At 37.7% G+C, this 144,179-nt stretch overlaps 1 protein-coding gene across 3 annotated transcripts; it reads left to right on the plus strand.

Annotated features, from left to right (window-relative positions):
* Positions 1-8,439: 8,439 nt before the first annotated feature.
* Positions 8,440-120,553, plus strand: Met (MET proto-oncogene, receptor tyrosine kinase). Of its 3 annotated transcripts, XM_048340107.1 has the most exons (22): positions 8,440-8,731; positions 17,061-17,146; positions 39,157-40,373; positions 66,487-66,678; positions 78,013-78,147; positions 79,052-79,225; positions 84,266-84,426; positions 86,062-86,164; positions 86,272-86,408; positions 87,176-87,337; positions 88,341-88,440; positions 91,921-92,139; positions 98,107-98,253; positions 99,959-100,115; positions 100,306-100,446; positions 104,061-104,291; positions 106,303-106,383; positions 110,042-110,223; positions 113,396-113,505; positions 114,677-114,842; positions 118,934-119,070; positions 119,180-120,553. In XM_048340107.1, the coding sequence occupies exons 2-22, from the start codon at positions 17,125-17,127 to the stop codon at positions 119,388-119,390; spliced, it is 4,185 nt and encodes a 1,394-aa protein (XP_048196064.1). In that variant the 5' UTR covers positions 8,440-8,731; positions 17,061-17,124; the 3' UTR covers positions 119,391-120,553. The 3 variants fall into 3 exon arrangements, with proteins under 3 accessions (XP_048196064.1, XP_048196065.1, XP_048196066.1); XM_048340108.1 differs by lacking the exon at positions 17,061-17,146; XM_048340109.1 differs by lacking the exon at positions 17,061-17,146 and having other exon boundaries at positions 8,440-8,611.
* The last annotated feature ends 23,626 nt before the right edge of the window (positions 120,554-144,179 follow it).

Below are 144,179 nucleotides of genomic sequence, written 5' to 3' on the forward strand. Positions count from 1 at the left end.
TTCACTACCCACAAACTACCCTCAAACACACTGTGTCCCAACTGAATATACCTGCCTGAGTGAACCTTCTCTGGAATTTCCTCACCTCCTCTGACCTCCTATAAACACAGTTGCCTGGCCAATACTTAATATCTCTACAAGATGTGGCTCACATGTCACCTTTGGTGCAATGTCTCCCTCCTTATCCCTGATGTTAGTAAATCAGTGTACAAAATTCTCTCTCTCCATATAGATAGATAGATCAATAGGTTGATCAATAGATAGACAGACATCTTTCTCTTTACTGGGATCTGAACTCAGGACATTACATAGGCTGGGCAAAATAGTTCTTGAGCCATACCCTCACCCCTTTTGGCTTTAAGTATATTTTTTAGAAAGGGTTTCCCACTTGTGACCAAGAATGATATCAGAATATCCTCCTACCTCTTACCTCTACTGCCTGAATACCTGGAATTACAAGTGACAAACAATGCCATGCTTGTTCTTTAGCATAGGATCTTGCTCATTTTCTGCCTGTACTGGCTTCTAACTCCAGTTCTTCTATTGCCACTACCTAAGTAGTTGAGTATAGGCATGTGTCACTGAACTCAGCCCTTAAGGGTGGCTAATTCTGTCCATGTTGCACCAGGTATTCTGACTCACATGTGAGTCTTCTGTGCTACTCTGTGAGGCTCTGGAGGTTATGGACCAGTACCATAGCTTCGTCACCTCTATAATCCTGGTATTGACCATAGTCCTGGCACATGTGAGGGCTCAAAATTTAATTGATGGATTTTAAGCTCTGGTATGTTTAAATATTTTACATTTATAATGGTTTCTACACAAATTATGATTCATAAAAATGTATGGTCTGGGAATGTGGCTTAGTGGTAGAGTGCTTGCTTGCAGGCATGAAGCCCTGGGTTTGATTCTTCAGTAACACATAAAAAGAAAAAGAGCTGGAAGTGGTGCTGTGGCTCAAGCACTAGAGCACTAGCCTAGAACACAAAGAAGTTCACAGAGTCTAGGCCCTGAGTTCAAGCCCCATGACTGGCCAAAACAAACAAACAAAACACAGAAAGTAAATATTTATGTAACAAAAAAATTCTGATCAATTTGAAGCAATCTGATAAGTATAGATGCCTGAAAACTTGAAATGTCTAGATGTCCAGATGTATAAAAACTAGATGTCTAAAAACTTGAAATGGACCTGAATCATATGAAGTCATTGATCATAACAATAAAATTTATCCTTTTTGGTTTTTTATCAGAGCTCAAGACTAAAAGTCAATATCTGATGCTGTAGCTCATTGGCACACTTTACCACCTGAGCCACACTGTTAACCCACTGGTTATTTCTTTTCCTATTTCTTTGTTCGAATTATTTCTAAATTTCAGTTTTACTAGGGATATTTAAACACACTGTCATGAAACTTTGAAAGAACAAAGGAACGTTTCTTTTTTTAAACTTTGGGGTAACAAATCCATTTGTTAACAGTAGCAATGAACGAGCTAACAATCTTTGATAACAGCTCAAGCGTGGGGAGATCAGACCACAACAGATGGACCAGACACTTCACGGAAAGCTTTAAAAAGATGTCTTTTCTAATTCAGGTTATACACACTCCTTGGAAGTTCCTTCAACATAAGCGTGAAAGTTTGCAGATGATTTTATTGGCTCTGACAGTTCTGTCTAGAGTTTAGTCTGAAATTGCCTCTCAAGGGTAGTTTGGTTTGAGTTTGCTGGATTTTGTAAGTATAAGCAGGAATGTATCCAACAGGCCAATGAACAGGAAGTCCAAAGCAGTTTGTATTACCACCAAATTCCTGGTCCTGACACTTACCTGAACAGTTTGTTATTTTTTTAATTCATCATTGGTGAGGCAATGATGGAACTAATCCACAGTTATGGTCATTTCTCCTATTTATTAGAACATACATTACTAGCAAGTGTATTTAGACTATATAGCTGTTAAAGAAAAGACCAAACTCTGGCCAATGCAAAAGTGTTGGAAAGCATTTTGAATAACTATCTTTCTTGTATTTCAAAATACATCACATACCTTACAGTTACAGTGATCCTAATAAAATCCTTCAAATAGTCCACCATTTTCAGTGATACTGAGGCCTATATATTTTCCCTTAAATGATTGCATGTTGTAGCTACTTCTAATTTGCCCAGTTGACTGTTGGACATATCAAACATACTAGCTCTATGTTGATGATTAAATTATTCTTATTTAATAGAGAAATTTTATCATATTTGGATGAGTCAGTAGTTAATAAGAACCACACACTGAAATACTTCTTTCTAATATAGTATCCCCTTACATATGAGAGAATAGTAAATTGTTCGGTGTATATGTCCAAATGGACTGATTTCTAATTTTTTGGTTGGTAGTTAATTCTTTAGGATCTTTGTCACCAGATATCAGAACTCTTTTTACAGATGAAGAAAATGATCCTCAAGGACGAAGTACCAAAGAACTCATCAAGGGAGCAGTAAAACCTTGTATTGTAGTAATTACACAATCTCACACACTGACAGGCATGAAACTAAGACTATCTGTACAGAAATGATGAATAAGGGAGGAAACAAATTTGCTTCTTTGGGGTACATTATTTCTCAAGATCAGTGTAAGTGCCAAATGATAGAAAGATAAGCTAATTGGAAGATCTCACCTCTCTCAAATTTACCACCAGGTAAAAGTCAGAGAAAGAAAAAAAATGAATAAATATGGCTTTAAGGAGGGAGATATTGATAAGAGAGGGAATTATGGGAGCAAGCTTCCCCAGCATTTTCTAGCCTTGGCCTTCATTATGCATCACTCCCTAAAGACTCTCTTTGGACTCTGCCACCTGGTGATCTCTTTTCTCTCCCATAGCCTCTATGTTCCTACTGTGGTTTGGGTTTGATTTGTTCTCCAACTATCCCATTGCTGGAAACTAGGCCTTCAGTACCCAGTGCACAGTAATGAGGTCACAAAGGGGTTTGACTCTCAGAATCCATTACTGCTGGTTTCATAGAGTGAGTTAATGCTTATGAGAGTGGGTTGTTACAAATTAGGGATGCACTGTGCACTTAGTCCCTTCTGTACAAATGCTATTTTATGTCATGTAGTGATATCCTAAGGGGCCCTTGCCAGAGGCCAAACAGATGGAGCTATCCAATCTTGGCCTTTTAGCCTCCACAATTATAAGCTAATTAAAGGGGTGACATTGACCAAGAAGCATTATACTTATTACCTGATTTATGGAATTGTAATCCAATGTACAACTACTTAATAATTATGATAAAACTTAGAAATGGGGAATAGTAAACAAAAGGTAAGAGATTCTTTTGACTCAATAACTGAAAGAGAAAAGCAAGCCTCTTTTTAGAAAGTAATGAGTCCCCGGCATTTTAATACAGCAACAGGAAAAGGACTAATCCAGTCCTCAAAAGATAACTCAGAGTTTGTAGAAAGCAAAGCAAGGGAGAAAGGGTGTCTGCATTTGCTTTCATACTCAAGACATCTCCATCTTTTAAACCTACGATATCACTGATTCTTTTCTGACTGCCCAGAACCTTTGCTCCAACCTGTGCAATATTTGCAGGTGGGCAGCACAGAGGTGTAGTTCCATTATTTTTCACTTCAACCTCAGGCCTGCAGGATTAGATTATTCAAGGAGGGAGCTGCCTTGCCTTAAGTTGTGGCTGACTTGGTGAACAGAGAAAAAGAAAAAAGAACAGGTAACCTTAAGTTTTGCCAGTTCAAGTTAAATGACTAACTAGATAGTGTCAAATACAGTTGACAATCTCTTCAATGGAGAAGGTGATTGTTCATGGAAGGAGACAGCCTTAGGCCACTTATTTTACCTTAAATAAGTTACATGATCTCTCTCTGAAGGTCAGGTCCCTCCATGTAGGTCCCTCCATGCAAGAAGGATGATTCCTAGTACTGAGTTTTGTTATGGGGAGGTACCAACTACAAACACATGACAGATATATTGCTGTCATTTGCTACAGGAAAGGTAAATGCATTATTACTTTGCCTAATTTTATGACACAGTCAAGAAGCCATATGTGAAAATGAATAAGCCAATCCTGAACCAAATGGTAACATTTGGGGACAGTAATATATTTTTTATTAACTTTTCTACCTATAGTTTGCTATGTCGTCTGACTAAAATTTTGATCCTTGGAGCTTGCCGCCAAAGCAAACTTATCTAATCTTCATATTTTTAGATAACATAGCATATTTATTTTTAGAGAACCTATACAACCCAACATAAATCTGTGTAAAGACATTTCATATCAAAAGTACACAATTCTAACCCTGTAAGAAATGGCTGCCATTGTCATCTTTTAAAATGAGGCTTTCCAAAATGTGTTATGTATAAAATTAATTTTTCAGAAAATTAGCACTGAAGGTGTTAAGTAAGGAGGAAGTTTGGAAGATGGTAGTGTAAGGGAAGTTAAGAAGGTTTTTGAGCCAGGCATAGTAGGAAAACCATGCTATCCCAGCACTCAAGCAGTTAAGGCAGGAAGAACACTAATTCCAGGTCAACTTGGACTGCATAGAGAGACCTTGTGTCAAAAATCCAGAGGAATAAAAATTTAAGATTTTTGTCTCAAAAAATCCAAATCTAAAGAATTGGTTTTTGGTTTTGTTCTGTCTTGACTTGGTATGTGTGTCATAAAAGGCATGGGAGTCCTACATTTACCATTTATTTACTTAGAGAAATAACATGAGGAGTTATCCTCTGTACCTTTTCTTGTTGTTGTTGTTTTTTGATGAACACATTTTCCTAGACACAATAACACAGGAGACAGGGCTGATGACATGGGGAGCAGAGAAAGGAATGGAATCCAAGAAGAGATGCACTAAGTCAGGGCACACCAACAGAGGCAATGACACCAAGAGCAGGTAGCTCGATGCAACAGAGAACTCAGTAAGGCCAATGGGAAGCTGCAGAACACATGTGTTTGGCCTTTCATGATACAAACTAAAACACTCTGAGCCTAGGAGGGTCTTCAGACCTTATTCACCACAAAGTGTGTCCATTCTAAGGAGATTATTTTTGTTTTTATTTCAAAAGGAGTGCCACATACATGAATTTTAAAATGACTTCAAAGATATTAATTCATGAAGGGAGAACGGAAAATAAGCAGTATGTTCAGAACAGAAGGTGGCTGTTCATGTCTCTTTTGAGCAGCATTACTAATAGGCCCATCTCAAGGTTAACAGCTGAATTTTTAATTTAGTGCTGTCTGTTATCCACAAGAATGGGGATAAGGACAGATCAAACTTTCAACCACTTGCATTTTACCGAACACCATTCCACGTGCCCTATACATAGCTTCTTAGTTCAGTCTCATAACAACTGTATTATTTTCCCCATTTTGCAGATGAGTCACAGAGAATTTAATATGTTCCCCCCCCCCCCCCGTTAAGCTAGTGAGAGACAGAAAGACTGAATTCTAGGTTGTCTTGTTCTAAAACCCAAATTCCTAACAACTATACAAACTCAGTCTCTGAGATATCCAGTTCCCATTTGAGGTATATATCCATTTTGACTGATTTTGGGTGCAAGTGAAAAGAGCACTGGCTCACAATATCTGGAACAAGTATTTTCCCACAAAATAAGAAATCTTGAAGTATCTCCTGGCACTTATGCAGTAGCTCAGCAATAGCAATATCAGGGCCAACTTCTCCCTTCATGATGACAAAATGACTCTGTTGGACATAGTAGATATAATGGAGGAAAGGGTGGCATTAGTTTCTAAGGTCCCTTTAGTCTGGAAACTAAACTGTCCAAAGGGTTCTTTCTACCTCATTTCCATAACAATATCACATGGCCATGCCTGGCTGCAAAGGAGTCTGGGAAAAGGGATTTTTCCCCCCAGACCTAAGAGGGAAGTGGCAAACTGTTTGGAAACAGGTGCTAACGTAGGCAGCCAAGAGTATCAGCCACAAGCGGTTGGATGGGTCAGGAAAATACCAACGGAACTTCATCATACAATGTGTCACCTATGCCGGGAATCCTAGGAGAGTTAAACAGCAACAGTTAGAGGTTACCACAAAGCCAGAAATGAATTGAAGACTTACATGCACTTTTGTAAGTGTCTGCTTACCTTCATCATCTCAATGCTTTTCTTGATCAAATTTATCTAGGTATTTCATAAAAATTAATAATTTCACATACTTTCACACACTCATGTTCTTTTATCTACATTATTCTTATTTGCTTTGGTAAACTGATATCTCCTTACTTAGTAAATCACAATTTGTAAATCACCATTTGTAAAGCTGAATTGCAGTTTGTCAGTAATTAAAAATGAAGAACTTATACACATACACATATATGTACATATAATGGATTGTTCACATTTATAATCTATGTTATTTTCCAGTTTGCACTAGCTTCTCTAAGTCTTTCTACAACTTTAATTGTAATTTTTAAATGTATTTTTATCATGGCACTCAAACTCAGAAAACCTGTTAAGGCAACTACATAATGCAATGTAAAAATCCAGTTAACATATTGCTATGGAAACCAGGAAATAGAAACAGCACTCTAATCATTCACTTAGACAACTATAGCTCTATGTGTGTGTGTGTGTGTGTGTGTGTGTGTGTGTGTGTGTGTGTGTGTGTGTGTGTGTAGGTCCTCACCACATGAGTGTATACACACAAATTATTCACCTTTTGTTGAAAGCTGTTACTGAACAACTGTTACTTATCCACAGGTAAATTCAGTAGCCTATAAACAGTAATGTAATCTTTTAGCATGGACTGCTTTCAATTACTTATGCCAGTCAATATCAAGGCACATTCACTGGACACTGTTGCTCTTTTAGGCATCCTCTAGGTATAGCATGGTATGAGGAGACTTGGTTGGGATTTGAGAGCAGGGTTCTAACATGGCCTCTCTATCCTCCTAGAAACTCTGCAAGACTGTTTCTTCATCTGAGAAATGATTGGATGCAGGACTCTGGTCATGTATTTTAAGGATTGAAATCCTTTTCTATGGTCTTTGGTACTACGTTGGGTACATTAGTTAGTTCTTACTGAACCTTCCTAGTCTTCATATAGTAGTAAGTAGTAATGAACCTGCACAGCAAGTAACAGTAACAAATTCTCTTCTCAGAGGTTGATGTTATTGAACACAACCTGGTAAGAACTGGGAAAACTCTCAAGTTCGAATAGGCAATTCTGTATTTTAGTAATTTCTTTTTTTGTTTTGTTTTGTCTTTTCTTTTTTGGCACTGGGGATCAAACCCAGGACATTGCACTTGCTAGGCAAGTGATTTGCCACTGAGCTACATCCCAGCCCCCTCTGTATTTTAGATCTTGTTACTTTTGAATATTTACTTTTGTAAGTCAATGTCAATTTTTGTATATGAAATATAAAATAAAATTATCCTAGAAAATGAATCCTAATTCAACAAGGCCCTAAACTTTAAACACACACACACACACACACACACACACACACACACACGCTGTTCAAGAATTAAACTTTTGTTCAGGCTTGCTTATTTGCCCAGTTATTTCATCAGTCTGTTGCTGCCTATGAAAAAAAAAAGAAAAGTTAAACTGAAGCCTCCATGGGGTTCACCTCCTCTGTGTGCTTCCTTCCAGAAATCCGAGTTATTATAGTAAGGGATACTGGTTGCATAATGAAATCGTTGGGACAATTCGTCGCTCCACTCCTACCACGTCTCTGACAATGAGCTCCTTGTTTTCCCCCATGCCCACATCCCTCACCACCCGGGTGAGTGCCCCGAGGCTACCAGGAGGCATGGGAGAGGCTGCAGGCTGCGGGCAGCGCCTGGGGTGAGCCGAGGGTGCACTACGGGTGCCCTAGGGGTGCTCGGAGTGGGGTGGGGTGCGCGTCCAGCACTCCACGCGCCCCGCTGGGTGACACTCGCCGCTTGAGCGCCAGGAGGGGGAGACTCGATCCCGTTTATCTCCGGGCTGTGCTAACTTCAGCGTTCCCCGAAACTGGGGGAGGAGAAAGCGCGCAGCCAGGGGGAGAAAACTTGTGCACTTTAGAAAGTTTCACCTTGTCGTGGGCGGGGCAGGGGAGGAAACGCGACCCCCACGGGGGTCAGGCGGTGGCGCCCCGGAGGCAGGAAGGGCGCGGGGGAGGGGGGGCGGGGGGAAGGCGGTTTCTCCCTCTAGGTGGTGCCAGTCTCCCATCTCAGCAGTCCTCCGACGTGGCGGATGGACAGTGAGAGAGACAGACAGACGGACAGACACGTGTCGGGAAAGACCGGCGCTTGGGTCCACGGGCCTTGATAGCACTGCCTACCGGCTGGACGCGCCCGGGGCGGTGCGCACCGGTGCCCGGCTGAGTCACCCGGGGCGGAGAAAGCGTGGAGGGAGGGCAGGCGGTGGGGGGGGGAGAGGGAGGGACAGACGGACGGACGGACAGAGGGAGGGGCCTGGGCTCGGCCCGGCCGCAGGTGACCCGGGCTGTCCGCAGCGTCCCGCGCGCTTTGTGAGCAGATGCGGAGCAGGCTGAAGCGCGCGAGCCAGATGCGGGGCGGCAGCTGAGCGGCCGCGCGGAGGCGGGGAGGCGCGCGGCGCGCGGGGTCCCTGCCGCGCTCACTTGGCCGCCGCGGGGTCCTGGGCACCGCAAGGTAGAAACTCCAGCCGCGCTCACGTCTCGCACCCCACCCTCTCCCCAGCGCCCAGCGCTTCTGCTTTCTTTGTTCCCCTAAGAGAACCTGGCTGCTGTTCCCGAGGACCAGACCGCCGAGGTGGGTGAGACTTCATGGGCTTGGGTAACTGACGGATGGGGTCCGGGGAGGTGGAAAGGAGCAGGGGCTGGTCGCCTTAGGGCGTTGATTCTGAGGGCCACCTGTGTGACTCGGGAAAGAGGGGGCCCTGTGAGGCTGTTAGGGCCAGGCAAGTTTCAAGGCTGCGATCTGACTCAGCCCTCACAGAAAGGGATCGGTCCCCCAGTCCAGGGTGATGTCGCCGGCAGAATTGGGGCCAGCTAGCCATTTCCTTGTCCCCAGCCCTGCTTTATTCGTGTTATGTGGAGGTCTTCCCCAGAGGGCAGGTGTTTCTGGGGCCGGTCTGAATTCTTCCTTTCTGCCAAACTCCGGGAGATTGTGATCCATCATTTTCAATGGCACTTTATCTCTTGGCTGGGGTTCGATGGAGGTGAAATAGATTATAACCAGAGGTCAACCGTCTGGCTAGTTTGTGTGCTGACCCCCTAATTAAAACACCGATGTAAGTACATTGCAGAATTTACTCTGAAGTGTGGTTTCCCATTTCCTACCTTTTATGTTTTTCAAAGAGCACTTTGCTAATTTGGCCGTTGGCGAGGGTTCCAGAGACACTAGCTAGATGCCCAGTAGATTTTCCTTATCACGGGCTTATGTTCAAAGGAGCCCTTGGGCAGGATGAAATATCGTCGACTGTCTCCGGAAAAATAATCAGGATACTCTAATTGCCAGTAGCCGGTGAATATGAGAAGATTGTAAGAAGGGACACTGGAGAGACTATAGACTGAATTTTAAGAAGATTGCTCACATTTTGTACCGTTGGGTGGAGGTTTATTCTGTCACTTCTGTCAGCCAGACACATGCACATTGCCATGCAAATGGATTCAGAAAAAAATTATTTCCTTTACAGCTAAAGTATTATAGCTGACTAATGAATTTTTTCTGCATGAAGACGATCTGAAAATGATGTACATGGTGTTTCTCTTTGCGACTGGGCCATAAATTGCGAGATTGTGTGAAGAGTGCAAGTGGTGTTTGGATTATTTACAGGTATATAGCTTTCCTTTCCAGCTGGAAGCTTATTTGGGCTTTGTTCTGAATAAGTGAACTTCCATATTGAAACCCAAGTGAAGGGCTTTAGTCTCGGTCATTACAAACCTAAGGTGTGTGCATTTAGTGTTTTATTGTTTGGGAACTGCTTAATAACAAGCAGAATTTACATCATCAGAAATTTTTTGTAGTATCAAAAATTTGTCTGATTGCATATAGAAGGTATGGGTGTTTTTGAATTAGTGTTCAATTTTCAAACTGAACAATGCATTAGCCAATAGTTATTAACCTACACATATTTTGCTATTAACAAGATTGATGACGTCTATGACATGACCTAGCAACTACTGCCTTTTTCAAGATTGCTTTGTTTTTTGATAATTTGCAATAGAAGTCTCCATTAGATATTTACTAAACACTTTCAGAATTAGAGAATGAGGTTTATCTCCATGTGATACGAATGTACCAGATTAACCTAAGCTAGTAAATATGAAAGATTCCAATGTTTTCACTATTTTTAAACCTCTTCTAAGCAGAAGAAACACCCACAATTTATGCTTTCCTTTTAAGGCCACCTAAGCAAATGCCCACATTATTCTCAATTTCTTAAAATTGTTTAATGAGGGCTAGACTAAGAAGCACATTTCAAAAGTCACTTTCCAAAGCTGTTGTTATTAACAAGTACTTCAAAGAGGACTAGTCTATTTCTTTTTCTTTTACATGTCTATTAAATTGCCACAAATAAATGTTGCCTCAAATGTGATCATCTCAAGCAAAGTGAGTAAATCAGCCTTCCAGCTGACATGCTCTCAGATACATACAAAGTGTCACTATACTGTGACGTGCCCAGGCCTAGGCACAGTGCACCCATTCTGGTTACTTCCCAACTCTGCCTCCTTCCTTATCTCTTTCTTTTGTTTTGGTCACAGTTGCTTCGGACCTCTTTACTCCCTAAATAGGCCACTATTCTGTTTTTTTCAAGGTCGAAGTTCAGTAGTTTCTGCAGAGCCATCTTCATCTCTTTGCCCTATCCCTACTATTTTGATTAGTCTACTATGTTTACTCATGGAGTGCCTAATTTCCTTCTTGTTTTCGCCTAGAGGAGGAAACATGCAGAAACACACCTGATGGGGAATTGGTTTTCTTGTCTTGGCTGGTGGATGTTGAAACTTGTGTCTTTTGTTACTAAACCCTCGGGGCAGAGTTTTGTTCTTGGACTTTCTCAGTCCAAACTAGTTACCTCTCAGTAATAAGGGATAGGTGCAGTTACTAACTCAGAATTGCTTCAACTCTGTGTTCTTAACGGACATCGTGCTGCTACCAGGCACATATTTGCCTTACCGACAATAGCAAAGAATTGTACTTTGAGCATCATATGTGCTGGGTTCTAGGAGAATATTGTTTTCAAATGAAGAAATGTAAATTTCTGCCCTGGGAGAGTTTATGATCCACTTGTGCAGACAGGTATCACTTGTGTAAGGTCAAACTCAAATTCATAATTATTTAGTTATAGATATTATTAAAAATTATATAGAAGTTATTCATTTACCACTAAACAATAGAATTTTCTAAAGACTGAAAGATGGAAATCTAAAGAAATATCTTGGACTTTTAAGATTGCTTGTGCCTATTTCATCTTTGTGGGACAAGACATTGGATGTACCTAATATTAATGTCGTATGTTAATGTTTCCTAAGTTACAGACAAGGAAACAGCTTGAGCCTGGCTCATGCCATTCACAACTCTCCCCAGCCATCAGCTAAGGTTGAGTCTTGGAAGAATCTTTCAGTGAAGCAAAGGACAGAGTAAATAAAGAATGTAACATTTTACATGTTACATTCAACTCTCTTTTTTTTCTCTTTCTCTCTTATCTCTTCCTCTTCTAACTCCCTCCATTTGTCCTTTCTCACTTTTTATTGAGACATATACCAAAAAAAAATAAAAATAAAAAGGGTTTCATTCATATGTGTGGGGTGTTCAACTCCTGTTATCAGATTGAGAGCTGTGAGTAATTTTGTAATCTGCCCTTCCATCAGAAAGCCTGTTCTCAGATATCTCTTCAGCTGTGTTAAAACAGTTTAATATAGCCCCTTTGGGTTTTGTTTCAATAAAGACATCCAGTAAAACCTGACTACTTTGCTTTTCAAGGGAGAAAATGAAGAAAGTGTTTTTATAAGCTGTAAAACATAATTGAGAGAAAAATCACACGTGTGGATTTGTAGCAGGAGGTGTGAGTCCTGTGTAATGAAGAACAATTAACTTTGTGATCACACAACTAGGTACATGTATTTCCTTCTAGGGTAGCATAAATGTAGGTTTCTGTAGATTGCTTTTGCTGACTTTAATTTCTGTAATAAATTAGGTAGGTAGAGGGCCATATGACTTACCTACTGGGTGATGTACTTCTCCTAATATAAAAAGGGATAGATAATGGGTACAAATGGGGCTGGAGAGCCACAGGTTCTGAGAAAAAGCCAGCTTCCTGCACTGGACAATGCAGTCATTCACTCCGAATAATTTATTGAGTGCCTACTAAGCATAGTTTTAGACTCTGGTGTTTCAGTGGGAAGCTATTGAGGAAGGGCAACAATAAAGAAATGCAGAAATAAAATGAGTACTAGGCAGCAAGAAGAGCTACAGCAAGGCTTAAAGCATTGAAGGGGAATAGAGACTATAAAAGATAAGATGGTGGTGACTGGAAAGTCAGAAGTCAGTAGTGAGTGAGAGTATAGAGGCCTCACACTAAATTGTGGCCTTTAAGCTAGAGTTTGAAGGACATGAGGAGATCAGTTATGATGCAGCTCTTGGGAGCACTTCTCAAGAGAGCTCATCTCCTCTTGTGTTTTGTTGGTTGGTTAATTGGCTTTTGTTTTTGTTTTGTAAAATTGTGCAGTGAGTAGCATGTGCAGCCAGATACCAAGTTCTTGTTTGGGAGTGGGAGTTCTGAAAAATGCCTGCTAGAATCCCATAGATGAAGATAGAGGGGTAGCCCACACACCTTGGCTTATGGGGTATGGAAGAAGATTCTGTATTTTTCTGAATTCGGCTAATTCATCCCAGATCAGAGATCATTCATACAAGTTTCCTTGTTTCTCAAACTGAGCCTGACCCAGTGGGCTTTGCTGAGAGTTATATTCAAGGCCTTTTTGCTGATTCCTTTCCAAAGTGTGAAACTAGAGATTGCAAAGGAGCGATTAAAGTACCTCTTTCTTTGCTTTTCCAGTGTTAAGACACTGTGTTAGATTTTCCTACTTTTCTTCCTTTCTCTATCATGACTTACCTATGTCCCATGTGATTATTTGTGAATAGGTAACTTAAAAGAGTGAAACTAACCCATTCACTGACACACTGTTAGGAAAAGCTCTACCAAACCAGGGAATAGAAATCCCTTAGCAACATCCCAGAAGCCCAGAGGCCCAGTGCACTGTGTGACCCCATGTGATAGCATCTTTTAAATGTTCAAGAGAAGCCAAGCATCTCCCAATTTAGAAATATTGACTCAATGTCTTTAAAATACTGCACATTCTAGAGACAGAGAGTCTACAGACTGATTAGAACCCTGGAGACTCAGTCATACTCTTAAGCCTTGACCATATCTACTCTGGGATTGCTGCACATTTTCAAGTATTCTAGAATTCAGTTGCATGTACAAAACTGTTTATCTTCTAGATTTCTCCAAATCCACCCCACTGGAAATTAACCAGTGCATATGAAAAGGATATTTTATAATGCATTACCCATTGGCACATACTTATTTTTATGGAGAGGGTTGAACCCAGGACCTTGCATATACTACGAAAATGCTCTAGCACTTTAGCCATTCACTAGTCCTTCTGTTTTTATATTGTTTTGGAGAAGGGATCTTAATAAATTTGCTAATATTGGCCTTGAATTCAAGATATTCCTTATTTTTGCCTCCCAAGTAGCCGAGATTACAGACTTGATATACCATGCTTGGCACCAATGTTTTTCCCCAAATTCATCAGCTCACATGCTTTGCATCATACTATATGTTTCTAAACTAAAGGATCATCTGGTTATTTCATCCATACACTGAACCAATCATTCTCTGAAACCTGAATCCATTCTAACTTTATATGTGAAGTTTACTTCTATGTTCTCTTATTCAGAATAAACTCTTCCTATGGAATATTGGCTTTTCTATTTTTTTTCTCTTTCTTAAAATTTGAATCTGACTGAATGTCACTTGTTATTCTCCTACAACTGAAATTCAAAATGTGCTAGTTTTGAGTGCCCTTTAAAAGCAAGCAGCTTAGTTTTGGGACCTATTTTCCAAAATAAATAAAAGCTCACAGGTTATGTGCTAACTTGTTTCCTTTAATTCTAATAACTCAATGAAGTGCCCAGGCTAGTGGCTTTCCACCAGAAAACCACTGTACTAAAAATGTAGATCGTGCACTGTATTTCTTCCTAGTACTTTTTTGCCAAATATAGTAATTTTTTCAAATATAGTAATATATCATGAAATGACAAAATTCAGAGCAGTGTCTGTTTCCCATTTTGAAATGATTTGTATTCCCCAAGTGAAAACTTGGAGATTTTCACCTAAAAATCTCAGATCCAGATTTAAAGTTGTATATTAAGACAGTAAACAGAGAAGGAATGACTTTTCCATTCAAAAAGTAATCTAGCTGTTGGGTAAGACCATAGATGGTTTCTAACTTATAATATGAAATAAAAAATATCAAAAAGTGGATTCAAGAGTGGAGATCTTTGCAATAAATTGTTCTCTGCAAGTCTGAGCATTTGAGTAAAATTGTCTATCAGATATACACCTCCTTTGGTGCTGACTCAATATAAAAAAAAAAAAGTCCAGTCAAATTTGGACTACACAAGACAACTCAAACTAGTTCTGAAAATAAGGTTTGGCCTTTCATGGGACCAAAGAGCAATCTCCCTCTTTAATTTTAAACCTAGGGTTTTTTTTTAAGGGAAATTTAATCCATGTGTTTTTGATTCAGTAAGTCTTAAACCATTACCCAGAAACCGTATGTCCTTCTAAGCCCTTTGATGTTGAGAAAAAAATCTTTGAAACCATGTCAGGCCTTCTTTCATTCCAAAAAAATAGGAAGTTACTCTTTGTTAAGAGTCAGTAAATAGCATATTCAGAAATCCAAGTTAGGTATAAAATCTTGAAATCATCAGAATTGGATAATGCAATACAAAAATAAAGGTATCTTTAAAGACCTGCTTACCATGGCACTTAGTTGACATCTTTACTTCAAGAAAATGATTTTGCCCTGCTTCCTTCTTTTATTGCGATAAAAATATAAAGCTCAAATATTTATCATCTTTTGCTTGGCACATAGTAGGCACTCAGTAAATATTTTCTTGAGTGCTCAACAACTGACATTTTCTTCCTCTTAAAAACCCTCCAGTTAATGTCAGTCTTTTTATTCAGTATCAATATCCATCTGTTATATCTTTGATTGAGATCTATTCTGAGCTAGTGACCTGTTTCAACAAATTTTCAAAATAAGCCATCTAACTAAATATATGACATTTATTGAAATTCATTTTGCACCAAGAAGCAACTGCCTTGCAAAGAATTCTGAAAATAGGAAGGAATTTCTGGACTAATTTGATTAAATATTCAGTTGTTACCATATGCTTTCTGAACATTTATTTTCCCCCCTTTTTACTATTCCTCCCACCTTGACATGCTTGCTAACTGCAAGCTCTGGACAGAAAAGAGGGCAAAGGACAAAGGGTGAATCAATGCAACAGTGATACCCATAAGACACTATGTTGGAAATGAACTTTACAACTTAGGGAGGAGGGAAAGTGGGAGAAGACAAGGGTGGGGTAACAATGTTGGACAAGAAATGTACTCCTTACTTTATTTATGTAACTGTAATACCTCTGGCATCACTCTTATAATAAAATTAAATTCAACTAAAAATATGAGACAAGCTGAGCAAACAGGATTCATCCCAGGGATGTAAGGCTAGTTGAATATATGGAAATTAGTAATTGCCACACATCAACCAAAGTAAAGACAAGACACAGATGATCATTTTGGTAGATGCAGGAAAGTTCTTTCACAAGATCCAGAAAGAAAGAGGAAAACAAGAGAGAGAGAGAGAGAGAGAGAGAGAGAGAGAGAGAGGGCCACTTGTAACTACAAGCAAGAACAGCAAATTCCAACAGGCTTAGAAAACATAATGCTATAATCCTAAATTGCCATACTATTGGAAAGGGGAGAAAGAAGTGCTCAACAAGGACACAGGTGCTGAGTTCTGCATCATATTACATCGATGATACATATTTGAATTCCATTGTGGGGAGTAAAACACCTTTCTGCTTAGTTGGATTTCCTGTGTGTGGGGGGTGTGTGTGGGGTGTGTGTGTGTGTGTGTGTGTGTGTGTGTGTGTGTGTGTGTGTTGTTTCACACGAAGCTGCTTTACAGACAGGGAGAAGGTATAGTGCTGAAACTTAGGTGTTCATGTCTTTCTTGATACTATGTTGTGGATTTCTCTTAACCTCTTATTACATATTATCCTCAGAAAACTTCCAGATCAAAACTTTTCCTTGACACCTCTCCTCTTTCTTGATTAAAAGTGTGTTCTTTTAGTGCAACATATGAATTTGGTAGTCTTCTATATGTTACTAAGTTTGAGGACAATGGGAAAATTTACATTATTATTAAAAAGAGATTTTCTTAGTTGACCCTAAAGCTTCACTGAGTATATACATCATCATTAAGCTTGTTTTGACATTTCACTTCAGACACCATTATATAAAGAGTAACTTATTTATAGAACTTAAACATGCCAAACTTGTGTACCTATGGTTTGCCACACAATCAGTAACAAGCACATATATCTATGTGCTTGTACACCTTCATGTTTAGATGATTTTTACTCTAAAAAGGTTTCAGGCATTGATAAGTGAACAAATACCTCCTTATTTGTACATTTGAGAAACTATAGTTCATTGTAGTGAAATGTTCTTGATAACTCTCATTGCCACAGGTATAGGAGACAGATACACATGACAGGCCATGGAAGTTTGGATGAGATGCTTGGATAGGTGAGGTGAAGGGTGAATGGATGTGTGAAAGGTTAAGGGCATATAGATCATAAGTGAGAATGAGGTCAAAGTGGAAAATAAAGGCAATATCTCCCCAAAAGTTTACAAATAGGGAACTTGGTTCTAGTATAGTGGTACAGAGACATAGTGTGCCCTACTAGGAAGGTTATAGGTCATTGGAGTCACCCTTTATAAAGTATTGTAGGATGCCAGGATCTCTCTCTCTCTCTCTCTGGTTCCTGGCTGGAGATATGAACACCTGCTCTTCCAGTTGTCATCTGTCATTCACCAACACTGATCCAATGTTGGCACCATGCCTGTGAGTCTCCAAAATTGTAAGTGAACCTTTCCTCATTAATGTTAACTACCTCTGGCTTTTTCTGGTAGCAATGCAAAGCAGATTAATACAGTCTATATTGATCTGTTACTGCAGCCTAACCTTAGCTATCAGTAAGTATAGCAAAAATATGAAGCAGAAACAGAAAGCACTTTTAAGTGTTGGAGCATGTCCTAAGCACTTTTGTTGTCTGCCCTTTGCTCTATTTTTTGTTTTGGGTTTTGTTTTGGCAGTGCTGGAGATTGAACTTGGGGCCTTGGGTTTCTAGGTATTATCTCCAGTCTTTATTATCTCCCTCTTACTCACTGTATATAAAACTTTAACTTTTCAGAGGAGTTGAAATTTCTAAAAGAAAAAAAATAGACACAATTTATAAATGTTTTGCAGCATTTTCATGAGTAAAATTATAATGTATGCATTACTGTTGAGACCCAGAGTTAAAGCCTAAATACTAAATTCATAATGATTGTTCTTTGAGACATCATGTATTTGTTGCACTGAATTAAGACTTCTTGGAGGATACCATCTTGAGGGTCTTTCTTTGCACTTGTCTGCACAGAGATCATGCATTAGTGTATAGGATTGGCATCTTCACATTTAAACACAAGCTCAGACGATGATCTAGGGATCTGAGGATAGCTCATATCACTTCTTGCCTTTTTGCTCTTCTAAAGGTCGGAATTGTCACCTAACAGTGGCCTAGTATTTAGGCATGAGCCTCTCTTACTCCCCCTGGAAGCCATAATCTCTAAAGGGAGCCTGTGGTCAGACATCTATCTACCTTATTCAAAGACAGCAAACAAGTAAAATCATGTAGGTCCTGAGTGTATTTTGGGGTTCAGAACAGTACCTTAGCTATTGCTCTGGCGGATGTCAGGTAGAGTAATAAATTCTTAAATTCTATTGAAATGTATAAAGAAATACTCAAAGCTGATTGATGACAGCAAGGAGTTTCCTTTAAACAAATGAATATGCATTTAGGACTTTAAAAAGGGTTTCTCTCTTGTTAAAACAAAGAGAATTCTAAATTTTATGTCAGTCTAATTGTCACATAGTTGGATTGTCCCTGAAAATACATCAAGACCCAGTGATTTTGAACATTCTCCTGGTCTTCGCAGTGCTTACAAATTATTCTTTAAATCACCAGAAAAGTGCAGATAAAACCCCAGACACTTTCATTAATGACAATGAAACGTGGCAGCTCTTGAAGCTATGTCCTATATTGATTAATTGCTTTTTAAATGTTAGTAAAGATTCTAAATGAATAACCACACTGGTATTCAGGATCAAGGCATTCTCACGATTCCTAAATGGGTTTTAATTTTCAGTTAAGTGATCATTATATATGATTTATTTCTTTAACGTCTTTAGACCGTTGGTTTCCTTGAAAAAAGAGAGTATCTATTTCAATATGTTTTTTTTCTTCTGAAGTTATTCCTTATAGATTTTAATAAGACTGAGTTTGAAATAAAAATAATCAAATGTTGGCATTTCCTCTTATTAAAGTCCTGTAGACCTGATGAATTGTATAAACATTACAAGGAATTTTCTAGAAATATCATGTAACTATTTAATTTCCAAGTCTGCCTGCTGACTACATAGCCAGTGCATGGGAACTTCATATTAAGATGAATGTTAGCTTAAGAAAACTTTTGTTCTTGTTGGGGTCATTTCCAATTTTGTCCAATTCAGAAAAATCTGTTTGCTATGGTTCCATTATCCCTATGCCCATTGCAGTGTTTGCCAACTCTAACCATTTCCCCAAACATTTGGATCTCTTCCCTATCATTCCTTTATACGGTATATGAATAGAGTAGCAAAAGCCTAACTGGTTTCCATGCCACCCATTTTGACCTCTGTGCTTCTGTCTGAAAGAATGAAATGGTCCATCCAACCTATAGTCTCCATCTATCCTGCCCTCCATTCCTTCCAATTCCATCTTCAAAGTTACCTTCACCATTTTTCATTCTGCCCTTACTCAATTTTCTGCTACTTCAAAGAAGAGACAAAACACAGATGTAGGACATGATGATAGAACACTGAAAACCCAATTACCTATGCAAGTCTCTCCCATTTCTCTTGGTTTTAAATGAAGAATTTTTAAAAATAAAATTTCTAAGCAAATTTCCTAATTTTCATTTCTCTTGTCCACTTCTTGATCATTCAGTTCAAGTCTCTTTCCGTTCACTCAAGAAGTTCTCTTCATTCTAATCATATCCTCCTCATTGACACAGCTAATAGATATTTATTTTATGGCACTGGGTCCCTTGATAGAATACACTATGTTCTACATTATATATCTTATTCTTCCCTTCTTGAAAATCCTCTTTACATTAAAAAAACAAACATTCAAACATTTCCTCTCACTTTTTCATGTTTTCTTTGCTCCCAGTATTTCAATTAACCATTTAGAATACAGGTTGCATATACCTTATATGAAGTATTTATTGCATATTTCAGAAATTTTCAGACTTTGGAATGATTGCAAGGACTTTCCTGATTGAGCATCGCTAATCCAAAAATCTGAAATCTGAAATTCTCATATTTTGAAATTTTTTGAGTTTGTTGGTCCTGAAAAGGTTCCAGAGTTTGGACCATTTTTGAATTTTGGGTTTTCAAATTGGGAAAGTTTAACCTGCATAAAATTTAGATTCTGGCCTTTTTATTTTATTTGTATTGTTACTAATTCTGTTGATGTTTAAAAATTTTCATAGACCCTAGCCTTAGAGTTCTACCTGAACTATTCCATTGTATTGATTGAATACACCCATGGTTAATCCCACCTTTATGACTTCAAACACACCAATGGATAGGAGGATCAGAAATTGCTACCTTTGACTTCCTCTCATCTTTAGATAGCATCTTCCAGTTGTTAGTTATTTTGTAGACATTACTTCTTGAATGACCAACAGAGAGAGTGGGATAATTAAACTATTTCTGTCCTTAATCTCTCCTCTTCTCACTTTTCTTACCTTGGTTTGTGACACTGGAGGCATTAGGCATTAGCCACTCTTGACTTCTCAGACTCTCCTGTGATCAAAATTAATATTGAATCATTATCACAAAGTTTTTTCTATTTGACATCTGCCTAATCTAGTCATTTCTTTCTATCTATATGGCCAAAGTCTTCATCAAGATCTTTTTTAATGTATTCATTTTGATCCCTATTCACTTAACAAATGCTTTTCAAGTACCATGTAATGGCAGCAATCTAGATGCTAAAACTGGAGCTCAGTCCAGAGAGAGATACAGATAATACAGCATGATGAAGGCTAAATAAGAAGATCCAGTTTGATGGCTAAGCACCTGGAAGAGTTTCTGTTCCCCTCCCAAAAGTTAAGAATCATCAGAGAAGCCTTCGCAGCAGGGTTACCTAAGGTGAAATGAAAGAAGAGAGATACTAGGTGAGTTGAGGGCTAGAATGTTCCAGGAATTGATTCATATGTACTAATGCCCAGAGCGGGAAGGCACACAGTTCGTTGTTCCAGGAGCTCAAAGAGGGTAGGGTTGTTAGTGAGATAACAGTAAGTCTGTTAATTTACACAGAAGCCAAATTATGCAGAACCTTTAAGCTTTGCTAAACAGGTGACATTTTGTTCAGCAGAGAAATGGCATGCCAGGTTTTTAGTTTAGAAAAAATTATCTTTGGTACATTGTAGAACAGATTATCAAAGCAAGAAGAGAAATAGAAGAACAGCTAGGGGACAGTGTAATAATCCAAACAAGGGCCCTGAACAATGAGAATGGAAGCAGATGAACAGTACACATACTCAGATGCTTTTAGGTGTTTCTAGGAGGATATCCAGGAAAGGTAAGAGACTGATAATGGGGGAGCAGGTTTCATGAGAGTAGATGAAGGTGTCAGAGAAATATCCAATTGCTCTTTCTTTGCCTGATGCCATTCATCCACTTCTCCCAACTAACAAACTGGGAGAATTTTGGTGGCCCCAGTACTCAGTTCTCCTCTCCTTATTATCTGTACTCTTCCTCAGCAGTCTCAGCTAGTCTCATGTCTTTTCACACCATATTAATATGCCTGATACCTTCTTAAGTCTCTCCCAAACCTCCCCCCTTTGCTCCAGGGCTCAAACATCCCACTAGATAACCTCCATCTCCACCTGGATGCTTATGCAATATCTCATCTCCCAAACAGAACCAAACCAGCCTCACATCCCCACAAAAGTCTGGGTCTTCTAAATCCCATTGATGGTTCTTCCATCAATTTCTCTTTACAGTCTTTGGCAGAACCATACTCCCCAATTTAAAAAAAATCCCAAATTCTTGAACTATGTTTTCTTACTCCTTTACTTCTCACAGACCTCTTATCCAATACTTATTAGGCTCTGTCTTCAAACTATAACCAGAATTCAACCACTCCCATCACTCACCTCAGGCCACTGTTACCTGTTATTGGAGCATGGATTGCTACAATAGCCTGCAAGCTGGTCTCACACATCCACATCTGCACGTACTAACTCAATGCCACCAACACGTCTCTTACACACTCAAGGTGAGTCCTTCAAGCATATCCCTTCAAGCGATATCACTCCACTCAACACCCTGCATTAACTCCCACCCATTTCACACGGACAACAGGCAGAATCTCATGGTAGCCCACAAGGTCCTATAAGCTCTGGTTCTTTGCCTTCTCTGTGCTCTGCTGTCAGTTACCAGGGTACAGGCTGACTCGCTACTTTGTTGTGCTTCAAACTCTCCAGGCATGCCTCAAGTGTTGTTGTTCTCACTCAGCTCTAGAAATCTCTTTTTCTATCTCAGATGACTGAGTGATTCCTTCCCTTAACACTTGCCTCCAAAGCTACCTGCCCAGTTTTTCAAAACTGTAGACCTTTCCCTCCAGACAGTGCTGATTTCCCAACCTTGATTTTCCCCCCAATAAAACACTTGCCAACTTTTATATACTACATAATTAACCTACTTCTGTTCATTGTCAGCTATGTGCCCATGCTATTAAGTATGTTCCACAAGAGCAAGAATATTGCTCTTGTTTAGTGATATATCCCAAGCAGATGCCATAGAGTAGGGCCTTAAACTTTTATTGAATTTAATCCTGTGATTCATGGGTTGACAAAATTGATATTGGAAAGGTAGATTTCTAGGCACTTTGAGGATAAAGCTAGGAAGATATCCACCTAGGAGTCTTCATTTAATCCTCTCCCTCTTTCATGGACAGATGCAGGTGACTCTCTGTCTATAACATCTTCTGGCCTCTAACTCCCCACTCAAATCTGCTCACCACATGATTGATGTTGACTCACTCTCATGCTTAAAACTTCCTGTGCAGAAATCAAATCCAGACTCCTCCACAGGACCTTTAAGATTTTCTGTGATACAGTGATGTGGGCCCCAGCCCAACCCGTATCTTTATCTGTACCAGCCCAGCTCACACATAATTAGTACTGCTTGGTGGACATCTTGCACATTGTCCTTCAGTGCTGGGGTGTGAGTGCTCCCTACCCAAAGTGCCTGAGACTTAGCTGTGCCTGAGGAACTCCAGTGAGACTCAGCTCCAGCTGGGTTTCCTCTCTGAAATGTCCCCCTGGGCCCTCTCTGTCTGCTCCACTAGCTGTTGCAACCTCCCAGCTCCTCATGTCCTCACAGCCACTAGAAGGTGAAGGAAGGTAGAGATCTCAGGTCAAAGGGCAATGCCTTCTGTCTTTGCTTCTCCTGTTCCACTCACTTTCTCCCTCCAATACATATACCCCGCATGTGTGTGCGCATGTGCATGCGTGCAGATGGGCACATGTGTAGGCGCATGCGCACTCGCGCGCACACACATACACACAGTGCCTTGAGTTATTTTTTCTTGAATTGATCAGTTATATAAATGCAATGCTGAGCACAGTGGTTTTAAGTTGTCCTAACCTTTTGGTTTATTGATTTCTTTTTCAAGGTCTCAGAATGTTTACTGAGTTTGAGAAATTGGATCCTGTACTTATTTTTCTGTACTGCCCTATTTTCATGAGGGTTAGGTTGCTTGGCATTCTCTGTGCATTCAAAAGTATTTAAATTTTTTGTAGAAAGTTTCTTTTTGTTCATTTTTCTGATGATATATTGATCTCAACATCATTGCTGTTTATGTACTTTTAATTTTCTTTCAACATAATGGTATTGTGTTTTATCCAAGGAATTCTCTTCTATAGAGAATAAAGCCAGGCTTGGCAGTTCCTTTCATTCACAGTACTCTCATGATTTCTTTGTTTGCTTATGTTTTTTTGTTTTGTTTTGTTTTCCTCAAGGAAGGGACTCCTAATAATAGCCCAGACTGGTCTTAAACTCTCCATCGTCCTAACTCAGCCTTGGAATGCTGGAATTACAGATGTATGTCACCGTGCCCAGTTATTCTTATGACTGCTATCGATTCTCCTTTACTTTACCTAAACAAAAACATGTTGTACACTGACAGAATTCACTTTCAAAAGGTGACCAACTTTGCCAGGTACCACTGGCACATGCCTATAATTCTAGCTACTCGTGAATGTGATATAGGGAGGATGGCAATTCAAGGCCCACACAGGCAAAAAAGTCTGCAAGTTACTGTCTCCAACGTAACTAGCAAAAAGCCAGGCTGGAGCATTCTGGTGCAAGCTTAAGGCCCTGAGTTCCAACTTCAGTACTGGCACCAAAAAACAGAGAGTGAAAAAGACAGACTAAGTTAATTTCAGTAGCAAAGAATAGGTGTGAGCAAAATAACTTTCCAAACTGTGACGATTGTATTACAAGGAAAGCCCCACCTCATTCAACCATCTAGGTTTCAGAGGAAAAGCAGGGATTCTCAAGACACTCCCCTGAGTCTCTCTTTCCCTGGATGTCTGTTTCTCTTATTTATGTGATAGCCACCATGACAAGAATAGGATTCACTCACTGCTCACATTCCTTCACAGACATTGATTCCTGTGTTAGGTAAAACAGGAGAACAGATCAGTCTATATCCTGGTGTGAGAAACATCCGTAATCCCATACTCAAAAGACAGAGGCAGGAGGATCTTCAGATTAGCCTGAACTCCTGTCTCAAATCAACAGAAAAGAAGGCAAAGACAAGGAGTTGCCCAGTCCTGAACACAGTCTACCATTTGGAAATACAGCATGCCTTAAGCCAAGGGTATTTTTGATCCCTGAGGAGGGAATGTCTGATTCATTAGTGAGTAATGTGTCAGCTTCCTCTCCAACTTGTCTCCTTCAGTGCTTCGTATTTTTACTGTTCAGTCAATTTTATCCTACCCGAACCCTATGTTGGAATGCAACAGGAAAAGATAGCAAGGCTTATTTGATTTTAACTTACATACATGGAAATATGGTTTTCAAATGTGATTTGGAGGTTATGGTATTCCGCGTCTCTGGCTTAATTGAACAGAATCTGGTAGCAGCACTTCTACACACTCTCATAAACTTACATCTATCCATTAAGCTTGAAAAACTGCCTTAGATTTCAAGCATTTTAGCACTTTCTTAACAGTGGCAAGTTCGACCTTCACATTTTCAAGGGTAACGAAACATTCTTGTCTGACATGCAATTTATTAATGGAGCAAAAATGCCTGTCCATCCATCAGGACACTGACAGTTCAATGATTTCTCTGAATGATATTTTTTTTACAATATGCACAATAGGCAAACAAATGTCCATTTATCCTTCTGTACCGGAAGTTGAGTACTTTCACCATTCTTAAAAGGGCAAGATGTTTGCTAACACATCATGTATTTGGGAAACATAATCATGAGAATATGAAGGCATTGTATTCTTATTTTTACTTATTGTATCAGGGTTGGACAATGATCTTAATCATATATTACAGCTGGAAATGCACAATTGGCTTTTTCTTATCCTAACTTTCAGTCATTTTCAAATTTTAAAATGATTAAAAAAAGGCTACATTACTGGATATGAATTTGAATAGAAGCATTATCTCAAAACTAGGAATGGTGGTGCACTTTTGTAATTCTGGCTATTTGAGAAGCAGGAGCAGAGGATAATTGTTGGAGATGGCTCAAGCAAAGTTGACTCTAAATCCCATCTGAAAAACAAATTAAAAGTAAAAGGCCTGGGGATGTGACTCTGCTTGCTTAGCAAGTACAAGACCTCGAGTTCAATCTTTAACATGGATAAACAAGGCAAAACATTAACTCTCTTTCAAAGAAACATTTCAAGAAGCAGTATTTGAAGTAGCTCCAGCAGCATTAATTATAACACATGCAAATTATTCTTGTACCAAATTTAACTTATTTTCTCTTATAGCAACCTGTATCTGAATTTAATGAAGAAAATAAATATGCAAATCCAGAAAAATTTGTGCTTACAAATAAAATTTGCAAATCTTCAGAATGCTTTTTCTGTTTTATAAAGTCCTTGGCATGTACAGGCTGCTACCTAAAGTACAGGAATCAGTTTAAAAGATAAAATACAAGAATCTTGAGCCTGTTCTGGTGGTAAAATTCTCTTACTCAAGAGGCTGAGGCAAGAGGGCCATGAGTTGGAGGCAAGCCCAGGCTACATAGTGAGACACTGTCTCAAAAAAATAACAAAATAAAAAATAAAAAGGATAAATAAGATAGAGCTAGAGAGAATAAATGATTTTTACTCCATTTCACATAGTTTTACCTCCATATGAGATTTAGAATCACCTGTAAGGAAGAACCAGTAAGCCTATGATCACTTTTAAAACAGCATGTTTTAGATACACAGTAGCAAAGCCAAAAGATATTTTTAATTAAATGCAGTTTGAAATAGGTACATGATACAGATACCTTAAGAAATCCATTCTTATGAGGGACAAGGTAACAAACTGTACAAGAAATGTATCCAGTGCCTAACGTATGAAACTGTAACCTTTCTGTACATCAGTTTGATAATAAAAATTTGAAAAAAAAAAAAAGAAATCCATTCTGTACCAAATATAAATAGGTTCCAACAAATTTTTTCATTCTGAGTTTTGGTTAAAGAAAAGAGAAGAAGGAAGGAAGGAGAGAAGGAAGGAAGGAAGGAAGGAAGGAAGGAAGGAAGGAAGGAAGGAGAGAGAAAAGGAAATGTGATTGACTATATGCTAATTATTCTCTACTTACTTTGAACTAGAATTCTTATTTAAATACACTTAGGAGACATATTCAACCTAAAAAAAATTAGTGTTTGAAATTTAAATTTAGTTAGGTCTCCTCTCTCATCTTTTCCTAAATCTTAGAGGTGGGGGGTACAAGGTTACTCATTGTTTAAAGAGGTAAACTAACAGTTCCTGTGTGTTCCTCTTGCTTAATATGGGAGGCCTTTAATTTGACCTCCGTTTTGGAGGAAAAGTCATGAGGAACTTTAAGAATGTGATCAAGGATTAGAGGAAAACCCTAGATCTCCAAAGGGTAGAAGAGTAACATATAGCACTATTTACACTGTAGATAAGAGGAGGGAGTGAGAAAACTGCTAGCAGGCATTTGGAGTGGTCTCACCCCCGGGCACTGACCAACTTACTCATTTTACTTGAGAGAAGACAAAAACTGGCTATTGGATGCTAGAAGGTGCTGCATAATTGAATGTCAGTAACCCATAATTTAGCTCTTAAATATCATGGCCAACCCAAAAGGTGTGAATGAACAAGTTACTCTCAGACCCTGAAGGTATAGAACTGGTAAAAATCAAGTTCAGGTCACATTTAAGTTTGTCTAACACTAAAGTCCACACATGGCCCACCATACCTCACCTCTTTTCTAGAAGGTTCTATGAGCTCTTGTAAAGAATGTTATACAATGTGTGGTAAAGGAAGCTAATATGTGAATGTTAAAAATGAAATAACTGGGCTGGAGTTGTGACTCAAGTGGCAAAGTGCCTGTGTAACAAGTATAAAGCCCTGAGTTCACACAGCATTACCACCAAAGAAAGGAAGGCAGGAAGGCAGGAAGGGAAGGAGAGAAGGAGGGAGGGCGGGTGGGGAGGGCGGGAGGGAGGGAGGGAGGGAGGGGAGAAAGAAAAAGAAAGAAAGAAAAAGAGAGAAAGGAGGAAGAGAGGGAGGGAGGGAGGGGAGAAAGAAAGAAAGAAAGAGAGAGAAAGGAGGAAGGGAGGGAGGGAGGAAAGAAGGAAATGAAAAGAATAAAAGAAAAGCTCATATAGGGCGGGGGGGGGGGGCGGCTTGAGTCATTTCAATGTGGTGATACAAAAGAGCAGCTGGGGCTGGGAATATGGCCTAGTGGCAAGAGTGCTTGCCTCGTATACATGAAGCCCTGGGTTCAATTCCTTAGCACCACATATATAGAGAAAAGGCCAGAAGTGATGCTGTGGCTCAAGTTGGCAGAGTGCTAGCCTTGAGCAAAAAGAACCCAGGGACAGTGCTCAGACCCTGAGTTCAAGCCCCAGGACAGGCAAAAAAAAAAAAAAAGAGCAGCTGGACTGGCCAAAAAGGACTAATAATTATTTGTCTCTTTCACACACTGTTAAGAGATCATTGTTTTAAAAGTCTCTTAAATAAAAAAAATTATTGGTAGATCACTGATCTAGCATATGGGAAGTTCTGACTTTGATCCCTAGCATAGCAAAGAAAGAAAGAAAACAACAGGAATGGTTAAATTGCAAAATATTCTTGTCAGAGTATATTCTATATTGTTTTATCTTTCCAAAATCAACTTAAGAATCTTTTGTTTTGTTTTGTTTTGTTTTTTTTGGCCAGTCCTGGGCCTTGGACTCAGGGCCTGAGCACCGTCCCTGGCTTCTTCCCGCTCAAGGCTAGCACTCTGCCACTTGAGCCACAGCGCCGCTTCTGGCCGTTTTCTGTATATGTGGTGCTGGGGAATCGAACCTAGGGCCTCGTGTATCCGAGGCAGGCACTCTTGCCACTAGGCTATATCCCCAGCCAAGAATCTTTTTATATCATAATAGTGTCAGATCTTTAAGCATAAGAACCATTCAGCAAAATATGATTTCAATTTTTTTTTCTCAACAGTCCTGTGGATCCATTCACTTTTCAATTTCAACTACAGATCTGTAGAGTTTATCCTGCTGTCTTCAATTCAACAGACTGGACACACTAGTGGCTGAAATTCTCCATATTTAGACAGATGCTCTACATGTAATTGATGGTCACAAGTATCTGATCAATATTTTAATATAATGTGACTTCAAAATTTGTGTTTATAAATACAGTATTTTATGTTATTTGGATTCTCTTATTGGACTCTTCTACTGCTTTTGTTTTTATGGTCCCACTTAAAGCTAATGGAAATAATATAAATGAGGGGGGGCTAAGAATTTTCCTTTAGATTTCACTGTAACAAGTCTTCTTGTAAATTCAGATGTGACTCGTTATGCTTTGATTTCCTTAATATGGAGCCCTGGCAATTTTCCATTATCATAAATCCCTTTTATACACTTCAATGTAGTATTGAAATATTTTCCAGTTTTTATATCTTGACTCTTCATTTAGATACATTATTATCATCTTGAGATTATATTATATAAATATTTTAAAGCTTTTAGAATTATAAAGTAGGAAGACCTAGTATACTACCTCAGAAACCTTAACTAATAAATGTTTCCAAGTCCCAGTGAAATATTTAACTATTAAAGTAAATAAAGAAACTACCTTTACTTCAGTTGCTTGAATTTTCTTCTTCCTGTTCTGGGGCTTGACCTCTGGGCCTGGGTGCTGTCCCTGGGATCCTCTTGTTCAAGGCTAGCACTCTACCGCTTGAGCCACAGCACTACTTGCAGTCTTTTGGTGGTTAATTGGAGATAAGAGTCTCATGAAATTTGCTGCCAGGGCTGGCTTTGAACCTCGATCCTAAGACCTGAGCCTCCTGAGTAACTAAGATTACTGTCATGAGCCACCAGAGCCCACCAATTGCTTGAAATTTTATGTAAAGATTGTTTTTTTTTATGCACTTGACTTTATGTTTGAACTCACACATTTATAGTATTTTCTCCTGTACAATGCTCAGAAATTTTTGAGGAACAAGGAATAGAAGAAGTTTTATGAAACTTTTGGTTTAAAAACAAAAAGGAAAGAAGAAAAAAATTCCTGTGTTCCATTAGCTTATTACCCTCTAAGATACACCTTCTCAGACAGCATCACCCAGAACCTCTCTAGTCCCATGCTAGTATCCTCCTGTTCCTGGCAGGCTTTCCCTACATACTAACAAAGGACATTCCCACACACTCTTTACTGCCTATAATCTTTGAGGGAGACAGATCCTCTCCCAACATTCATACTACATCTCCAAAAGGTTGGTTGGCCTTGCTTTGTATCAGTCTCCCTTGACCAAGGGCTGGCTAAAGAGACTGGAAAAAAACTCACTGAAAGACAAGCCTGGTGAGCATGCTCCCCTGAGGTAAGAGGTGGGTCATGTGACCGATTGCTAGATGCCAGTAGAAGAGCCCGTGCTGAATAGGTAAAAATAGGTGTTTACTAAGATCCTGAATCTTTTTAATTAAAAAAAAAAACTGTTTCCAGGAAATACAAATAATTTGAAACAGTTTAAGTACACATGATACATTTAAAGAAAATTAGAAATATCAAGAAGATTTAAATTCCATGTTTAGTACACATTAGCTACTATTTGAACTTGAGTTTTGTGGTCTGAGAAAAAATGAAAATAAAGCTTACTCTATAATTGTGTTTAGAAGACATGATATGACTCACTCTTTTAAAAAACGTTTTCTACAGAGTTATATTATTATGATTTCTAAGAAAATTCCTAAGGAAAGCAGCTATTTGTGTCAAGTTTTAAAAAGTCTCTGAAATTTTTTATTCTGCTACACCTGCTGTTTTTCCCCAAGAAAAAAAATACTTGAATACATCATTTATATGCTTGGCACATGTACTTATGATGACAGTGATAAGGGAGATGAAAGTGTTGCTAGCACAAATAGTTACTTAACAAACTTTTAGGGCAATTAAACTTATTGATATATTTCTAGGGAATGAAAAGACCAGTAAAAGCTAGTTTGATGAGAAAATAAGTAGATAGATGGCTAACAGGAGTTGAGTGGCTGGTGTAAAAATTAGTCTGATCCAAAATTCACAGCTAGCAGGGCAATCTTCTTTTTTTTTTTTTTAAAGAAATATACTTAAGTGCCAAAAGTTTAATGGCAAGAGTGCTTTTAGATAATCACTCCCAGGAAATGTTTGTTCAGTGAGATTATCTTTACTATCAACTCAAAAGAAATAAAGAAATATTTTATGGGTGATTCAGTTTCACCTGATGTGTGCACATTTTCAGAGAACAAATTAGTCAATCTGTTTGAATCATCTTTGCATGTTCCATTTAGTTAAGAAATTGAAGTTAGTAAATGGCTAGCAGTATTTCAGAGAGCTTAAAAAAAAAAGCAGAAGCAATAAAGAGACATTCTGTGTTGAAAGCCTGATTTAGGCACATCCCAGGAATAAATGTATCCAGACAAAAATATATAAAAAATGAAAATATTTCTAGAGACACTACAAATATAAATGCTGAAATTGTTAACACAGCCAAATCTGGAAAATATCTAGGAAAATGATACAAATACATGCCAAGTGGATGGCATTAGAGTAACATGTTTTTGTAGGAAAACAATCTTAGAGATGAAAATTATTAGAGTTGGAGTTGGAAAACACTTGGTAGTTCACTACTTCAACCCCAAAATGCTAGTACATATTTCAAAAATTATCCCTCCCAGGGTGGAGAAAATCACCAACTAATAGTGTTTACCAGTTTCTATGGTGTAAATATTCCCACCATGGCTGATTTCAAGAAACCAAGATAAAGTCATTGATATGCAAGTTGAGAAAGTATGCACAAAACAGATTGGCATCAGCTAATACCAGAGTATAAGTGATTGGTCCAACACTCAGGTTACAAAGTAGAAAGCAGTTAAGGCCAAAGGAATGGGATGGCTTGCTTTAAGTCATGCACCTAATTAGCTTCACTGCCACAACTAAAGCTAGGCTTCCTCTGAAGACTGAGAATGCACTATGAGGAAATCACTGTGATGGTTTGATTGATTAGTAAACCAGCTTAACACCCCAGCCTGGTTAAGATTCCCTTCAAATGTCTTCCCATATTGAGTTTAAATGTGACTCCTTGCGTGCCCAGCACTGTTTAGTAGCTTGCATGCATTGAATCATAGAGCAACCATCCAAAACAAGGGAGTAATACTATAATCACTTTATATTTCAGATGAAAATATAAAACTCAGGCTGGGAATGTGCCTTAGCAGTACAGTGCTTGCCTAGCATACATGAAGCCCTGGGTTCAATTCCTCAACACCACATTAAACAGAAATAGCTGGAAGAGGCACTGTGGCTCAAGAGGTAGAGTGATGGCCTTGAGCAAGAAGCCAGGGACAGTGCTCAGGCCCTGAGCCCCCTCAGGACTGGCAAAAAAAAAAAAAGACTCAGTGCCATACAATGAATGGATGAATTCAAACTCAGCACCCTGTCTCCAGAATCTATGCATGCGTGCATTGCCAGAGTCATTGGAATACTGAGTTCAGCAACAAATTCTTGCAAAAGGTCTCCTTCTGTTCCTTAGAAAGGACACAAACATTTTCTTAAGAAGACCTGATTTAATCAACACACACCTTTGTAAATGAAGAAGGGCATTAATTAACCAGAATGGTGCAATAAAATGAAATATTTTAGGTGATGACATTTTTTTAGTATCTGAAATTTAAACAGAAACCCATGTTTTAAATTTAAATCCTAATCTTTCTTAGTCCCAATTTTTCTTGAATAAAAATAAATACACAGCTTTTCTTGGATTTCTCAATCCAAAGAAATGGCATCATTGTTGGCTATCAAAATAAAAGGAAGGTGTAGAAAACAAGGGAAGGGTACAAATTCCGATGTCTGTTTAGAAAGGTTTCCCTTCAAATAGGAAAAATGTCCTACTCTATTGTTTTTCTTTTTCTATTATTTGTGTTTTTCTTCTTCCCTATGTGCTAGAACTCAGGTCCAGGGTGCCCACCCTTAGCTTTTTTGTCCAAAGCTGGTGTTCAACAACTTAAAACGCACCCCACTTCTGGCTTTCTGCTGGTTAAATTGGAGATAAGAAATTCACTGACTTTTCTGCCTGGGCTGCTACTGAATCTTAATCCCCAGATCTCAGCCTTCTGAGCAGGTAAGATTACAGGTGTGAGTCACTGGCACCCAGCTCCTTACTGGTTTTCATATGATTTACTCTCACATCAACTGTGATAACAAAAGAACCATTTAACTGTACATTTCCTGAATTCTGGCTAATTGAGATTTAGTGCAGAGTGTGACTTATTTATCAGTCTTAAGACATAATTTAATGTAATAGCACATTGAAAAAGGAAATCATTTTGAACACTCCATCAAAATCCTAGAAGAGAAAAATAAAAGTCATTCACAGTCAGAACTGTATTAATGGGTATCAACTAAGATGCAAATTGGTTGTCATGTTGTTTTAACTTCCTTTTGGCAATAATGGCTCATTTACTTCCTTTTTATTATATTTTCTAGGAAAAAACATGGTAATAAATTATTAATCAGACTAATGTTCCTTATTTTTGAAGATACACTGATCTATACCTTATTGACAAGAACATTTAGTATTTCACATAACAATGTCAACTAATAAGATAATTTATCCTTAATTCTTTTTTGTTTTATTCTATTTTCTTTGTTGGCACTAAAAATTCTGTAGTACTTTTAAAAGAAAATGAAAATTATGTATAAAAATAGCAAAACAACTCCCTGAATTTATATCCAATCTGAAACTGTTAAAATGCTTTCAGAGTTGAAATTTCGTTTTCATACAATCATGTGAGAATATTGGACCCTGGGACTGTGACCTGAAGTCACATAGCTAGAGAAGGAAGAGTGAGTGTCAGAGGTCTGATTGTCTAACTTCTGCTCCAGTTGTATTCTGCCTGTGTTCAGAAAGCTAGTCCCACATTAGTGAAGCATTTGGGAGCATAAATGAATTCCTATCTGTCAGACAAAAATTGAGTTCTGGATCTAACTCTGACTTCTGACAAGCTTGCTCATCCAGAAGAGGAAGATAATAACCCTTTTTCACAGGATATTTTTGAAGACAAATCAGAGGGTTTAGTGGAATGCCTAGCATGTGGTAAGCACTCAATGCAGTCTATTGTCATTTTTATTATTATATGGTTTATACCTCTTCTGGTGATTGTCCTTAATGAAACTTTGTTTTGCCCTCTGGTCCATCTTCAGTTTGCTAGCTTTGCTTATACACCACTTCAGAGCCTCTATACTTAATAAGATACTGTTACATACTTTAATAAAAGGCCTAGGCATGCCTTTTATACCCTGGTAATCATTTTGTCCTTGGCTGTCTGTCCTAGGTTAGTTCTATCTTTCATGAATGTGAAGATGAAGTCACAATACATTTTTTATCTTAAAGGAGCCTCAGAGCTTAAAGTAGCCCATGGAGTTGTCCTTTCACTTTTTGCTGACCTCAGTTTGCATGCCCTACTTTAGTTTTCCTAAACTTCTCCCTCCATCTGAAGTCACTCCTTTGTATCCATTCCTTACAACTGATAATCGTGTGAGCTAACTTATGCTTAGAACACTGAGATCATGTCCCGGTGTCCCTGTACAGTCTCTGTATTTTTATTCAACTTATCCCTTACTGTTATTTTTCAGGCATCTTACAATACTTGAGAAATTTATTTATTTCCTTCTCCTTTGGAATAGTGTTCCAACAATTTTATCTCTCATCTGCATTTGTTTTCCTTGGTTTTCTAGGCTCAACTGTTCACTATTCTCCTGCTCATGCCATGTATTCTCTATTGCCTCTGTGTCTTTGCACTGACAGCTTTGCCTGCTAGGAATTTCTATCTTTACCTTTCTTTCTTTCTTTTTTTTTTTTTTTTTTTTTTTTGGCCAGTCCTGGGCCTTGGACTCAGGGCCTGAGCACTGTCCCTGGCTTCTTCCCGCTCAAGGCTAGCACTCTGCCACCTGAGCCACAGCGCCCCTGCTGGCCGTTTTCCATATATGTGGTGCTGGGGAGTCGAACCGAGAGCTTCATGTGTAGGAGGCAAGCACACTAGGCCATATTCCCAGTCCCCCATCTTTACCTTTCTTGAAAACTCAGCTGTAGTATCATCTCCAATCTGATTGGTCTCTCTCTCTCTCTCTCTCTCTCTCTTTTTTTTTTTTTTTTTTTTGGCCAGTCCTGGGACTTGGACTCAGGGCCTGAGCACTGTCCCTGGCTTCTTTTTGCTCAAGCCTAGCACTCTGCCACTTGAGCCACAGCGCCACTTCTGGCCGTTTTCTGTATATGTGGTGCTGGGGAATTGAACCCAGGGCCTCATGTATAGGAGGCAAGCACTCTTGCCACTAGGCCATATCCCCAGCCCCTGATTGGTCTCTCTTCATCTGCATTCCCATCACTGTCTGTTCACCCATTGCCTCTGTTAAGTGACTGAGTTTTCCCAAGGAAATGTACCCCTTCTCTTTGTCTTCATTTGTCTACCCCTTTCCTCTTGACCCCACTGCACTCTTTTCAAGTGCCTACTTTCCGATGTTTGATTTTTCTGAACTCTGTTTTTTGCCTTTCCATGGAATTGCACTATTGAGGTCTCCCTTGAATCTATTGTATTTCAGTTAATATATCTGTATATCCTTGCATACTACCCAATGTATTTACTTATGAGTTTGTAAGCTAATTCTAGCTTCCATATATAAGGGAAAACATGGATCCTTTGCCTCTCTGAGTCTGACATTTCACTTAACATAATCATTTCCATTTCTTTATAAATATTATAATATTCTTTCTAATGGATGTGTAAAATTCTAATTTTATATATAAATGTGAGATATATACATATATATCTCACATTTTCTTAATTCATTAGTCCATTGAGGGGCTGATTCCAACCTTGACTATACTGAATGATACAGCAATAAATATGGATGTGCTGGCGGCTTTACTGTATCCTGGTTTGTAGTCTTTGGGGTAAAGGCCCAGGAGTAGAATTGCTGGATCTGAGAATAGTTTAGTTTTTAATTTTTTGAGGAATTGCCACACTGATTTCCACAGTGATTGAACAAGTTTACATTCTCACCAACATTATATTAGAGTTCCCTTTGGCCACATCCTCACCAGCATCTGTTATTGTTTGCTTTCTTGATAATGACCATTCTAACTGGGGAAGTGGAATATTAATATTGTTTTGATTTGCATTTCCTTTATGACCAGAGACATTGATCATTGCTTCATGTGTCTATTGGCCATGTTTACTTCTGAAAACTCTTTAGCTCATTAGTCCACTTGCTAATTGGGTTGTTGATGTTTTGAGGGTTTAATTTTTTTAACTTCTCTGTTCATTCTAGATATTAGGCCATTGTCTGATGTATAGCTGGCAAAAATAGTCTTCTATTTTGTAGGCTGTCCATTTAGCTTGTTGTTTATATTCCTTGCTATGAAGACGTTTTTTAGTTTGATACAGTCCCATTTATCCTGTCTTTCTTTGATTTGCTGTGCTTCTGGATCTTTATTCGAAAGATTTCTACCTGTGCCCAGGAACCCTAGTGTTTCCCCTAGTCTTACCCATCAAAACCCCAACATCACTCTTCAGTGATACAGGGAAAGAAATCCAAATGTTTATATGGAACAACAAAAGACCCCAAATAGTAAAAGCAATCCTTAGCAGGCACAATAGTGCTGCAGGAATAGCAATATCAACTTCAAACTCTCTTACATAGGTATGGTAATGAAAACAGCTTGGTACTGGCACAAAAACAGGCCTGAAAACCAATGGAACAGAATAGAAAACCCAGAAATAAACTCGCAGACTTATCGCCATTTAATGTTTGATAAGGGAGCCAATAAATATATACTGGATGAAACACTGCCTCTTCAGCAAATGGTGCTGGCCAAACCGGATATCCACATGCAATAAACTGAAACGAGATATTTATATATCACCTTGCACCAGCATAGATTCAAAATGGATCAAAGGTTACTTGTACTCCAACTAGATTCCAAATTCCTTCACCAAGATGGAGTTCTGAATTCTAATTGCCACTATGTTGCCCAGAACAGATGTTCTCTTGTCCAGGATCAACTGTGTTACTTTCCCAGTAAGCAAAGGTTCTCAGAATCCTTTTCATTATTCCTTGGGACAATACTATGTCTACTCACAATTTTCTTTATTTATTCCATGCACCTGCTTCCTGGCAAATAATGTGAAATTTACTAGCCATTCCTGTAGTAAAACATTCACTCATTTCCTGTCAGCCTACTAAATTCAACATGTTTAAAATTTGTAACTTTAGCCTAACCGCCTTATCTCCAGATGATTGTCTTTTCTGTTATAGCAACCCCTTATATAACAAGTCTTACTTAGTTAGATATTTCTCTTATTCATCAGTTTCTTCTTGTTCTAAGGGACTAACATCTTCGTTCTGCCCATTGTCACTTCATTATTAGCTATAATAAGAGCTGGGCAGGTGGTGTTTCCATTGTCTGATTCTTGTGCCAAGCCATTTTGTTTTCATATCAATCTTCTCAAAGTAAAACTTTAGAGATCTGACTCTCCAGCTTAGGCCCCTTCATTGACTTTCCATGACCTCTTTTTTTTTTCTTCTTCTTTTTTTTTTTTCTTCTTTTTTTTTTTTTTTTGCCAGTCCTGGGCCGTGAACTCAGGGCCTGAGCACTGTCCCTGGCTTCTTTTTTGCTCAAGGCTAGCACTCTGCCACTTGAGCCACAGCACCACTTCTGGCCATTTTCTGTATATGTGGTGCTGAGGAATCGAACCCAGGGCCTCATGTATACGAGGCAAGCACTCTTGCCACTAGGCCATATTCCCAGCCCCATGACCTCTTAATTAAAGTGTTCAATTCTTAAGGCACTTTAGTTTAGTTTGCTTGCTCAGCAGGTACTCTGCCTCTTGAGCCATGCCTCTAGCCTTGCTTTTTGTTAGTTGGTGTCTCCAGGATTTTTCTATCCAGGCTATCTTTGAACCTTAATCCTTGAGATCTCAGCTCCCTGAATAGCTCGGATTACAGAGTAAACCAGTATCCTCCAAATACCTACTATGATTTTAGAGGATCACTTTGTCCTGTCAGAATGATTTTTTTAAAAATAGAAGGAAAAATATGGAACCAACCCAGATGCCCCTCAGTAGACAAATGGATCAGAAAAATGTGGTACATATACACAATGGAATTTTATGCCTCTATCAGAAAGAATGACATTGCCCCATTTGTAAGGAAATGGAAGGATTTGGAAAAAATTATGCTAAATGAAGTGAGCCAGACCCAAAGAGACATGGGCTCTGGTTTCCCTCATAGGGAATAATTAGTACAGGCTTAGGCTAGTCACAGCAGAGGATCACAAGAGCCCTATAGCTATGCCCTTGTGAACACATAAGATGATGCTAAGTGAAATGAATTATGGAAATGAGTGTTATATCACTGTTGTAATTACTTTCAACATGCCATGTGAAACCGTAGCTTTTTTTTTGTTGATGATCCTCTTTTTTTTTTTTTGCCAGTCCTGGGGCTTGGACTCGGCCTGAGCACTGTCCCTGGCTTCTTTTTGCTCAAGGCTAGCACTCTGCCACTTGAGCCACAGCGCCACTTCTGGCAGCTTTCTGTATATGTGGTGCTGGGGAATTGAACCCAGGGCCTCATGTATATGAGCACTCTTGCCACTAGGCCATATCCCCAGCCCATGTTGATGATCCTCTTGTATCCCTTCCTGCTGTTGTCCCCATGCTATCACTGTATCTCATCTGAGTACCCTGGATACTGTATATATTGGTATTAGAACCAAGGAAGGGAAAAGGAATATCAAAATCGAGAGACAAAGGATAAAAAGACAAATCCAAAAGCAATACTTACAAAAATCATTTGGTGTAAACCAACTGAACAACTCATGGGGGGAGAGGGAAACAGGAAGGGGAGAGGGGAGGAATGAGGGAGGAGGTAACAAATTGTACAAGAAATGTACCCACTGCCTTACATATGAAACTGTAATCCCTCTGTACATCACATTGACAATAAATAAGTAATTATTCAGAAAAAATAGAAAGAAATAAGAGCTATTTTCCTTCATTTTCAGACCTCGCTTTTTCAGCATACTACCTTGTGTGCAACTACTTAGAAGAATTCAGTTGTTTAGAACTTGGTATGCTTGAAATTTTAAAAAGAATAACAAATCCAGTCATGTTTCCTGGTAGAAATATTGTCCATGTTCATACAATGGAATTTTGTACTAATGTCCTTTTTACTAATAGCTTTTTGACTTGGTAATGAACAATATGTTGTTTTTTTACTGAGAAGTATGTCTAAGACTTTAGTTCTGAAGATAATATTTTCTTTTGTATCTTTTTAAGCCTACTGTTTGAAGCCCCAGTAATCTTTCATTAAGCATTTGTCCATCTGAAACAATAGGTTAGCTATGACCAAATCATAACCATACCTTTCCTCTGCATACAAAATCCTATAAACAGCATGTGATTATATTGCTTCTAGAATTTATGATTGTTTTCTTCCACAAGCAAGCTAAATTTAGCCTGGTAATTCTACATGCTCCCAAGGAAACAATGCCTGCTGTGATTTCTAGAATAAATGAATCTGAACCACAGTTCCTTTACTTGACTAACCTAGAAACTTTAAAATCAACCTAGTCATTAGCCACAGATATGAATCCACATTAAACAATCAGCAAGGGGTTAAGAATTTCTTTCTATGCTGTTTCTTATTTCTATTGTTTCCTGCTATGCTTCTTATTTCACTGCTGAATGAGTCTCACTTAGTTGTTTCATGGACCTTAATACAGAACATTGTTTGCATCTCATAATGGTTCTCTAAAATTACTCGTTCATGGCTTGACTTCTAAAATTAAACTATGTAGAGTCATGCCCAGCCACACAATGCATCTTTATGTGAAGCTAGCTAGAGGCTGTTGTTTGCATTCTGTGTAAAACTTCCAGTTAGGAAGTGTTACTTCTGAGAGTTTCACTGGGGTAGTTCTTTCCATGTTCTCTTGTTTCTAATGATAACTAACTAAACTGCTCCCACCTGTGCATGTTTTGGCAGATCAACTTGTCACAATGAAGGCCCATGCTGTGCTTGTGTCTGGCATCCTTGCGCTGCTAGTTACCTTGGTGCAGAGGAGCACTGGGGAGTGTAAAGAGGCCCTAGTCAAGTCTGAGATGAATGTGAACATGAAGTACCAGCTTCCCAACTTCACAACAGAAACACCCATCCAGAATGTTGTTCTGCACGGGCATCATATTTACCTCGGGGCCACGAACTACATTTATGTTTTGAATGACAAAGACCTTCAGAAAGTGGCTGAATACAAGACAGGGCCTGTGTTGGAACACCCAAATTGTCTTCCATGTCAAGATTGCAGCATCAAAGCCAATTTATCAGGGGGCATTTGGAAAGATAACACCAACATGGCTTTGCTTGTGGACACATACTATGATGACCAGCTCATTATCTGTGGTAGCGTCCACAGAGGGACCTGCCAGCGACATGTCCTTCCACCCAAGAATACTGCTGACATACAATCAGAGGTTCATTGCATGTTCTCCCCACAAGTGGATGAAGAGTCCAGCCAGTGTCCAGACTGTGTGGTGAGCCCTTTGGGAGCCAAAGTCCTCCTGTCTGTAAAGGACAGGTTCATCAACTTCTTTGTGGGCAATACTTTAAATTCTTCTTACCTTCCCGACCATTCCTTGCATTCTATATCAGTTAGAAGACTAAAGGAAACTCAAGATGGTTTTAAGTTTTTGACAGACCAATCCTATATTGATGTTTTGCCTGAGTTTCGAGATTCTTATCCCATTAAGTATATACATGCCTTTGAAAGTAACCATTTTATTTACTTTCTGACGGTTCAGAAGGAAACCCTGGATGCTCAGACTTTTCACACAAGAATAATCCGGTTCTGTTCTGTAGACTCTGGATTGCACTCCTACATGGAAATGCCTCTGGAGTGCATTCTCACAGAAAAGAGAAGAAAGAGATCCACAAGGGAGGAAGTGTTTAATATCCTTCAAGCTGCGTATATCAGTAAGCCTGGAGCCAATCTTGCAAAGCAAATAGGAGCCAGCCCAAACGATGACATTCTGTATGGGGTATTTGCACAAAGCAAGCCAGATTCTGCCGAACCAATGAATCGATCTGCCGTCTGTGCATTCCCTATCAAATATGTCAATGAATTTTTCAACAAGATTGTCAACAAAAACAATGTTAGATGTCTCCAGCATTTTTATGGACCCAACCATGAGCACTGCTTTAATAGGGTAAGTCACACTGGTTCTCCAGTTACAAATTTTGAAGTACAAAGAGATCAAGGGTAAGAAAATTAAGCAATTGAATTTACATTCACATCTAAAATGATATTCTAAAAGGTTAATGTGGTAACTAAAACAAAAAAAATATTTTCACAATTTGCATCTGCATGTCTGCAGTTTACATTTTTGCCTTTTAGGACTGATGACTGTACTTATGTGAAATGTTATTTTCACAGGAAGTGTTAGAGAAACTCTTGGTACTTTGATTTAAATACAGGAAAATCTAACAGCTATAAGCAGAGGATTTTTTTTCCTGGTGTAAGAGGAAAAGCAGCAACCTCATAGTCCTTTGTGGCCTTGAGTATTGTTATCTTGAACCCAGATTAGCACATTTGGCCCTACTGTGCTTCCTAATGTAAAGACCATTAGTGATCACAACTTAAGAAATACCATCACTTTTATAAAGATGATTTGACTTTGGAAATGTGTCTTACCCTAGCATTTGTTAATCTAACAAATAAAGGTTAATGTTGCAAGCAGGAAAAAGTATGCTATTTTTAAGTTGAGCCCGGGGCTTTGCACAGCCTCGTTGCACCACTAACTTTGTTTTTGTTTTTGAGATTGAGCCTTGTTAATTTTGTTCATGCTGGCCTCAATTTCATTATTCTCTTGCCTCCCCTTCCCAAGTAGCTGACATTACTAAATCCAGCTTTAAATATTTCCTCCATAAGATAAAGTGTGTAGTTTTTCTGAGAAATCTGAAGGGCATATAAGTTCCAAAAATGTGGTTGATTTTTGGTGAAATGTTTGAGATATTTCCCCAAAAGGAAATGTCAATTAATGTTTTTGTGAAGCTAAGAAAGTACTTCTGAAAATCAGTTTCTTTTTTGATGAACTAAACACAAAACTTTCCAATTCCCTTACAAAGTCTATGGATATGCATAACATCCATTCACATATATCCCAACTAAGACCTTTTCCCTGCTTATGTTTATTTAATATGCTACAAACAAGAAGCAGTGGAGTTCTTCATAAAGCTGTTCCCTCTTTCACTTGATGATAGAAAACAGTGAAAAGAAACAAAACGACCTTCAGAAATCTGGGATTAGGAAACAAAAGCAGTTTAGAGAAAACACTTTTTCTGCATCCAGTAAGCTAACTTTAGCAACACTGGTTTCAAACAAGCCCCTGAGAATTCCCTCCACAGCTTCTAGAATAAATGGCATTGCCTTTAAATCTTAGGAAAAATATCAGAAAAAGATTTGGCTTTACAAAGGCTTGTTGATGCCTTAACTGATGGCTTTGTTTTATACACTTCAGCCCACAGATGTAGAAGTTCTTGTGGATTCTAGAAATTCTCAAAACCTGTCTGAACTTTATCTTACCCCCTTTGACTTTCTTAGTGTTCCAAAAGGAACAAAGAGGCAAGATTATTCAATAAATTGCAGACAAGTTATATATACCAGGAGAGGGGGGAAAATGCCCAAAATGCCACACCTGAAACCATTATCACTCAAATCACAAAAATTCTTTTGGGAGACAAGATGAAACTTGCCAATCCAGTATGCTTACAAGGGAAGCCAAATTGTGCACTGGCCGAATTCCATAAAGACAAATACCTCCAAACGTCCATTCTTTCTTTGCCTGTTTGTCTTCTCTAGTTACTAAAGATCAAAATTCTTCTGGGAAAGAGACAATGCCTAGCCTCTTTTTTCCTATAACTGGTCCACAGAAAGACCTAGGAGTGTTTCGATAATCAGTACATGACCTCTCTCACTTTGTCTTAAAATGAAAGCAACAAGAACATTCATCACACAAAAACAAAATGATTTACAAGACTGAACCTGTTACAGGGTCTCTAGGCAGTTAGAATGACTCCATTTTGTCTTGGCAGATTACCTTGGCTTCCTATCAGATGGCCTTTCTAACAATAACTTGGAACTGAATTTTTATTTTGGGGTAAAGTTGGAAGCCTAGACACTTCCAGTGCAGTTTTGTTATTAACTTCTCTAACACATGCATAGAGGGACTTGTGTTCTTTGGATAAACTTAAGAGAAGTTTAGCAATACGTTTATTTATCTTAGGCTCCTACCTTAGCTCAATGTGTGAGTACAACCCCCCAAGAAGGGCTTTCTGACCACTTTCAAGCTCCTCATCCTATGCAAAGAGGGTTTCTTTCTAGGATCAAACATAGAGTGCCAGGAGAGGGTACTTTACATTGTAGTGGTCCAACAGCTACATCAGGTCTGTCTTACTTAGGTATGATTGTTTTTGCTGCTTTTTCCACCCTCAACACTTCATGAATGTATGCAAACCCTATCCACATCAACTTATATTAATGACAACACATAGGTCTCTCTCTTGAATCATATGATGATTTCCAGAGAGCATGATCCTCACTGTATGTTATAGGTGCTTTTTCTAGAAACTTAAGCTATGTGTGCCATTCATGTAATACACAGGTTCACCGAATCAGTCCTTCTGTAAAAATATACTTTTGATTGTTGCAATGCAGGTATTTTCCATGTTGCTTCAACTCTTAAAAGAATAACTTCTAAGTATTGTGAAGTCATACACTGACAATAACTGTTACATTTGTCTTTAGTGTCTTCCCTGCTTTTTTACCCATTGATGGTGCACTTCTATAGACATCCTAGCTTAGTGTTGATTGGAGTTGTTTTGAGGACAATGCATATTACCTATCCAGCACATTGTCACCCTAAAAAAATAGTTGAGAAAATACCCATATGATACAGAAATTTTGTTTTGCTTTTTATTTTGGGTTTGTTGTTTTGTTTTTGTTTTTTGTTTTTTGTTTTTTTTTGGTTTTGGTTTTTTGGAATTTTTTTTTGCCAGTCCTGAGGCTTGAACTCAGGGCCTGAGCACTGTCTTCGGCTTCTTTTTGCTCAAGGCTAGCACTCTATCACTTGATCCACAGCGCCCCTTCTGGCTTTTTTCTATATATGTGGTACGGAGGAAGAGAACCCATGGCTTCATGTACATGAGGCAAGCATTCTACCACTGGCCATATTCTCAGCCTAATACAGAAATTTTGTAAAGACCCAAATTTGGAGAAACAGAGGGGAAATCAATTAAGGAATATACTCCTTTTATTCATGGACAGATGTTAACTATTCAATTAATTTTCTTAAGATTGACTGCAATTTCCAAACCAGATGTGAGTCCAAAGGAAAAAAAATAGAATAACACATTGATTCAGCCTCATACAAATAAGAATCAATATTTATCCAGTATGTTATATGGGAATTTTTAAACCCCAAATTGCCCAAGAGATTGTTCCCTAAGTTATAAAATATTTACTATAAGAAGCAGAACAGTAAATTTTAGAAATATTTTTCATCACACCAGTAAGTGTATAGATGAAAGTACATTATAAGGAGTGACATTGATCAAGATGCCTATAACTCATGAATTGATGTGTTGAATTGAAAGCCCTTTGTACAACTACTTAATGGTAATTTTAAAAGTGTTATATACATATATTAAAGTATCAGCATGCAATGCTTTTGTACAATTAATGTACACTAATTAAAATGATTGTCCTTAAAAAGACAAGAAATAAAGACTAAGTTTATGATAAATCAAAAAGAGAAATATTTTTCATCAAACTTGAAATGAAAAGAGGTTTTTGAAGTAAAATATAGTTAACATATAATGTTGTTTTCTTGCAGTCATGCTATCAAAAGTTTTCTCTACTATGTAGCTATTTGAAAGAAAAACAAACTTGTGGCACATATTTTTAGATATTTGTCATCTTAGTGTCCAGTGATGGATCAACTGCGATGGGGAAGCATAGCATTCGGTGCCAGACACTCAACATAGAAGTCTAGGCTGCTGTATACCAATTATGTGACTTTTGCCATACTATTCCAACTTTTGGACACTTTTTCATTCTTGATGTGCAGAAAATTGTCTACAAGGTTAGCAAAAATGGGAGATAATAACGATGAAGTACCTGGAAGAATATGGTAACTATACATTTAGCTTCTTGGGAATCCACATGTCCTAATAAATTGAAACATAGTCAAGATTTGGGTTCCATTGTACACCTGGATGGCCATGAGATGGATGAACCATTCTTTCTTCATTTTTCTATGGATAAGTACAATAATGTCCATAAAAATCCCTAACTTTAGTCCCTGGTACCTAATAAATAGCAGTTATTATTTTAAGGAATGCTTGTGTTTAAAAAAAAAAAGCAATTCAGATTGTTTCCTGCAAGGGGCATATTTCTGGTTCTATTGGTCATGAGAGTCATTCACCTCCCTTTCTACCTGTTGGGAATGTCCCATCTCCACAAAGATTAACTTGTTAATGCCTCTTGAGATATGTATTTCCAAAAAGAAAAATGGGGTCATTTAAAGGGGCATGGGCTGGGGAAGAAGACAATCAAATAACAATTGTATTATATAGTCAAGAAGAAAGGTATTCTACTTCATCCCCTGCTTTAAAAGTTGAACTACCTGTAGCACTGTGAGGTGGTGGGGTTATATACTTTAAATGTAAACTTTATATTAAGAATTTGCAGGCAGTACAGCTTTAGAAGAAATTAACCTAAGTTGTTTGTATCAAGCTTCCTTGTTTTTAAATATCATTTAATCTCAAATGCAAAGAGTAGCCAACTGATACTCAAAGTAAAAGAAACTAAAGGTAGTAATTTTCCATCTCAATATCAGAGCGCCAAGGCTAAAGAGTCATCTCCTAGAGCCATAAAGGGAAGAAAGCAGAGTGATTAAAGCAATTTTCCAATAAGAGTAAAATTCCAAACAAGATGCAAACAAGGAATAATAGTAATAGGCAGAAAAATAAACGTAGAGTGATGTGCCTTTATTACTACTATAAAGATTATAGATGAGTAAAAGTGAGTTACATTTAAGTTGTAATGGAAGAAAATAATTGCAGCCCTCCATCAGGAAACCACAAGGGCCATTATTGATCTGTCATCTTCAGGGCATGCCTTGTAATATTTAACAGAATGAACAAAGATTTATAACTTTTTATAGGCCATATAGCTATAATCTCCCACATGCTTTAAGCTGCAAATGTGAAGCCTGTGTTACAAATAAATCCTTTAACATTAGAGTCATTTTGTATGTCTTATTTAAATAATCTAGCACTCTCTAGAGATTATATTTTGTATTAGGGATGAAAAATGTGAAGTCAAATTACAAGATATTTCTTGTTCCTGTGCTCAGAAATTTTTTTAAATGTTGTTTTATATGAAGAGTGAGGTTCTTAATACTAGACTATCCTCTAAACCTAAACACTAAATATCTTGGCCTCAATGACAAATATAACTGTTACAAAAACCAATGTCTCATGAAAGAGTAAATGATGGGGTTCACCCAAAGAAAAATCTACATCGAAATCTACCTAGAAATTTATTAATTTTCACTTGATTGTTTTTCCCTGTATGGACTTTATTTTCTCCTATGGTCAGAGAATGGCAGAAACATTTGAATTTTCCATGCTATCTATCCCTTAATAAGTGACCTGTTGCATGGACTATATTAAGAGAAATTTAAAATCCATTTCTTTCCACAGTTTTTTTGTTTGTTTGTTTGTTTGTTTGTTTGTTTGTTTGCCAGTCCTGGGGCTTGAACTCAGGGCCTGAGCACCGTCCCTGGCTTCTTCTTTTTGCTCAAGGCTAGCACTCTGCCACTTCAGCCACACCGCTACTTCTGGCTGTTTTCTATATATGTGGTGCTGAGGAATCCAACCCAGGGCTTCATGTATACAAGGCAAGCACTCTTGCCACTAGGCCATATTCCTAGCCCTCTTTCCACAGTTGTGTAATACTCTTTGAGATCACTAGACTCACGCTGGGGTTGGTAGAAAACATACTACACAATGAGAATGCCTGAGTGCCACTTGCCTTCATATAACCTTCCTCCTGCTAACCCCTGAAAGCCCTTACATGGCTCATTCTTAGATCCATCCCAAGAAAGATGAGAGCAAAGGGATATCGGATATTTCTATAAGCTAAAGGCAAGAGAGTGTAGTCAAAGACAAAACTCACCAAAAATGTAGGCAGGCTTTACCTGTGGGTTCTGTTAACTCGATGTGCAATTGACAATATCTCCCATTGTATGAATAATCAAAAGTTAACCATGCCACATTTTAGAGAATCCTTCATTCTTCTAAGCATCTTTTATTCCTTTGGGTTTTTTTTTGTTTTTTTTTTTTTTTTGGCCAGTCCTGGGCCTTGGACTCAGGGCCTGAGCACTGTCCCTGGCTTCTTCCCGCTCAAGGCTAGCACTCTGCCACTTGAGCCACAGCGCCACTTCTGGCCATTTTTTCTGTATATGTGGTGCTGGGGAATCGAACCTAGGGCCTCGTGTATCCGAGGCAGGCACTCTTGCCACTAGGCTATATCCCCAGCCCTGGGTTTTTTTTTAACTGTATATTTTTTGTCATCATTTTTACTACTGGGGAATCAAACCCAGGATGTTGCACTTGCTAGGCAAGCGCTTTACCACTGAGCTACATCCCAGCCCTATTAGTGTCTTTTAAAGTGGGCCATTTCCTTACGAATGGGGCAATTTCATTCTTTCTGGTAGAGGCATAGAATTCCATTGAAGGGGAGTTCACTGAGAGTCTTTCATCCTTTTTTATTCTATGTCCTGGTAAGTGAAAATCAGAATGATTAGAAAAAATTATAGTAAGTGAAGTGAGCCAGACCCAAAGAAACATGGAATCTATGGTCTCCCTCATAGGGAATAATTAGTACATGTTTAGGCTAGTCATAGCAGAAGATCACAATAGCCCAATAGCTATGCCCTTTTGAACACATAAGATGATACTAAGTGAAATGAACCCCATGTTATGGAAACAAGTATTATATTATTATTGTAATTATTTTCAACATGCCATGTGAAATCGTACCTTTTTTTTCTCTCTTATTCCCTTCCTGTGGTTTTACCCCCGCTATCACTGTACCTCATCTGAATACCCTGGATACTGTATATATGTGTATTAGAACTAGGGAAGGGAAAGGGAATACCAAAATTGAGAGACAAAGAATAAAAAGGCAAACCATTCCAAAAGCAGTACTTACAAAAACCATTTGGTGTAAACCAATTATACAACTCATGGGGGTAGAGAGAAAGGGGAGAGGGGAGGCGGAGGAAAAATGAGGGAGGAGGTAACAAGTTGACCAAGAAATGTACTCACTCTCTTACATATGAAACTGTAACCCCTTGGTACTTCACTTTGACAAAAGGGGGGAAAAAAGAAGAAAATTAAATAAAGTGGGCCATATGACCTATGTTTTATTTAACTTACTGATTTCTACATGGAGATTCACTGGTAAAACTGATGCAAACAGGAAGGAGTTTATACAAAAGCATACACATTTTGGTTAACTTTTGGAAAGCCCACGTGCTAATAAAACTTTAATCATGGATACATATTTTCATTGATGTACTCCATGATTAGAGATTTGTCGGATCCTACATTTTGATAATAATGTAGTAATGTATTTTTTGCACAAAGTAATATATCAGATTTGGGGCGTTAACATCTTTCCTCCAGACTTAAGTCTTATCAGTGGCCTCTGTTCTAATCTCCTCACTGAAGCAAGAAAAATGAGAATGTGTCAAAATAAGGATAGGCAACCCACAAGGAATTTCTGCAGTTTCTTATTCATGCAATGGCACAGATAATGACTCATTGGGCACATGGAGTCCCAAATGACTAAGTGCCCAGATACGTGCCATAAGTCACTTCTCCACTATCCAATACAGGCTGTGAAGTTTTCATTTATCAAGGAAATGAATGAAACCCAAGGCTTAACTACTCTTGTCATTTAAACTCCGTTGAATTTTTTGTTGGGGGGGGGGGGGCGTGTTGTTAAGTGATTCTAAAATCCTGGATTCATTCCAATCTGCTAATTATATATTTTTCCTATCTAAAATGTTCCAGGCAGGCACATTTGCATATCAATTACTCGCTGAGCAATGTTGACTTCTTATTCTAAAAGCCAAGGTATGCCTTAAAGAAGCATTTTATTGCACCTCACTCCAAAACTAGGCTCATGACAAAGTGGATAGTGTATCTATCCAAAGAGAGTTTATTAATGGTCCCCAGTCCTTTTTTTAAGAAGAAACTGTCTAAAAATACATAATAGTATAAGATAAGGTTTGTTTTAACCATTCCTCATGCTTACACCTAGGGAGGATGGTTTAGGAACAGTATAACACAGAAAGATACATTGTGAATTTAGTCTAATATCTGATTTCAATTTTCTTGTTTTGCATAAATCAGCAAAACACTCATCAGTCCAAAGACATTGAAATGGTAGATGTTTCTTCAAGTTGTACCCTAGATAAATGAATGAATTAAGGTCAGTTTGATTTAAAAAAAAATGGTGAGGAGAATGAAGTCAAAATTCAATGTATACCTTACAAAACAGAAAAATGAAAGGGGAGGGGATTGGGAGGGATGAGTGAAAATGTTGAAAAGGCTGCCATCAATCAAGGTGCATGGTACTCATAAATTGATTTGTGGAAGGGCAATTCCTATGTACAACTACTTAAAGATAAAATAATTTTTAAAAGCATTCTTTTTGAAGGACTGATATTTAAGAAAATTAAGTTTTCTCTGTTGTCATCTCAAAATACAGATTTTTTTTACAGTTACCTAGAATTTATGCCTGAGTGCCAGAAAAGTGTAAATCTATATATTTAATTTTCTTGTTATTTTTTTAAATTTAAAATATCTGATTAACACTTGGTATCTTGGAATCCACCTGCTAATAAAACTATAGGTGACATGTGGTAGTCAGGAAAGGGGAAAATGTAAATTAAATTGTTCTGGTAGCTCTGAGTGAATCAATAGTATTTAGTGCTAATGCACTAAACAGATTACAAACACTAATGCAATGGCAGTCAATAGCAAGAATGACTAGCTCTAAAAATTATCTTAACAATAAAATGTGCAATATTTTCCATTTATTTTTAACTAATTACATTACAGATTTGTTCTTTCATCTTATTAGTTTAAGCTAAGTGCTAGAAGCCTAGCCATTTTATTTAGTGCATAAAATGACCAACTACCTTGTAATCATTGTTTTCAGCAAGAGACAGATGAAAGGATTAATTCATGCAAGCAAGATCCAACAAGAAACTCAACAGCTATTTATTGAGTATTTAACCCTACTCATATGACAATGGCAAACCAACAAAGCATGGATGTTACTTATCTTTATGAAGCAGATGGAATATTGAAAATGACAGGAGCCCCATGGATAAACAAATAGCATCACGATAATTTACATACTGTTAGGGAAAGAAAGATTGTGAATACAAATGAGAAGCAATACCTAAATTTGGTAGCTTAATCATAAAACATTGCCTTGAGTAGGTGTGAGTTAACTTATATATAAAGCTTAATATTTTAGAAGTGTTTAGTACATGGGAAAATATTTAAAAAGTATTGGATACACTTTAGCAATCATTATCCATTTCATAAACTTTACCCTTTAAGTACAAGCTGCTATATTAACTTTTGCTTTCTAAAACAGGTTATGGTCATTAAAACTTACTGTTTTACACTTAGAAAAAAACTCACAAGAAGTAGTATTATGTGGGAGAATTTAATAATTTTAACATTTTAAACATGATAAAAATAGTTCTCAGTGTGTTTAAACTTTGCTTGTCTGATTACTAAATGAACTAATTTACTTCCATTAAGTGATTGTTAGTATAAAGAAAGTAATAGGTAGGTTGGTAGAAGCTAGGACATCATTTCCTACCATCACTGCCTCTTGTAGACCATCAAGTTAATGGCTTTTTTGGAAATAGGTATGTCTTCTACTAGGCCATGTTTTTTTCTTCCTTGTCTCCTCCTTTCCTCTGTGTCAACATCATCAACCTCTTTGTCAGAATGTTTCTCTTGGGAGTAGAGGGATTGTCCTGTTACCTGTAAATCCTACAAGAAAGGATAATACAAATCTCAGAATACACAAAATAAGCCCTTTTAAAACCATAACTATCATAAGATATCAAGGGAATGTAATGCTGGAGGTGGCCCCAAACCACATTATCTTTCTGTATCTGCACAGTGTACTCTCCACAATTGGATCCATTTATAGTCCATTTCCTTCTCATGATAATCATGTGGCTCAGAGGCCAAATGGGAGACAAAGTGTTCTGAGGGCTCACAAGGACCTCGTGAACACTAACTGAATATACAAGTATGTGCTCTGTATCTTGTTGCAAGTTCTTCATCTCTAGCTGCACACACATTGGTCTTTCTGTTTCACATTAATCATATTCATTTACATTTATTTCATTATGCAAATATCTAAATGATTTTAAACTGTCAAAGGGTAGGCCTTCTGCCATGCTTTTTTTTATACCTAAGCATATGCTTTATAGATCATAGACAATAAATAGTGCTGATTTTATTTCATTATTTAAAAAAAAAATCTCCAGGAAAAATTTATGTACTTACACAGGAAGCATCTGAATCACGGAAGTGTTTGGCTAGAAATTCCTGGTAAAGTTTTTCAAATCTACTTCTATGAATGGGTCATAAACAATATTGTTTTTGTCCTCTCCACAAATTATAAAGATTTGAAATGCAGGTGTAGAAATATGTCAGTGGTGCAGAAAGAAATGTTCACCCTTTTTGTGTGTATTCACTGTGTTTACTTTTGTTTTGCCAAGAAAGAAGTGGTGTTTGCCAAGGGAATAGGAGGCATTTAATCTTCAGAGCTTGTTCTGTGCCTACAGGTGAGAGGTCACTGCTTGCCTCTTCCTGAAGACTATAATTATAGGTAGACGACTTTATTTTCCAGTAAAGCAACCAGAATCGTGACTACAACCAATTGTTTATAAAAGTGTAGTGTATATAAAAGATACACAAAATCTCAAGGGAAAAAAAAAGAAGAAAAGACTACTTTTCTTCATATTTTCATTAGTGACAGAGGATTCAAGACTCTGGGAATGTTCTGAAGTACAATCATAGAGGTGAACATGAGGTCAAATTAGATGATCCTGGGCTTAAGGAACTGAATTAAGTGAAGAGGAATTTTTAATAGGATATAATGTCTGATGATGGACTAAATATAAACTTGTTTGTGTTTCCAGCATCATGGTAAACAAGGAGCAGTAACTGTATTAGTAAGGGCAAATTGAAAAATATTTCTAGCTTGGGAAACACCATTTATACTGAGTTTATCTAGAACAAATGCCAAAACTATATAAGCAATGTTTTTTACTCTCAACTAAACTCACTCTGATTTTCTGATTAGTTATAAACTATTGGTTCAAGTCATATTGGATATATAATATGCAAGGTCAACTCTGCTACTGGCTTAATATTGAGGAGTCAGTAGTCATAAAATACTAAGCAATGTGCAAGTGTAAGTGTAACTATAGTACTTTTTAAATACAATTAAAATTAATAGGTCAAGGTATATGTTTTGGTATATAAAAAGAGGATTAAAATATATGCTTACTTTAAAAATTGGTTTCACATTATGATAGTTTGTACTAGTTCGAACGTTTTCTGTTTTAGAATCAAATGTTTTTAAAAATGTGAACAATTGCATGTTTTCAGGTGGGGCATGTAACATTTTTGTTTTGTTTTTGTTGCCAGTCCTGGGGCGTGGATTTAGGGCCTGAGCACTGTCCCTGGCTTCTTTTTGCTCAAGGCTAGCACTCTACCTCTTGAGCCACAGCGCCACTTCTGGCTTTTTTCTACATATGTGGTGCTGAGGAATCAAACCCAGGGCCTCATGTATAGGAGGCGAGCACTTTACCACTAGGCCATATTCCCATCCTGCATGTAACATTTTAATAGTGGACCCCATGCCTTCCTTCCTAATGTACTTCTAGTACATTCTGTTCCAGAAGACATGTTCATCTTAGCATTGAAGGTTTAGAGTTCAATATTTCATGCACAATTATAGATTATAGGATGAAAATAGTGTACCAGGATTTCATCATACCTCACAAAAAGTTCTTTAATAAGACAAACAAACAAACAATCAAAAAACCCTCCAGATTATCATGATGTCTGTGGGGACCATGGTTTAAACTGCTCGCAATTGGATACCTTATGACTCTCGTAATAATCCAGTTGAATGAAGATCAACTCAGCAAAGGATTATGAACTCCTTGGAAATAACATACTTAATATAATTTCATAAATATTGACTAATAGGCTTTCCCTGTGTTCTCTTGGTCCTTAGAACCAGCTATTGGAACTCACAGAGCCTTATTTAACTGCTTTGTGTATTGAAGGTTCACAAACTAGTTAAGAAACAAATCTGTTAATATATAATAAAAGCTCTGTTCCAGTGAATGGATAGCTTCATTTTACCTTTCTTGCATTTAGCCAGGCTTTCATCTTATACGCTAAACTACAGGCATATTGCAAATTAAAGTGAACAATTGTTTGCTTAATGCTCTGTTTCCTTCTTGCCTTATTTTGTGTGCCAATCCCAACCCAGTTCCCCAGTGGCTCAGGAAGCCCTCAACTGGGATTAAGTAATAGTTTACACAACCTCTCTCATTCATTAACCCATATTGACATTCTCATTCCATGCTCTAGTCTTACTTAAGACTTTCTTAAGCACCTTATCCAGCTGCTGTTATGGATGAGAACACCATCTATTTAATCAAGAAACTTAATAGTCCCAAGAAATCATTCAGCCTGTCTCAGCCTTCTTCATTAGCACAATCTTCTTCTATACCCCTTTCAAAATGAAACCTGTTTCCCCCTGATAAATACACAGTTTTAAAAAATCTTTATTTCTTCTCTTCTTGTACAATACACACACATAAAGCAGAAACAGAAAATGTTATTATTACAGTCAGAGGGTTTCTTTTTATAGTGTATTAAAGAAATAATGTCAATAAGAGCCAAATTACCCTGGCTCTGTCCTCATCCATCTATATTTCTCCAGAATGTTGCTGGATTAATTTTTCTCAAAGACAAACCTATTTGTGTGACAGTATCCCTGAAAATACTTCAATGTCTCATCAATAGTTTCGAAGTAAAATCCTTCCTTGCTACTATGATTATTCAATGTGTTTCTTGCTGTGGTCCTGATGAATTCCTGTTCTCCCTCACCTAAAGTGGTAAGATAGTAAACGTTAAACTCTAGATGGATTCTGCCATCCTCTCTCTGAATTCATCCTCTCTCTGTTTGCCAATTTCTGTCATATAAATGACCTCCACCAAGATAATGTCAGGTTGTCACCAAAACAGGTTTTGCCATTGAACAACTACAGAGAGGTATACACAAGTGGCTCTGAGCATGTATATGAGGTGGCTGGGGCACATTAAACCAGATGCTTGACCCCCCTCTTCCAACCCAGGACTTGTGGTTCCCAGAGTCCAGGAATCTTCCTCACACAGCCTTACCTTCCCACACCCATTCCATGGTTGGCCTCAGATTCTTTCAGCACTCTTTTCATCCAGTTTATACTTTATTCTTTAAAATTTGTCTGAAACCTTTCTCTCCTCTAGGAGATATTCTCTAGGTCTCCTCCCTCCCCCATTTTAGATTTTGCTAAGTATGTCACATGCATTCTTTGGTCATTTCTACACATCTGTTACTTCTTTCAATAGTAATACATTCACCACTTCCATTACCAGCCTTGTAAAAGATTTGGACTACAAATTTTATTTCCATATCTCATTATCTAACACCATAGCTTGAACAATATATATATATATATATATAATATGAATAATTACAAGTTGATGTTTCAAACAATGTAATAGAAAGAAAAATATAGTAATAAGTGAATGTATAAAAATAAACCCATATTTTAACTAGTGTAGTTAAAATGTCAATTAGTAAAAATTATACTTTAGATTAGACAGTATTCCATTCTCTCAGATCTCTAAAAACTAATTTACAGATTTGGGGGAATTCCAAGATTTAAATTAACTCTGAGGAAAGACTGGAAAGTTCCATTCCCAATTGCCTCTTGCTCCCCCTCCCCACCTCAAACACCTCCATTTATCAGTTTGGAATGAAAACTAATTATAGAACCAATTAGAAGAAAAAGTAAAGAGAAGAAAATATAGGAGCAGAGAGGGTGGATTGACCAGGAGTATAGAGCTTTATGTTTTTCTGAAAATAGAAGAACAGAATTAAAGCCATTAAAAGGCTTTAGATAGAATACTTCTTTGTTCCTCAAAGCTTTCTCAAGCATCTCCATAGAGCTCAGATTAAGTGAGGGATATTTCCTCCAAGAAGGCCTTGAGACAACATAGTCTGTATTTACTACATCAAGCATTGATAGCAAGGGAAGGGACCTCCTTGAAAATCTGCATTTTAAATCCACAGATTTTTCCCTATAGACCACCAATCTATGTCTTCAAATTAAAAATGAGGTTTGAGGTAGGGGGGGAAGCACACTTACCATTGCCACTTTTTCTGTGGCCACAGGATTATCTTTCACAGCTGTGCCATTTCACAGACAACAAATATATCCCTGAAATAGAGAATCCTCCCTAAACTAGACCTCAGTGCAGTGTGATAGGAAGAGAATTAAGACCTCAGGGATCTTGACTTCCTTGCCCACAGATGGAAGGTTCTGCCTATTCTAAGCAATTCTGCTCCGAAACAGAGAGAGAACAGTTCCAAAAGTGGTAAAATGGAAAGGAGGAATAAAGGCTGATAGTTGGATTAATGATGCTCTAGAATATAGTTATGGGTCCTCAACAGTATACTAGGATAAACGTAAAGGACTCTCGTTTCATCCATCTTGTAGCTCTCCTTGGGTTTTCACTGCTTGGACATTTATCAGCTGTTCCTTCTGAGCCTGACACTCATAGTCTCATAAACCAGCCATGATTCTTACCACCTTCAGGAAACATTGTGGGGTGGGGACAGTTAGTGCATAATGACCTATGTTGTGTCTTCAGAATATCTATTTTTTTATGAGTAAGGAGATTAAAATTTGCTTTCTGTTAACTAAATAAAGAAAAGCAGAAAAATCTCTTTGCAGTCAGCATTAAAATTTGCCTCAGTTGGAACCATTTTCTTTATGAATCACTGTCACTCTGGCTGTGATTGAAGTGCAATATGAAGGCTGCTAACTGAAACCACATGGGCTCAGCCTGCTTTACATCTGATTCACCTTAGGAAATGATGATAAGGAAGCAAATGTTTTAACACTTGGAAGTCCAAAGTTGATGTCAGTGTAGAATTCTAAGTCTTTGGAATCCTAGTGATTCCTGAGAAGAAGGTTATTATATATTCACTTATGTCTGTGTGCACTTGTGTATATAAATATATGCCCAAAATTATATTCTATTCCAAGTATGTTCTCTTCATTAATACAGCTTCTGTCAAGAGCTGGCAAAACTTTTCACCTCTGCCCTGAGCCTATCCCAACTGTGTCAGTATCACTATCTTATGCTTTTTCTCAACTTGTCCCATTTTCTATCTGAGCAATTTCTTCAGAACTTACCTATCATCTGGGTGCTTCATACTTTGCTTTGTGAGGAATTTTGTGTGTTGATCTCTCATCTCCCCATGAGCACAGTGCCTTCAGGATGGTGTACAGGCAGAAGCATGTTTGACAGTTGGGAAACTATGGTCTGTTTCTGCAAGTAGGAATGATATGTATATTTTTAAAGCGTTAAGTAGCCACAGAAAAAAACAAAACATGCCACAAGCACCATGTGGCCCACAAACACTATACTAATTTTTATCTTTTAAAAAAGTATGCTAGCCAAGTTCCCATGATTTATACCTATAATTCTACCTACTCATGCTGTAGAGATAGGGAGAATCATGTTTCATTGCCAACACACACAAACCAGTCACAAGACTCCATCTTAACCAATAGCTGGGCAAGGTTCTCATGTCTATCATGTTCAAAGTAGGCTGAGATTAGGGGATCAAAGTTATAAGCTAATCAAAGGGGGAAAATGTTCATAAGACTCCATCTCAACCACTGAAAATCTGAACATACTAGTGTGCCCTTGTCATCTCATTTATAACAATAAAAAGGAGTGTAGTTCAAGCCAGCCTGGAGGCAAAAATGCGCTATCTCAAAAGTAATGAGAACAAAAAGGGATGGAGTTATGACTGAAATGATACAGTACCTACCTAGTCTTCCTTCCCTCTCTTAGCTCTGGTGTTCCAGGAGTTCCTTATACAGTGTCAGCTTCACACTATGCTTCTATCTTCTGGCCATCTTCTGTATGCATCACCATGTGTCCTGTCAAGGAGAATAGTTACTGGTCTTAGGATCCAACACTAAACCTGGGATAATTTCATTGTATATAATTAGTTAAGGATCTCCCCAGGATAGATCCTAGATAGATAATCCTAATTACACATCAATGAGCCTTTTTTTTTCCTAGTAAGATCACATTCTAATGTTCCAGATAGACATAAATACTAGGGAAGCACTATTTAACTTACTAGGGGGTCTCCATAAGTATATCACTTAATATGTTTTTGGCATTGGAGCCACTCAATTTGAGCATTAAAGAATTCTGTAATATAGACGCATGTTTTCCACTTTACAAATGAATTACTGAGTCTTGGGGATCTATGTGTCCTAAGTCTACTGAGCTAGAAAGGCAGGGTCACTCCTGAGCCTTGCTGGTCTCCATTAGATGGGTGATTTCCATGACGGAAGGTATTTGAAGTACATTGCAGTGAAAGTTAGGAAAGTGAGCCTGAGGAAGAAAATTCTAGAATCAGGAAAATTAGATTATAGGAGGCAAAAGAATAGATTTCCTTTTCATTCAATAGAAATATATACATATATGTATCAATGAATGAATATGAATGACAAAGGAAAAGGAACATAATAATGGCTGAGAGTCAAGCTTATAAGTGGCTGGAGCACCATAGTGAAAGAGAATATCAGAAGAGTAAATTAACTTGGAAAAGAAAACAATGTGTTAGAATGTCAGCAATGGCCTATTAAGGCATAGCCTGTTGTAGATCTGGCCTGGTCCTCGGGAGGACAATTTTCAACGTCTGTATAAATCTAGGTAATCACCATGAGGCTGCGAGGGAAGTAGTTGTCACATCCATCACTTTGTGTATCACCAGTGCTGAGCCAGAGGCCTGGTTATGCAGTGTTCATGGATCTATAGGCTGAGTGCGCAGCCCTTTCTTCCTACCTCTTCCTTCTTTCAGCTTCACTCCATAGCTAATTCTCATCCTTCAGATGAGGTCTCAAGTGGGCTTGAAGCAGGGTTGCTGGGTTACTGCATGGCAGGTACCATGGCAGGGTTACTGCATCAAGGGTTACTTAACCAATGGGAGTCAGTGGAGAACTATTGAGAATGCCTCTTCCTGAGCACATCAGACTGATTTCTCTTCGAAGTACAAAACAACGAGGTCAGATTGTTAAGGCTGGACTGTACCACCCTTTCAAAGGCATTAAAGACCCTGAAGAGAAGAGCCCATTCTACCTCCAAACTGCCTTCTGCACTGTACAGAGAATCCAGGCTTTAGTGTCAACAGTTTAGACCTTGGAGTGACTGAGGAATTTTAATTATGTTTGTAAGAAACATAACCAGACACTGAAGTCCAGAGCCCTGTGCCTCTGCTTACAGCCAGATCCATCCCACCCCACTCCCAGTCCTACTGAGAAAAGAGAAGAGACTTGGGAATGAATGTATGGAAGAAAACTAAATGAAATTCCTGACATTATTGAAGTCGTTTTTAACCAACTCTACGAAAAGTTCTACGAAAAGAAGGACTTCTAATTTTGAAGTGTACATTCCCCAGAAAATCATTACTAGATTTGGTACGAAGTATAGTTATCTAAATTCTTCTGTCAATTTTAGTCACGGTCAGAAAGATACAGTGATCAGTCTGGCAATGTTATTTCAAAATAGTACACTTGAAAATTTTTCTGCAAGCTAGGCTCGATGGTACATACTAGAATCCTAGCACTTAAAGAGATAGAAGCAACAGGATCTTGAGTATGAGTCCAACCTCGGCTACATAATTTCAGGCCAGCCTACTTTATACAGTGCTTACTCTATCTCAAAAACATAAGAAAAATTTAATCTGCAAAGCTACACATGATGATGATATGTCCCTGTAATCCTAGCTCTGAAAAGGTTGAGTTTGAGAATCTAGAGTTTGAAGCCAAGTGAATTTCAGGCCTGTCTCAACTACTTTGTACTTGCCTATCTTAAAAATGAAACAAAACAACAACAAAAAAAGAAGTTTATCTGCAAGACTGATTCAAACTATCTATAGATGAGCTAAATCTATCCTATAGATTAAAAGAACTACTATTTTAAATATATCACACCCATAATTACACTAAATTAAATATAATTGCATATTCGCTGCATACATCATAGTGTTAATTAGAAGAAGCACTTTAAGTCAAATATATTAAGGTATATAGTACTTCTATTTACTTTTTATGAAAAAAAGAGTATGTCTGAGTCAGGTAAAAATATTTGGCAAGTACTCATGAAAAGGTATAAAAAAAGATGATGAAATTAATTAAAGTATTGCATGGAGGCTCATAAATTATGCAGTGTTTCCTATTACTAACTCTGACAGCATGTAAGACTTTGGGTTAAGGAAGTATGTTTACCAACAAATACTTTTAAAAAATAAAGCAGGTTATTTGTCATTGGTTCTCAGAATTATATAATTATTTTGAGAGAGACTAGAACCTAAAAAGCCTGATTTTTTTTACATTTCATATAGAATTTAGAGTCTGCTCAGATTTTGAAGGTACCTATGGCTGTTGAAGGTCAGTAACTGTTGAGTTATTTGGTAGCCTGAACAGTCCAGGCAGTGATTTCATTTGACAGCAGTTTGATGATTGCAAAGGACAAGGTTGGAAAGGCTCCATGTAGAGCTGGAAGAAAACAGAAATCCGTTTTACCCATGTTCAGATAAAGAACCTAGTTTGGCGGAAGTCTATCCCTGCTACCCTAGATTTGATCCTGTCCCTGGGATTAAACACCATGACAACTTAGTGCCTGATGTCCTCCTAGGCTTGTTGTCATGTGATTAGATGAATTAATATTTTTAAAGTGCTTCAAATAGTGTCTAACATAGTGTAAATGCTGGCAACAATGATTGTTAAATCATTGAAATAAAACTAAGTCTCAGAGAAATTAAGTGCCTTGCCTAACGTCAAGTAGATCACCAAAGCCTCATGAGGGTAGATCAAATCCTGTCCCGTCTGTGTTACGGTTCTACTCCATCAGGCACCTAGGGCACCCCTAGATCGTGAGTTTGCCACAGAGAAACTGAAGAAATCCAGGGATTAGAAGTGGGATGCAGGGGCTGGGGATATGGCCTAGTGGCAAGAGTGCTTGCCTCTTATACATGAGGCCCTGGGTTCAATTTCCCAGCACCACATACACAGAAAATGGCCAGAAGTGGCGCTGTGGCTCAAGTGGCAGAGTGCTAGCCTTGAGCAAAAAGAAGCCAGGGACAGTGCTCAGGCCCTGAGTCCAAGCCCCAGGACTGGTAAAAAAAAAAAAAAAGAAGTGGGATGCAGTGCAAGGATATAGGCTGTGAAGTCAGCAACCAGGATTCAAGCTCGAATTCTACTGATGTGACACTCTGAACACCAGTTGCTTCACCTGTAGAATTATGGTTCTGCAAATGCAACTCAACTTGTGGAAAGGCTAAAATGAAAAGGTGTGCTTTGGAAACCATAATCGACTTTATAAACGTCATTGGCATTATTATTTTGAGCTAAGAATCCCCATGAGGATGTTTCAGAACTACTATGGATATCAAGGAGTTAGAGAGGGGGAAGTTCTTGAACAGCTCATTCTACTTTCTCATTTCCCTTTTCTTCCTTCTTCTATAATTTTATAATGATATATGCTCCATGTATGCAGAATAATTAGATTATACGTACACACATGTGTGCAATTGTAAAACCAGTTCTTCTCATGTTTAAAGAGTATATTGCCAATGCTTTCTAAATTTTTATTATCTTTAAGTAGCTGTGCAATGGATTTGCCATTTAACAAAGCAGTTCATAAGGACAATATACCTAGATCAGTGTCACTCCTTTCAACCTTCTCACCCATCCCTGCCCAGCCAACTTCTCTCACTCTTAATTTTGTAAGATATACATTGGATTCTTGACTGCATTCTTCTCCTCCTCATTTGTTTAGCTTTCTCCTTGAACCCACTGCACCCCTTTCAAGTACCCACTTCCTGAAGCTTTATTTTGCTGAACTTTGACTTTGATACATGCCTCCCATGTATCTTATCAGAAAAATATCACTCTCCAGTTCAGAAAAAAGGGGTACTTGATTGTGAATTCTGGATTCATTTTCCCTTTGTCTTTCAACAAAATGCATTGCCTATGTCATTTGAAAGGTGTTATAATGAAAGGTTTTTGAGGAAGATAGAATTTAGTTTACCGGAGCAAGAAATGGGTGTCAGAGACAAGTAGGTAGTAGAGTAACAGCTGCCAAGGTAATGGAAAGATGCAAGACTGGGATCTGACAAGGTCAGGATAACCACTCTGTTTTATTTTGGTCCTAGATGGTCAACTTCATATTGTATCTTCATAGAGAAAAGAGTAAAAGGAAGCACAGTTGAATGCTATACTAAGAAGACTGGGCTAGGTATGGTGGCACACATGCTCAGAAAGCAGAGGCAGATGCAGAAGAACCTCAAGTTGGAGGCTATCTAGCAGGTTTGAGCTATATAGCAAGTTTCAGGCCAGCTTGGGCAACATAGGAGAAAAAAGTTAAAGACAAAAGATTTTTACTATAGGTTTCTGAGAAGTAATTATGGTTTTGAAAAGAGGAATGACATCTCATGACAGCTTTCATGCAGAAGAAATAGTAGAAGGCAGAAGTTATGAGTGAAGGAGGAAATCCCAGGCTATGCAGGGCTTGGTGTGGATGCAAGGGCTGCGGCTGCTGGGAGCAGAGCCAGCCAGAATTCAGCAGGAATTCACTAACTGGAATGGAAAAGGTTAGAGAAAGAGTTGTTAGTGATGACCGTAATTTCAGAGTAATCTGAATGTATGCATGGTCATATTCATTAACTAAAACAGGCAATAAGGAGAGCTAGATTTATGAGCCAAGCTAATTAGCATATCCCAAAATTATCTCTCAGCTGTCATCCAGAAAATAATAATTAATTCCATTCTTAAAATGAGGAGTTGGTATAAGATGTATACTTTCACTCCCTCTCTTTTTCTCTCCTCTTTCTCTCTCGGTCTCTCTTTGTCTCTGTCTCTCTGTCTCTCTGTCTCTCTGTCTCTCTCTCTCTCTCTCTCTCTCTCACACACACACACACACACACACACACACATTGGGACTAGCCTTGTGCATACTAGGCAACCACTAGATTATACCCATAGCCCCTAGAATAAGATAATTTTGAGGCCGTTTTGTAATTGTGCAATTTCAGAGTATCTTCCAGAATAGTAAACACTTGCAAAACATGTTTGAGCTTGACAAGCAGAGAGAAGTGCATTCTGAGGCCTGTGAACAGAGTCTTGAGTGTGATAAAAGTACAGATTGCTGTGAATCTTGTGTGTGCAAATGCCTGGCTCAGTTCCTTAGCACACTGTATGTAGAGAGCAAAGATTCATCTCCTCCCACCATTGATTCTTCCCTATCCTCTTTCTCTCTCTCCTCTATCTCTTCCTTCTGCATTGCTTTGTTACTGTACAGAGAGAGTCACTCTAGCTCCCCCCTCCTGCTAGTCCAAAGCCTTCTCTGTAAAGTTCTTCAGTTCCCAAAGCAGCTTGTATTCCAGCTGCTTTCTGCCAGCTATACTCAATTGTGCCTAAATCATAGGGCCTAATGACTTTGAAGGACACATAAGTAGCAGGTGCATGTCTCTTCTTCCAGTTGAGCGCCAGCAACTGTATATAGAATATTAAGGCTAGGCTGTCCCATCTTCCCTGGACCAATGAGCTTTAAACACATGTACTGAGTAAGAAACACTGTTTCTTAAACTGTGAATCAGAATAAGAGATAGCCAGCTTTACCGTTGCCATATGGAAAACTTAATCTTATTCGATTATATTATTAAAAAGCTCAAAAAAGCATAGAAATATGTAAAGCAGTTCTTGCTATCCTGGCCTATCACTGTGTAGATTGGGATTCACAGCTGAAGGAGATGAAGAAAATCCCCTCTCCTGCAGTGCTCCCAAATTCTCCTTTGCAGACCTTGCTGTGGAGAAAATAAAAAAGTCAAAGATCTCAACCTCTCGTCTTATGATTGCCACTTGAACCTGACATGAAGTTTATATTATTTAGCACCAAACTGCACAATTTTTTTTAAATCAACAAGTTCAGTAGATCCTTAGCCAACATTGTGTAATGTCTCCACACTTGGGAATTTTATGGGAAAGTAAAAGGCATAATCAGTCCTATTGGTCCTTCAAAAAGTACTACATGAATACTTCTGTATTTCCCAAAGAAAAATGCCATAAAATGAATAATATAATTATGACATTGACTTTGATTCAAAGCCCTGTTATTTGTGCCTCATCTGTATGGGAAGAGGAACATAGAGGCTGAGCCCTTAGTTGTGTCAGTCTCCATGTTAAAAAAAAAAAAAAAAAAAAAAAAAAAAAGGTCAGTGAGTTCCTGCAAGCTTGGAGATCCTGTGAGCAACATTTAGTCATCATCTGACTTCCAACCCATTCAGCTCTCAAGGAAAATAGGTAGAAAATAGGCTCAATGTCTATTAGCATTTGCAGATACATTAATTTTTCCACAAATATTATTAAATATTTCCTGTTTGCCAGGTACCATGCAGAAAAGATAATAAGACAGATTGTCTTTTGGATAGTAGCCTGCAAATATTTTATGATCAAAGACAACTCACACAGAGAAAATATTTTATATCATAGCATTTTATTTCATATCATAAATATTAATTATTATTAAAACAACTGTTTTGATTATTTTATGTCACAGCAAATTATTTTATCTTGTTGTGAATCCAACAAGAAGTACTGTACCCTAGGTCAGCTTTGAGGCATTATAGTTCTATGTGTGTTTACTTCCTCATCTTAGAGCAAAAGTGTTGGGACTAGCAAGAAATGAAGTAGAGCTCCCACGGAAGCCTTGCCCTGAAGAAAGTGGCCACTTCTGCAACAGAGCACTTCGGATAGCCTTAGATTTAATAATGGTCTTTGCTCCTTTAAGCTGTTTCCCTTGGGTTGGAATATTTCTGCAAAATGGACTGCTGATCATCAATGGAAACTTAATTATCAATTAATCAATTACTATTGAGTTGCTGATATGACCCTGTTATCTGCTGCTCTTCAGAGAAATCCATAGCACTTCAGCAAAGAAAGCTGCTAATTAAATAGCAAACTGGCATCACTAATACATCAAAATAAATACTTAGAACTAAAACATTAACAAGAGTCAATAGTCTGGGCTGGGAATATGGCCTAGTGGTAAAGTGCTCACCTCGTATACATGAAGCCCTGGGTTCGATTCCTCAGCATCACATATATAGAAAAAGCCAAAAGTGGCGCTGTGGCTCAAGTGGTAGAGTGCTAGCCTTGAGCAAAAAGAAGCCAGGGACAGTGCTCAGGCCGACTTCAAGCCCAAGGACTGTCAAAAAACAAAGAGTCAATAGTCTTAGCATCTCATAGTTTGCTAATTTATAGCCATTCAAAATAAAGAAATAATTGCTGATATATGGACTGGAAAATTCCTGTGGCTTTTAATTATGAAAGTCACATTCCACCATGTGACAGATGGTAAGATTGTTGTACAGAAGATGAACTAAATTGGTTTCTTCTTAAACTGTAAATTGGCTTGAGATATACTATGTTAATTTTTTAAATTATTATAGCATAATGGAAAATAGAGAATATCTAACTTATTATTTTTCCCAGACTTCTTGTTCTATACAAAAATATATGTGAATAAACTTTTTCTCTTTTCATTCCAAGAGATAGATTTCCTTTCCTTAATATAATTAGCCTCCTGACAAATCACTCTATTTGTCTCTGATAAACACTACCCCAATTTCTGCAGGAAAATAAAAAATCCAAATAATATTGTTAATATATTTACATTTGTCTCCATCAAACTAGGATGTAATCACTTATATGTTCATTCAGTTAATACTTATTAGCTACAAACTATGTGTGATATTTAGTCTTCTACCAATGTAGCAGTAAAAGAGGAGTCTGTAATTGCAGAGAGCCATCGCAGGAGAAATTTCCCAATAGCTTATTACTTCATGAACAAATATTAAGTTTTAACCATAACTATGCTAACCTATGTTGTGCTGTCTGTGATATATAATGAAAGATACCATGAAAACTATAGAAAATGCATTTGACCTTTATATTAGCATCAGGGCAGGTTCCTGGAAGATATTAAGCCAACATCTAAAGGAAGTATAAGAGAGTTCACAAGGTGAGTGCAGATGAAAGCAGTCATCCAAGAAAAGGAAATAGCATGTGCCACAGCTCTTAATAAGAGCATAAATAGCATTTTTGGAAAACAGAAAGCAGGCTCAGAGAGTAGAAGAAGTGGGGTAGAGAGATCAGGTGAGGTGAAGTCTAGCCAGCCATCTTCAAAGTGCTTTTCTTTTTCCTAAGAACAATGGCAAGTATTAAGTGTTTTAAGTAGAGAGGCCATAATCAAATGTGCAGTAAGGGTGGTGGGGGAGGGGAACGTCCTACTGCAGAGGAGAGAAAAATCACCTGACAAGGATGATAGCAGATGTGATGAGTCTGAATAGGAAGCCATCATAGTCGTCCGTACAAGGAGTGGGGGTGTCTAAAGTGAAGGCAGTAGTGATGAAGATTGTAGAGTAGGAGGTATTTAGGAAGTGAAATAGATGGGAATTGGAGATGGACTGTATATGGTGGCTAAGGTACAAGGAGAAATCAGGGATAATGTTCAGTTTTTGTCTTGTACACCTGAAGGAATAATTGGGCCTTTCATGGATTTGTAATGTCATAACATCAGGAGGGAGAAGGTTGGTCAGGTTGAGACTGAAATCTCTGAGATACATGAATTGGAAATACAGATATGCGTGTGTGTGTGTGTGTGTGTGTGTGTGTTGTGCCTGTGTCTGTATGTGTGTGTGTGTGCGCGCGCGCGTGCTCACGTGTGTGTTGGCTAAATAGAAGACATCATAGGAGAGAAAGAGATTGCCAGGAGAGAGTATGAAGAGCCTGGTGGAGGAGTTGTCATTTGGTTCAGCCTTGAGAAATTCTGGCATTCACAGCCAGGCATGGAGACATAAATGCTTCATGAATTTATACAATGGAGACAAAAAAAATATAGAGAGAAGACAAATACCTTGGTCTGAGAGGGAGACAGAAAACAGGGAGACTGCAGCATCAAGTTGAAAGAATGCGTAATTACCATGTATTACTGAACTATATTTTTTAATTCCTTTCACTAGAAGTTGAACCTAAACGATAGTTACCAGGTTGCTATTTGGCTTTCGATAAGCTTGTACTGAGACATTTGATGGTCAGCTTTTGTTTGTTTGTTTGTTTGTTTTGCCAGCTGTTTACTTAGTGATAACAAACACAGTAGTTGCATTTGGTATGTGCTCTTTTCTATTATAAAGTATTTGTAGAAACAAAGTTCATTTAATTTTTGCAACAATTCTGCAAGGTATGGGCATTTACACACAGAATGTAAGCATTTAGGTCCAGGATGCAATATGGACACTTGAGTCTGTGCTCTTCTCTGTCTCCCAATCAATTATTTACTGATTGCCACTTCCTAAATTTTGTTTGCACAAAAATGCACAAGGGCACACATTTTTTAAATGTGGTTATCATATGACTCCAGTGTATATTACTGTAGCTGAAGTTCATCTCATAAGACTTCCCTGGAGTATTAGTGGATAAAACATTTAAAGTGTTTTTCTTTTAATAGCACCTCCTATGTTCCATCTTTTTTTATGCACAGAATGAACCACAGTGCAAATTGTGGTAGTAAGGTTTGACTCCAGTTTTCCTGTCTGTATATACACAATAGTACCCAGTAAAACTGGAGGCGATTCAGTCACTAGAAATATTTATGTCTGCCTGCATCTGTTTGTCCATTCCCCTTGGAGCGCTAAAAAGACACAGAGAAAAGTTATTCCCAGCTTGTTTGCATCTGGACTCTCACAGATTCTATGGTCATACTTTATTCCAGACACTTCTGAGAAATTCGTCGGGCTGTGAAGTGCGCAGTGATGAATACCGAACAGAGTTTACCACAGCTTTGCAGCGCGTTGACTTATTCATGGGCCAATTCAACCAGGTGCTCTTAACATCCATCTCTACCTTCATTAAAGGGGACCTCACCATCGCTAATCTTGGAACATCAGAGGGTCGATTCATGCAGGTGAGTGTTTTCTGGGTATCTGGCCTTTGTTTGCTATTACACAGTTCATTTGTTTTTGTCTTTGCAGTCAGGAGTTTGTACATTCTTACATGAAAATCACAGCTGAAGCTAGAGACAGTTTAAAAGCCCAACGATACAGCCTCATCCACTTTCTATGTGTATGGCTTATTTTGCTAAGCTTTTGAAGCTTTCAGTTTGTGGTTGCTTTAATTTTTTTGTCTGGAATGGTTTGGGATTTTTTTTTCCATTCATAACTTGTATCACATGATTGGAAAGTAAAAATGAAACAATCAAAGCATTTCCAGGCGATGTTTTCCTATTCTAAGGGAAGCTGTGGATCAAAGGAGAGCTATTGTGTAAACCGTGCGTCTCTATGAGAGGAAACATTCACATCATTGAGAGGCATTGGCAGGAGTGAGGAAGGGAAGGGATACTATCATCCACATCTCATTGTGACTCTGGCTCTCCTGATTCTGCAAGCTGGCAGGGTCAGACACAAAGCAGCTCAACACTTTAAGAGAAATGGTTTTATCAAGGAATGTGTTTCATGGCTGACAACATAATTTCCATACAATAAAAAAAATCACAGCTCAAATAGCACTTTGCAGAAATTAAAGTGCTCAAGTGTTTTATTTATTTTACTGCTTTATTAGTTATTGTTGTTTTCTCCATGAGTTCATCAGCAGGTACTTGACTAATGTGAATAATGATGGCATCTATGAAATGTTGAATTTCTGTGAATCATCGATCTCTCTAGTAAAAGGAAATAGTGGGTTTGTAGTTGTCTGTTTATAGTTAATGTCCTTGTCATACAATGACTTCTACTAAACTAGGTGAACTAACAGGGTTTTCTCCTGACTTGCCTGTTTATATGTTCTATATCTAGGTTCTTATTAAATATACTAACAACAGTCCAGATATTGGTTGTCACCATATTTTAAGAACTGCTAATTACATTCCTCTGCACTAATTTGCATGGTGGGATGTCTTTAAAAGTCATAAAACATGTAAATAAAATCCTTCTTGCTCAAAATTGATGATACTCATCCTGCGATCTAAATGAGCCCATAGTCTTTCGCCCCACTTCTGTTGCCTCAGCACTAACTGCTCCTTTTCTCCTCCTCCCTCCTGTCCCCTAGTCGTGTGCTGTTTATCCATCTCACCTGTCTGGACCATTTAATTCTGTCCTGAACTTCTGAAAATCTGAAGGAGGGAAATCTAGACCTTCCCCACTGACATATTTTCTGTGTATTTGTGTTTATTATCCTTATAAAATATGTAGTATTGTTTGTGTGTATGTATTGGTTCAGTGGAAAGATATTGGGATTTGAACTTGGGATCTCACACTTTCTAGGCACGTGCTCTACTACTTGAGCCATGCTTCCAATTATTTTTTTTTACTTAGTTTGTTAGTGAGATAAAATCACACATTTTTTCCTAGAATGGCCCTTCTGTCTCCTCCCAAATACCTGAAATGATAGGAATATATCATTATGCCCAGCTTGTTTTTTATTATTACTATTTTTTTAGATAGAATCTTAGTAACTTTTGGTTTTTTCCTGGAACTAGCTTTTAACCTCAATCTAACTATCTCTACCTTCCCATTAACTAAGATTATAGATGTGAGGCATTACACTGACCTAGTACTTACATGTATTTTAATTTCCATTGAGGTATCCTATGCAATTACAAAGAATTTGCAAGAGTATGAGAGAAACTGCCCTGTATTGCCTACCTAATGTGCTCATAATAATGTAGTGTTTCCACTTATTGCTGCTTTTGCTTTTCTAAATTTTCTATTTGCTTACCAGTTCAGATTTGTGTTAGAATACTTCCTATAATCACTTAAAGTTCAATGTTTTTTTTAAACATCCAAATGTTCCTAGTCTATTTCCAGATGCTAGAGTCCATTAAAATCCCATTTCTTAAATAAGAGTCCATACCATCCAGGAAATATATCCAGTTTTATTATAACAATTGATTGTTATCTACTACAGTTCATATTAAGAAGCTATCAAATAAAATTACCAGTATATAAAGCAAAAGGTGAAAATAAATAGACCTTTATTTTTTAATAGTCCCGGTGGTCCTATTTTTTTTTAAATAGGTGACATTTGAGTCATCAGCATGTTTTGTAAGCCTGCTAACTTTGCTTTATTAGGCCTAAACAAGTGAAGGAAAGGAAACACAGGACCTGCCTTTAAGGAAATTAATTTGGGCAGAATAGATGAAAACATTTACCTTGTATCAATTGTGCCTGTAAAAAAAAGGGGGAGGTATGAAGGCAACAGAGACCACAGAGGATTAATTTATCTGACACTTGCCTAAGAGTACTCCATTAAGTTTTAATATAAACAAACCTAAAGTATTTGAAGAAGCAGAGAGTCAACAGCCCCGAAATCCAGACTGTTTACAGCAAATAACCATGGTGGGGAGGGGTTAGGAATAGAGCTGAGACAGTAGACCTTCCAGATAGATCTACCAGAGCAGTGACTTCTACCAAGTTCTGTAAATGTTTTGACTAGATTAGAACACTTAAGTCTGTAGCCAGGCTGAATTTTTACAGCTCTTGTTTTAATAAATACTATAGCGTTTCTGTTACAAAATAGCATGAGCATATTTTTCCCCTTCCAAAGACAGCTGCTACACATGAAAAGGAAAAGAAAAATGATTTTACTTCCTTCCTACCCTGCAGCCTAATGGCAAAGTTGCTTTGCAATGTCCCCCACCCTCCCCTCACCCCCACATGCAAGAGTTTGCAGCTGTTTCTGCCCTTCCCATTGTGCTTGAGTTCAGCTCTGGCTGGGAACAGAGTCTGAAGCCACAGCTGTTGGGTGCAAAGTGAATCAGGTATTTCACAGTGGTTATTTGATTAGAAAGAATTACATTGTTTAGCTAACAATAGTGAGAGCATGACAGAGAAGACATTTTTAACATGTTCTTAACATTTATGCAAGTGTAACTTATCTCATACAGGTGCAGCTACTCTAAATACACTAATGGGTACATACATGTGAGTCCCTATCTGTAGAACTGTGTTAATATAGATTTCAAAAATGGTTTTGATTTATGCGATCACTCTCTTGGGATGCTTTGAAGTAACAATATGATGAGCGATGTTTGAGATAGTCTAAGTTAACAGTGAGAATGAGCCTTCTTGCAAAGCATAGCGAGAGGAGAAATGAGCTAGGCTGAGGAACCTAGTGCAGCCTGCAGGGCTACGTGGGAGAGGGAGGAGGGATTCTCATGAAGATCACAGGACTAATCATAGGGATTGCCTGGTCCTCTCTTCTGAGCTCCTTGCCTAATCTACATCCAAACAATGCTTGCTTGACTCTTTTTCTTTCTTTATAGAACTCATATAAGGCCTTTAATCTCTAAACGCAAAGCCTTGCTATTAAAATATTTGTGTATGACTGTCAGGCCATAGAAAGTGAAAGGATACAGGATGGGGGTGGGGTGGGGGTGCTAGAGGCCTTTCTAAGGCTTGTTTCAAGTTCAGCTTCACAGACATTTACCAGCAACCATCCTGTGCCTGCTAACAGTGCCCACTGCCTGGGTATAACCACAGCTGCCTGTAGGCTTTATGGTACATTCTTGGTTCTTCTTCCATTCCCCCTTTCCTTGCTCTCCAATTCCTTCATAGGTATTAACACTCAACACTCTCTCTCTCTTCTGCTCTACCTGGACCAGAAATAAAAAGAGATAGGGGTCCACTAAAAAGACGTCCTTTGCTCCTGACCATTGCTTCAAATATTAGGGAACCTGAGAAAAATGACAGCAACCCAGTAAGAATCAGTGTACCTATTGACTTTCAGTCTTCAAATTCCTTGGGCTCCTGTGCCACTAATCTGGCATGTCTGTTATAGAATTGCATGGGCATATTTTTCATTGGAAGCCTACTGCATACATCACATTTGAAATTGCTGTTATTATATATTATGTAGACACGGATCATGAATTCAGCAATATTATGAGCATTAGGCAGAGATACAGCAAATGAAGCTTAAACTCAAACATCATTTCAGTTTAAGGGTTGTTAATTCACCCATCTCTTTTATAAAACATTCAGAGAAAATTTATATCTGCCTTTAAAAAAAATACATCACTGAATCAGTTGTATCCCTACAGAGCATTATTGCTGGTCAATTTCTTTAGAAGAAAATATGCTCATGTACTCTGGAGTTTCCTTTGTACAAAAAAACCCCACAACTTATTGTAAGTAATAATTTTAGGGTTTCATCCACAACTAAATATTAAACCCTTTTCATGTATAGACTCCTAATATGAATTAATACTTGCTTTTAAAGGATAGATATTTCCTACACTCTCACATACATAGAAATTTAAAACACTATAATATTTGGAAGCTTGGGGGAAATGTGAAACTTTTCCTCATTTTGGTTTTGGGTAACCTAGAATTTCTTGTATGGATGCACTTTAGGAAAACAAAAGACATTGTAAGACATAAAATATATTTACCCATATTCTTGAAATTGTATCTCATCAGCAACAGATATTTTGTGTACATAGATTAGCTGTGCTATAGTGAACATATCAATAATATTGACTTGAAAGCTTGGTTATTTAAAACATTTACAGATTTTTCTAGTTTATTGGGTTTCCAGAGTTTCAATTTTTTAGATTCACTTTTAGCTCATTTCAAAGAATTAAAACCCACCAGCATTATAATTAGTGAGCAAAATGCTTTGCCTTTTCATAGTTCCCTGTTGACATAAAAAAATAAAGCTCTTATGTCTATGTACCAGAAAGAAGAAAAGATCAGATCATTTAATTCAACCTTCCCCCCCAGTACTCTGTCTTACTAGTTTTAAATCTGAGCTGCCAACTCACAAGTTATTTCTACTTCTTTTTATCTTTTTCTATTTCATAAAAGTAAATGTTTGGGGCTGGGAATACGGCCTAGAGGTAGAGTGCTTGCCTCGTATACATGAAGTCCTGGGTTTGATTCCTCAGCACCACATATATAGAAAAAGCCAGAAGTGGTTCTGTGCCTCAAGTGGTAGAATGCTAGCCTTGAGCAAAAAGAGGTCAGGGACTTCTGAGTTCAAAGCCCCAAGACTAGCAAAAAAAAAAAAAAAAAAAAAAGTAAATGTTTATCTTAGTTAAAATAAGTAGGTTTTCTTTCTAATTTCCATATAAACACAAATCCCTATCATAAACTATATCATAGCTAAATATTAAGCCCAGTCAGTTCAGAAATATAAAGTACCAGAAACTATATTTTGACAATATTAACTAAGCTCTTAAAGGTGATCTAAATTCTGAAACATTAACCAAGGCCTTCATCAAAGCTCAAATGAGCTTCCAATTTCATACATTAATACAGGAGATAGATCTTGAGAACCTACTATGTGTGAGAGTATGTTCTGTTCTGGGTACCAGAGGGAAGTACACACTACCAGAAGCTCTAAGTTCACAGTCACATATAACCCATTTGGTTTATTAGTAATGCCATCATCTTTACTCACGCTTTTTCTTTGAATCTCAAATTCCAAAATTAAGCAGATTAAAAAGGGCTGAAAACATGGCTCAAGCAATAGAGTATCTGCCTAAGGAGAAAAAAACATGAGCTCAAACCTAATACTATGAAGGACGAGGAAGAGAAGAAGGAAGAAAAAGAGGAAGAGGAAGAGGGAAGAGGAAGAAGAAGGAAAATAATACTACCTTTCTGGGCATGGTATCACATGTCTATAATCCCAGGACTTGGAGGCTAAGGAAAAATAGGTGTGTGTGTGTATGTGTGTGTGTGTGTGTGTGTGTGTGTGTGTGTGTCAGAAAGAGAAAGAGAGAGAGAGAGAGAGAGAGAGAGAGAGAGAGAGAGAGAGTCCCAGGGGGCCTGAACTAGGGACCTGGGCACTGTCCCTGAGATTTTTTTAAATCACTCTACCTACTTGAGCCATAGCTCCACTTCCAGCTTTCTGGTAGCTAATTGGAGATAAGATCTTTACAGACTTTCTTGCTTTGTCTAGTTTTGAACCTTAGATCTCATTCTCCTAAGTAACTAGGATTATAGGTGTGAGCCACTAGCACCAGGCAAGAATAGCCAATCTGAGACTGGACTAGGTTACGTAGTACGATTCAGTCTCAAAAGAAAAAGGATCAGAAAGTTCAATGCCAACAACAGTTCTAGTGGTCACCCAGGCCTCTCCAAGAATATGATGTAATATAAAATATTCTTAGTCCACAGCAACTCAGGCTGGCCATGACTATTTTCTAGTGACTTCTGAGGGCCCCTCCCTCGCCTTCAGGGGGTCCACCTTTACCTCCTGCTCCACAGCCTGCCATGAGATTTACCTACGACTCACCATCACCAACTCTCTTAAGCACAAGCCCCTGGGGCATGTGCACCATCTCCTACTTTGACCTATGAGAATCCTCTTATAATCCCTTCCCATTCCTCCTTGGACTCCACTTGTCTTGGATGCCATTTACAGTGGTCCAGTGTGACCATGAAGAAATGTTCTTCAAGATACTGATTGAGGGTGTCTAAAAGACTCCAACTCCAACAGCAGACTTTAAACCTCCAGAAGCACATCTTCCTCTTAACTTTAGAAAACACTTTGGCAGAAAAATGCAAGCAAAAACCACAATAAAGTACCACTTCACACCCACTAGAATCAAGAAAATGGAAAACAAGTGTTGCTGAGCTTATGGAGTATTCAGAACCACACACACTCTTAACTGGTAAGACACTGTGGGAAATCATTTGTCAGTACCTTAGAAGGTCAAATCCAGAGTTACTATAAGACACAGTGATTCTATTCCTAGACATATACAGAGAAATGAAAATATATGTTCACATAGAGAGTTCTCCACAAGGTCTGGGTATGATGGTGCATTCCAGCTATCCAGGAAGCAGAGGAAGGATATCTGAACTCTGAGGTTGTCACCAGGGAGAAGCATAGGACCCTATCTAAAACAAACTAGAGCAAGAAACGGGATAGGAACCTGACACAAGAGGTAGAGCACCAATGCTGCAAATGGAGGTTTTGAGTTAAATTCTTTTTAAAAAGTTATACATGACTGTTCATAGCAGCATTGTTCACAATCGTCCAAAAATGTAAAAAAAAAGAAATCTATCAAGTGATTAAATAGAGAGCTAAATTATGATATGTATCCATGGAATACATGTTATTAAGCAGAATATGAATGGATAAACCTTTAAAACATTTATGTTAAGTAGAAAATCAGACTTAATTCATATGAAACATCTAGAATAGGAAAAATCTTATATAGAAAAGAAAATGGGACTTCTCAGAGGCTAGGGGATTTGGAGAAATTTGCAGAATAACAATTACAGGTGTTTGGGAGGGAAGAGAGAAATAAAAATGTTCCAAAATTAGTTATGATGATTATTCAACAAGCCCATAAATATATTGAAATCCAATGAATTGTTTGCTTAAGAACAACAAAAAATATCCACTTGAGAAAACAGACAGCCACATTTTGTAGGATGCCTGACAAAGTGTTTGTAGCCCTTTATCTTGTTTCAGGATGCATATTTATTAAAAGTACTCTGGTTAAATATTGAAAAGTTATATATTGTAGTTCAGTATTTTGTCTTTGTAATTTACAGAAGTAATTGCAGAAAATAAACTTGTTACCTTTTGCAAAAAACAAAAAGAAAACAGACAGCCACATTCAAGTATTGTATGTTAAGCTGTGTTCATAATTGTTTTAAAAAATAAATTCTTAAGTAATTCAATTAAAAACAGAACTCTATGTAGGGTAAGTAGATCAAAAGTTCATGTTATTTGTAGAATTTCACCTAAAACCATTCCATTCAGTTTACAAATTTTGGGACCACATCAGAACAGTTTGGTTTATCTTTGCCACATCATCTCCCTATTTAGTGGAGGAGATCATATGAGATAATAGCCCCACCAATGGAGTAAATTCAGATTATTACTTCTTCTCCCAAGACAATGTATTAGTCTTGCATTCTAAAGAGGAGTAAAGGAAGAGGGTTTATGATCTAAACACAAAAGACACAGTAAAAACTTAAAAGATAATTGCCAGTGTACTATTTCACACTAATTATTCTGAGATTGCCAAATGATTTATCCTCAGAAATAGATTTCATGCCAAATTCTGTTCTGTCCCTAGAAATATCTCCATGACAACAAAAAGCAACTCCTAAATCCTTCAACAATTGCTTCAGGGGTATTTTGAGAGCTGAAATGATTACTCAATTATTTAGGACACTGGCAGTAACAGAAAAGGAGGAATTAATGATAGAACAGCACTCTTGGCACTTTAAGGCAACAGATATCTTTACAGAGAAAGGGCTAATGATCAACTGAAAAGGTATTTACATCTGTAGTACAATCTCTGCCCTACATTCCAAAGGTTAACCCCCTTTTCCACAAGGCTTTCCTGCCTTCCCTCCCTGCCCACTTTCTATACCAAGCAACACTTATGCTAGCTCATGATTAAAAGTAGAACTTCACTGGCTGAGCTAGTCACATTTCCTCTGAGCCATCAAAAACCATTTAGGTTGAGAGGCTTTTTCCTTAGGCAAACTTAACTTGTGTAGCCAAGATACTGAAACAAGGAGTAATTGGCAAGGCAAATATATTGTGAAAGTAGTTTGAGTGCTTCAGCTCACCAGAACTCTGAGTTGAAGCATTTTTATTACTATATTTACTCTGGTGCTCCAAGAATCTAGTGGCTGAGTATTTAAGTACAGGTCAAACAAAAGGATACTGGATAAAATAACTTGGAAACTTAATTCTTTCTCCCTCAAAATCTCTGTTGTATATTCTTTAAGGCAGATAATAGTACATACTTTACAGGGTAATTCTGAGGTATCAATGAAATTTCTATTTAAATCACTTAGCCTAGTTTAGCTTGGCTTGATTACACTCCCTATTCTGAAAGTGCATTTTCATATGTATGGTGTCTCCAGACATAAAGGTTTGAACAAGAGAAAAACAATCCAAAGCTTCTTTGTGAAAAGAAAGAGATAAGACAATGTTTTATGAAAAATAAATATTTGGATATAGACTTTGGATATTTGATAAAGTCAAAGAAGGCAATTTAGTAATTAAGAGTGATTGCCTGGGGCTGGGAATATGGCCTAATGGCAAGAGTGCTTGCCTCCTACACATGAAGCTCTCAGTTCAATTCCCCAGCACCACATATATGGAAAACGGCCAGAAGGGGCGCTGTGGCTCAGGTGGCAGAGTGCTAGCCTTGAGTGGGAAGAAGCCAGGGATGGTGCTCAGGCCCTGAGTCCAAGGTCCAGGACTGGCCAAAAAAAAAAAAAAAAAAAAAAAAAAAAGAGTGATTGCCTAGTCTAATTATGGGATGACAGAGGTAGCAATAGAAGGTTAGATGTAGTGACATGTAAAAAATGGCATTAAAAAAAACAAACAGAACATCATCTCAAAGGGCTCTGGGGATATCTGAATAGCATTGAAGAAAATGAAGAGACAGAGACAAAATGCAAATATTCTTGGAACTGGCAGTTCATAGTAACCAATAATCTTCAATGAAGAGGAAGACACAGAATAAGTGAAGAATAAAATATGAAGGCAGGCTGGTGTTTTGTGATGGTTTTGATTTGTGCTTAATTCACCTTTACAGTTTGAAATGATTAGCAATGACCAGGGAACTGTGGAGCAAAATGAGAAAGATAAAATATGAAGTGCTAAGACTAAAAGATGTGAGGCAAGACTAAAAGCTAGACAATTGAAATCTGGGTAATTGATGAGAGAAGGTTAAGAATTCTGATGCCTGATATCTAACCAGCACCCAGAGAGAGCTATGGTTAGTAACTGAACTCTTTTACACTTGCCTGCAAATGTTACAAGTACCTATTGGGCTCTAACTTTATGGGGGGGAAAAACCAGTACTTTCCATGCTGGCCACATGACTTTTGAGCCATCATTTAACTTCTGGGCAAATATAGCTACCCTGCTTAATGGAGATGTTTGGAAAGTGTTGAGTGCTTGAAGTAGAACAAATGTTAGAGCCAAAATGGCATGATGTTAAAATTTTATGGCTCAGTGTGAGCTTGGTTGGTTTCTCGATTCACAGTCCACTCTGAGAACAAATTAGGTACTTTGGAAATCTTCCTGAACTGTTTCAGGCTACTCATTTCCACTACTGTCCTGGGTTGGGGGTGGGGGTGGGGGACAAGAAACCTACTGTTTCCTCCAAGAACATTCTTATTATTTGTGTGTTTGTTAGAATACAAAGCTGTTATTCCTCTAGTTTGCACTCCCTTTTATGAATATGAATGACAAACATGCTAAGTTAGTGGGTTTTTAATCCTTCTCTCTCAGATACCCATATCTGTCCCATGATTTCAAAACCAAGGCAAGCAGATGCACTTTCAGTGCAATGTAAAAGATTATTAGAGATGTCAGGCAATTTCACAGAGCAGATTTCAAGCCCAGATCTGTCTCAAACTCCTACACCGTCAGTATATGCAAACTGATGGCCTACTTAAGAGTGACAGTCACTCTGAAGCATTCCTAAACCCTCCTAAAATCTGCATTCAGCTAAAATAATTATCATGATCTTATCTCAGTTGTTGTTGACTGCTGTCTCTGAATTTTATCCCCGGGTTATAGAACTTCACATGCAGGGAAAGTTCCCCAATGAGAAATGTCTGAAAGCCACATTGACACCAATTCTCAAATCTTATTTCCCAGGCATTATCTAAACCCACAGGCCTTATTTTGAAGCTGGTGCAAGAAGTAGAACTTTATTTATAATAGAAGTAATAACATATCATGGGACAATGGTATATAAAAAATACAGTAACTACATCATTTCCAAGTAGCAGGGGGCCTATTTTGAGCTCAAAAGATCCATAAATACGGCTTAAAAGTGGTAAAACCAGAACCACTTCCAGGTTTCCAGCCTCTCCTTCCATTACTCTTACCATTACGTCAAGGGTAAGGACCCCATGGGGAAGGTTGAGAGGATAGATTAAAAATGTAATCCAGGATCCTTGTGGCCTATGTGGTGTCTTCTTTCCGAGGAGAGTTTTGGTTCCTCCAGTTCCCCTCACAATTGTGAGGATTTGGATGCATATGCTGGCTGATTGATTGGAAGATCTCCTTCCCTGGATACCATTAAAGGATCATAGCAAAAGTCTGTCTTAATGGTTCAAATAAATTGGCCTCAAGGCAAGAGATTAGAGGATGTCGTATTGATTTACAGCAAGATGAACTGTTGGGTCTCTAGTTCAAACACCCACGAGTTCTCCTTATCTGTGATTACCATGATCATCCACATTTCCGCTTCTTTTTCTAACAGGGCTTGTGGGAGTGAGGTTGTTTCCTTTTTGTTTCTCAGGTTGTGGTTTCTCGAACAGTATCATTCACCCCCCATGTGAATTTTCAACTGGATTCCCACCCTGTATCTCCAGAAGTGATTGTAGAGCATCCATTTAACCAAGATGGCTACACTCTGGTTGTCACTGGGAAGAAGGTAAGCGCTGTTTCCACCCAGAGTTTCCATGGATATGGTTCTTCCTGAGGAGATATTTATAGCCAGCCTTCTGTGGTTTTTCTTTTGTCTTGTGTTTTATGCCTTCTCCCTTCATCTTAGATCTAGTCTCCATTAATTTCTTTTTTGAGCATCTCAGAGATCTTCTAAGATAAAATTAAGTTTTTATTTCAAGGAATATTAAACCGTAGAGAGATTTTCTTCATTCTGTGCTCTTCTTCTTCAGTCCTGTGTTTCTTATAGAAACACAAGCACACAAAATGAGATTTATAGTCTTAAGAGTAGAATTCTAATGCAGGAAGATAAATCCTGCAAATATATATTGGAATTTAACTCCAGCCAGTAATCCCTTTCCTCTGAGACAAAGCTGTGCATCTAAGTAGGATAAATGAGTGCAACTTTACTTAGAATTTCCTGAGTACAACCCTGTTTTCTTACATCTTAAATTATACTCTCTTGTTATTTTTAAGTAATCTCAGGTGAGCTAAATGTCCATACTATCTAGGACCTCTGACATTTAGTGATGATGCTTATGTACTTGTATGATACTACTATATTAATATTTTCCTTTGGTTTGGGTTTTTTTTTTTGAAACATGGTCTTACTATGGCTTCCCAAACAGCTGGTAATTCCAGGCATATACCATTGTATTTGGCTAATGTTACTGGCTAGAAATGTTAACTTTACCATATATGTGCCACCAATAGAAAACAGGATGTAATCTAATTTTTTTCATTTTAACCACTTAACCATTATTTCATATTTTGCACATATTTGCTAGCCTAATAGACTATAAAATTACATATATACATATGTATAGTATATGTATATTCTACTTTTATTTAAACAAACCAAACACTCCTCTTCCTGTCCCTTCTTTTCACAGATCACTAAGATCCCCCTGAATGGCTTGGGCTGTGGACATTTCCAGTCCTGCAGTCAGTGTCTGTCCGCCCCTTCCTTTGTGCAGTGTGGCTGGTGCCACAATCAGTGCATGCGATCAGATGAATGCCCCAATGGGTCATGGACTCAGGAGACCTGCCTGCCAGCGATCTATAAGGTCAGAATCTCTGTCAACTGTTATGTGTTTGGTGAACACAAGTTTCTCTTTTTTAATTTTTAAACTATCCTTAAATAGTTGTACAGAAGATTTGCTATTTAACAAAGCAGTTTATGAATATTTTTTTGCCAATATTCTCATCCATCACTTCCCTACCCACTCCTTCCTTCACTCTTCTTAATTTCATACAAACCCTCTCTTAAAAATTCTAAACCACAACTTACACTTTTAGAGGTGCAGCATCAACCAAAGCAACCTGTCCCTCTGTCGCTTGAGCTTTTCACCAAGATAGTGCTGGAGCACCCTTGAGTCGTGCACTTGAAGTGCTTGCTTTGCATTCACTAGGCCCACTCTTTGGAGTGTGCTCTCCCTTAGTGCTGTATGGGAAACAAAGCAGCATTGCTCCTCCTTTCTTCACACTGGAATTTATTTATTTTTCCCACCTGACTGACCCATTCTGATTCCTCATTTTTTCCTTCATGCCAGATGCCCAGACTAGAGCTTCTATCACCATGGGGACAGATCCATTCATGGCAAACCCTGCCACCCCTTAGCTAAACCCTGTAACCTGATGAGCCAGCCACCCTGGTGAAGACAGGAAGGAAAGTGTCTTCCTGTTCAACCATTTGATAGAAACCCTGAGTTATCACTGATGAGAAACGGCTTTCCAAAACCATTTGGTGTAAACCAACTGAACAACTCATGGGAGGAGAGGGAAAGGGGGAAGGAGGAGGGGGGAATGAGGGAGGAGGTAACAAACAGTACAAGAAATGTACCCAAGGCCTAAGGTATGAAACTGTAGCCTCTCTGTACATCACTTTGACAATAACTAAGGGGGGGGGGGGAAGAAATAGCAAGCAAAAATTTTTTTTGAAACCATCATATTAAAAGGAGATAGGACTTCAGAAAAAAAAAAAAGAAAGAAAGAAAGAAATGGCTTTTCAGCACAATATGGGAGGCAAAGAATGGTCAGCAACCCATGAGTGGCTGGGAATCTCGTTTCATTGTACCTAGATGTATTTATAAAAGTTGGCTTAATTACTAAGATCTTCCGTGGGCAATTTCATCCTTTAATCTACCCCCAAAATACTTATAGAGTACATATATATACATATATAGAGAGAGGGTATAAACTTACAGGGTATATAGATATGGATATATACTTATAAATATACCTATGTGTACATATATTATAAATACATACTTATACATATATGTAAGTTTATATGAATATATACTTATACAGTTAAAGTATATAGCCTTCCTTAGACACTAGGGACATTCAGTCCACAAGGAGAAAAAGGCGCTTCCTGCTGTTAAGAACCTAGCCTTTGCAGTGGATTTCAGTCTTGCCACTTCACAGCCATGCACACTATGTTTATTTACCTAAGCTTGTGCTTGGCACAATGATAATCTCCAATTCCTTTGTCCAATTATATTTTTTCTTTAAAATAATTACCAGATGAAGAGCCAGTATTTATTATGTCTGACTGTGTATAGAACAGTTAGTGGACTTTAGAAAATTGTTCTTGTGAAAGAGTTAAGTTAAAGATCTCGTTCACCTGGTTTGTTCCTAAGTAAACAAAGTGTGTGGGTCAGGATAAGAGCCATCCTGGAGCAGGTGGCTGTTTTTATTTAGTTACGGGTTAGTTAGGTCAAGGTTTGTAGTGGCTGACTGTGTTTCAGTCTAGTCATTTTCCATTAGGTTTGACATAGTTATCAAGACTCAGCTTGATTGGTCAGGAAAAAAAGCTAAGAGAGAGTAAGAAAACAAATTTACATCTATGTACTTATGTACTAAGTACTTACATACTTTATATAGTTTTAAAAAATCACATGCAATTTAATATATTTATAAACACAGAGCCTTGGTTATTTAAAGCACTAAACATTTGAACTCTTTATATTCCATAAAAAGAACTGTGGAATGTATGTGTGCATGTCCATGTGTACATTGACATCACAGCAATTTCATTTTTCAAAAACTAACCAACCAAGACAAATGGAACAGTTAGTTTTGTCCACTGTATTTCTGTTCATTAATCATAAGGGTTATATTAGAACCAAAATCGCTAAAGATAGAGCCAATATTTGAGAATTTAGGAACTAGAGAATCTTTTCTTGTTGTTTGTTTTTGTTTTGTTTTGCCAGTCCTGAAGCTTAAACTCGGAGTCTGGGTGTTGTCTCTGAGCTTCTTTGTGCTCAAGGCTAGTGCTCTACCTCTTGAGCCATAGTACCACTTCTGCAGAGAATCTTATGTATATTTGAATCTCCTTCTTCTCTTACCTTCTCTAAGACCATCCCTGTACATTTGGGGATTTTTTTAAAGGTTACATTGTATCAGGCCCAATCAATAAGGCATGAGCTGTATAGTCAGAGGGAAAGTAGTGCAGCTGAGTCCATAAATCCCTCTCAGTTCATAGTTGTTAGGAAGATTTCATGGTGCACTAGACCATGACATTTGCCATTCTTACTGCAAAAAAATGGACAGATTATTCATCTTTTTTCATCTCTCCTAAACTATACTTGCATATAATCCCCCTAATATATAGAGTTTCAGTTTCCAATATATACACGTTAACCTGCTTTTCAAGGTACATACTGGTCAGTGGCTGAAATTCTTTGCAGTTGTCCAAACTAGTAAGACAGTAACATACACCACCACAAAGGCATCTGTGACTTGTTTTGTCCTATTAAAGCAGAAAGGAGTCTTTCGTTGTAAATGTTCATTTACAAGGACTCTTTTTAAAAAATCTTCCTCATATTTTATCTTAATGAGTTCAAAAAAACCATGATCTTAAATTTAATAATACTTTTGGAATTGTCCCATCAGTGATACTAGAATGAGAGTTGTATCTTCCCCATCCAGAGAGGTGGGAGTCAGAGCCTCTGTGGTATTCTGTCAGACATTCCTTTCCTGCTCACTGAGTTTCTCTGATCTTTGGGATTGCCAGCCCATTGTTGGGGCTATTCAAAGGTGTGTGGTTCATAACTACTTCCTTCCTCTTCCCATGGAAGAGTGAAGGTTGCCCATATACGCTGAGAAGAAAAGAACCCAAACAGAAAAATTAGACAGAGCTGGCCTTTTGAAGCTTGAGGATCTAGAGGAAGTTTATAATATCTATCTCAATTGCTAGTGTATCAGGTAAACAACTCTCAATGACTTTTCTTAAATCATTGTACAAGCCTTTACCTTACATTGAAAGTGATGGCATGTGTCCAGGGACAGACTTCAGGATTTCCATAGAACTGGGGATGTAGGCAGAGGGATCAGACCCACATCGGCCTACGGCAGCTGTTTTGGATGGGGGAGTATTCTGATTAGAAGAGGGAACAGCAGCTGTGTGTCGGCTTCAGGCTGAAGAGAGTCCTGGGAGGGTTGGATGTCTTGTTCTCTCCTACTGGATTTCTAGTATAATAACAAACAGATTTTTTTGTTGCTCTAGTAGTTCTCATTTGGCTCCACATAGACAAGGTAAATGGTTATGAAAAGCACAACTGTGTAATGGATTTTTATGGGTAAAATTGCTATCATAAAAGCATTAAGTTAAGACTTTATGGGGTTTGGTAACAAGGATAAGTTAAGACTTGGGTCTGTGATTATTTACTTAGGAAATGGGAATGTTTGTAAATTTGAATTTTTCTAAAAGCTTTTCTGTAAGACTTGCACAAATTGTGCTGCAGCAAATACCCTTGCTAGTTTTTAGTTGCTGCTATCTTCATGCTAAGCTTTCCCACCATTGTACTTTTCAGCACAATTTACAATATATCCCCCCAAAAGAGCATTTCCTTTCTCAATTGTCACACAGCTCTGTAGGAGAAACTTATTTTTAACTTAGAAATGTGTTCTGCTTAAATAGTTTTAGCCTCAGAACAGTAGTCTTGCAGACATGGTAAGTGCATAATGCTCATATCATGGCTGGCAAAATTTTATTAGTAACCTCAAATTTCATATTACTACACCAAAAGTGAGCCTGCAGCAGTGCAGTGAACCTATTATTGACTGAATATCAAACATGTGGCAAAAAAGTTAATATTAAAAAAATCTAATATAATATACTAATCTAATCTAATATAATACTAATGGACAAATTGGAAAAATGGGAAATTTGCCACAGCATTGATTTGGGGTTCCTTCTATTTTTGGATATTTGTATGCATTAAATATTGCATAATTTTAATTATATATCATGTGCATGCCATATAGCAAATAGAGACCACATTTAAAGGACAATGAAAAATACCATCATTAATAAATATGAATTGATATAAAGAAGTAAATCCACTTGTAAAGATAAAATATAGTCATATGTATGTTCATCAATGCTTGTCTTATAGAAGATGTAGAAGGAAAGAAGGAATAGAGGGAGAGAGGAAGGGGGGAGGGAGAGAGGAAAAGAAAGAGGAAGGAAGGAAAGAAACAAAAGCAGGCATGTATTGAATACCATCTATGCATTTGGTACTATGACATTTGTTGAACACAACTATACAAGCACCAAACCAAAAGGATATTTTTACTTGTGTGCCATTTGTCTTCTCCGGGTGATAAGAAGCATGTACACACAGCTAGAAAACAAAACATAGCATTAATTGAACCTTCCCTTATAGGGCCTATGAAGGAATTTGGATCAGTTTGACGTAGAGTCTCATGAAGAAGACATTGCAATCAGTTACAAGCCAGTAAGAGTCTGAGCCAAAGAATGTTAACCCTTGTCCAAAAGAGCCCTAGAAATAAGAAGTGAGTTCATTTTAGAGTAGCCCCAAAGGCCCCTCTTTGCCATCCAGGCTGACTCTGCTCTCCATCCCACCTCTGGAGCCCCTTAAACAGCTGTGTATCATCAGCATGTTGGGTAGCTTTAATGCTTGTTGCAGATGCTCTGGAATTTCTGACCCTTTTCATTTAGTAAAAATTTGACTTTTACTAGATTGTGGGAGAATGGAAGAATTTCCTAGTATTTATTAGTAGTTGTTTTTGTTTTCTGCTGGTATGAAAGATAATATTATATTGGCTTGCTTTAAAGTTCTATGTTCACCTTACAGATTTTCCCAACCAGTGCACCTCTTGAAGGCGGGACAATGCTGACCATATGTGGCTGGGACTTTGGATTCAAGAGGAATAATAAATTTGATTTAAGGAAAACCAAAGTACTCCTTGGCAATGAGAGCTGTACCTTGACCTTAAGTGAGAGCACCACAAATATGTAAGGATCTTAAAATTTTTGCTTTGTTAAGCTGGGAATGGAAGATGGGTCCTGTTTTGGAATGAATGCTGGTTTTAAGAAATGTTCAAAACACTCATTCTTGAATTAGGTAGGGCCTTGGCCTGAAGCACAACTCATAGACTTGTTTTGTTTTGTTCAAATTTACTTATGAGGATTAGGAGAAGAGAAAAGTAACATGTCCTAGGTACAGAATAGAAAAATTTGATCTCCAGAGTTTGGCAGCCATTATAACCCAACAGAAACTGGTTAGATTTCAAAGAATGCCATCCCAACTTTCTAATCTTCAAATACAGACTCCAAAGGCTTTTTCTGTAAAAATCAACAAGTTACTCAATATAGATCCTTTATCCAAATTCACTCAAAAATCCCTGAGAGTATAGCGAAGCCTTCCAGTCACATTTTTGAGACTCTCTTTGAATGAACTTAAATTTATATTTATATTCAAACTGTACAGTCTATGTGTGCTTTTTAAAAGCTCTAAGGTCCATCTGAAACAATGAGTTCAGAAAATATTGGTTACCATGTACTAACGTTGACCAAAGTTTTATTGGTTGAATCTTTTAGGACTGAATTTATCTCGCATGTAATAGACTTTATTCCGGTATTATAAAAGATCTTACTGTATTAATTTCACTTATACCAAAGAATTAATGTGTGTTATAATTGTTAGCTCGGACAAAACAATTTTTTCTAGAACTCACACTTGTGCATTTTCTTTTTTTTTATTTATTGCCAAAGTGATGTACAGAGGGATTACAATTTCATACATAAGGCAGTGGGTACATTTCTTGTATAACTTGTTACCTCCTCCCTCATTTCCCCCATCCCTGCTCCCCCTTTACCTCTCCCCCCCCCCATGAGTTGTTCAGTTGGTTTACACCAAATGGTTTTGTAAGTATTGCTTTTGGAGTTGTTTGTCTTTTTATCCTTTGTCTCTCAATTTTGATATTCCTTTTCCCTTCCCTAGTCCTAATGCAAGTATATACAGTATCCAGGGTACTCAGATGAGATACAGTGTAAATTTTCTAAGACTCTTAATTATTGAATTATAAGTTAGACCCTGAAAAAATTGAAAAATAATTTATTCTCTTCTTTAAAAATTACTTACAAATTATATTTAATTTTTTAGAACCATAAAATTATTGATTTAATGTCAATTCTATGGAATGCCTATCACAGTTTTGTTGGCCTTTACGTAACTTACTGAACACATGACAAGTGCAACCATAGAAATGTACCTTTTGACATACTTGGAAGGGATTTGAATTATTTGTAGCTTGATCATTATTCCAAACACAACTAAAATACTGCCCCTGCAATTTTATAGATTAAGACTATTGTACTCTTTTTAATTGGCAAAGTATACATTGGTGAGGCCTAATATTTCCTATTTGGTCTATGTACATACTCTATGACAGTCAATATAAACTTTGGCAGAACAGTCCAAAGAAGAATTATGCAATTTTCAGCTTTAATGCTTACCATGAAGCTCTCATTACTGTTCTGTCATCAGCTCAGAACTTGAAGTTAATATCCCATCATAAACAACAGCCAAATCAGAAAATGCTTGTGGATTTGTAGCATTTTAATGTTCCTTTCCCACTCCTCCCTCAGGTTGAAATGCACAGTTGGTCCTGCAATGAAAGAGCACGTCAATATGTCCATAATTATTTCAAATGGTCGAGGGGCAACCCAGTACAGTACATTTTCTTATGTTGTAAGTCCAAGCATTCTTTTTCTCACAAACTAAGATATTTTATTTCTACCTAGTGTATTTAGAATGATAAAATTAACAAGTTTCTTTGTTTTTAATCTCTCTTTCAGGATCCTATAATAACAAGTATATCTCCAAGTTATGGTCCCAAGGCTGGAGGCACTTTACTTACTTTAACTGGAAAATACCTGAACAGTGGGAACTCTAGACACATTTCCATTGGTGGAAAAACGTGTACTTTAAAAAGGTGTTGTGAATTTATTTTATTTTATTACATTTTCTTAGAATACAATAGTTGTGCAAGAGGGATTTGAATTTCATCGTTTTCATACAGGTACCCAATGTTTGTTTTTATTGCGTCTACTGAGTTGGGTTAATGTCTGTATCTAGGAAATCAAGGACCCTTTTTTGGTAAAGAAAAATCTTTTCCTTTGTTGTTACTATCCTACTGACAAGATTTTCTCCTTCCCAAAATAATCTGCCCTTTTTTGCTGAATTTCTACCCTTCCCTTTACATTTTGTTAATTTCTCTTCTGAGTTTTATCTTCCTATTGTGATTATCTCAGTGCCCTAGCTACACTGCAAATGTGAAGTTCTGGCCATGGAAATCAATTGAAATAAACATTTCCATCAAGACTTAAAATTACAGTATGTCACATGGGGAGGAAAGAAATGGGGGAAACTGAGTTTGAAAGGAGTTACATTTCTGCTTCCCAGACTTGAAAGAACTCAATTTGCTCAAGTACCAAAAGTACTTTAAAAATTGTTTAAGATGTCAAATATTTTGAAGTAAAGAATACTCTTTTAACAACAAAGCTAAATTTGGGATCCAGTAAGATGGAAATAGCCAACACTGAAAGGCTGTTTCTAGATCATCTCAGAAAATCCCTATTTAGGAGCCACTGAGTTATCAATTTGATTTATGGATGTAATTCTAAGTTATGTATATGTCCAATAGCTAAGGTCCTTTTTTTTCTTTCCTTTTCTTCTTCTTGCTTTTTTGTTGTTGTTCAGTGTGTCAAATACTCTTCTTGAATGTTACACCCCAGCCCAAACCATATCAGCAGAATTTCCTGTTAAACTGAAAATTGACTTAGCCAACCGAGAGACCAGCAGCTTCAGTTACCGGGAAGATCCTGTTGTCTATGAAATTCACCCCACCAAATCCTTTATTAGGTAGGTAAACCCTTCTGATCACTATAAGAAAGAAGGACCACATCACTGTGGAAAAGTAAAAACAAATGGCTTTTTTAAAGCCTAGATTTGAGGCTTTTTCTTCTAAAGCTTGTCTTTCTAATTCAGTGGAGAAAACTGTACTTACATACTAGGTATGACTTGACTTTATCTGTGTTATTTAGTGACAAAAAGCATTTTATTCTATTATGTTTTAAGCATTATAACAAAATAATTCAATGAGCTACCATAAGTTTTGTACACTGATGTATATATCAGTGCTATGCAACTATATGTCCCCCAAAAAGGTGAACTTGCCTTTTCTTGTCCATTTTTCAGTGTGTTGTTTTGTTCAGCCTACTTTACACACAGCTTTTCCCTATACCAGATTCCTTTTGATTTGGTATCTTGTTGGATCCAATTCAGTCTGCCCTATTTCCGTTAATTCTATCAGTCTAGCAACAATTGTCTGTGTTTATTTTTTACAGACAGAAAAAAATTTCTGTATATTTGGTGAATAAGAGTACAATGGTACTGGTCACCAGTGACTCATGCTGTAATCTTAGCTACTCAGGAGACTAAGATCTGATTATTGCAGTTCAAAGTTAGCCTGGACAGAAATCTATGAGACTTGTATCTCTAATTAACCACCAGAAAACCAGAAGTGGAGCTGTAGTTCAAAGTGGTAGAGTGCCAGCCTTGAGGACAAATGCTCAGGGACAGTTCGCAGGCCTGCGTTCAAGCCCTATGACCAACTAAAAATATATTTAAAATTTTTTTAAAGCTATGGAAACATACGGAGATCTTTCTTGATCTTATGAAATTTTAAAAAATATTTTCAAGTTATTTCCAAAGAAGAGTTACCCCTGAAATTCTGTTTTATTTATGGCTTTCCTCCAACAAGAATTCTGTGCATGTGAAAAAAAAATAGAACTAGCTTCTTAAAATATTTGGTGGGAAGAAAATTCTCAATATTCCCATTTATTTTTCTATTGTGTTTTTTCAGTGGTGGGAGTACAATAACCGGTATTGGAAGAAATCTGAATTCAGTTAGTGTCTCAAAGCTGGTAATAAGTGTGTATGAAGCAGGAAGGAACTACACAGTGGTAAGTAAGTCCTTGGAGCAATGGGCCTACTCAGAGCTTCTGTAACACTGCTTCTTTCAGAAGGCTTTCAGGGCACATTTGTTTCTGTCTTTAATGTTTGCTAATTACCTTCTTAGTGGCATGGGTCAAACAAAAACTATTTAGAGTCTTGGGATGATGTTGTAAACATATACACATATATAAATGTTTAGATACACAAAAAGAACAACTTAAGACAATGTTTTCAAAGACAATAAGAATAGAAATAGATGTGACAGTATTTTCGAGAGAGGTAAATTCCATAAAAGTACATTATACACATGTATGAAATATTGCAGTGAAAAATACCCATTGCACAGATAATATGCACTCATAAAAAAGAAGAAAAAAGTAATAGAGAAGGTGAATTGAATATGTATGTATGTAAATGTCATGATGAAGCCCCTTAGTATGTAAAACTTAGTATATGTTATCAAGTAACAAGGGAGAACACTTGTATTTTAGTTGTGGATATTTGTTATTTTTCTACATGTTCTTATTTTATTAGCAAGGTCAATCAGAATTTAACTAATTGCCTCCTTAAAAGTAATTGCCCTCCCCAATGTTTTAAGTAATTGGCCCATTTTGTACTATAACCATTTCACTAAGTCACATTAAAATTACATTTTTAGTTTAGACTTTGAGATGATTGGATGAGTTTCCAAACTTTCCATACTTTTCACCAATGTTTTTCTCTACTATAAAATATCCTAATCTAGTTGGACATGCGCACTCAACTTAGAATGACTGAGTTCTGGATGAGTTTCCAAACTTTCCATACTTTTCATCAATGTCTTTCTCTACTATAAAATATCATAATCTAGTTGGACGTGTGCACTCAACTTAGAATGACTGAGTTTTAAATGCTCCTACTCAAGCAATGTTTTGATTGAGCAAGTGATAGATTGAATTACAGCACTTTCTTTGAGAATCCTCATCCAATATTTCTTGAAGAATATAGCCACGGTGTTCTTTAATTACAAAAACCAATTTCAGGCTAAAAATGTCAAGCTAAATCACCAAACAATAAGGTCATCTCAAATGAGATTTTTCTTGACCTTCTCAATCAGCCACATTGCATCACCTCTAAGGAGTATTATTAGATTTTCATCATATTCCTGAGAGATGGTACTCTAGGGAGTCCCCACATGAAGTAAAGGGCTTTGAAGGCAATCCTCATACATGGCCACAAACCCAGTTAAAATAACCACTACTATTAGTTTAGAGGACATCAGTTCTTCATAACCAAGAGACAATTTTTCAACAACCAAATAAAAATAATCCTATTTAGTGTTGGCATGTGATTTTTTTAGAGTAAAAGTTTGAAAAGTTACTCATTTTTTAAAACAGTGAAGCTCCATTATTAAAGTTAATGACTAAAATATTATTTCTCTCCTTCACCATCATTAAAATAACCCATAAAACAACTATTAGCTTAATTCAGTTATTTGAGTCAAGTATTTATTAGAAACCCTCCAGGCATCCAACATAAGAGATACATTTCCCCAGAAAGAGTCAAACAATGGTAGATTAAATCTGATCTGTTTACCTATCTGGAAATGTATACTTTTATTGTTTTAGCCACAAACATGTTGGTACAATAGAACTACGCATGGGAATTGGACAAGAGGGGAACATTAAGTGGACCTCTATTTACTATACCACTATTTACTATTTTGATATTTGTGGAAAACACTTGGTAAAGAGATGTGCGTTTCTCCCACATCCTCCCTTGCTTATAGGATCTGAAGTTGAACATGATGAATTGAACCTATTTATTATTTAATAAACACAAATTCATGATCAAGTCTGATTTAGACATATGGGTCCAGCCACAATCATTTTTAAGTTCAATAAACTCAAGTGTTCCAAAATAAAATTGCCTTCTTAACAAAATGTGCCCTCACTTGTTAATTCATATTGGGTCTTGGAATCCTACATCTTCTTATATGGCTTCAAACTTTTTGTTATTACATACAGAATTATTCTATTGGCAGTAAAATTGTTCATTTCCATTTTGAAAGATGATAAAAATAACTATCACTTAGTATTATAATACGAATTTGATATGTTTAATTAATCCAGAATTTTGTCCATGTTGTATCTGTCATTTTTGTCTCCTTATAATATATATTCTTAAATGCAGAATAATTTTAATTTTTTTTAAAGTATCAAGCACCAAATTCTGCTTGTGCTTTTTATGTACATCCTGAACCCATTTGCTATTGTGGGCATTTGGAATTGTTTTATCTCCAAGTATGCTTGTCAAAGAAAAGGAAATCTAAGGGATGTTGTTGCTTGTTTGTCTTTTCCTTGGGGGGGAAGAAACGCAACCATTTAACCGTAAATGTGCCACTGTGTATTGCTAGTTTTAGCCTAAGTACAATAAAGAGGAAACCACATTTTCCAAAATTCCATAAATCATAATTTCAAAGGGGGAGGTTTGAAATGTGAGATGAAAGGGCATGAAATAATAATAGCAGAGCCTTTGTAAAATATAGAGCACGGGAAAATATTTACCAATATAGAAAACGTAATTTTTTCAGAAGTATAATATGGAGGTTAAGACAGTGAATGCTGATTAAATGGATTAGGACATATGTACCCTACTCTGTTTCTCCAGAATCTTACCTAGTCTAATTAGTTTGCAAAGCTCAGTTTCTTCATTTTTAACAGGATACTTATGGCACCAATCTGTAGGATTATCATCACAAACACACACACACACACACACACACACACACACACGGGCATGGGGGGGGGGGCGCCGAAGGGGAGAATGAGACCAACCCTGCAAAATATTCTGCACAAAAACTGGCACCCGATACCACACATGAAGAAAATAACATAGTTATAACATTAACCATATAGTGACTTACACAGCATTTTACCATGTAGCATACTACATTGTGAATAACATTTTAGTCTTAATTCCTAAGTGAGGAAATTCAAATTTCTGAGTAAGGGCTCTGCTTCCATTCTCATGGCTGGAGTTAAAACTAACATCTGACCCAAGAACTTCTAATCCCACAAAGCCCAGCTCCCACTCAGCCATAGCTGCATCACAACCCCAGAAAGCAGTCATTCACGGTGACTGTCATGTTTTCTTAGAGAAAGTAAGATGATGGAGTGAAGGTCAGCTGAAGATAGAGCACCACACTTTATTGCAAACAAGTGAAAATGTATGTTCCTTTGAAGATTGAGTCCTTTCGAAAACTTTGTATCTGTCATGTTTCCAGAAATCATGTGTCTTGAACATTATGAACTTAAGTGCAAACTTTTCTCTCCATATTTTGTTATACTACATATATACACAGTATATATATTATATACACAATATTATATATACAATGTAAATTATATAGCTATATATGTGATTTTCTGAAGCTTTAAAATATGGAAGTTACTATGGGTCGTGTCAAGTTCTGTCCTTCTGACAGAGGATAATTGTGTTGTCCTCAGGCATGTCAACACCGCTCTAATCTGGAGATCATCTGCTGCACCACTCCTTCCTTGCAGCAGCTGAATCTGCAACTCCCCCTGAAGACCAAAGCCTTTTTCATGTTAGATGGGATCCTTTCCAAAAACTTTGATCTCATTTATGTACATAATCCTGTGTTTAAGCCTTTTGAAAAGCCAGTGATGATCTCAATGGGCAATGAAAATGTACTGGAAATTAAGGTAAGAATAGCTTAAAATGTTCTCTTAAATCAACTTGAACTCTATTAACTTCATAGCAATATGAATAGAATCATTGTGCTTGGTCAATGTATCATCTACATCAGCAAATACCCCAGCTCTGAAAAGCAAATCTTTTTGGCATAAAACTAAAAGATAAGTGGGGATGTTTTTAATGGAGCATTTAAGTCTCCTTTTTTGTGTATATATTTTTTAAATAGCAAATTCTGGACACAAATCTATTAAAGAAGCTCAAAGTGACACTTTATCCTGATGATATTATGCATTCCCTGTATGCTTTACCTAAATATGCTCATTAGGCAAAACAGCAATGGCCATGAAAGTAAATGCATGAACTGTAGTTCTGTACCTTCTTGCAATACATGGGGTTTTGCATGTCAGTATGGTCATCTGTAAGGTGATTTATAAATGAATCTGAATTTTTTACCACCGTAATAACACATTAGCCTCTAAAAATAATGTCATGGGTAATAACAGATAACCTTGTTTAAACCAGCCTATTGCAACTCAGCCAAAGTGATTTAAGCCAACACATGAATTGCAGAACAAAGACTAGAATACAAGTCTGCTGCCACTTAAGTCATTTCTACATCAAATATTAATAAGAGACAAAATGATTAAGACTTCAATTATCCAGTACTAGTCATTAGAAATAGAAACATTGTTATTCTTCAACAATTTATTCTCCAAACAGCAACATGTTTCTTCTTTAGACAATCAGCTTTGTTTTCCTGAAAGATAATCTGAGTATGAATATGAATAAACACAATGGAATAAGCCCATCATCCTTGTTTGGGTACAATATCAGTTGCTATGGGCCATTTCTGTCCAAAGAATATGTTCCCTTGGACCTTTTCTCTGCTTTTTACCTATGAACTAACCCATGCACACATTCACACCCATTGTATTTATACAATAATTAAGCAAACCCAGCATGAAATTAAATGGAGGCCTGCTTCAATGAACAACATGTTTACCACAGCAAAGTTCTTTCATCTGCTTCTTTAATTAGTTTTAGAAAAGGAGAAAGAGCTTTTATCACTTCCTTTTTTCCCCTCCGAATAAAAACTAATCTAGTGTGACCTTTTGCCTTCAACAATGACTGTGTTTGCTGTTTTAAAGATTCCATTTGGTGCTTCTTGGTGAAAACAGAGGTTTATGTGCAAATAGTTTTACACCCAAGGAAACTATTGTTCTGTTGGTTTATCTGTGATGAATGGATTAGAGATAAATGTTTCTTTATTTACCCATCTAAGCATTTTGTTTAGAAGAAAAAATTCTTCTATAAATTATTCCTATTGTTCTACAGCATACAAAATAGTTGGACCAAAAAAAAAAAAACCAAACAAACAAACCATGATTTGAAATCATCTCATCCAAAGAATGCTATTTCCAACATGGCCAGGCTGTTACCTGGATTTTAGCATAAAGCAGTTCCCCTACCCTTTGCTTTTCTCTAACAAGTAAATAGCACCTGTCATTTCAGAGTTTAGAGTGGTTGTTTTGGTATCATGATTTATTCTTTTCCCATATTTCATTTTCGGTGAATGTAAGAGGAAATCTAAAAGTGCAGAGGCCTATCTCTCATTGACAGCAACTTAACTCTTCAGCAATTTCTAAAGTTGATCACATCTACACCTCTGCCTCTGGGGGCAGAAACAAAGGAAAATGAAGCATGAAAATAGAAAAGAGGACAAGCCATGTGTTTTCTTTTTTGTGTTTTTTTTTATCAAAAGAGAGGCAGCCCTTTCATTTCATGTGGTGCTTGATCCATTATCATTCAAACTATGAGTGTAAAGTGTATTTGTCTTCCATCACTAAAAGCGTTATGGAGAGAATTGTAAATTTAGTGTGAGATTTTCTCTTTACTGCCAGCAAGAGTTCATGCTTCTCAATCATCTTTACCTGCAAAGGTTTCTTGGCTAAAAGAGGGGTTGTGATCATTTCCAGCCCTAGTTGTGAGCGCTGTCTCCATGACCAGTTGGTCTCCATGACTATTTCCATGGGTTTAAGAGCCACCCAAATTAGGGACCGGAGAATACTATGAAGACAATAGGAGCCAAGAACAAGGCACTCCTCACAGTGCTTCAGAAACCCCCAGGATATAACCTTGGAGTTAGGACCCCAAGGTTTTGAGTGCAGCAGGACCAGCTGTAGACAGTACTCATCAGAAATATACATCTTTTGGGGGAATACCCCCATAGCCCAGTACACAATTCTCCTATCAACAAGAGCTCCTACTTATAAGGAATTTTACAGTTAACATGGGTAAATGGCATATATCATTGCATTTGTGTTCTCCGTGGATCTATGAGGTTAAGAGATCAGTAATGATTATCCTCACTTAAAGATAAATAAATAGGTTTAGAAATATTAGATTACTTGTCTTGGGGTCACCTCAGAGGAAACAACAAACAGGGCTCACATTCAAGCCAAATTCCAGTAAATTGCAATGCTTCTCATATTCACATTCATATTAACTTTCAAATACTTTTCACTATAAGGAAACTGTTCTCTCATATTGTATGTCAGTGTCTACAGGTTCACTAAATAAAATAGCTCTAAACTTTTACAAACATTCAAAAATGGACTCTGGGAGGAAAAAAAAAAACCTACCACCAATTATCTTATCTGATTTTTTGCACATGAGCATATTTTGTGAAAACCAGAGAATTGCAATATTTAATGTCAAAATAAGGACTGCCTAGCACTGCCCTGCTAGTTGTCTTATCCTGGAGCATGTAGTTGTATGTGGTAATCAGATGTGTTTCCTATGTCTAGTCTGGTAGATTCAGCTAACACAGGAAAAGAGGGACGGGAACATGAGCTAAAGCAGGGAGCGGGAAAACAGAAACTTAGGTATGACCTTGTGGCCACAAGAACAGATTTTTGGGAGGTCTGGTAGAGGTCAGGCATCAATGGCTAGGTACCCAAAACATTATTCTGAACCATTACATTCACCTTTTACTCAGAAGGTGCTAAGTCTCGCTAAGTTTTCATATGCCTGAAGACTCCAAACTAACCACAACTTCCCTGGGTTCTCATCCCAGACAGGATGAAAGAGTTCTTTCATCAGAGGCCATTTGGCTAAGCACTAAGATGTATTCTTGTTTGATGGTGTTCATAACTTGCTGCTAACTAGTTCACCCTGTGCTGCACTTTTTTTTTTTTTTTTTTTTTTTTTTTTTTTTTTTTTTTTTTTTGCCAGTCTTGGGCTTGAACTCTGGGACCAGGTACTGTCCCTGAGCTCTTGGGACAGTACCTGGTCCCAGAGCTCCTTTCCACTCTACCACTCTACCACTTGAGCCACAGAGCCACTTCAATGCGGCACATTTTAATAGACCTTCTATGAAACAATGTGTCCCAGGCCAATGAATAGCATTTGTGGTTCATATAGTTCTCTGAATAAGTAGAGTGGAAACTTCCAAGGAGACAGTGAGGAAAGCAACTTAAATTTGGTCTACCAAGCTTTTCCCAAATATTCAGCAAAGTTTTTCTTCAGTTGCCTATTGATGGCTTGTGGAATTAAGTTTTGATGCTTTCTAGCATGGTCCTTTGGCCTGGATTCTAAGCAGAAGGGCTCATAGCCTTAGATGAATTGTGAACCTTGCCTTACCACTACCACCACCATTTTTGCCAACTCACTGATTTGCTGCTGCAAATCTCAATAGACTGGATGATCTCACTACCTCTCTTAGAGTCACCTTGTGGCCACCTAGAGATGAGAACTTCCAGGAGCCTTTTTGTTAGGAAATCATTTTTCATACTTCTCCCTTCTACTCCTATCTGATCTATTCTATTGCCATCTCAAACATGCAGCATTTCCAGGCTTGAATCCTGACTAGAAACATTACACACCTAGACAGAGTTAAAGAGGAAAGTGACAAGATACAGTTTGAGGTGACAATGAAAGTCTTTAGCTTTCCCTTGGCATCCATTTTAACACTACAGTTTGAGAAAGAAACTCGTATTCATCCTTACATTCTCTGTAACTAGACCTATCTAACACACAATAGATGCAAAGTAAATTTGTGTCAAATAGAATTATATCTGCTTCATAATCTAGTCCTCCCTGATCCTTCATTTTCCATATGTAAAGCAGGAGTGACAATAATACTTAAGAGTGGGATGTTTTTGCAGGATAATTAAAATTCTATGTATGTAAAGAATGAAAGATCAGACTCCAGCTTCATGTTTTGTTTAAATGCTTGTCTTTTGTGGTTTCAGTGACTGAAGAACAGAGCTGATTTTGTAATTGTGTTCTTCTGTTTAATAATGGTTGATAACTGATCATCAATAGTGAGAAGTAAATCATAAAGGACTTAAACATATATATTTTTCCCAGAACTCAATGAAGCTAAATTTACTTTAAATAACACAAAGTAGCCTGTACCTATAGTTTTTCACCTATAGTTCTGGCTGTCATATCATTTTTGTGGCAGTTACCTTTTTTTTTCTTAATCTTTACAACAATGAAGTACACAAAGCTGCTAGTGATTTATTCCCTAAGTCAGTGCTTCTCATGCGCTCCTTGTTGGGCAGTTGTAAAAATCTGCTTTTGTTTAAGAACCCAAGGAGATCCTAAGCTGAAAAGAATGAAAACTAGAGATGTAAATGTCGTGTGATCATCCCTTCCCCCAGTCTTAGTTATTATCTGAGCAAGCAAGACACATTTTAGTCCTTCTCTCATAAATCAAATGCTCCAGCTCTTTAATCTCTTCTCTCTGTCATTGTCTGAATTCCCTCCAATATGTGAGTAAGGCCCTTCACCCTCCTCTAACTTACCCAACAAGTTGTCATTTGAAGCCCCAAAGTGACCTTCTAGATTTATGTGCTTCTATGTTGAATTGCCCTGCATGGATGACCTGAATCAATGGGTTGCTCATACTGCCTCTAGAAATACCATAAGGATAGGGTTTATTCATGTTCACTTTATTTCTCAGACTCCAGCTTCATGTTATAAAGAAGTATCTTCTTCCTGCGCCTTTTCCCAGAATAATATCTGACCTACCAATCTGTGGGGATTTGCTAACTATAAAAGATTGTAAAACAAAGTTACAGGACTGTAGTTATTACTAGCTGTTCTTTGTCCATAAGAAAAATAGTAATAGGTTTTGATAGATCTCTTGTCAAAGTAATGGCCTGTTTAATAAATAACTATACTCATTAAGTATTGATATAAGAAACTGTACTTGTATTTGCAAGTCATTCCCAAGGCTAAGGTCTCTTTAATAAGGTGCTGATAATTTAAAAATTCTTGATGGTAATAAACATGTCAAATTGAATAATTTTTAAAAAATTCTTATCAAACTATATAATTGTTCAAAGTAATAGAATCATGCTCTCAGAACTTAATGGAAAGCATCTGGCATCTTATGGGAAATCCTTTGAAAATAAATTTGTTTATGTATAGGATGCAAATGTGCAACAAGGTTGAAAAGAAATTGCCCAACTCAAACTGAACAGAAACGTATTGACATAGAGAAATTACATCACATCTCTGGGGATGGGACTCAGGGATTTGTATTTCTTCAACTTTCAGTGTGATTCTAGAAGTGAAGCCAACGTTGAGAATCATGGTATTAGATAGTTTTAGGCTGTACATCAACGGAATCTCCAAACTGCTTTCCTTTTGCCAAGCTCTGAAACCCCCCAAAGGCAATGGATAATTAGGGATATTATGCCTTTCAACCTATCAGTGTTAAACCACCTTCTTTTTCCTCTCAAATCCAATTTGATGTGAAGGTCTATGCTATAATTCCCAACCAACACCCTGCAATCATAATGTTCTTTTTGACCTCCCAATTCTCATTGTAATGAGTATCATAAAACTACGTGCTTTGGCTCACAACATAGTCTGTGTTTATAGTATATTATATTCCTTCACAATTGTGAGCATTCCGGAAGAAATGTGAAGTATTAAAAGAACCTCCTTTTTTTTCCTTCTAGGGAAATGATATTGATCCTGAAGCAGTTAAAGGTGAAGTGTTAAAAGTTGGAAATAAGAGCTGTGAGAAGATACACTCAGATTCTGAAGCCGTCTTATGTACAGTCCCCAATGACCTGCTGAAATTGAACAGCGAGCTAAATATAGAGGTGGGGTTCCTGAATTCCTCTCATGATGTAAATAAAGATGCCAGCGTAATTATGTCACTTGTAGGCTTAAAATAAATCATTAAAGCTCATTTGTGTGTTGGCTTTGGCTCATCAGCTCAGCCTCAATTCCTAGCTGTTATTTTAGAAATAGTGAGTTGTTGGGTTTTTTCTTTTTAAATATTATTGCCTTCTCCAAGCTTAGCTGGGTAGGTTTAGAAGGCCTTTCTACTCACACTGGCCCAAAAAGGAAATCAGGGACACATCTAAGAATGTCACTTCCCCTGACTCTCACCAGTCCAGGAGGTCAGACCCCGGGTAACCTGCTCATACCTAGATCACACATGCATGGAATCCCATAAGTAAATGAAGACATATACACTGGATTAAACCTTTTATAGTAATTGCTGTCATTTAGACAGCTAAACCAGGTATTATAGTAGCAGAATTATTTTTTCATTATTTGTAGCAGCTTTATTGTGATACAATTCATATACCATACAATTTACCCATTTAAAGAGTGCAATTCAACGGGTTTGGAATATTACATTATTTATTTAAATTATAGTAATTATAATATATTATATATAATTTATATTTAAAGTGGTTAACATGGCAAATCATATATATTATATTATATTACATATATAAATTATATTATTATATATTATATTATATATTTATATATAAATTATATTATTATATATTATATTATATATTTATATATAAATTATATATATATGATTTGCCAAGTTAACCACTTTAAATAAACAATTCAGTAGCATGAATTGCATTCATAGTATTGCATAACCATCACCACTGTCTGATTCCAAATCTTTCTCATTTCCCCAAGCAGAAGTCATGTAACTACTAAGCAATAACTCCACATCCCCTTCTCTCCCCCAGCCCCTGGCAACCTCTAATCTGCCATCTGTCTATGTGATCATAATTTTCCTCTTCTAGATATTTCATGTAAGTGGAATCATACAATATTTGTAATTTGGCACTTGGTTCAGTTTACTTAGTAAAATGTCTTCAAGATATATCAGTATTGTAGCCATGAGTTGATACTTCCTTCCTTCGATTATATTTCACCATGTATATTTTGTTTAATTGTTGCTGAAACTTTCTAAAAACTAGAAAGCAGAAAATGTGCAAAACCATATGAAAATTGGAGACGGAATCAAAATTGTAATTTCAGAATGAACCACATTGTACTAAATATCAAAAAAAATGTTAGACCTAGAAGGGATCCAAGAGATTTCTTCCATATGTCAAAACAAATGAACATATTAAGAGACTTTACTGCCACATAGTTATGAGATTATTAGTCTCTTATGAGAAGTAATTCCATCCTGGGCCATGAGACAGAAGTAATATCTTGCTATTATTGTATTCATTATATATCCCTCTAAAGTACCCCAGTTCCTCAAGATCAGGGACTTTTTTGTATTTATCTTTCTGCCCCTAATACCTAGGTACAGGTATAAACAGCTAAGTGTCATAGAAGTACCTTGTGTGTCAGTATTCCCTAATTATTTGTATTCTAAATCTGACTTCAGGAATCTCCGATTACTCTGAAGGCAGTCATTCCATGTCCAGAATGATGAGTGGTGGGTGGGCTTTGGGACAGAGAAATTCTAATTCCACCTGCATAGTATACCTTCTCATGGCTGAACTCTGACTTTTCTTTATCTGTTATTTCTAGTGGAAACAAGCAATCTCTTCAACTGTCCTTGGAAAAGTGATAGTTCAACCAGACCAGAATTTCACAGGATTGATTGTTGGTGTTGTCTCAATATCAATAATACTCTTATTAGTACTCGGACTTTTCCTGTGGATGAAAAAGAGAAAGCAAATTAAAGGTGTGCTTTTGTTATTATTTGTCATAAGAAGTTGAGTTATGAATATAGCCAGTATAGTTTAATATTGTCATAAACTCATGCAGGTTCTCTTGTATGAAATCATAAAAATGTTGAGTTCTAGACCCTGGATCAAAGTCTACTAGGAATGTGATAGCCAAATCTTTAACAAGTTCTTTCTTTCTGTTTCAAGATCTGGGCAGTGAATTGGTTCGCTATGATGCAAGAGTCCACACTCCTCATTTGGATAGGCTTGTAAGTGCCCGAAGTGTAAGCCCAACTACAGAAATGGTTTCCGATGCATCTGTAGACTACCGAGCCACGTTTCCAGAAGGTATACTTCGGACCGTTCTGAGAAATACCTACACATATACCACCATGATTTGTGGCATTGTTGGTTGTTTTTGCTTTTTCATTTATATAGTTTTATAATAACAGAAAAGCATTTGCCTCTCCAAGGAAGTTTTTAATTGACCATGGAATTGCATGGCTCTTACTTTATTGTTTTTTTTTTTTGAGGAATGTTCCATCTATTCCTGTTCTCTCCAGGGCTTTTATTTATTTATTTATTTATTTTTTTTTTTTTTTTGCCAGTCCTGGGCCTTGGATCCAGGGCCTGGAGCACTGTCCCTGGCTTCTTTTTGCTCAAGGCTAGCACTCTGCCACTTGAGCCACAGCGCCACTTCTGGCCATTTTCTGTATATGTGGTGCTGGGGAATCGAACCCAGGGCCTCATGTATATGAGGCAGGCACTCTTGCCACTAGGCCATATCCCCAGCCCCATGGCTCTTACTTTAAAATGAATCCATGTTTATATTATAATTTTACTGTCTATAAGCTCCCTCCCCACAAACAAAAATTAATTTTATAACCTTTTGATCAAAGGACTACTACATGTGATGCTGAGGAACTCGAAAGTTCTTTTCAGCAACTCAGAAATAAGTTACAAAATGTATTTTTATTTAAATACATAACTGCTATGTTTTTTATCATTGACTCCCACACATTTGAAATAACCATTAATAATCTTTTGAGGCATTCTCTGTGAACACAGATAGCCCTTTACCTATAACATTCTAGGACTTGAATATAGTTCGAGTCTTTTCCAAGAAAACTTATCAATTATGCTATTAATGAAGGAGGGGCCAACATCATTTGCTTCGCAAAACAGTAGGGCTAACATTGGTCAGGTTCACCAGAGCAGTTCACATTGTTTTATTTAAAACTCTCCTGCTCAAAGCAACATGTCTGTATTGTATCAGCTCCATTATCTTTAGAAGTTACAGGACGTGAGTCAAGTACAAGCATTTCCCTAGTTGAATATTTACCTTTGGACAAATAAAATGAGTCACAGACATTTTTGGATACTGGAAAGTTAGAAGTTGCTCATCCAAACACATACAAGAGTAATGAGGCACTGAACATTTAAACATGTTTTAATGATTGTGTCCTCATTATTTTTGAAGATTATTTATTTCTAGAGAGATTTATTGTTTTTGGTCACATGACCCCATTTGCCATCAGAAATCCATTCCTTAAAAAAACATGAGCAAATGAAACCTAGCCTACTGTTTTGAAATTTAGATCCAATTTCAGTAGTCTATATTCATATTTAGTCATTCCAACTTGAGACAAGGAAAATCACAAATATTCTTTTAAAAAGCAACAGCTGTCCCAATCTTTCAAATTCCTTACCAAACTTCTGTTACTATGCCTAAAAAATGAGTTCTTCCTCTTACCTATTTTGCTCATGGAAAAGTGAATGAAGCAAGAGAGAGTCATTAAGAAGGAAATGTATCAGCAGAACCTAACCAGGAGGCAGCTGCAGAGCTTTGCTCTCCCTTACTGGTAGATCATCCTGATAGTCTTTCCCATAGGGGCCCATGTACCTCACTGTCACATACTGGTGATCTAAACTTGGTACCTTTTTGTGGACTTAGCTAAGGGGTGAATAGAATTTTCCTTCCAGAGGACCTTTGTCATGTCTCAGACAAAAGATTTTCATCAATTCTTGCACCTCTGAACTCCTGGTGCAAATGTTTGGGAAGTGAAGATAAGCTTCCTACTGTAAAGAGGCTCATTTTATTTTTTAATCTTCCAAGGAAAGTTTGGAGACCCTGACCTTAGGAAATAAAGAAGAAAGCATTTAATTTCTCTCTTCCTTTCCCTATCCAACAATTCAGGTGCCTCCTGGATGTTCTAGATTCTTTCTGTAAGGTTGAATCTTATTTCCAGCTACTGTTCATTGTTATGATTGTAGGTGACTCTCACAGATTTTCTGACACCACTTTTGAGATTTAGTGTTCTAGCCAAGTATCTATTGTTAACCAAACTATCCACTATACAAAATATTAAAAATGCTTAGGGGAGTGAAAGTGCTATCAACTTTCTTCCGTCAACTTCTAATTCTCTTTCTTATTTTCAAACAAACTATTATATCTTGATGCTAATAGGGAACCTCCATGTCCCTCTCTGTGTTATATGCCACTCTTCAGTACCTTGCCACTGTAGTTTACCTTTCAGTCAGTTCTTATGGTTATGCTTCCCCACTCTGCCATGTGTAGATTCCAATAGAGAGGGCAAACCAGGTGGTTTGTTCAGTCTTTTCTGCTTCATTGGCCATTAAGAAAGACTCCAAATTCCACTTCCTTAACCATGAAATAAAAGGGGAGAACTTCTCCTTTAAACAAGAGAACATTCCTGAAGTTCTTATAGAGCTTTGCTTGTAAAAACCAGTTTACAAGGAACACTGATTCCTATCCAAATGTCCCCAACTATGTAATGAGATGGTACAGGAACCTAGCATGAGCAACCTGCTCCAGCAACAGCATTCAGTGTGCAGCCATCATCAGAAGGTGAAAATTTTTCTGCCCTCAAAAACAGTCATTATATATCTTTAAATACACACATACACACACACACACACACACACACACACACACACACACACCCCTATGGATTAAACATCCTTAACCCAAAACTTTATGATCAGAACTCTTTAAAATCTAAAACATCAGGAGTTGGAAAAACCTGGAAAACAGGTTTCAAGCAATTGTAAGCAGAAAAGTTTGCAAGATTCCATCACCAATTAATCAGCAGTAAAATACTGGCCTGGAGACGTGGCACTAGTGCTAGAGCACCGGGTGGGAGCAAGAAAGCAAGTAACAGTGGCCCTGAATTCAAAGTCAGTACAAACACATATTTAAAAAGTCCAACATGAGCAACACATTGGTACTCAAAATATTTTCGATTTTGGAACTTTTCAGATTTTAGTTGTGGGGGCCAGATGGGCTCAACCCATATATTAATTATATTTCAGAACAGAGATACTTAACCAGGGAAGCCTGTGCAAAAACTCTAACATCTGTGATAACCCAAAAATCTAAACCAATTCTTGTCTCAAGCACTTTATATATAAGATACTGGGTCTATATATACTTATGTCTATTTTGCCATATATATTTTCCTTATCTTGGAATCCATACGGGTTTTGCATAACTATTTCCGTTAATAAATACTAGTCTCTCAAACTTCGTCTTTCTCATTTTCTTACATTGAGCTGGGTGGTTGTGAGACTGGGCAATTGTTTAGGCTCTACCTTTGCTGTTTTCCAATCTTAAGGATATAATATATTTATAACTAAATGTTAAGCTTGGCTTTTTGCTTATTAATAAAAACCTAAAGAAACTGAGGGTAAGCAAGATTGCAAAGATGACACTTAATCTACTTTAAAAGAAAAATTGTAAACATTTTCTAAAATGGTTGTGAACATTTTCTAAATGCTCAGTATCCTTTCCTAACTTATTAACATTTTTCACAAACCAGCTTCTTTGCAAAGGTTCTTTCTGGTTCATCACAATAGTATAACCATCATTTCTATTGATTCATCTTGTTTGTGCAGTCTCAGTTGAGTTTTCACTGTTGTTTCCTATTTGCTTTATCTTGCAGAACAATTTCCTAATTCCTCCCAGAATGGGTCCTGCAGACAAGTGCAATATCTTCAGACAGACTTGTCCCCCATCCTCAATAGTGGGGACGCTGATATATCCAGTCCACTACTGCAAAATACTGTCCACATTGACCTCAGTGCTCTAAACCCAGAGTTGGTCCAAGCAGTCCAGCACGTAGTGATTGGGCCTAGCAGCCTGATAGTGCATTTCAATGAAGTCATAGGAAGAGGTAAGTCTTTCCATTCAGCTTTGGGTTAAGTACCATTTTCCAGCAAGCATTTTATCTTCTGCCTTTGCAGATTAGGGATGTAGACAATGGTGACAGTTACTACAACAGCACTGATAATGAGTGCATTTGGTTTCTGTTCTGCAGAAATGCAGCGCTGCAGACCACATCCACGAGGACTTGCCCTTCTGCATGGAAGCAGTTGGATTCCTTCCCACACATATTAGAAATAAATCCACCACTTTCTCCTCTTCCTCATACTAGCAACTGTGGTTTCATAAAAAGCATCATTTACTTCCTTTTCAAGTTCCAACATTTTCTCCCACAACTCCCTATAGTCTGTCTTTATCCCAAGAGCAGTGCTGAACTCTTTGAATCCCTGGTTTATAAAGCAGTTTGTACACCACTGGTCAGCATGAAGAGACAGGGAATTTATAGCATTCCCCTAATCTGAAATGACATACATCATCTGCACGATGCACTCCAATTTCTTTATAGAGAGAGGAATGAATATTGTAGTAAGCCCGCCAAGACAGGAATAACAGTTAGCATAAACAATATATGAGGAAATATTTAGCAGGGAAAGAAACTAACCAGAAGCCAAGAAATGAACTCCACACTTCTTTTTCCCCTCTCTTTCTAATTTTTTTTAATCCTTAATAACAACTGGCCTCTGTTCCCTTTTATTCTACATGTACTGTAAGAGATTGTGCAGGCATCTGCCAGCTTGATACAGTAGAGATGGAAGGAATTGTTTGCCTTCCACGAACAGGAGGACTTCTCCTTTTCCTGTGGCTGTGTGCACATATTCCCTATCTCACACTCCAGAGTTTAAGCCTGAGCAAGCTGCTTCTTTTCTAAGAGAAGCTTCACTGTTCACAAGCCTGTTTCCATACCTTACATGAAAGTGATAGATAGTTGTATTATCTGCCTAAAAATTCTAGTAATTACACCAATTTTAGTATGTAGCCTTGCTAAGTATGTAGAATCTGATGTAAAATTACAACTTTTTTAAATCAGGAAAGATGCTAAAATAGTAATCATTTCTCTAGTGAAGTAATAATCAGTAACAATCTAGAAATATCAACTAGTATTTATTTATGTTTGTCTCAGGGGAATGAGGACACTTATAACCATGAGTTTTATTTTATTCATCTTTGTGTTGGAAGAGGGCAGGTTAATGCCTGACACTCATATCCTAGGCACTGAGGCATGTTTGGTTAGCTGAGAGAATTAACTGAATGACTTACACAGCTACCAGACATTTGGCACCTTCAGGGAAGAATTATTGCCACTGGATGAAAGGCTACCATTGGGGAAATGATGTGGTTAAAGCCAGAGGGAAATGCATGAAATGAGTCACAGTGAATTTGTTGCATTTAAGCAACTGCCTTTTGGTTTCTGCCAACCTGGCTTACATATTAACCAGTGACTAATGGTCGGGAAATCCTTTTTTTATAATACTAATCTTATTTCTAATGTTAATATTATTTTCTCATTTCAATTTACTGGAATATAGGGAGCTTCTTTTATTAAATATTTTCATGTTTAAAAATATTATTTGATCCCTAAAATACTTTCATTTTCTATTTTCATTATTTCTAGTATTCAATATTTTGTTATACTAGCCTTTAATAATAGTCATATCAGCTGAAGTTCTGCTCTATATTAAATAATAATATGGAATATACCATTGAGGCAAATGCATATAAATATATGTGTATATACACACATACAAATGTACATATAAAAATGCACACACTCCATATATACATTGATATAGTTCACCTAAGTATCAAAAACAACACATAAAAAAACCACATCTTTAATTTTAAATTTTATTGTAAAGGTGATGTACAGAGGGATTACCCCCTCCCATGTTTTCTCCCACTTTCCCTCCCACTGCATTTTTTTGTTATATAGAAAAAAAGAGAGATGCAGGTCATGAAGGGCCTAGTAATTGTTGAGTGATTACACATTATACAACTACAATCAAGTTTCTTCTTTCACACAGGGCATTTTGGCTGTGTCTATCATGGGACTTTGTTAGACAATGATGGCAAGAAAATTCACTGTGCAGTGAAATCCTTGAATAGTAAGTTTCACTTTATTAAATGATGAAGGTTAAATTTGTGGTGTGTCACATAATCAGTAGTTTAAAACAAAAGTGTTAACTAATACTTTTCCTTATAGAAAAAAAAAGCTATTGCTTCTATTATGGGTCTAATCCTCAAAAACTGTTTGATCTAAACATTTGTTAAGATATTCCCTCTGAAATTACCTTCCTCCCTCAGAGATCTCTTCAGTTAGGGTGTAGGATAAATGAGATCTTGGATGAACTGAATATCATTTAACTACATTGGGCCTATAATACTTGTTTTGAAAATGACATTTATGGAAACTATTGGAAGTATGCTGGCACATAGTGTAGTAATGACTCATTTTATTCAGAAGCATTAATGTAATTATTTTTTAACCACAATTTCCATTAAGACGATTTTAAAAATAAGACAGAAGAAAAATATGCTGGCAGAAAATCATAAGCATGGTAATACCTCACATGTTTGGGGAATAAAGTGTTCCATGTAAATTAAAATTTCCCCCTTTTAATGCTGGGATATTTCTTAAAATTTTAGTTCTTATTGAGAAAATCTTCTTATATAAAATGCACACTCATTTAAAAAACAAGGGATTCCAAATGTACATTAAGTCTTTATCAATGATCTAGAGCCATAATTATAGCCATAAATTACAAAACTATGCAACCAACATATTCTATATACTACAATTTTTCTGGCTCTGCCTTTGTTGATAGAGCGCCCATTTCTAATTTTCTGCCTAAAATATTCAGCAGCCTGAAAACCATTAGCCAGCTAGCATTTCATTTTACAGATTTATATTAGAATAACTAAATGAACAAATATAAAACTTTACCACCAGATACACTATTGCTACACAATTTCAGCCATTTTAAATACAAATCTCCCTGCCAAGCATTCTCTAGAGTTGACTTTGTTGGATAACCAATCACAAAGTAATTAAAGGGACAGTCTACATGAAACTTAACCAAAGATATAAGTAATTAAGTCTCATAGTCAATAAATGTGGTACACAAGAATTTTCATGTCCTGCCATTTGTATTCAGGACAATCCTATCACCAAGAAATATTTCTGTTTTTGGTGTACATGGATGACCATTTAGTCCATATTGATTTCCACTGTCTTTTCCAGATCTCAGAATGCATTGCAGTTGTAAAAGAACCAACATGGTCACAAATGCCAAAGAGATACTAGTGGAATTAATAAATTAGTGCTGTTAACATTTTATAGATGCTAATTTACTATCCAATCATCAGTTTTCTCTCTGGATAGGATTAGAAACTATTATCTAAAAAACAAAACTACTTAGCTAGAAATGTAGCTCAGGGATAGAGTGCTTGTCTAACATATACAAGACTCTGGATTCAGTTGTTAGTAAAACTCACACACTCTCTCTCTCTCTCTCTCACACACACACACACACACACACACACACACACACACACCACCTACAATCTTATTTGTATACCTTACAGTGACTGGTCTTCAAATTCTCATAGTGCAAGAGTTAAGTATGACTTACCACCTGTTTTCGTAAGTAAGGTTTTTGAGACACAGTCACTTGTCAGTGGCTTTTTTCATGGTTCCTGCTTCAATAGCAGAGTTGAACATTTGTGACAATTACCATGTGGCCCAGGAAGCCAAATGTATTTTCTATTTGACCCATACAGAAAAAAATAATTGCCACTGTACACTCTAGAAGATCATTACAGAAATGGACCAGCCTGCAGCTCTACCATTTTTCTATAGGATATCATCTGTAACTCTGCACAAGACCAACAGGTTGCTATACTCTATTTTACCAAAGAGATGTGTGTGATGACTTGAAGGCATATTGTGGGTTGTTGCAGCTCAAACAATATACCTAAATGTAATGCTTGCTATGGTTTCCCTCATAGGAAATAAATAGTACATGTTTAGGTTAGTCATAGCAGAAGACCACAATAGCCCAATAGTTATGCCCATATGAACACATGACGATAAGTGAAATGAACTCCACATTATGGAAATAAGTGGTATATCACTGTAATTATTTTCAACATGCCATGTGAAACAGTATCCTTTTTTTTCTTTTTTTTTTAATCTCACGTATTCCCTTCCTGTGGTTTTACCCCTGCTATCACTGTATCTGATTTAGAACCCAGGACACTATATATATATATACATATATATACATATATATATGTATATATATGTATATATATATACATATATGTGTGTGTGTGTGTGTGTGTGTGTGTGTGTATTAGTACTAGGGAAGGGAAAGGGAACATCAAAATCAAGAGACAAAGGATAAAAAGACAAACAACTCCAAAAGCAATGCTTATAAACCATTTGGTGTAAACCAGCTGAACAACTCATGGGGGCAGAAGGAAAGGGGAAGGGAGAGGGGGGTAATGAGGGAGCATGTAACAAGTTGGATAAGAAATGTACTCACTGCCTTACATAGGAAACTGTAACCCCTCTGTACTTCACTTTGACAATAAAGAAAAATATAAAAAATAAAATAAAATAAATTTTAAATGTAGTCCTTTAGTGCATTCAGAATACTTTGAACTAAAGGACAGTTAGCGGGGCCTCAGAAATAGTTTCTTCCTAATTTTTCTTTTTCTTTCTCTACTTTCTCCCTTAAGCTGAGACAAGTACTAAAATTTTCCTTCTCCAAGGCAGCTCATAGAAACTGAGACCACTCTCATTCAAAGCCATCAATAACCCCCTGAAATGTTACTCTAACCTTTCTTCCTTTCTTTCCTATAGCTGACCATGAAGAAATTCCTTGATCTAGTTTGATCAGAAATTACCTCATTTTAAAAGAGGTCCTGTCCTATACTCTGGAAGAAGGACTGCCATATAACATAACAAGGCTGAAAGAACCTTCCCCCTCCCCCCAGCAAAAAAAAAAAATCCTTGCTGAGTTTCCCACTCAGTCTACTACTATTCAGTCATGTGCTTGTTGTTCAATCATATTTCTACCAGTTGTCCATTCTCCATCAAATCAGAGATGTGGCCCAATGAAATGCCACCTCGTGAGGCCCCAAGTTCAAACGCAAGTACCACTACACCGAAAAAACACCAAGGAAGAAAAAGGGCTGGGGATATGGCCTAGTGGCAAGAGTGCTTGCCTCCTGTGCACAAAGCCCTAGGTTCGATTCTCCAGCACCACATATATACAAAATGGCCAGAAGGGGCGCTGTGGCTCAAGTGGCAGAGTGCTAGCCTTGAGCAAAAAAGAAGCCAGGGAAAGTACTCAGACCCTGAGTTCAAGCCCTAGGACTGGCAAAAAAAAAAAAAAAAAAAGACAATTTATGTTACCTGTGTGCTTAGGTCTTCATTTCTAAAGCCCACTCTGTCTTGCAAAGCTTTAGCTTAAAGATATTTTGTGCTTCTCTGTTGTGCTTTTCATTTCTTACCTTTTTTTTAGCTGTAAGCTTCTCATATGTAAACCTGATATAGGTAAGGAAGTGGTCACGCCTTTCCACCTCTACAACACCATTCATTCTGACATATTGTTTAAAATAAATAAATAAAATACTCTGAAGTTGAGGCTTCAAGACAAGGTATAGCCTCTGTTGTATTTCATTGCTCTTCCTATCTAATTTGGACAAAATATTGTTCTGGAATGAAGCTAATGTTGCCCCCACTGTATTTCTCAGGAATCACTGACATAGGAGAAGTCTCCCAGTTTCTGACTGAAGGAATCATCATGAAAGATTTCAGCCATCCCAATGTTTTGTCACTCTTGGGAATCTGCCTTCGAAGTGAAGGGTCTCCACTTGTGGTGCTACCATACATGAAACATGGAGATCTTCGGAATTTCATTCGAAATGAGACTCATGTAAGTATGATCCCAAGTTTACTAACTGGTGAACTAACAGCAATCCAGCTATCTCTTCAGAATATGCAGCTTTGAGTCAAACATATTGGCTGTACTGGAGTTGAAACCTGGGGTTTCCCACTTACTACAATGGTGCTCTCTCACTTGAGCCTTGCCTCCAGCTCTGCTTATGGCTGGCTATTTTGGAGATGGAGTCTAGCAAGCTTTTCCACATAGGCTGGACTTGAATGGCAATCCTCCAGATCTCTGTCTTCTGAGTAGCTAAGAATACAGATGTGAGCTTCCAGAACTGAGCTCTGAAACAGTAATTCTTAATTGCCCAGCAAGCAGCTTCATTCTGCTGTCCCTCTATTTGGTACTCCTATTTGGCTGTGTCAAATCAAAGTGCATTCAGGGTATATCACAGTTTTAAATATTGAGTACAAAAAGATTAAATATCTGATAAATAATTGCTAGCAGTGTTTGCATGTTGAAATATGTTGTAGAATTTCACCTGTTTTTTTTTATACTTTTTAAATATGCTTACTGAAAACATTTAAATTGTAAGTGTGACTTGCTTTATATTTCTACTGAAAAGTGCTGTATTTTGACAACAAACAAATAAATAATAGTTCCATGTGGATGGATGAATGGATGGCTAGATGTAGATATAGAAAGATATGCACATACACCATTAGAATGCAGGCTCATGAGAGGAGGGATTTGCATGTGTTTTGTTTACTCCTATGGCTCCAACACCAAAAATAGTTTTCAGTACAGAAGGTATTTGGGAGGTTAATGAGCTCAGGGTTACAAAGATCACAGTTTCTCGCAAGTAAGAGTTTTCTTCACAATATTTATGTCAAGAGCTAATGTGTAAAGTGAGCAAGTTTTGGTCAGACCAGGGCAGAAGAGAACAGGAGTCCTCACACCTGAATTTATTAGAAAGCCTTAAGTTCTTTCTTGGTACCTTGCCTTCCAGATCTCAGTAGAAATCAACCAAATAGTTTTGTTCTCGATCAACAACTTTATAAACATAGGACAAGTTCTCAAAGAAAATATGCTCAAGAAGATAAATAGTTTGTATTCAAGCCAAAAGAATAAATCATTTCCTTGAGTGAATTTATACAGATAAGGTAAATTCACCTTGCAAAACACCAAGCTGCCCCTGACATCTCATTTTAACTCTTGTCATTCTCATTACTGATGAGTTACTTCATAAATGTAAATATAATAGCTTCCCTAAGATATTGTTACTCCAGTACTTGGCCTTTTGAAACCCAGAAAATCAATCCTGATGATGCCCCCTAACTCTGATATCTTAAAAGACAAGCCTGTACCGCAGTGCACAGCCTTACCACACACTGTGAGCATGAACAGGGGCTTCAGGATTCCTTGTGCTGTCAGCCACAGTGACATCTGTGTAACTTCATATTTTATCTTTATAGTACTAGTGGTATTCCTCTGTCCATTCAGTTTTGTAGTTGGAATTTGTGAAGGATGGGAAAACCATTCTCTGTGATGAGCCCAAGGGGGTGTGAACAGATGCATCACTGCCAGTAGGAAGGCCTCTGAGGTGATTGATTTCACTACAACATACATTTGAGATCATTAGGTCTAACTTGACATTTTAACTCCAGCATTTACTTGTCTGGGTGATTTGGAGTGTTTTTTCCCTCTTCTGTGAAACAAGCACACAAGTATTCACTATGTTTCTGACATTTTGAAACCTGGAACCATGGGAACCCTGGAGGGACTGGCCTCTCTCAGGGCTATTTCTAGAAATAGTCAACAATTTGCCAGCAGACCACTCTGGTCCTATGCAAATCAACAGATCCTGAGGCCACGCCCCAGCCACCTTCTTCCCACTTAAACCTACCCTCACTTCCCTCACTTAAACCTTCCCTCACTTAAACCTACCCTAATCACCCCAGGCCCACGTTCTACACAATTGCACAGTCATACAAACCAGATCCTCCTGAAGTTATTCTAAGTAGTCAATTTTTTAAATTTATTTTTATTTATTTTTACTTTTTATTGTCAAGGTGATATGCACAGAAGTTACAGTTACCTACATAGGGTAGTGAGTACATTTCTTGTCAAACTTGTTACCTCCTCCCTCATTTTTTTCCCACCTTACCTCCTTCCCAATTCCCCTCCCCCTCAGTTGTACAGTTACTTTATAACATCTTGTAAGTATTGTAGTTGCCTTCATTTGCCTTTTACTCTTTGTCTCAGCATTTTAATGTTCCCCTTCCCTTCCCTAATTCCAACATATATACAATACCTGGGGTATTGTATAATCAAATACAGTGACAACAGGGGTTAAACCATAGGGAAGATAAACAGGAGAAAAGGAAATAATTTCACATAGTACTTTAAAAATAACATCAATGATAAACCACTTGTTTCCTCATCTTGGCTTTCATTTTGCTTAGCATCATCTTCTGTGATCATATGTACATAGCTATTGAGGTACTATGATCATCTGCTAGGACTAAACTAGACTTGTACTAAGTAGTGAATCTTCAACCTGCTTTCTCGGCCTTATCTTTTCTTCTCAAGGGCACCACAAAGGTTGCCCGTAATTCTTTCCCCCCTTTGTCCCCTGAATGTCTCCAACGCTTCACTGTGGACTTGCATAACCTGGTGTCCCCTTCTTGGAAACTGTGGCAAACTATTTTTTTCAATATAAATTGTTCTCATGTTGTTTTATCATCCCTGCAGAATAATAAAGCCTATGTTTTAAACACACCTTAAGTTCCCTATCTGAAAAATGGAGCCCATGCCATCTGTATTACAGAAGTGTTTAAGAATTAGTGAGAATTCATCAAAATGTGTAGCCTGGTGCTTTGCTTATAATAGATACTTAATAAATAGCTGTGTCTATCAATAGCATCCAATTATTGTTTGAGATAAGTATTATTACTATCATTATTATTATTAATATTATTAACTAGGTGTGATGGGGCATGCTTGTAATCTCAGCCCTTGATAGGCAGAGGCAGGAGGATGGAGAGTTGAAGGCCAATCTGAGCTACATAGTGGGAGTCTTGTCTCATAATAATTAATAATAATTCATAGAAACATTTCAGAAGAAACTCTGGCTTCAGAAGTTATGAATTTCAAACTGATATCAGCATTAGAACAATGGGTGCTCAGTTTATTCTTTTCCAACTCTGTTTGATTGCAGAACCCAACTGTAAAAGACCTTATAGGCTTTGGTCTCCAAGTAGCCAAAGGCATGAAGTATCTTGCAAGCAAAAAGTTTGTCCACAGAGACTTGGCTGCAAGAAATTGTATGTAAGTATAAGAATCTCAGTGTCCAGAGTCCAAATTAAGCACGGGAGAGTGTGTTTCTCACTATTCAAGTGTAGTGAGAGTGCTTTCCCTTCTTATGTAAAAATCTTTTATTTCCTCTACAGTTAAATGCATGCCTGTAAACCCTGGGGGATGTGGGCGGGGCTTTTAGGCTTTAACATGCCCAGAATTTAAAAGGTTGCTCTCTATAGGGGATCTTACACAGCTGTTGTGTACTTTTGCTTTTCTTGGTCCTTCCCAGTGGTAGCCCCCCAATGTTGTGGTTTCACACTGTGTTAGTGCTTGGGAGGGAGAATTTGATCTTCAGCATTTTATGGTGAAAAGGGAGGGGGCTGGTTAGACAAATACCAATATGCATTACTTCCCAAGAGTAGTTAAGTCAGCCTGCAGAAGCCTTACCAAAAATGGTATTCGAGAATGAATATACAAAGAACTTTTATTTGTGTCTGGCTGCCTGGCTGTATAACACAACAGTCAACAGTTTGTAATTGATTCAGTGCTTTCTCACTTGCATAGCACTGATGCATGACTGATGGTATGTGTGAATGAAGGAGCTGTGCTATTAATTTGCTACCTTAGTTTTGTTTAAAAAAAAAAACACTATATAAGCCAACTTAAACAAAGAATACATAGCCCCAATTAACAGAAAATTATTTTATTAAACCTGATTCTTTTCTCACATGCTTTACTGTGTATCCTAATCTCAAGGGTGGGGATTTTATATACTGATTTAGCCTATTTAAGACGGAAAAGTAAAATAACAGTCCTACATCATGTCTCTCCCGTGGTACTGTGTATTGCTAACAGGTTGACAAGGGAAGATTAGTGTTTGCATTTGGGCATTCTATTTACAGCAAAGGAAAGTTGGGAGCTGTATCTTTTCTCCAGATATATATTAAAGAAAAAAATATTTTCCTATGCTATCCATTCACAATGTCTCTCTTCAGCCTGTTGAATTCATAATGTAATTGTCAAGCATTTTTATTCAAGAACTCCACTATAATTTAGTGTTAGTCAATAGACCAGATGAAGCTCTGGCTTCAGAAGTTATGAATTTCAAATATTAAAGCCCCTTGTTCAGATCTATTGATATTTAGCCTCATTGTAAATTATTTGCTTTCAGTACCAATAATAACTTTTGCCCTTTGTGTAGGTTGGATGAAAAATTCACTGTCAAGGTTGCTGACTTTGGTCTTGCCAGAGATATGTATGATAAAGAATACTACAGCGTGCACAATAAAACAGGAGCAAAACTGCCAGTGAAGTGGATGGCTTTGGAAAGCCTGCAAACCCAGAAGTTTACCACCAAATCAGATGTGGTAACATATTTGTCATTCCTGAATTTCTCTTCTTTTTCTTTTATACCCTTAGTTTCGTGGCAAATATAATATTTAAAAAATTAAACACCATTAATTTCAGTTATCTTCATATGGGAAACTGGCGATAATTGTCTGATAGGTAACCATAGTATATGTTCATAAATTCCCAAAAGTAGTTGTAGCCTAGAGCACCATGCTGAGCTACACCTCCAGGCTTTCATTGCCTTTTTTGTTTGTTTGTTTGTTTGTTTTCGGTGGTGGTGGTGGTGGTGGTGATCATGGAGCTTGAACTTAGGGCCTGGGCACTGTCCCTGAGGTTTTTCACTCAAGGCTAGTGTTCTACCACTTTGAGCCACCGCACCACATGTGGCTCTCTGGTAGTTAATTGGAGATCAGAGTCTCAGACTTTCCTTCCCAAGCTGGCTTCAAAGCTCCATCTCAGATTTTAGCTTCCTGACCAGGGTATGAGCCACTGGTGAGCTTTCATTACTTTTTAAAGGCACCAATAGCATCATATGGTCAAGGCTAGGAATATGCTTCCTTTTTCTCTTTCTTTTATCCCTTCCTCCCTCCCTCTCTTCCCTCTCTCCCTCCCTCCCTCCTTTCCTCCCTCCCCCCTCCCCCACCACTCTTTTATTTTTATTTTTGTGCCAGTCCTAGGGCTTGAACTCAGGGCCTGGGCAAAGTCTCCCGGTCACTGAGCTTTTTTTTTGCTTAAGGCTAGCTCCCTAACATTGAGCCAAAGTTCCACTTCTGGCTTTTTGGTGGTTAGTTGAAAATAAGAGTCCCGTGGACTTTCCTGCTGGGATTGGCTTTGAACTACAATCCTTAGATCTCAGCCTCCTGAGTAACTAGGGTTATAGGTGTGAGCCACAGCTCCTACCTCAGAAGAGGCTTTTGAGAGTTCAGAGTATTATTATTGAAATGAAGCTGCAAGTATGAAGTAAAGGAGATGAATAGAGCAAAACCCTAGAGAAGAGACTACTACTATGAAAACCAGAGGAAGAGCAAGTTCCATACAACTGTGATATTTGGAGGTAGAGAAACATTGAGGTTTCCATCCCTCAGGATAACAACTGTGGTATCTGAACACAGGGTGGGCAGAATACAATGTTCACAGAGGATATGAACTTTAAAGGAGAAGGGTTGGCAGCTATTGAGGCATGAAGGAGTGTGGTATTGGGGAGTGAGGTGTCATTTTGTTTCCTTCCTGTGAGTCAGCAAGAGGGTTAGGTGTGTCCACTACTGACTGGCAAGTCTTCCAGTGAAAGTATGTAAGTTTCTGTTCCTGTGAGGAGGTGGAGACAGTCAAGAGTAAGTCCAGTAACTGACTATTGGTTTCCAATAAATCACTGTATCATACATAGAACATGAAAATATTCAGATCTCACATCACAACAGTGGCTCAGATATTTGGCTGAAATTTCCCTCTCTGTAGATATGACAGTACTACTTCTCTCTCCCTCTCATTGGATGATACTCCTTGACTACATGAAAGCAGAACCAGAGTAATTCATATGCAATACTGCTTTGGCAAATGGTTACTGATTGTGTATGCCCACAAAGTTTTGCTTCAAAGACAGTACACTCCCAAAAGCCTGTAATAAGCTGTATGTGTGCTGAAACCTGCAAGTGAAAACTTGCTTGCTTGTAGATTCTGTCTTTGGCAAATGCCCAAGCAGAGTTCAACTAATCTCAGGATTCTTTAAGCCCATTAGGAACAAAATTTGAGTGACTGTTCTTGAAATCACTCATACCTAGCGTTGAGCTGTGTTTCCCACCTAGCACAAGTTCTTTCATTAATATCTGTATTCACTTCTCACTTGTTCTATCCAGCTGGGTAGCAACTCTCATCATCTTTCATGAACCTATAACATAAATTCTGTCTTCCTCGGATGCCCATCACCCTTTCTGAAACTGTTTCCAGTGCTCACAAGTATCTCTAAACTTTTCAGAAAAGTTTGTCTCTTTTGTTCTTTGTTCTATTATACAGTCACTATCTTATTTTTCTATATGAGTTATCTGTACAACACTTAACTCTGTTTAATTAGCCCTAGGATCTATTGCCAATTTGGATAGTAACCTAATTGTTATACATGATCAAAGGTCAATAGATATTTGTTAAGTTAAATTTCAAAGCAAAGTCTGGAATTGAAGGCTAACACAATAAAGTTGTCAGAATTACTTATAATATTCTCAGGCTCTAAAGACTCTTAATTTTGAAAGACTGAGGTAGACAGCACAATTATCTAGTTCCTACCTGGGAAAAGGGTTTGTGTTCTGCATTTAGACCAGGGCATTCAGTTGCCTCAAAGGGCTTAAAAAAAAAAAAAAAAGGGGCTGAGAATATGGCCTAGTGGCAAAGTGCTAGCCTCATATACATGAAGCCCTGGGTTCGATTCCTCAGCACCACATATATAGAAAAAAACCAGAAGTGGCTTAAGTGGTAGAGTGCTAGCCTTGATCAAAAAGAAGCCAGGGACAGTGCTCAGGCCCTGAGTTCAAGCCCCAGGACTGGCAAAAAAAACAAAAACAAAAAATCACTACACATACTTGGGCTGGGAATATGGCCTAGTGGCAAGAATGCTTGCCTCGTATACATGAAGCCCTGGGTTCGATTCCCCAGCACCACATATAATAGAAAATGGCCAGAAGTGGCACTGTGGCTCAAGTGGCAGAGTGCTAGCCTTGAGCAAAGAGAAGCCAGGGACAGTGTTCAGGCCCTGAGTCCAAGCCCAGGACTGGAAAAAAAAAAAAAAAAAAGCAGAAGAGGTAACAAGTTGGATAAGAAATGTACTCACTGCCTTACATATGAAACTGTAACCCCCTGAACTTCATTTTGACAATAGAGAAAAATTTTAAAAATAAAAATATAATATACCTTAAAAAAAAAACTTGGGCAAAGAGAAAGAGGTTTGAATGGAGATTTGTATCATTAACTATGGGATCTACCTGTTTTTTTCCTTTTAGTCACAGCATTCAAAAGCATGCCTTATTCTTCTAGCTGAGTTTTGTGAACTATATTTGCTTTTGTTTTATGTGTTCCTACTTCATCTGCTAGTCTCCCTTTCCTTTTTTTTCCCCTCTCTCTCTAAGCTTATTATTTTTCAGGGCCTCATGTCCTCCCTATATACTTCTCAGTCTGGGAGTGGCATGAAGGTGTTGTCAAACAAGGACGCTTTCCTGGGCCCTCCACACAGGGTGATCTGCCCCCGCTGACTTCCTGTCCTTGTCGCGCTCATCTTGGCACATGTCCAGGCAGAGATAATATAGATGACCTGATCTATTCTGAGTAGAGTGCTTTAAATCAAGGAAATGCATACTTAGTGAAGTTCAGTAAACCTAGCAAGACCCCAGGGTCAAGAACTCTTAAATGTGTATCTCAGTGTGAATTCAAATATATTGGGGAGTTTTTAGCAAATCAATTAACCTAGTCTTGTCCCTTGAAGCTTCCTATAAAGTACTGACATAGCTGATTTATATAATCTATTACTTTAACACAAAATTATAATTTTATTTAAATTGACTTTCTGTAGAGAACCTTGTTGCCTAGCAGTTTTATTATTTGGATTTTTATGATGGGTTTTTACTTATGTAGATTATGTCTTCCTTTTTCACATTAATGTTTAGTTATGGTTCCATTTCTTAAAGAGTATCTATATATTCCTTTTGAAATCCCACAAATTTAAATTCTGGAAAGCCTCCTTTACCTTTCTCTTACTAATAATTTACAGTTGTAGTGAAGCTATTGATGGAGCACATAGTAACACATTAGGGCTTTGCCCCTACAAGAGAGAACATGGAAAAGTACTGCAGTAACTAGAAATGAAATCTTAATCATCACATAGATTTAACATATTCTTTTAAAAACTTACATTTATTTGTGATTCAAACCTTACCTAGTTCTGGTTTAAATATATCGGTCATGGACTATATAACTCAGCCATGACTTTTCAGGACATTTTTGCCTAAAATAACAATAGTATTGAAAATGTTAAACCAAGTTTAGCCACTAATGCCTACTGATATCTTCTCATATGTATATGATCATACTCTTCTCACCTGGATTCTTTTCTTTCTTCCTTTACTAGTGGTCCTTTGGTGTGCTTCTCTGGGAGCTGATGACCAGAGGAGCGCCCCCTTATCCAGATGTGAACACCTTTGATATCACCATTTACTTGCTGCAGGGCAGGAGGCTCTTACAACCCGAATACTGCCCAGACCCTTTGTGAGTAGAAGTCCTCATGAGATCTTCCCTCTCTTTTCTATTCTGTACTTTGCCAGAAGTACCTGTTTTTCAGAAGTCTTTCATCATATTTTTTTCTCCCCTGAGACAGGTATGAAGTCATGCTAAAATGCTGGCATCCCAAAGCTGAAATGCGCCCATCCTTTTCTGAGCTGGTCTCCAGGATATCAGCAATCTTCTCCACTTTCATTGGTGAGCACTACGTCCATGTGAACGCTACTTATGTGAACATAAAATGTGTTGCTCCCTATCCTTCTCTGCTGTCATCACAAGACAACATTGATGGAGAGGTGGACACATGATGGGTGGACATCTACTAGCCTCCCTGAAGAAATATCATTATACTAGGATGAACCAGCGTTCATGCTTTCTTCAACAGTTTTCACTGCCTGGCCTTTGATAGGTCATCCAATATATTTTGCTTTAGCCAAAATGGCACGAGTGTGGGACTTTGCATCCATCATTCTAAGGAACTTCTGATCTGGCAATGTCTCAGAACTACAGGAGGCTTTGTCCACAAGTGAGTGACCAACAGCTATGACAACACTCCCATCAGATAGATTGGAGTCTGAATTGCGATTTTTAAACATCAGAGTCCTGCTTGATTTCATGTGAAGAACTGATGTAATGAGTTCAGAAAACGCAGTGGTCTCATCCAGGACACATGTGACAGTGCCACACCCAGGCCACTCATTCAGAATTCCAGTGTTTCAAAGACCTTTTGTGGGCTCTATTGTCATGAATCATTTCTTTACTGTTACTTTCATTTACCCATTTATCAAACATTCCTTTTCAAAATTTTTTGTATGCACATTCCTTTGGTTGGAGGATTATCCATAGATAAAGTTTCAAAGTTTCAAAGTAGCATGACCCAAGTGTGCTTATAAATTAACAGGGATATTTATGTATTGTACATAGATGACATTAAGAATTTCATAAAGTGCTAGGAGCAGTTTCATCTCCTCAGTCAAATATTTACTTGTCATTTAAAAATCAACCACTGTAGAATGATACTGTCCTGGTCAGATGAATGTGGCCATTTAGACATTGTGACTGTGGGGTTTTTTTTTGTTTGTTTTGTTTTTCACTAAATGACAACTTTGAAAATAAACCAGAAATTTGTGATGATAAATATTTTTAAAGGTAACTCAGCATATTTCTAAAGCAGACTAAAACTAACTAGAAGGATCATTGTTACAGGCAAGGTTCATATGTAGAACAAGAAAAAGGTTAATGTACTAGAAATATTAACTATCTCCAGTGGCAGCTACCCACTTCATATAAACAATTGGAAACAAAACTTTCACGGAGTCCCACTATCCACTAGGTCATGCTTTTTGTTAAGCAAAACATACTTGCTAGACACCTCGTGGCTCACCTAGAATCCTAGCTACTCAGGAGGCTGAGACATGAGGAGCTCAGTTTGAAGCCAGCCTAGGCAAGAAAGTCTGTGAGACTCTTTAAAAAGCCAGAAGTGGAGCTGTGGCTCAAGTGGTAGAGCGCCAGCTATGGGCAAGAAAGCTAAGGGACAGAGCCCAGGCTCTGAGTTCAAGTCCCAGTACACATACACACACACACACACACACACACACACACACACTTTAAAACAAACAAAGGAAAATTGGAAATCCTGGGTTGTAGTTACTCTGAACAGAACCTTTGAGATATTTTGTTTTGTGGACTTTGTGCTTACTACTGTACAGTGCATGTGGTATAGGTTATGCTAACTAGTTTTTCCAATGTAAACAGTGAAAGTATTATATTTTTATAGAAATGTTTATTTTTATGATATAAGAAAAAATTTTGTTAGGCCACACACATACAAAAAAAAATACTGCACTGTGAACATCTCAGAAAAGGTATGTCAGACTGGGATTAATAGTGGCATGATTTCAAATGGCTGTAAATAGTGATAAGGAAATGTTCTAATTGCCAGAACACCCCACCCTCATTACATCACCAGGACTCAAAGCCAAGGGTTAATAGAGCAAGCTATGACAAGTGTTCGCTGTGCTGAAATCCAGTAGTTGAGATTGGCTGTTGTTGTAGGAAAATGATTCTTTGACAATGGTGGCACTTACCAGGAAGACACATTTGCATTGTATTGCAAAGATATTGCAGTTCACATATTACTACTTCATAACTGTGAAGAGTAATACTAATTCACAGAGTATTGTAACAATTGATAGAAAGAAAAGCACTACTCTGCAGAAAGAAATAACTGACTCTATAAGAAAACATATCAAGGCTGGGGCTGGGGCTCATGCCTGTAATCCTAGCTTCTCAGGAGGCTGAGGTCTTAGGATCACAGTTCATATCCAACAAGGGCAAGAAAGTCTCTAAAACTCTTATCACCAATTAACCACCAGAAAACCAGAAGTGGCACTGTGGCTCAAAGTGGTAGAAAACTAGCCTTAAGCAAAAGTGCTCAGAGACAAAGGCCAATCCCTAAGTTCAAGCCCCACAGCCGAAGCTGAAGAAAAAAAAGAAAACACATCAAGAATAGAAAGCAGTCAGGTATGGTGGCCTAATAATCTGTGCACTCAGGAGGCAGAAGCAAAAGGACTGTAAATTCCTGGGCTAGACAGGGAGACTCCATCTCAAAATGCAACAAAGAAAAACGAAAACCCAATCCAGAAAGAGCTTGTGGAAACAACTCAGTAACAGGACTGCATACCTGTATATACATGTTCCAGAAAGCTGCAATGTGAAAATTCTTGTTTTCTATTTATGAACTTTTCTAGGTTAATGTGTCTGGACAGATTGTGGGAGTCATTCTTCTAAGAATTAGTGACTTGTCACTGCCTATACCTGCAGTTGAGCTGAATGGTACTTTGTATGTTAATAGTTGTGCTGATAAATCATACAGATCAAATAAAGTGATATGATGTCTTGTATACAGAGAGTTGGTTATTGCTAGTCATGCTTGATTACCTACCCCATTTCCATAATGACAGAGGAAGCCTAAGATTGATTTCACCTAGCTCCACAGACCTCATCTATAGTTGAGAACCTTAGGCTAATGCACTGGCAGTAGTGAAAGGAATTTGCATCCCTGAATCTCTGGAAATCTTACTCTTCTAGGAGGGGGAGGGTTTGCCATGAGTTACTGAACTTCCTGTATTTTTCTGATAATCTTTCAACTGCTAAAAACACTTGATCTCTATTTTAGCTTAGTTCTCTTCTCCAGCAGATTATAACCTTGGACTGAAAAATATAACAAGGTAGCTGCAACAGAGGGTTAGTGCAGAGCTCAATATCAGGTAGTATTAGTCTTGTCCCTCAAAATTACCCTTTTTGGCTGAGTGCCAATGGCTCACATCTATAATCCTTGCTTTTTAGGAAGCTGAAATCTCAGGATTATGGTTCAAAGATAGCCAGGTCAGGGAGGTCTATATACTTTTATCTCCAATTAACCACCACCAAAAATGTTAGAAGTAGTTGTTGCTAAGTGGTAGGTTGCCAGACTTAAGCAATAAAGCTGAGGGCCCTGAGTTCAGGCTTCAGGACCAGCACACTAGCACACACACACACACACACACACACACACACACACACACACACACACCTTTCCATCTACACAAATGCCTGCTCTTCTGAGCCACCAGTTACCAGAGGAACTACTTTAAGATGATCTCTATATATTGTTGCAATGGTAAATTCAAAAATGACATTTTAGTCATCTAAAAATGGGTGGAATTTTGATTTTTAAATTCATGCTTGCAAAATACAGTGGAGGCTACCACTTTACATGGCCAAACTCTCTCCCAACTAGGAAGTTCAATCAGTGTTATCTGCCTTATAAACACAAGAAGCCCATCATCTTTATATTCCTATATCTGACACTTAAAATTCTCAAATAATTCCTGAACTGAAACAACAGTTTCATTTCCTCTGTCAACCACTCTGAACCACAACAGGAAAAGTGCCTGCCTATGTAGCTCACATGACATTTGATCAGCACTGACATTGGGCAAGGGGTAAGAACCTTCCAGGGAAAAGGGGTTATAAAGATATCTTTCACACATCACTTTGACAATAAATAAGAAAAAGAAAGAAAGATATCCTTCACAAAGTTTTGCTTGATTATTTCATTTTAATGATCTTATGGAAATGAATGTTTCATTTTATGACATAGGCATCATTTATATCTTTACCCTCAGTATTACAGGGCAGATTCAATCTTTAAATAAAGTGAGGAGGTACAAAACTTATAAAAGTACAACAAATCTTTTAATGGTAACATTTTACATTATTAACCTACCTAATTTAGTTCAGGAAATACAGAATATTTTATCAAAGAAAATGATACTTAATTCACCAAATGTTTATTAAGGAACTGTCTAAGTCAGACCCTGTGCTACATAGTGGAGATGTAAAACCATCTGCAGGGAAGTTAATGAAAGAAAAATATAAAAATCACATCATCAGTAAATGTTAAAGCCTTGCATTTCTTGGATTTCTGTCTTGAGGAAATACCACAATGTGGCAATGAGTGCTTGCCTAGCATGCATGAAGCCCTGGGTTCGATTTCTCAGCACGACATGAACAGAAAACGCTAGAAGTGCCGCTGTGGCTCAAGAGATAGAGTGTTTGCCTTGAGCAAAAAGAAGCCAGGGACAGTGCTCAGGCCCTGGGTCTCAAGCCCCAGGACTGGCACAAAAAAAAAAAAAAAGTGTAGACACTTGGGCAAACAGACCTAGCCGTGACTCATCTTGGACAACATGCACATTGAACCTCTCTAAACCTAATTCCTCACCCAGCTTCTCTCATACAGTTGAAGATTAAAGAGTATGCACAGTACCAGGAACACCTCTATGCCTCAATAACATTATCATCATCATCATCATCATCATCATCAATAGTTTTGGAAAAGAAAAGCCCACATGAAGACAGCCTGTGGTTAGTTTAAAATAAGATGTTGTAGATGTTTAAATCCAAACCTTCACCTTTCCTAAGCTTGCACCTATAATTTTACCTCATCCTTGAGCATTGGTGGGTGGGTCCATGAGGGTGGCTGATGGGAAGAGTGACAGGCAGTGGCATGACATTGGCATTGTTCCTCTGAGTACAACATACCTGAAGCTCTAGCTCCAGCTGCACCTGTAGCTTTTTCTTCTTGCAATTCCCTACCATACTTTCAGTTGCTTTCCCAGTGATTCATTTCCTTTATTTCCTCTTCAATCTTCAGAACTAGAATCCATAGATAGGGAAAAGAACAACTAGCCATAGTTCTTTTCGTATGAAGAAGCAGTGATAGGAGTGATGGCACCACTCAGTGCTGATGTAATCATCTAGAGGTTATTAAGTGTTCTTCATTTTGCTCAGGTAAGTGATCAGTGATATCAGGTTCAGACAAAAGTAGGCTAAATGACATACTATTCTTTTTTTTTTTTTTTTTTTTTGCCAGTCCTGGGCCTTGGACTCAGGGCCTGAGCACCGTCCCTGGCTTCTTTTTGCTCAAGGCTAGCACTCTGCCACTTGAGCCACAGCGCCATGTCTGGCCATTTTCTATATATGTGGTGCTGGGGAATTGAACCCAGGGCTTCATGTATACGAGTAAAGCACTCTTGCCACTAGGCCATATTCCCAGCCCATGACATACTATTCTTAAAAGTGCTTTATGTGGGGCTGGGGATATGGCCTAGTGGCAAGAGTGCTTGCCTCTTATACATGAAGCCCTGGGTTCAATTCCCCAGCACCACATATATAGAAAATGGCCAGAAGTGGTGCTGTGGCTCAAGTGGCAGAGTGCTAGCCTTGAGCAAAAAGAAGCCAGGGACGGTGCTCAGGCCCTGAGTCCAAGCCCGTTTAGAAGATAAGAAATGCTTCATAAATATTCTCATGACTCGATCTACACAGAAAATACATGGATAGAGCCATGCAGACAATTTCAAAATATTTAAGTGTATGTAGACATTATGCCCCAAAGGAAGAAACACTTATTCCTGGGTTGTTCTTGTTTTGTTTTTCGTTTTCAAAGTTGACCTCTCCCCACCTCTTCACCATGCTATTTCAATTCCCTATCTATGTAAAACCTGGAAAAAACTTCAGTCATAAATGAGTGAAATATTTCAGTTGGTGAATTGAAGGTAATAAAATGGACTCTTGTCCATATTGTCCTTTGTTGTAAATTACATCAAAGGTCTAGATTACGTCAGCCAAAGGTATTGATCACAAGGCTGAGAGGTTTATAACTACTATTGACTTACCATGTGACCTGGAGCAGAAATCTAGGAAAATTGCAAAAGCATACCCACAGTAATGAAAAGTCTATCATTATAAGGCATTACTGTACTGTTTTCCAGCTACTACTGGGTAAGCTCAAAGCAAATACTAGAAACCAAAGAAATTTCCACCTTCCCTTTTCTCTCTTGGATATTCCTGAGCTACTCTGATTGATTTGTTTCCTGCCTTATCAGTAAAAACCATAGGTTTGGAAAGCAGATGAATTAGTTATTCAGCATATAAAATTGTATTTACACATCCAAATATCTTTTTTTTTTTTTTTTTGCCCAGTCCTGGGCCTTGGACTCAGGGCCTGAGCACTGTCCCTGGCTTCTTCCCGCTCAAGGGTAGCACTCTGCCACTTGAGCCACAGCGCCGCTTCTGGCCGTTTTCTGTATATGTGGTGCTGGGGAATCGAACCTAGGGCCTCGTGTATCCGAGGCAGGCACTCTTGCCACTAGGCTATATCCCCAGCCCCCAAACATCTTTTTATACCTATATGGAATATTTCCTATATGGAATCAGCTAGAATAGTTATGAAACTCTATCTACTCTTCTAATGTGGGCTCTCTCTCTCGACTTCCCCTCGCTTTGGGGGGAAGGGGCTTGTCCGCCCCTTCCTGGGTGGTCCATGATCGCTCACGCAGGAGCGATGGCCACGGGTAGCCTCGGTGGCGTGTGGTCGCAGGGTGCCCCAAAGCCACCAAGAACTACACGGGCGCGTGGGTCCCTGGAGAAAACCTCTAGGGCTTCTGTTTATTCAAATGAGGAACCTCCCAGTTATACTCCAAAGGCTGGCACAAGAGAGGGGCCCCTGATTGGTCCCAAGGAGCTGTCCCTCAAGTGATGTCAGACTTCCTTCTCTTCCGGTTAAAGACAGGAAGGGGAGGGACAGGCTGAGGTCAGCTGTGGCCCCTTAAAGGTGCAGCTGACCCCAACATTCTAAGAAATTAAGCCCTACCTGATCAGCATTATGAAAACCAGATATCATTAAGAAGTTATTCTGAAGCCAGGCACTGGTGGCTCAGGACTGTAATCCTAGCCACTCAGGAGGCTGAGATATGAGGATCATGGTTCAAAGCCAATCCAGGCCAGAAAGTCTATGAGAATCTTAATCTCCAACTAATAATCAAAAAAGTCAGAACTAGAGCTGAGACTCAAGTAATAGAATGCCTGCACTGAGCAAAAAAAGTTAAGGGACAGCATCCAGGCTTTGTGACCAATACTGGCATGAGGAAGAGAAGAAAGGAAGAGAAGGAGGAGGAAGAGAGGGAAGAGGAGGAAGCGGAGGAGGATTATATTTCAGATGCATAAATAGGTTGAAACAAATTATGAATTCAGCATTATTACATCATTTTGGGGCACTGGATCCAAGTTGCAATAAATGGTAATTAATTGTTACCTCTTTCTTGAAAAGAATCATTTGTCTTTATACATTTGTTTTTATTCACTGTCACATAAGTGCATTCTTCTCATCATATGAGTTGTAGGCTGGCAATAACATCCAGTAATCCTTGGACCTTTTGGCTGGAATGACAAAAATGCATAAAATCTTACCAGGCCAAAAAAGATCAGCTCTAAAATCTTTGGCATCCAAACTTGTTAGAACTGTTTTTCTCCCCACTCCATTTGTATTCCTCATTTATGGTTCATAGGATCTGTAATATTAGTTACTGTTTTTATTGGGAACCCTGGCTTTTATGCACTGTATTGCATCAACTTTTTGTAGTTATTGATCATTTTACAATGCTTTGAGTTGTGTGTGTGTGTGTGTGTGTGTGTGTGTGTGTGTGTGTGTGTGTGTGTGTGTTTGAAGACTAAACCCAGGACTTGGCACATGCTACCCAAGCCCTCTCTATCACTGAACTACATCCCCAGCCCTCTGATACTGAGTGTTTGGGAAGTGACAATAGATTTTGCCAGCTGGAGCCCTCACTTTGACGTTTGCCACTTTGTTCTATGGCATCTGCTCTTTCCATTGTAATCAGAAAGGGACTTTCCTTCTGAAAATCTGTGACTAAATAGCCCTCATATTCACCAGTGGCAATAATTCTAGTAAACAAGGAGTGCCTAATGCAAAGCCTTTGTGAAATTCTGCCTCCAGAGACACTATTAGAGTCATATGATTCTCACATAATGTCAGAAGTCCGCTGTAGCTGTTTAGCAACAGGAGAAAAAAAAAAACTCAAATATTCTATTGTGACACTGTTGCAAAGCTGGCTGTAATTTGTTGTTAAACTGAGAATTATCAGAGTATTTGAGGTAGCAGCAGTGGTCATTATGGGGTCCAGGGAAATACCTAAGCTGAAGAAACAAATCTTTCAATTTCAGAAGGAAAATGTGTTAAAATATATAGATATTTTTCTTAAAATGAGCTTAATTAATAAAAATAATAATAATAATGATCTCATCCCAAGAGATGTCATGAGAATTAATGATTGTCTGAAAGCTAATGGGCTAAGGCAATGCTTTCAGGAATTAGTCTTGCTTAATGAAATGCTGTTAGTTTAGTAAATGAATGCCTCAAGTGTCAGAAAGTAAAAAATCATGCAAAAATGTGTCATGTAAAGCTCTTACTTATTTCTTTATTCATGTGTATTCAAAGAATATATATCCTTTCTGAATTATCTTTCATAAATCTGTCCCCTACTTTTATTTTGAGAAAATGTTCATTTATGGATTGCTTAATCGACAGAGAACTCAACCAATTAATAAAAGCACAACTCCCTCTAGTGTAAGCATATTGAATTTCCTAAAATTATGTTTGCTTTGAACCCTTTTATACTAAATATCGTATTCTGAACAGATGTATATAACCCATGTGGACTTTAGACTATTGTCTCCCAATTACACTTGCTTTAGAAGTCATTATTGTATAACCTTTTCCAAACATTATTCTATAACTGATCTCCTGATTTTACTGTTCACATCACCACCTCCTTGTAACCTAAAAACAGCTATCCAAGTCATATATCTGCTTCAAAACCTATGCTTATTCCTACCTATTTCCTGCATCAATATTTGTATTGTTTTATTCTATTATAAAATTTATTCTTATGGAAATTTTTAAGGTAGGCAAAAAAGCAATAAAGTGGACATTTCCCTCTCCTCTAGTCTCTCTCTCTCTCTCTCTCTCTCTCTCTCTCTCTCTCTCTCACTGGCCCTCCCCCCTCTGTGGAACCACTATTAAAATCCTCTTATGTATTATTCCAGCAATGTCTCACCTGGGAAGGGCCTAAAAGCAAGTCAGATATGTCAGTGTATCTTTTTGACTAAACTATTACTTGGCATGTGTCTCTTCACCTCAAACTCTCACCACAAACCCTCCCCTCCAGGATAGAAGCTGTTTAAACAGACCTAGATCAAGGTATTTGAATCATCTCCCCCCCACTCCCAATAGCTGATAATTTAGTTTTCATTCAAACCAGCATTCTTTAAATTATTTGCTCAACTAATCTTTTAAGTAGAGAGAAGACTGCGATGATTTTCCCTTAGTTAAAAAAAGAGAAAAAAACAGATTTATTTATTTACATGTGCTAGAATAAACTTATAGAATAAATAGAGTTTGAACAAAAGCAAAATATTATACTTTCCTAATATTCTCATTCTCTTTTGCATGGAAGTTTCCAGACAGCTTGGAAGTTATACAGAGTTTTAAACTTAGCTAATCAACAGCATTCCATGAAGGACTATTTCAGAACTTCAGCTGACAGATGACTTTTCACTGACTGGAACTCTACTTAACCTGTGGCGAGCACACACCACCAAGATGTGTCATTTGGTGTAGCAACTTTCCTTCCTTCACTCCAAGTGGCCTTTTGGCAAGGAACACACCTAGCCTAATTTCGTCTATTATATAAGAAGCCACATGGGGAAACCTGAATCGCCTGCCTTCGTATTACTGACTTAATCGTGTCATAAGTCAGTGCCCAGAGTGACCTGGCTTACAGGCCCACCCCTTTGCTGTCTCTCTGGATAGATGTGCTGAGCACAAAGGTTAAGTGGACACATTTCAGAATGGCACACACTCACTTGCAAGTGATTCTGTCACTTCACAGTTGTTTGGGTTCGGGACCCATTGTTTGCCTTTTTACATCTCACTTCCTCCATTTTGCAATATGGAAACACTAACAGGGGCTTTCCTCATAAGACTGCAAAGATGGATTCAGTATGAAGCAGTCATTCTTTCTAAAGACCTTACGTTTTACTTTGTATTCATTGTAATCTGCCTTGTTCTACAAAAACAGTGTGGAAGGCCCTACAATTAAAAAAAAATTACTCCTTAACAGATTTGAAATTTGACATCATCCAAGAAAGAATGAAGGTAAAAGTCTCGAAAAAAGACACCAATTTAAAAAAAAATTAAAAAAATTTAAAAAAATTTAAAAAAGACACCAATTTTCTTTACACTTAGTAGTACCCATCTGACATTGCAATAGGTCCTTAGTGAAGCCTAACTTTCTGACCAGTCACTTCATCTTTTTTAAGTTACTCTTTCCTCAACTAAAAAAAGTAAAGCTAACTCTATCGTACAGTGTGGACCTTCTAGGTTCACAGAATCCTCCTGTCTTTACCGGTCCAGTGCTGACACTACAATGTATACCTCCTATTATGATGATTTAATTTATCAAAGTAAACCTTTGTGTTCAACCTCAAAAGCTCTTCATAGCCCATCTGATTCACAAAATTCCCTCTAATCAACCCCAGCACAGCATTTGCTTCAATATAATGGCTGGTATTGCTTATATAGTTCCGAGCTCAAATTCCCAGGATTCAGGCTGGAGAAACCCTTGAATTCCAAGACTAATTTTGTACCAGGGTTCGGGGCTCACTGCTGCCTGACCGTGAAATGGCCCGTGTGTTCTTTTGAGTTCAAAGTTTGGGGTGAAATTGTTGGCCTTTCACAAAGACAAACACAAATGGAGAGCTAAGGTGGTGTCCTGGCTAACAGGAGGGATGTGAAATTTGAATCTCATCAGTGCAGTATTTTTCCAACATAGAAAATTGTTCTTTGTGCAAATCAAAAACTGAATTCATTTTATTTTCCAGAATCTGTCCTGCCAGGTTTCCTTGATCTAATTGTATCTTTTTTTTTGGTCTGATCACAATGGAAAACAGAAGAAAATATTCTTGCTAAGGAAATGAAATATTACCAAGAAAAACAGGCATTCTCACACTGTATGAGGTAGACTTTAAAAATTTTTTCACATTCAATTTTTATAAGGGAAAATGTCTTCATGCTTTGAAACAACAGTATTATTGCAATGACTGTTGGGTCACGCCTGCATGTGCCAACAGAAAATGTTGGAAAGAAAATTAACTAGTTCATAAGGTTATGGGTAATGTTATTTTTGTAAGGAAATGGTTCTTCATACATAGAAAGAATAATAAATAATAGCAAAGGGAAATGAGAATTGAGACAATTATTTAAATAATGCAAGCCAACCGCTGATGGCTCACCCCTATAGTCTTAGCTACTCAAGAGGCTGAGATCTGAGGATCACAGTTTGAAGCAAGTCTAGGCAGGAAAGCCCATGAGACTCTTATCTCCAACTAACTACCAAAAAGCAGAAAGTAGAAGTTTGGCTCAAGTAGCAAAGTGCCAGTTTTGAACAATAAAACCAAGAAGGAGTGCCAGGGCCTGAGTTCAAGCCCCAGGACTGACAATGAATTGAGTGAGTAAGTGCATGAAGAAGGAAGGAACAAAGGAAAGAAGGAAAAAATGAAAGAGAAGGAAAATAACTTTGGTTAGTTACACCTCTGTTGAGTTTAGGTGCCATTGTTTACAGGAAAATAAATTGTTATTACTGAGATACTATACTTGATTTAACTCAAAGTGTCCTTGATTTATAACCAAAGGATTCTGAGTCCTGGTTGATAGGTAGCAAGTCCTTGTAATAAAAACACAAAGGGCACTCTACAAGTGGTAGAGTGCGTATTTAGCCAAAAGTGAAGCCCTGAGTTCAATCCTCAGTAAGCAGGAAGTGGGGGGAGGGAGGGGGAAGAGGGTTCAAATGGCAATAGGATTAGAGTCTAGTCACAACTCTACTACCTATTCACTGTTAACATATAAACAAACTTGGGGGCGGGGGATGAGGTTGTTTGTTTTTGGTGATTCTGTGGTTTGGAACTCAGGGTATTGTGCTTGTTAAACAAGTCCCTACCACTTGAGCCACTCCACCAACTTCTTTTTGGATGGTGTCTCATTTTATGCCCTGGGCCAGCCTGAAGTTAGATCCTATTAGTGTGCCTCCTTGTTGCTGAAATGACAGGTGAATGCCAACACATCTGCCATTATGTTTCCCTTTGTAGCTTGGGATGACCCAGGTTCACCATTGCACCCAGCCATTGGTTCAGATGGAGTCTCACAAACTTTTTTTTACCCAGGCTGCAATCCTATGATCTCCTCTCAGTAGTTATGATTACAGACTTGAGACACTGCATCCAGACAAATTTGGTTTCTTGTTTATTTAGTTTAGAAATGTTCTATTTGATAGGCACTGTTCTAAGGAAGGATAATTCATCAAGGAAGACATTAGCTGTGTCTGTTGATTCCTTGAGGCACATATCCAAAATGTGCATTCAATTTTATCTTTTAATAGGTAGATGATGGACAGAGAGATGTCAACTTCTAGTGATTTATGGGACCAGAATGAGATCACCTAGGGACAGAAGTTAGAGGGAGCCAAGGATTTAAACTCAGGGCACTATTTAAAGACACTGGAGGTGAGGTCCAGAAAAAAATATTTAATTTATAGTACAATGCAAGATTAACATCTGGAAAGATAAAAAGAAATTGGGCAAATCTAAGTTAATTTCTTCCCTTAAAAAATTCCTCCTCTATGAAACTTAACCCCTCTGTACTTCACTTTGACAATAAAGGGGAAAATTAATAATAATAATAATAATAATAAAGAATGTTAGAATAATGTCAATGATCATGTCAAGAAGACAAGGAATCGGGGCTGGGAATATGGCCTAGTGGCAAGAGTGCTTGCCTCCTATACATGAAGCTCATGGTTCAATTCCCCAGCACCACATATATGGAAAACAGACAGAAGGGGCGCTGTGGCTCAGGTGGCAGAGTGCTAGCCTTGAGCGGGAAGAAGCCAGGGACAGTGCTCAGGCCCTGAGTCCAAGGCCTAGGACTGGCCAAAAAAAAAAAAAAAAAGAAGACAAGGAATCAGGAGAGAACATAGATACATAAAAAAATAAATAAATAAAAGAATACTGAAAGGGTGAAAAGCATTTTAAAAAATTCCTCCTCACCCACTCTTGCTGTGTACATATAACTAATCTCTGAAGAGGGAAAGGCCATTAGTTACTCTAAGAAATAAAAATTCACACATCTTGTAGGTCAGTTTATCTAACACCCATCGCATGAATGTAATGGGTGGACAAAGACCATAAATGAGCAAGCTATTATGTTTCACAAGGATAATCCCAGATCTCCTTTCCTCTGAAAAATTCCACTCCGTTCAAATCCTTTCAAAGTTTTCACCACTAAATTGACATAAATTATATCTAAGATTGTCTTCTAATTTAAAGTAGAAATTTTTGCATGCTGCATTTACCTCTTTTCCTGCCTACTCTTAATGGTAAGCTTATTACATTATCAAAAGTAGATAGTCTCTTGAAATTAGCAATCTAAAATAATTTCGAATGTAAGTATAAAAATTAGGTTTAGAAAATTCCAAAAAAGGAGATGTAGATCACTGGTAGAGCGCTTGCCTAGAATGCAAGGCAAGATAAATGAAGGGCAGAGCAAGGCAGAGAAGAGGGAAGGGGAAGGGCAGGAGAGAGAAGGGGAAAGGAAAGGGAACAACCCCGTCCCACAGTGATGAGCCTTTTTCCCTCAGTAATGGGATTAATGTTTTTTATGAAGGCAAACCCTGCTTGCCTAGTCTTTTATTAGGCTTTTCCTCTGACCACTGTTGGACTAGGGGTTAAGTTCCCAGCATTGCTTTTTAGAAAACATAAACAGCACACACACATTCAATCACCACACACACTCAAACACCACATACACACACACACACACACACACACACACACACAGAGAGAGTTCCTATCTGCAAGGTCATCTTATGGTTCTGATCACTTTTCTGAAAAGTATTAAGACTCTGATGGGCACTGGAGGCTCATACCTGTACTCCTGTGTACTAAGAAGACAGAGATCTAAATGATGGTAGTTTGAGGTCAGTCCAAGCAGAAAAGTTCACTAGATGCCATTTCCAAAGTAGCTAGGAAAATTAGAACTGAATGTGTGACTCAAGTGATAGAGCACCAACCTTGAGCAAAAATGCCAAGGGAGAATGAGAGGCCTTCAGTTCAAGACCCAGTACTGCCATTAAAAAGAGAGAAAAAGAGAAAAAAGAAGAAAAGAAAGATAGAAGAAGGGAGGGAAGGAGGGAGGGAGGGAGGGAGGAGGGAGGGAGGGAAGGAAGGAAGGAAGGAAGGAAGGAAGGAAGGAAGGAAGGAAGGAAGGAAGGAAGGAAGGAAGGAAGGGAGGGAGGGAGGGAGGGAGGGAGGGAGGGGAAGAAAGGAAGGAAGGGAAGGAGGAGGAAGAAAAGAGGAGAAATGCTGTCTAAGGAAGCACCAAGAACAGATGAGAAACAAGGTTATTTAATTTGACTAAGTTAACACGGGGGGTGGGGGGAATGGTACCGTCTCTGTTGAGCATGAACCTTGGTGTGTGAGCCTTCTCCATAACTGTGAGCCTTCTCCATAACAAAATCTCTTATTTCTTCATGATCTGGGGAAGGGGGTTTGGAAATTCTAGCATGATGTTAAGCAATGGGAGAATGTATTTTTCGCCTCTGTCCCCTGGCTCTGGCAATGCTAGCATATTCCAAGTCCCAGTGCTCATGTCTATGATGCAGTGTCAAGACGACCCAGCTCCTTACCTCTGGTGGATGGGCACAGCACACAGTCTGGACTGTGAGGGAAATGATGAGACGCTTTCTAACAGAAGGGCAATAAAAAATTTCAAAATCATTACTGGGAATAATAATTCCAACAACATGAATTTGAGGTGGAAATATCCTCAAAAGTCAGAGAGGATTTTATTTCAATCATTCTGCAGTCCAGTTGACTAAAATGGAAACCACAGCTGCACCAAAGGAGGCAAGAGGTCAGCACTTCATGCCACATTGCAATGTTGTCTTGTGATTGCTGTTGGATGACACAATTGTTTATAGCCCTCAATGTTCTTCTTAGCCTTATCATTAGTGTTACTTTAGAATAATGAAGCCTGTTCTATCCATTAACTCCACTAACATTTGATCTCCCCATGGATTGAAGTTAAAAATTAATTACTCTTCCAACATATTGATTACATGACTATAAATATAAAAACAGAACTACGGAGCAACTACAGGGACTCTTTGTTTAACTAGCATGTTTGCTCTTTTTAAAGGAGGTAATTAATGTTGAAAGGGACCTGGCAGAACATATGGGAAAAGCAACCCTAGAGTGCCATCTACTGTTCAAAGAAGGCTCTGCTTTCACATGCTGTTCAAACTGCACTATGCAAAAGCAAAGTAAAATCCACACTTTAAACTGTCTTTATTACTTTCCACCTGATAATAAATTTGATTAAAGAAAAACAAACCATTCGGGTTTTTTTATCTTAAGCAGGGACATGGTTCCAGTTCAACTTTTCAGTCAAAATGAATAAACAGAGCTAGAGCATTCTTTGTACCACCTCCCCTTGTCTTAACTCTTGTTACTTTTAAAGGGAAACAGTTGGCTGAGGTAAAGCTAACGTCTAACTCTACTTATCTCTTTAAGTAGGTAGTTTCCAATTATTTCATACAAGTGAAAATGAAGTAAAAAAAGTATTTTATTAATTAATAGGTAGATTTGGCACCCTCACTGAAATCTGCCAAGGAAATTGTTACTGGAAAGCAGAGTGCACCTGTAATCCTAGCTACTCAGGATGCAGAGATCTGAGGATCGTCATTCAAAGCTAGTCCAGGCAGGAAAGTCTGTGAGGTTCTTATCTCCATTTAACCCCCAGAAAATTGGAAGCAGAGTTGTGGCTCGAAATGGTAGAATATTAGCCTTGAGTGCAAAAGTTCAGGGACGGGGCTGGGGATATAGCCTAGTGGCAAGAGTGCCTGCCTCGGATACACGAGGCCCTAGGTTCGATTCCCCAGCACCACATATACAGAAAACGGCCAGAAGCGGCGCTGTGGCTCAAGTGGCAGAGTGCTAGCCTTGAGCGGGAAGAAGCCAGGGACAGTGCTCAGGCCCTGAGTCCAAGGCCCAGGACTGGCAAAAAAAAAAAAAAGTTCAGGGACAGCACCAGGCCATGAGTTCAAGCCCCATAACCAACAAAAGAAAGAAAGAAAGAGAGAAAGAAAGAGAGAGAGAAAGAAAGAAAGAAAGAAAGAAAGAAAGGAAAGAAAGAAAGAAAGAGAGAAAGAGAGAGAGAAAGGGAGGGAGGGAGGGAGGGAGGGAGGGAGTCATGCATCAGAGTTCTGCCTTCTGCAGACATTAAGACTCACTTTATTTCATGTCCCTAATGCTGCACAGTCCTTAGGAAGCACGAATCTGACATTATATTAGGCAATTCACACTGACCTAGTAACTGAGCAGTCATCACTGGTAACTTAAAGTGATTGCTCTCTGCAAGAAATTGAGCCTAAGGTCATAGCTGTAAATCTTGCACAGGAAGGCCAAAGATTATCATCTTTATGCCAAGTGCTGCAGATTCCATTCTGCTGAAGAGAGTCACATTTCAAAGGCTTACTAATCGAAAACCTATATTAAGTTGTGACAGTAGTAGGTATGGCTTAAATGATGACCAAACACACATTTTAGAGAATCTTTGCCAAGTGAATGGGAAAAGACCGATTAAATGTATTGTGTCTGAAGCTCAGATGTTAAGGTTTTCCCTTCCCAACTTAGTAAACTCTAAGTATTTTAATATTGTAGTGAATTAAAAGGCTGATATGATAGTAACTGGAAGTTAATTAAGAAGATGCATATCCAAGGTGTGCTTGCATAATTTTCAGGCAGTCTGTGAGTTAGCCATGATTATATGCAAACCGGGAGTATTTATTCCATTGGAACTTTGTACTGTTGGGATCAAGGTCAAAGGTTTAACTCCTAAAACAGGACTGACAAGCTTCACTGTTGGAAAGCTTAAGAGGGCTTATCAATTTTATCAAGCTCAAGGGTTTTAGGAGTGCAAATGTGAAATTGACCACAGCAAAAGAAAAGCATTTTGCAAATGTTCTCTTTTATTTCTTCTTTAAATTTTTTAAAAATATCTTTAAGTAGTTGTACAAAGATTTTTCCATTTAATACAGCAGTTTATGAGCTCAATATATCTTGATCAAAGTCACATTCATTTTTTAAGTATATAACGAATGTGTATTTTCTATGCATAAAATAATATCAGGTAATTTTTGAAAACTAACAATCTTGCAAATTCTAACAATCCACAGTACCACCTTGTTCCACCAGTTCTCTTCCTTTGTGTTTATACATTTTCTCATACTAATAGGGAAATCTACATCTATGCTCATTTTACAACCTTTCAATAGGATCTTTCTGTACACAAATTCACAAGTTTTCATTCGCTTTACACGGTCTCACAAGTATTCCTCCAGGTTATAATTCATTCTCTTTTATTGATGCATCACAATCCATAAAAACCAGGCCCCTCTTCAATAGCACTCAGGTTGCTACCACTTTTTCTGTGTATTTTGTCATATTTGCCATTACAAGCAGTGCTGCAAAAGTAACTTTTATTAGAGTCTAACACACAGGCCTTTACTCTTCTATAATACAGTCCCCAAAGCCAGCTACTTAAATCAAGCTCACTGTGTATTTTCCTAGGTAAAAGCAAATTATTCTCCCCAAAGAGAGCACGAGAGTCCACTCCCAGCAACATGTAAGAGCAGCTATGAATTCTCTGCCAGCATAGGATGGTGGTCTTTTAATTATTGCCAATTTAGTAAATAAATATTGTAACAATTTGCCTTTCTATAATTAGCAAGGAAGTTGACTCCATGTGTTTATTCACTATCTGTCCCTTTTCTTTACAATTGCCTGTTCATTCCATCCTGAGCACCACAAATAAAGTATCTTAGAGCCTATGTTCCACCCTAAGAGTCCAGCCATTATGTATCTTATAAATAGTAACTGTTAATTTTTACAACAAATTATTTTTCAAGCTGATCTATTGTTTTGATTATCATCTGTTAATAATTTTTACCATATAAAATTTTTAACTTGGTATGCAGTCCAGCATATCTGTCTTTTCCGGTGTTATGGGTTCTTGTCTCTTCTACCCTTAAAAATGAAAAAGCCCCTTATACTCCTATGCTATACAAGAATTCCAAGTACATACTTAATGATGGCACGTTGAGAGTAAAAATCCCCACTAGTCAGAAGGCAATGGCTCACACCTGAAATCTGATTTACTCCAAAGGCTGATACCTAAGGATTACAATTTGAAGTCAGCCTGGACAGGAGAATCCATGAGACACTTATCTCTCTTTAGCCAGCAAAAATCTGTAAGTAGAGTTGTTGCTCAAGTGATAAAGCACCAGCCTTGAGCATAAAAGCTAAGGGACAATGCCCAGGCACAGTTAAAGGTCCAATTCCAGCACAAATAAAATCCCAGCAAAGTCCATCATGTTCTGGGAAGTGATGAAAAACAATCCAATTAGAAAAATAAAAATCTTTGGAGAGATATGATAAAAAGAAAGAAAAAAGTGCAAACACCTCACAGAAAGGAAGTGGACAGTACTCAACTTCAGTCAAAATTGGTTTGCTGATAACTCAATCCCAGTATTGTTACATTGTCCTTCATTTCCTCCTCCAAGAAAAACTGGCCAAACACATTTTTATGTGAAGTTTCTCAATATCATATATGTTCATGTATAATTGCTCAGGACAGACCATATGAGTCTTTGATATGAAGCTTAGTTCAAAATAGCACAAAAGTCTCAAGGTTTTATTGAACAATTGTTATATGCATCATTTTAATTATCAAAATATCTTACCACATAGCCTAGGTAGTAGTATGCCTGTATTAAAGGTGAGAAGACTAAAACTAGGAATGCATTAAACATTCACCCAGCCAGAAATAGGGTCAAGACTTGATCTCAGTTTTCCTGGCTCCAAAAAAAAAATCATATTATCATGTTACAACTCCCACCAAATTCCTATGTGGAAGGTAATATTATTTATTTCCCAGTTTTAGAAAGTAGAGCAAAAGATCTTAGGAGATAATTCCAGATTTGTGAAATATTGGATTGTTCGTTTCCAACTCGATCAGATTTTTTCCACAAGTCAAATATTGCTCCATAATCTGGGATTAAACTGAGAGAATAATAACTGTCACAGGACATCTGAGAAGACTTTCCATGTGGAGAAATATGAGAACAACACAGCTTTCTCCAGTATCACTCCTCAATTCTTGATGGTTTTGTGTATCTCATCAAACCTCAAAATTAACCAACGCCAAACTCATGAGTTGTTCTAAGAACCATGACTTGCCCTTTAACTCCTCAGTCCCCTAGGAGATCATTAGAAAGATGCCTGTCCAAATAAGCTATGGAGATTGCAAGTAAATAACCACAAATTTAAATAGAACAGTTACTGAAGATCTTTTGTGTAAAAAAATCTCACTTCTTGTCTTTCCATGAAACTGAAAATTGTGGCAAAGATTAGGATTTTGCCAAACATGGAACTGGAAGAAAGAGGGGTCTGTCCAATTAAGACCTTTTATTTCAATAGTCAGCCTGTTAAGGACAAATGATAAGGTTATAGTAATAATTCATTCTATTTGTGTGTGCTTGTAACTAGAGCCCAATAATAGATAATAATGATGATAATAATTCATTATATCCATGTGTGCTGTTATAGCCCAATAACTTATAAGTTCTTGTGTTTCAGCAGAGTGGGTGCAAACCTGCTATCATTCTTATTGTTTGTTTTGTTTTGCTTTACTTTGAATATATGTTGATTAAATTAATCCACATGTCAGAATAACACATTCTGTGCAGAAACTAAGACAATTGAGCCTCTGCTATCATGTTAAATGTCTACAGCTGACAGAAGTGCTTTCTTTTTTAGTACATAGTAAGTCTGAGCATGTATCATAACAAAAACACTTGGCCAGATTTGCTCAAGATCTGAGATTCTAGAAGAAAATTAATGGGGGATGATTATGACTTATGAAAGGGGAGTCATTCATCCAAATGCATTGTACTTCTAAACTGGCATGTTGAAACCCCTTTGTATCAACTACTTAAAGATAATAAAAATATATATTAAAAAAGAACTGTTTTATGCTGATTCTATAATCTTCAGCAAATTCTCTGCCAAGATTATGTTCTATTTCATAAGATGTGGCAACATTTAATTCTTTTCTCTTTATTCTGCAATTAATTACGAGTTAAGTAAAACTCTAAGCAAGATATCCTTATCCTCATATGCTCAGAACATTTCAAAATATATTTATTTCAACTTGTTTTAAGTTTGTTATCTATTTCCAAATAGATATATAAGAGTGTCACTGTATTTGAAGCCATGGATTAGGGACAAGGTTTGGATTAGTAACTATTTGGTAGCTAACTTTTGTTGAGAGATTGTTATGTGCCTACCCTTACAAAGAATGTCATATATGGACTTAAAGATAGAATCTTCACATACTTTGCTAAGTACACATTATTGTTGTCTCTATGTTGTACCTGAGTAAATTGCAGAAAAGAGTTACCCAACTTGTCCAAGATCATATATCTAGTAAACAGCTGAACCAGGTATTAAGAACAAGTAGTGTTCTTCTTAAGAACTTACTCTTTTAATCCAAGTTCTGTAAATGAATAACCCTAGTCCCATTCCTTCCTAAGACTTAGATAAGCTATCTGTAATATGAGGATAATAAAACTTACTCCACTTATTTCCCTGAGTCATTTTTGAGGAATGAGTGAGATCCTTAAGCATAAAAGTTGAAAGTGGAAATGTGGGTAGAAGCTGGTAAAAAGAAGAAAGAAGAGTTCCCCTCTCTCAGTTTTGCCCTTCCTCTGGTTCATTTCCTTCTGCATAGCCAGGTGCCTTTTCTCCTCGTTACCAATTTCTACCACATTGTAAATGTAGGTACTGCCCAACTTTAGCTACTTACTCTCTGTCCTAAATATCCTTAACTTTTTCCTGATTCTCCTCTGCCCCTGTTTACTTGCCTCAGGCCCTCACCATCTTTTACCTTAATATTGTAAATAGTCCCTAATTGGCATTTATAAATCGAATATCCAAGTTATCTGGCACATAGATTTCCTACTTTTTATATAGTCCTAAGTACCATGGGAATAGGCCCTTTATGACTAGTCCCTGTGTTTATGATGACACAGTTTGTAAATTCTTCTTATCCTCCTGTGTTTCAGCCTTTTATGAAATGACCTTCAAATGTTGTTCTATTTTCACCTCCTTCCTATGATACTGCCTGTTCCTTTGGCTGTAAATGTCTCCTTTTGTTGTTGTTGTTGTTGTTGTTGTTTGTCTGTCTTAGGGCTTAAGTTCAGGGCTTGAATGCTATCCCTGCTCAAGGCTAGTGCTCTACAACTTTGAGCCACAGCTTCATATCCTGTTTTCTAGTGGTTAATTGGAGATAAAAGGCTCAGGCCTATAATTCTAGCTACTTAGGAGGCTGAGATCTGAGGATAGCAGTTCAAAGCCAGCCCTGGCAGCAAAGTCCATGAGACTCTTATCTCCAATTAACCACCAGAAAACGAAAGTGGAAGTGGCACCGTGGCTCAGAGTGGTAGGGCACTAGCCTTGAGCTGAAGAGCTCAGGGATAGCGCCCAGGCCCAGAGTTCAAGCCCTACAACCACCAAAAAAAAAAAAAAAAAAAGTCTCACAGGTTCAAAACGCAATCTTCAAATCTCAGCATCCTGAGTTGCTAGGGTTACAGGCCTGAGGCAACAGTGCTGGCTTATAAATGTCTTCTTATTAGTGTACACTTGCACCCACTCATAAACGAAAGTCACACTCTTCCAGTACCCTATTACTGGGTCTCCTGGAACCATGTCTACCAACTTGATTCTTTTTTCTCTGCTGCCACTCTAATACCTGGGTTTGTTATTTAACTCCTATGTTATATAATCATTATTTATTATTTCAATATCCGAGTGTGAGCTCCATCATGACAAGAACTGTATTTTACTCTTGCATATCTAGCAGTCCAACAAACATTTGTTGTTGTAGAGAAATAAAGATGATAGAGATAAGTATATTTAGCCATTCACTACCACACACATACTGTAAACTATAAGTTAGGGGTCTAAATCATCATTTAAAAAGTATCAATGAAAAATAGATAAATTACACTCTCACAGTCATATTTCCTGTGACAAAGTGATGAAGACAGCCAGTTGCTGGTTATTCATGGGAGGTTGAAAATGGGAAGATTCAAAATTCAACAGTAGCTAGAGTAGAAAAAGATAATGAAAAGTAAGTATTAGATGCTCTGAAAACCCATGCTTAATAATTTAGATCAAAGTTCAGACACTGAAATCCCAATTTGGGGAATCATTTATTCACACTTAGCTCACTCTACTATTTACCACTCTGAACATGGTCTTTTCACACGTTCTTTCTTTACTCTCTATGTGTTTTATCATTGCTTTATTAAAGAGAGAGAGAGAAAGAGAGAGAGAGATAGTCTACTGATTGCAGAGCTGTAGGTTATTTTGTAATTCCTGAAGTAAAATATACAAATAATAGTCCTCGGAGGTACACAGCAACTGAGAAGATGCTAAGAGGAAGGGCAATGCTTTCTGACCTTCAGTGAGAGTTTGACAATGCCATGAACACTAATAAGTGCAAGAACTGTAGGAGTATCTATGTTAGGAGAAGGGCACTATAAATACAAGATTCTTTTTTTTTTTTTTTTGGTAAGGGAGAAAGTTTTCATTTACTAAACCTATCTGAAAGACGAAAGTGGAATATATGGTATCAGAAGCCTTTTTCTTCACCAAATAAATCTATCTTTCTTCTCTGAAGACTTTTCTTTCCATTAAAGTTACATTTACCTTGATAAAAATCCTTGTTTAAAAGCATCTAGGGGGCTGGGGATATGGCCTAGTGGCAAGAATGCCTGCCTCATATACATGAGGCCCTGGGTTCGATTCCTCAGCACCACATACACAGAAAATGGCCAGAAGTGGCGCTGCGGCTCAAGCAGCAGAATGCTAGCCTTGAGCAAAAAGAAGCCAGGGACAGTGCTCAGGCCCTGAGTCCAAGCCCCAGGACTAGCCAAAAAAAAAAAAAAAAAAAAAAGCATCTAGGAGCTCTTCTCTCCCCTCTCTCCCTTCTCTCTCCCTTCTCTCTCTTCTCTCCCTTCTCTCTCTTCTCTCTCTCCTCTCTCTCCCTCTCCCTCTCTTCTCTACGGCCATGTATCATCTCGACCACAGGCCAGCAGTTCGGTAATAAACTTTCTCTCTTGCCTGAAAAATAAATAAATAAACAAACAAACAAATAAATAAATAAAAGCATCTAGGAAGGAAGTGGAGCTGTGGCTCAAATGGTAGAGGACTAACCTTGAGCAAAATAGCTCAGGAACAGTGCCCAGGACCGGACACCCTGAGTTCAAGCCCCAGAACCAGCACATATATATACATAAATGAAAGCATCCAGGAAGATTTCTCTTATGTAAAAATTAATTCTCATTACTTAGTTGGCTTCATTTGTCTATTAGATTTTCAAGGTAAGCCAGTACGCAGGAGATTAGAAGGATAAAAGAACAGGAAGTTGGAGCTACAAAAAGAAGCCTAAAAAGGAAAGGATAAGACCACAGGAAACATTCAGTCTACTTTTGACTAAGGCAGATCTTGAGTTCTTACATGAGGATGTGACCAAGAAAATTGCATAAGAAACTAGAGTCATCATTACGTTTGGGCTAAGGTTAAGAGTCAGTTTCTCCAGAGCTCAAGGCAATTCTCAACCTTCCAAGTAAAGGTGATCCTTTCTTTGTGCTTCCCTTACAGTGACCTAAGTTAATAACCATCCAATGTATTGAAAAGTAAAAGTAACAATAAGGGTTTTGAGTTCAAGGGGTGAGAGAGATTTCCTTCATATTGCTTCATACTGACCCAGTCTAAGACCAGGCTACATTTGCATTTTTTTATGAAAATGTGAAGAAACTAAGAAAAACTCAGAATAGTAGAACTGAGGCAAAAATCCCCAATGCCCTTTATAAAATAGAAGTTTCTATAGATGACTATACTTGATAGCAGTATTAGAAATATCCTGCTAAGAGATCTTTACTTAATACAGCAAAGAGATCTTTACTTAATACAGTAACTTTTGGTTGTCAGCCTTTATTCACTTCCTGCATCCTATACTGCCTCTTGTTTCTAAATCAGAAGTGGCTCATCAGTGACCCATTCTAACATGCACACCATTTTGAACTTACATCACTTCTCATCAATTTCATCTTGGTCTTTCTGGAGTCTGTTGTCGGAGGATTCTGTTCTGCTTTGATGGAGCAAGTACAGGTAGTTCTGCATTCATCTTTGTTTTTCTACTTTTTAACAAGGAAATATTTCATTCTTGTGTCTATTTCAATAGTGTGGATTTTTGACTCGTGTACTTACAATTGTGATAGGAAATAAACAAAATAATCCTTGGAAATGTGGAATAGGTGAGCAGGTGCCAAAAGGAAGGTTCTTTATTTATTTTGGGAAGAAATGGGTCTTGAAAATATTCACAAAACAAGATGAGCATTGTGTTGAACAAAAAAGATTGTAAAAAGATGCAAAAGTAAGAAAACAAAAAGTACATGCTCACATAGACACAATATACAAGACAAAAACCCAAGCTAGGGTTCCTAGTGGCCAAAGCT

Source organism: Perognathus longimembris, chromosome 2 (genome assembly GCF_023159225.1).
Source record: "Perognathus longimembris pacificus isolate PPM17 chromosome 2, ASM2315922v1, whole genome shotgun sequence".
Lineage (NCBI taxonomy): Eukaryota > Metazoa > Chordata > Mammalia > Rodentia > Heteromyidae > Perognathus > Perognathus longimembris.

Excerpts from the sequence above, each read along its gene's own strand:
- Met (XM_048340107.1), top strand. The coding sequence starts at position 17,125 with ATGCCTGTGAGTCTCCAAAATT. Across the intron at positions 88,441-91,920 it reads CAGGAAGGAACTACACAGTG|GCATGTCAACACCGCTCTAA; the intron begins GTAAGTAAGTCC and ends TGTTGTCCTCAG. Across the intron at positions 106,384-110,041 it reads TGCAGTGAAATCCTTGAATA|GAATCACTGACATAGGAGAA; the intron begins GTAAGTTTCACT and ends TGTATTTCTCAG.